This window comes from Lissotriton vulgaris, chromosome 8 (genome assembly GCF_964263255.1).
Source record: "Lissotriton vulgaris chromosome 8, aLisVul1.2, whole genome shotgun sequence".
In the NCBI taxonomy this organism is placed as follows: domain Eukaryota; kingdom Metazoa; phylum Chordata; class Amphibia; order Caudata; family Salamandridae; genus Lissotriton; species Lissotriton vulgaris.
The window spans coordinates 1,332,659,876-1,332,804,054 of NC_141696.1; the positions used below are offsets into that span (position 1 = coordinate 1,332,659,876).

The 144,179-nt window shown below is 46.2% G+C and overlaps 1 protein-coding gene and 1 pseudogene across 1 annotated transcript; both read right to left on the bottom strand.

The window, feature by feature from the left end:
• Positions 1–581: 581 nt before the first annotated feature.
• LOC147698695 (inhibitor of apoptosis protein-like) lies at positions 582–79,213 on the bottom strand. The gene is made up of 9 exons (XM_086935276.1): positions 78,933–79,213; positions 48,264–50,739; positions 48,051–48,150; positions 25,841–25,919; positions 17,357–17,402; positions 16,696–16,938; positions 14,863–15,117; positions 1,723–1,764; positions 582–938 (listed from the first exon to the last, which is right to left on the bottom strand). Exons 2-9 carry the CDS (start codon positions 49,189–49,191, stop codon positions 745–747), a joined length of 1,887 nt encoding a protein of 628 aa, XP_086791402.1. The 5' UTR covers positions 49,192–50,739; positions 78,933–79,213; the 3' UTR covers positions 582–744.
• Positions 79,214–120,365: 41,152 nt separating this feature from the next.
• Positions 120,366–133,294, bottom strand: LOC147698696 (uncharacterized; annotated as a pseudogene).
• Positions 133,295–144,179: the final 10,885 nt, after the last annotated feature.

The window sequence follows — 144,179 nt, forward strand, 5'->3', positions numbered from 1 at the left end:
AAAATGCTGTTTTTTAAAATGCACGGTACGCCTTCTTTGCAGCAGGCATATTAACCCTCTGTGCTACATTAGATAAGTCTAAACACGCCACTGGACAAAACTCATCTCTCTCGAGCAGGTACACTAATTACTGGTGTTACCATGAAACATTTATTGTTGCCCAAACTGTTAATTCTAAAAGGAATTTTGGAGTACTTTTAAACCTCTGCCTGAGGACCCCCTGGGAAACACTGCTTTAGAAGCCGCCAGACTAGATTTAAACAGCATTACTCCTGTATGGCAGTAAGTGGCGCTATGCAGCTCCATGTTGCCTTCGACAACTATAGTAGTCCCAGTAAAACTAGCTAAAAGTATATTAATATCAAATGCCCAAATCACCATTCCTTTTCAGCATGTTCTTCATGCAACATTTTTAGAAAGAACTTCACTTTGTCTCCATTTCCATTAGTAAGTTTCATGAAACAACACTTATGACAAATGCAAGAATGATTTTAGTAACAGAGGTTTTCTGGCCACGGCAATTATATGCACATGTATATTTTATATGCCTCTGGTTATGCAAGACATTTAACACCGTCAACTTTACAGTTGCTGTTGTAAAATTTTATTGTACATCTTGCAATGAAAATAAATGAACTATTTCACAGTATGATAATTCTTATAGTGGCTGCATCTGCATCGAAAGACATATTACTTTTAAAATGGTCTGCATTTGCACAGTTTCACAACAAGGTTTACCTTTCCTCAAGAAAGGAAAGTGCGAACTGTGCCTTTAATTGTGCCTCTACAAATAGGGCACTTCCTAAGGGAAGGTGCACAATCCTTGCATACTACCAAATGGCCACATGGAATGAACACAATTGAAACTTCTTTATCCATGCAGACTTTGCATGTTCTTTCTTCTTGCAACCGTCGCAGTTGTTCTTCCATAGGTAAACCTAAACACAAATGACAGGAATAAGTGCCACAGAACACAAAACTGGCTGATGATCAGAAATGATGAAATCAAGAAAAACAATGTTTTTGTAGAGATTCCAAACCGAGTTGTGGTTAGAAATGCTTTAATATTGGTTTTATTAGAATGTTGTAATGCTGGATTCTTCTTTGACACAAAGTGGTGTGGCACTAAACGAACATTCCAATTGTTATCCTTTCTTCCGGACTGATTTATTACATTTTGAACTCTGTGGATGGACCGTTTCAGTATACAGTCGGCAAAAGACATTATTCTGGTTAGACTTCCGTCTCATCTTATAGTGAAATGCTTATGAAATAAATAATTGATGAGAAAATGTAGAGAGTAAAAACGGTAAACAGGGGGTGAATACGGCATAATATTAATGGTGGACATATGCTATTACGAGCAATTTGGTTTGGATTGTAATTTTAAGATTGTTTAGGTCCGCAAGCTAAACTTACACAGTTGAAAAACTTTTGAAATAAATACAATGTAGTATTTTCACCTGCTTTTGCAAACGGATTTTTTTTTTCCTTTGGGGAACTACCATCTACGATGTTCGCTGCAGATACCAAAATTATAGCGACACGCAAAATTATCTTCTCTTAACATGAAAGAATATTATTTAATTTGCTTGCATAAACCAGGAGAGGCCAACAACAATATATCAAAGATGCAAGCTAAAACACTACTCTTATTTTGTTTAACAGTTAACTTTTAGGTGAAGGCTTTACTAAAGGAATAAGAAAATATAAACATTTTACCTGAAACATCTTCACTTGGTGTGTACTTTAGCGAATTTTCAACTACAACAAAAAAGAAAATGAGGAATATTTTATTTATAACACTTAACATTGTGCTTAAACTCTGCTAATGTGGTGAATAAATAGGTTATATAAAAACAAATATTTAATATATGTTACAAAGAAGCTCTGTAAGTAAGCCAGACGGAAACTCTTCATTCCAGCACACAGGTGTCACAAGACTCTGCATCTGGTTTTCAAGTACAGTATCTACACCTCCGATACAAGTTAAACCACATTCTTTAACTGATCACTGCCTAATTACTTTTAACACAAACCTGAATGCAAATATTCAAAGCCCAAAAAAAAAATAACACACAACCAATCCAAACCAATAAACATTCTTACAGGAAGGCTTCACCTGTCATTATTTCATGCTCCTCAGCTAACAATCTACAGATTTAATCAACCCTTTCCTGAATCTTTAATAACAGAGGCTCCTGTTCAACTTAAAAACGAAAACTCGGATGAGAAGTCAGAGCAAAACTATACCGGCAGATAGAAAATCTGCAAAGCACATGTGAGAATATGTTAAAGGCTGGAAGGGTAAAAAAAAAAAAAAAAAAAAGGCACTATGTTCAGAACCATCCAAGCTTCTAACCAAATTATTGAATCACTAAAAAAACAAAATCTAGAAAATAACTGAGCAAGAAGCATTAAAGAATGCCCCTGTCATGTCATATTTCAAGATTATGATATTGCTATACACACAATCTCCAGGGCCCACAGACACGATTGCAGGGAGATGTTTGCCACTTGAGGTCACTTTCGCTCTACTTAGTGGGACAGGCAGCCCTATTTAAAATGATGGCGCTTCCCCGGTTTATATACGCTTTTCAGAATACACCTTTCCCAGTCTTGGGGCAATAGAGGGGGAGGTTAGAGCCCTACTGTGTGAAGGAAACCCCTGCGGATAGCCACAAATAAATTGACACGGGGGTATGACGGAGGGATGGCGTAACCAGACGTCCGAAAACTGTCAGTCATCAACCAATGGGTGCACCGACCTCAAGAAGAACCCGCATATTGGATAGACAGATATGTCCTATGCCCGGGAGGATATGTGCAAGTGTTATATTCCGACACTAGGCACCTCCATCCTATGGGTCTATTGGATCACACAGCCAAGCTCTAGCACAAGGTGCATAGAATTTTGGGGTGGAAAAATAAAATAACACAGACTACGCTGTTATGGGATGTCCCGATTTGACAAGTGGGAACTAATAGGTATTTCCAGAGTGGGGGACTTGTGGTCGAGGGGAGGGGTGGTTCCATTCAAGGCATTACAGCAGATCATGATCCGGCAGCTAGGGAAACATTTAGAAACCTGCAAATTAGACATACTCTCCAGGCAGTCATCCCAAGAGAGGAGGAGCTCCCGATAGCAACAACACTAGAAAATAGGCTTTTAATAGACCATATGAATTGTAGAGCAATCTCACTGAGCTACCAGAAGCTAATCAACAACTCCCCTGACCCTTTCCTTTGCTTCCGTGAACAGTGGCACCCAGATTTGAGGTAAATAGCGGATGAGGACTAGATGGGGGCTACGGCCTTATCGGCGAGATTTAGATTACTGCAGTTTGATAGTCCACAGATCCCATTTCTCCTGCAATACCCTAGTTAGGATGGGCAGGCCGTGGACACCGGTTTTCGCATTCAGTGTGGCAGAGAGGGTACTTTCTAACACATACTATGGGAATGACCAACGGTGAGAGCTTTCTGGGAGGTATTCCTTCACTGTATGTAACAGGCGTGTGGGGTTGAATTGGTACCATCGCATAAAGGTGTATTTTATTTAAACATATGGGAAGCTATCAGCCCAACCAGCAAAGAGGAGGCCTGGGTGAAATTGGGGGGCAGCGATTGCGAAAAGTTATATTGCCCGCTTGTGGGGAGTGCCAACTGCACCAACTCTGAGACTGGGAAAAACATATGGACTAGTGCATGGTGGCAGAGTAAGCTGTATTTGAAATCCGGGGTTGTCCAAAGAAATGGGAAAGAATTTGGGGCAAATGGAACATCTATCAAGGAAGTCAGAGTGTGGCCCCCCTCTGTGAGGCCAAGTGGATAACAAGTTCGAGATGTAATGCCTATGATGAAGGGGCTCATGGGGTCAGGGATGGAATTCGTACTAACTGCAGTATTTATTGGAATGTAATTGCATTTATATAGCGCTTCCAGGACCCATAAAAGATTAGTGGTGACTTAGTATATTGAAATATGAAAGTAATTTGGAGTTGTGGATATGCCAGTACTGTAACCCTGAGCGCTAGATACACTGTTGATATCCTTCATTGCTCTGATAAAACTGCTGCTGAGTACCTTTTTTTATTATAAAAAAAAAGGGCCGGAGGCTATGCATATCCCATGAGGTACCTTACATCTAGACTCTCATAGAGTGCAACAGGGATGCAGTGGGAACAAAACAGGTTGCTGAGAATGAGTACAGTCTAATGCCAGAAAGGGCAGCGATAGACCGTTTGGGTTCCATATGTTCCACTTCTAAATCTTGAATACAAATGGCTCACCTTTGCCAGTTTTCAGTTGAGCCAGATGCATACATTTTCTGCCCGACCAGAAAAACTCAACCAGGTTTTTTTAAAAACAGAGGTCCAAAAAACGCCATCTGCCCAGTCCTCTGGAAACTTGGAAGAGGGACAATCCTAAGGACTATTTGCCTGGGGGAGCTGGCTTGAGTGGTCCAAAACTTGATCTACCAAGTAACCTCAAGAGAAGCTACAGTGTCTCAGGTGTAAAATCCGATCTGTGAAAGCCAGTGCAGCCACTAGCATTAACAAAACGAATGCTTCTTTAGTTGCCCTTTATTGGATACAAAAGCTAAGGTCCAACTCTCTTGGTAGCCTTAACAACCCATGCTCAGAAGGAATGTTGAGGAGCGCAAAGAGGTAATGGGAAGGGGAGAAGATATGGTGGGCAGTACGCCTCTTAGGTAATGTCTGTTCCAAGCAGAAAAACAGTTGCAAGAGTTGTGGGCGTTGGTCTGTGTCACAGTGAACTATGACTAGTTGCACTTTTACACTGTAAAGACAATATAGGATGTGTTGTTGGGTCATGCAGCTATAATTGCCATTAAAGATCAGCATGTAAGGGCATGCCTTGGAACTGGAATGAGTGAGCACTTAATACTGACTGCATTGGTACTTATATGAGGGTGTCTAGTCCTCTCTAAGCAAGCTTTGCTTTAATGAGGCCAGAAAAGACCGGCATACAGAGACCTAGTTATTCCTCTTTCAAGATGATTATTAAGCTAAGGGGGCTTCTGGGAAAGAAGAAAATAAGTCACTTACCTGTAACTGCAGTTATCCAGTATTGGTCTCTTTCATAGATTCACATGCTTGAATAATTCCCAGTTGTCAAAGTCGGAGTCCCATGGTACCATAATACAGCAGTATGTGTTAACTTAGTATAAGCTAAATTGGCACTAGGCCAGGAAAGGTAGCCTATATATGTCCTTTTTAAAAAAGGACCAAACTTTAACTATGACCAATCAGGACGTAGCACCCTCTAGAACACTCAAGAGATGCTGATTTCCACAGGTTTTCAAGGACAAGTGCTAATAATATCCCTACTGATAAGGAGAGCCTCTCGGGGAACGAGGGTGGGTCGCATTTACATTTATGAATGATACCAATACTGGATAACTGCAGCTACAGGTAAGTAACTTGTTTTCTTATCCAGTGGTGGATCTTTCATAGATTCACATGCTCGAATCAGAGAAGGAAGCAGTATTATAGATAATGAAAATACCCTTAGCGGATCGTGGGTATAAAATTACACTTTGTAGAGATTAATGTGACCAGTTGAATATATCATATAAACATATACAATTCTCTATATATCCAGACAAATCTGTTGAGAACATAAGCATTTAAGATGTTTAGAAAAGAATGCAAATGGAACAAAGAACAGTAGTGAACTTGAAACATTTGATTTGAACATAAACTCCTTTATTTAAAGAGACTCTCCTTATTGTAATAAATGGCGCAACACCGCCTGGTCTTTGGCTGCGTCGCTTCCTTGCGCCGATTCCAAGCAGTAGTGCTGTAAGAATGAGTGGGTGCTCTTCCACGTCACAGCACAGTATAGTTTGTGCAGCAGGATGCCTGCAAACAGAGCAACAGAAGTGGCAATTGCTCTTGTTGAATGAGCTTTAACATTTCGTGTTAAGGGTTTGCCGCTTTGGAAGGGCAGAACTGAGTTGTTGTCAAGATCCATCTTGTGATCAAAGGCTTCATCACTGCTGTGCCTTGACGACCTCGGCCATAAGCTACAACTAACTGGCCAGTCTTGCAAATGAGTTTAGTTCTGTGAAGGTAAAATTTGTGACACCGCTTGATGTCCAAAGTATGAAGAGCTGCTCAGCCAGTATGGCTGGGTTTGGGAAAAAGTTTGAAGTAGGACAGTCTCATTGAGGTGGAATTGAGAAGGGACCTTTGGGATGAACTTCGGGTTTGTCCTGAGAAGTATAGAATCATCCGCACAAATTATGAAAATATTCCTCAGTGGTACAGACCTGTATCTCACTAACCCCTCTAGTAGATGTGAGGGCGAGAAGAGCAACCTTCCATATGAAAACGAATTCAGCTTTATCAATGGGTTTGAAAGGCTGCTTCATTAGTTGCAAGAGGACCACATTGAGATGCCATTCTGGAGAAGAAGCTCGCACCGGTGGGAAAGCTCTAAAGAGTCTTGTAGCACAGAGAGATAGATATTGTGCTGAGCGCCTGCACCTTGAAATTGCAGTAAGGTGACTTTGACTAATGAGTAAACTAGGTCCGACTTGGCCAGAGAAAGAAGATAAGGTAAGATCTGTTCTGGAGAAGCATGAAACAGGAGTAAGTTGTTTTGTTGACACAAGTGACAGAATGTTTTCCACTTTAGGCTTAAGGTTTTAGCAGTGCCTTCCGCTCCAGACTTAGAGAGGATATCCCTGCACTCCTGAGTGATATCTAACTTCCGAAACTCATAGAATTCAGGAGCCATGCATGCAAGAGGAGAGAGGCTGGCTCTGGGTGGCATATTTGACTCTGGTTCAGTGTCAGGAGAGATGCCCCTGGAGAAGCTCCGAAAACCAGTGTTGCATGGGCCACTGGCGAGCGATCAATAGGAAACGGAAGTGCTCCATCTTCATCTTGGTGAGGACCTTGGGAATCAGTGGGAAGTGGGAGGGGGCGGGGGGGAGTGGAGAGTAGAGTACATATAGATCCTGGACCAGTGCATTAAAAGGACATTCCCTGAAACCCTAGGAGAGGGAATTCACTAGTGAAGAATTGGCATTTGGCATTGCTGTCAGTTGAGAAGAGATCTAGCACTGGTTTCCCCCACAAAGAGAATATCTTGTTCAACTGATGGTAGTCCACTTCCCACTTGTGGCAACTGTCCTTGGTTCTGCTGAAAGCGTGATGTAGACTCCGGAAACATGCTCGGCTTTCAAGGAGATTCTGTGGGCTGTAAACCAACCTCATAGCTCATGAGCATCTCGAGATAGTATTCGAGACAGAGTTCCTCCGTTTGTTGATATAATACATGTTGGACGTATTGTTGATATGGGCCAGCTCGGAGGAATGTGCGGTCCTTAGGAGGAAAACCTGCAGTGTGAGAAAAATGACCTTAAGCTCCAAGCTGTTGACGTTGAGAGACCTTGGACTTGTGAACCACTTTCCTTGGATCTGAAGGTTCTGCAAGTGGCCTCCCTAGCCCTCCATAGAAGCATTCATGGTGATGATGAAATCCGGGACCAGTGGTAGGAAAGTTAAGCCTTGCGAGATATGTGGTTTGCAGGACCGCCATGCAGTGTGGGTATCATCTGCGGAGTAATAAGATCAAGTCAGTATTCTGACTATATCCATAGGAGTTGCAGTTACACTTGTAATGGCGCACATGTTGAGGCGCACCAATGGGGCCAAACTTATGGCAGGATATCCGCTGCAAAAAGACAGCAAGAAAGGGATAACGTTATGTTATGTTATGTTAGTAGCTCTTTTATAGCGCTCAGCTCACCCTGGGGCATCTCGGCGCTGCCTTGAGAAACGTCTCAAATAGCGGGGGCATAAACTGTAGTTATTTTAATACAAGAAAGCCTTTAGATGTTTTCTGAAAGTACCGTAGGTCGAAGTATCCCGCAAGGCCTTAGGCAAGCTGTAATCCCTACGGCGGTGCTTGCACGGGACCGCCACAATGTTGCCCAGGTTCCAGGTTCCGCAAGGCAGGCGGAAAAGGATCGCCTTGCGGAACCATGGCAGGCGGACTTTCCGTCCACTGTGGTAACATTGGTATTCCCACTGCCATCCTAATTTGGAGGTGGGAATTTTCTGTATGATGGCCGAAGGACTGCCACCGCCGGCATGGGGTATTATGGCACTAGATATTATGGTACTGTTGGACTCCCACTTTGACGACGGGGAATGATTCAAGCATGTGAATCAATGAAAGTTCCAAGACTGGATAAGGTCCATTTACTGTGGTTGAAAAGTTTTGCCTCAAGAAAAAGGCAAATAAAGAAATTAGATCACTCCTGTTCTTCAGAGCTCAAACTGAAACAGAATCAAAATGAACACAAGTGCACACAAGCTGCTGGTTAACCAAGTGCTGCACCTTTAATGTTACATTAAGTCTACAATCTTCAGCAGATGTGACACAGAGTCAGTAAGCCAAATATCAGAGGGGTTCCAGATTGTATGTCAGGACTGGAGGCGAGGATTATGCCTTCTTTCTCCACTTTATTCTCACACCAACGTAGAAACAACAATCTACATTTCCCATGGAACAATGGGAAAAAAGTAGTAGAGAAAACAACATAGCAACAACTAATCAGAGAGGAGACCAATGTCCAATCAGGGGCTAGGCAGCCCAACATAGTCGTCTGTCAGTGTCGCCTTGTCCTCTTTCTTCGGTGCCCCGCAGCTAGAGATAAGTGCTCCTCAGTTTTTTCTGTGTGGCATTGGTTCCTCGATTAATTTACGCTGGTATGCTGTTTAGTTATACATACTGATGTACGCGATCGCTATTGTTTGTTGTGCTGTCTTTTAGGCGTGTGTGCCGGGCTCTGTCCGGATTGTGTTTTGACCTTGTTTTGGGCTCTAATTACGGCGCTTGTATCGCAGTACATTTTTTAAGTATTTTCGAGCGCTTCCATCGCTTTTCTTTAGGACGCCACGGGTACAGGTTTTCTGCACTTACGCGGCGTCTGCTGGCTCGCTCCGTGGTCCTCCCGCTGGCAGGTGGCGCGAGAGGCAGACTTCAGCGCGACGCAGTGCTTCATGAGCTGTGTCAGTTACACGCTCTACAAACACCGCGCGCGCTTCTCATTACCGGAGCTCTGTCCCAGAGGTGAATGACCGGTGGGTCTGTACACGGCATCTGTGCTAGTTTCACGGTGCGATTTTTTCTGCATATTTTCTCACGCTTGTTTCCACAACGGTACTTACATAGTGGGAAACAGTCTGTATTGTGGCATACACGCTGACGCCTCCTGTGGGCGGTCCTGTATTGTCCTTAGAGCCTTCAGTGGGGACTTATCCCGGGCCAGTTTAACCCTTGCAGTTCTCTTTAATTCTTGGTAATAAGCCAGCATTGGTCCCCGGGAGCTACAACCCCATTTACCTGTGGTTGCACCGCCCATAGTGTAGGCTTCCACCCAGCCTTATAAAAAAAGAAAAAGCATGCTTTGCTGGGCCCTGTCAGTCCCACCCCTGTACTCATAATATGGACTATTACAACGAATTCCCTGAAGAGGAAGACCCTCTGGCGGACATGCCTTGGGGTGATGCCTTTTATGAGGCTGTGGACACTTCTATTTAGCAAGCGGTGGATCAAGCAATCACCCACTTAGAAGACAGGCTCTCTCGCCAAATTAATCAGGCGGTTGCACGTCTGGAGCAGCGCATGGCTGCTGGCCCTACCACCTCAGGCTCTTCAATGCCGCCCCCACTGGTTTCCCACCGGCCAAACGTCCCCGAGAACCTGGTGTAGATTCAGACGCTTTAGAGTGTCTGCGAAAGGAGTTTGTTAATAGCAAAAAGGTGCCACAGGTAGGGTCTTCCCCCTCCCCCTGCTCCGGCTCCACAGTCTACTGACACAGATCCGGCAGGTGATCCAGATTTCCCCGGCTCTTCGAGGCCCTGGCTCCCTTCATGTCCACCTGCTTCCTCACAGATAACGTCAGACATGTTGGACCCTAACAAATCATCCACCCCCGCTCCTAAGAGTGGGTCCCAGCGGAGGAGGCCTTATGTGGCAGAGCACATTCGCCGCCCGCTAAAGGAGGCCTGTAATTGCCTCCGGGCGGAGTACCCACGTCCTTCTTTGGAGGAGAAGGTGGCCTTGACCCCAGAGATCGACCCCCATATGACCACCTTCCTTTAAAAATGTATTCGCAACCATAAGAATGATAGATCCTGGAGGGCTTGCCAGGACAAGCTCCTGGATGCCCTCGGCCCAGCTACAAAGATTCTAGATATGGCCGAGGAGGCCAAAGAGTCAGGTTCTCTTATTTCCCCAGAGGCCCTTTCGAACTGGGCGCAAAAGGTGGTAATTTTTTTGGGCAATGCTAACTGTGCGCTATCCACCAAACGCCGCCGGTCTCCTCTCATCAAGATAGACCCGAAGCTGGGAGACCTGGCCGATTCGGAGGCCGGCGCTATTGCGCAAGGCAGCTTGTTCGGCGAGCCTTTTGTAAAAGAGCTTGGGAAATTTGTAAATACATTTACATCACTGGACAGAGCTCAGTCCACAATAAAGAAGGTTTTCCCCTGTGTCGCCAGCACCCCCAGGGTAACCAAAGATGCTCCGGTCACTACCAGGACCAATCCAGTTTCGGGAATTTCTACCCCACAAGAGGACAACATGGAAAAGGAAAAAGGATTCCGGGGAGGATCCTCTGCTTCCAACTCCGGTGAGTGTTCAACCTTCTTCCCTGTCAAACATAGGGGGGCGACTGGCAAGTTGTTACCACGCCTGGTTGTCTTTAACGTACGATGCTTGGGTTCTCCAAACGGTTCAGGGGTTTCACATAGAGTTCATGGGACAGCCTGTTCAAAGAACTAGACCCCGGCCCATCCAGTTCTCCGGACAGGACGAGGCATTAGTGGACGAGGAAGTAGCTTCTCTCCTCCACAAAGGATCCACCTCCATTACCTCACTACACCCCAGGGTTTTTTAAGCAATCTCTTCTTGGTAGACAAGACAGACTAGGCAAAAGACCTGTGATAAATCTGAGATTTCAACGAATGGCTAGTCTATCGCCATTTCAAAATGGAAGGAATTCATCTCCTTCTGGACATTCTTTGCCCTCAAGACTGGATGGTTCGTTTGGACCTGAAGGATATATATTTGGTAATTCCGATTTTTCCCCCTCACAGGGGTTTTCTCCAGTTTGATTGGCGTCACCTCATCTACGAGTTCACATCTCGCCCGTTCGGCTTTTCCTCGGCCCCCTGGTGTTTCATCAAGGTCCTCAGACTAGCGGTAGAGTTTGAGAGCTCGAGGGATCAGAATGATCGTGTACCTAGACGATCTTCTCTTGATGGCTTAGTGTCCGCGTCAGCTGTCCTCTCAGCTTCAGATGACCGTCTCCCTCCCTCAGAATCTGGGTTTTGTGATAAACGAGAGCAAATCAGTGTTACGTCCTGCCCAGTCGCTTACCTTCTTAGGGTTCGTGATCGACTCCACAACCTCTACTCTCAGCCTTCCACCCAGGAAGGTAGCCAAGATTCGGCACGAGCTTCGTAGATTCATGTCCAAACAGGTTTACCTTCGCCAGTTGGCCCGAGTAGTGGGGCTGCTGTCATCTTCAATTCAAGCCATCTTTCCGGGCCCCCTCCATTACAGGCACTTCAACGCCTCAAGGCTTTCTTCCTCCGCAAAGGGTTCCCATACTCTCACAAGGTTTTCTTGTCAGCAGAGGCAAAGGCCGAAATCCAATGGTGGTTGGAGCACATGGAGACCTGGAATGGCAGAGCAATCTTCGGCTCAGTTCCCAATCTGGTAATTGAATCGGACCCCAGCCGGCAGGGCAGGAGCGCCAGATGCGGCGATTTGTCTACAGGTGGCTTGGGGTCACCCGAAGCACAGAAATTACATATAAACTGTCTGGAGCTTCTGGCGGGCTCCTTTTCAGTGCGCTGCTGGACGAGAGACTCGGTTGAGTCATGCATTCTCCTGAAAATGGACAACGTTTCCGCAGTCCGCTATGTCAAACACCTGGGAGGGACCAGGTCAAAAGCGCTCTCAGATCTAGCGGCGAGTTTTGGCCAGTATTGCCTGGACAGTCACATTTCAGTTACAGCAGAATATCTGCCAAGTCGTCCCAATCTGTAGGCGGACTTCCAGTCATGTCACTTCAGCCTTTGGAAATTGGATCAGTCAGTGTTCCAAACGCTGGACGCCCTCTGGGGTCCGTTCTCAGTGGACCTCTTTGCATCCAGGCTAGATCACCAAATCCAGCGCTTCTTCAGCTGGAAGCCGGATCCTATGGCAGTGGCTACAGATGCCTTCCTACAGGACTGGAGTCGGGAACAGGCGTACGCGTCCCCTACCTTCGCGATGATCACGCGAACCTCAGCGAAGTCCGCCGGCAGGCGGCAGACCTGGTACTGATTACCCCTCTCTGGAGGTCACAAGTCTGGTTTCCAGTTCTACTAGAACTATCTTGGGATTTTCCAATCCTACTTCCCCGCATTCAGAATCTACTCACAAACCCAGACGGGCTTCCTCACCCACTGATAGTGACAGAATCGCTATTGCTCATGGCGTGGCAGATTGGAGGCCCCAGAACTTTTGCGAGAGGCGGAGAGCCTCCTCTTGAAGGCTTGGGCGGACGGTACGGTCAAGAGATACAAGTCTGCATGGGGTAGATGGACCCGTTGGTGTTTGCGACGGGGTTGCGATACCTTGGTCGCCGACGTCGTGAACTTTTTGGCACATCTTGAGTCGAATGGTTTGGCAGATCGTTCCATTAATACCTTTAGGTCGGCCATATCTGCTGGCCATGTGCCGGTTCAGGAATACCCAATTGGGGAACATCCTTTAGTTTGCAGACTCTTGCGGGGTATTCGCCTTTCCTTGCCTCCGGAACCGCGCTATTCCGCCCTTTGAGATGTTAACCAAGTTCTCAATCTGTTTCTGTCTTGGCAGCCTAACCAATATCTTTCCAGGAAGGCGCTCTCTGCAAAACTGGCCATGCTCCTCTGCCTTGTGTCATGTCGTAGGGTTTCTGATGTCCGGGCCCTGGACATTTCTGGAAGGATGTTCACTCCCGAAGGAGTGACATTCACATTGACTCGTCGTACTAAATGCCATACCAGGGTGATCTCTTATCCGGAGTGCTGCAATTCCCCACAACTGTGTGTGGTTAGATGCCTAAAAGCCTACGAGCAGATGACGGAGGAATTTCGTCCTCCAGGAGGGCGCCAGCTTCTTATTGCTCTCGGGAAGCCCTTTAAAGCGGTTTCTTCCCCCAACATCGCGAGATGGGTTCGTTGGGTTATGCAAGAAGCTGGCATTAGCCTTCGTAATTTCGGTGCGCATTCTGCACGAGGGGCGATAGCTTCTAAGGCTTTTGGCTTAGGTACTTGTTTGGAGGATATCCTCAACGTAGCTGATTGGGCTTCGGGCTCTACCTTTAAGAGGTTTTTCTTTAAGCCAGTGCTTAATATGGCTCAACTGGTTGTGGGCAAGCTTTGAACAAGCATAATCCTCACCTCCAGTCCTGACATAGAATGAAAAATTTCCTAGCTAACGTAACGAAAAAGTTTCAATTCTATTAAGGACTCGGAGGCGAGGATTATCCCGCCCTGAATCTCCAGGAGGAGGTCCCTTCCCGTATTGGAGTAAGTACTTGTCTTTGGAATATCTGTAACAATTACTGCTGAATTTTACGTGACTGTTACTTGTTTCTTCACAGGTTTCATTTGTGGTTTTTCTTTAGGTAATGTGTTCCCTGTTGTTTCAGGTTATGATTCTCAAGATGGCTGTCTTCGCGCTCAGAAAGAGGACAAGGGGACACTGACAGAGGACTATGTTGGGCTGCAAAGCCCCTGATTGAACATTGGTGTCCTCTTTGATTGGTTGTTGCTATGTTGTTTTCTCAACAGCTTTTTTTCCCATTGTTCCATGGGAAAAAGTAGTTTGTTGTTTCTACGCTGCTGTGAGAATGAAGTGGAGAAAGAAGGCATAATCGTCGCCACAGAGTCCTTAATAGAATTAAAACTTTCTGTTATGTTAGCTAGGAAATTCCTCATTCCATAGACGCAGGGATTTACCCAAAATTAAAGAGGAAGCACAATAATCAATCTACTTTATAAAAAGTCCAAACTCTTTGAGCAGACATGAGCAAGTAAAGGGGAGAGTGGCCCAGAGGATGGCCCGTGCAGGGCCAAGTGCACTCTTGAGCTTCAAATGTAACTCATGTTGTTAAAACATTTTCTGGTCTACTTGTTTTCACTAAGTTCATCGCATGAAGTCCAGTTCCTAACAGGTGAGTTAAAAGCCTAAGAAAAGGCAAAGGGTCCCCATCCTGAAATCAAATAAACAATTGGGTAATGCCAGCGTCCAATATTGTAGGACCCAAAAATACATGACAGAATTATTTTTCTTAACTCCTACAAGTCTATTTGATGAGAATATATATATATATATATATATATTTTAACCCCTTAAGTGCTGCTGACGGCCAATGGTCGTCAGCAGCGCTACCTCCCCAGTGCTGCGCACGACCATTGAACGTCCATTCAGCACTAGTTCTAATGGACAGCGCAGCACTGGGGAGAAATGTTTACACGCAGCTAAGGTGTTAATGTATAAATAATTGGTTGCTTAGTGAGACAATGAATATATATATATATATATATATACATATATATATATATATATATATATATATATATTTTCTCGCTCTCTAAGTATCATCATGAAGCAATATTTTCAACCCACTTTCATGAGCAATTCAGTAGCTGGTATTTGTACTGTAAAATGGTGCCCCACATGTATTATATATTGCAAAGTTTACATTCCCCCCCCCCCCCCCAACATTGAAATCAGTAAGAATAGTTTTCTGTTAAAGAAGCACATTAAACTCACCAAAGAGATCTCTGTACAACAGTGGATCACATTCCTTCAAACAATTTCGGAAAATAGTCGCTGCTGCATCACCTTTGACCAGAATCATATCTATAAGTTCTCGAGCTTGAAGAACAGTCTGAGTCTTCTGTTTGATGATATCATGTTCAAACTCATTAATAACACGTGCTGATAACAAGCTTTTCAGAATGGGAAGTACACCGGTTAGACGCTGAAATAAAGCCATTCGATTCTTCCGGATTAAAGACAAGTCATCTACAAAAGCAGAAAGGAAATTTGCTGTGAAAGATCATTTACATTATTTTTCCAGCTGCTTAGTTCAAATTCAGTATACAATAAAGTGATGGATGTAATTGGAATTAGTCTCAGCCGCTGTTTATTACTCGGGCCGTATCCCAATCCATTGTTATTTTGTACACCAGGGCACCTCAGTTTGGACCCAGCTATATGCAAATCAGTCTTGTCCTACTCCAATCGGAACGGTTTAGCCCGAACTGAGAAGCCAGGTCCTCCCTGAACCGGAACACAAGCAACTCAGGACCGGTGTTGCCCTAGTTATAGGCTCATCAGCCGGGTACAGCTTGGTTCTAGTGCCAGCGTGCACAGGACCCACATATGGGCAAACCCATTCCACTTAGGGCGACACAAAGTACACAATGAAGTTATGGATGGAATGCTTGAATTAATCTAGGCCAGTGGTAATTAATCTGGCCGCATTCCAATCTATCAGTATTTTGCACAGACGTGGATCCTGGGCTCACTGTGATACTAGAACCAATCCATGCCTGGCTAACTAGGGCGAAACTGGTCCTTGGTTGCTTGTGCTCAGGTTCAGGGAGGACCTGGCCTGGCAGTTCGGGCTGAACTGTTCCCCTGAGGAGCAGGGTCAAGACCGATTTCCACATGGCTGGGTCCAAAGTGAGGCGGCATTAAGGGTGAAAATTGATGTATTGGAATGAAGCCCGAGTGATTGCCAGTGGCTGAGATTAATTCTAGCATTCCACCATCACTGTGCTGTTTTCGCATTTGACACCCTAAGTGCGCCGGGTACGCACAGACCTGGGTTCCGTGCTCACTGTGCTACTGCATCCAAGCAATGCCTTGCTGAAGAGCACTAACTAGGGCAAAACTGGTCCTAGGATGTTTGTGTTCCGGTCAAGGAGGACGTGGCTTGGCAGTTTGGACTGGACTGGTCCCATGATGTGCAGGGTGAAAACTGATTTGCACATGTCTGGGTCCAAAGTGAGGTGGCATGGAGGGTGAAAAATGATGGAATGAAATGTGGCCCGAGTGACTGCCCGTGACCGAGATTAATTCAAGCATTCCATCTATCACCATGTTTTTTGCATTAGATCAAGTACAGGGCATCTGAAAAACAGTCCTAATGCACGTTTGAGCACTTTGTTGTGTCTACAGCAGCTTTTCGATACATTTGTTCCCAATAAGATGGTGCCATCAAGCACTGAACATTGGTTAGGAAATTACTTGTTCTCCAAGAGCATCCACAGGTCGCTGCCAACAACAAAACTATTACATTATTTCAGTTTCCTCAATGCTTGTTGCAAGACCGCATTCGGCTTTCACTTTTCAATCAACTTAGATGCATTGGCTGGCCAAGACAGAATTCAAGAATCATGTTTGTTAAAGACCACGAAAGCCTATACACAGACCTGAAACACGTCAGTGTAACGAAGTGCTCCTCTATAGACTTTGTTGGAAATGCATTATTTTTATTCCCTTAAATATTTCTTTTAAGATATAACTTTTTAGTTTCCGGTTCTGTCTTTGACATCATTTCTCCACCCCTTAATATTTTAAATCCCTTATAATTACCGTATATAATTTCTTCTGCTTTCCTCTCACGCTCTTCTTCAACTTTCTCATCTTCTGCAGTTAGCAGATCAGACACAAGTTCATTCACGGTCTTATAATTTTCATCTGTTGCCAGGATTTTACTTTGCACAGTCTGCCTCACAAGTCTTCTGCTAAAGCCCATTTCCAAGGCAGCTTGAACAACAGGTGTGTTCATCATTATAGCATCCTCTGTGTTGTTTTCCCCAGGATCCAAATGAAAAACTGTTAAGGGTTAAATTAATTATTACAAAGGTCTTCCCAAGTACAGAGACAAAACCATCAATTATATTCTTTGCTGTGAACTTAAAGACGTATCACTAAATATTCATGAAGCCCGAAATAGTGAGCTTCCGAGAATGCTGCACAAGGTACAACTTTTGTTTAACCACTTTCTTTCGTTTGTTACTCATTAAAAATGGGCAGACACTGGCACTCACTCAGAGGCTAGATAAGATGCAGAAGATCATTCTGATGATCGGATACAAGACTTGTAAGTTCCACCAAAGTACATTTGCAGAGGCTTAATACGAAGATTTTTTTAATGTACAAAAGGGATGTGAATTTCTTTAGCAAATCTCACTAATTAAATCACACTTCCTAAAATAGAATGAACTTAAAACAAGTAACCAAATGTACGTACTTGGCCTCTCTGTCTCATCGACAGGGGTGTCAGAAGTCGAATACAACTGAAAACAAAAAAAGGCAAGGTAAAACAGGTATTAGGTTTTCAAAAACAAATTGCATGCAGTTCTGCTACCAAGCTCACGTCCCAAAAACAAACTTTATTATTCATCAACTCATATTTCAATACATAACCATTATTTACATAAGGCATAAACTGATAAAATTACTGAGGGTGTATTTATAGGAAACACGCTATTTTTTTTCCACCTAGTTTCTCACTTAAGTGTAGTTCCATATAATGTATGAACTGTAAGGTATAGAAATGTAGAATTTTTATAGGAGGAAAAGAAAAGTTTTTGTTTGCTTAGGCCTTCATTTGCAGGTCAAAGAGTGGTCTGGGCTGAAGCAGGCAGACACCACCCTAAGCATCGACCATTTCGGATGCCAAATTAAGAGAAATATCCTTAATTCTGATTCTCTTAAGTATTTTCAGCTTTTCCAGGGGTGCAGGAGGGCTGTTTGTAAATGGAGTGAAGATATCCACAATGGAGGAACAGAATACAGGAAACAACCATCACAAGGTCTTCTCTGACCTAAGAAGAATATGTTCTACAAATAACCCACTTGCAAGTCTGGAGCCACAGCCCAGACCTGGACCCATCTTCCACGTTGCTGCTCTGCAACTTTCTTCAATTAGAATGCCCCAAAGTATGGCAAACATCACTACCCTGCCTCCAGTGGGATGGGCTTTAGACATAAGCAGAAGGGGTTGATTGGGCTACTTTTAATGTGACAAATTAAACTCTACACTAAAACAAACTGTTCAGATATTAAAAAGTCTGCAAACTGTACACTGGTTGAGAAAGAGCTGCTTTTGATTCCTAAATCCGTTGATCATATTGGAGTCCTCTAATAATGGTCTTTTTATACATCCACTGTGCAAAGTGGTTTTTCTGTAGAAGAAAGCTAAAGTAAAAGTAAAATGGTTTTGGCTTATATGAAAAATCACATAAAAGTGGTTAAAAAAAACGACAAATACTCAGATACCACTTAAAAAACCTGTAAAAACTCAGCAGAAATTGCATCTTAGAAGACAAATGTCTTAAAGAAGATGGTCAGCTTTATGCATCAATTCAAATAGATTAACTGAAATAGAAAAAAAGACTGTTTTAAACTTAAATTTAAGGATATTTATTTTCAGAGGGGGGCTCTTTTTAAAACTTTAAAACCAGCTACTGACTTGTGAAAAAGTTACAGTTCCTAGCGTATACAAGGAATGATCCAATGGCTATAGCTCATATGTACAGACACTTACATTTAATGGCACATATTACCCTGTGATTGAGGCAGAACACTTGGCCTCTTTCAGAATTTTGAACCAATCGCGAGGGAACATTATATGCCCACCCTGCACGTCTTTAGGAGCACTACAGTTAATGTGGTTGATTGTCGTGACTTGCTGGCGGACTCCAGCCCCCTCCCCAAACACAGGACATGAATAAAATGTCGGTTTTTTTTTTAACACCTTGGAAGGATAGTTTCCATATACATTACTGCTTTGGAAAACGGTTTTAAGCTTTATTTCTATAGATTTATGAACTACATATCTAGGTTGCCTTCTTGACACGTCTACATTCAAGTCAGATTAGTTATTCATAATAACAATCAAAACGATTATGTGCTGCCAAACAAAGATGGTGAATCATTTATTTTGTACTATTAAAATGCCAATAAACAATCTTACTTAAAAAGTTGTGATTAAAGTTGCCTTTGAACCTCCCCATCCCTCTATGCAGGACAGTAATCTCTTGTGTGTCTTCTGCAAAATGAGAGGTCAGGAACACCACTACCAGAGTGATCACACCAGAGCGATCAGGGCCATCGTCTCAATGGATTCCTCAACTTTAAATATTACCTTCTGCAGAAGAGTAACGAGAGGTAAACGCAAAGAAAAGAACAGCTAACCTGTTGATCAAAGGGGCAATCCCCTAGCAATTAGGTTTTGATACCTTACTGAAAGTTTTTTCTTTATAGTAGTACCTGGAGAGAGATCCTAGCATTGCAGATGGCAACTTTAGTTTGACTTTCCAGGTCGCTAATAATAAGCTGGTCCTATACTCTAGACGTTCTTGTAAAAATCGCATGTACAGCCACAAATGGGGTAAAGTTAATGTAGTGGCCACAGATGCCAGAAGATAAAAGATATAGCAAGTAGAAACAGGAGATAATGTTTTCTGTGAACGGTACACTCTTGAGAATATTACACAAAGACAGATTTTATAAGCTTGTTGGGAGGGGGGGGAGCAGGAAACATCATATTTGCAGGCTGGCTTATGTAAAAGCAGTGCAGGACTAGTCTATGCTTAGGTGGAGGATTGTATCCTGGAAGGGTTCCCTACCACAATGGCTTCCTCTCTTTTGAAGCGAGATGCTCCAGAGGCATGCATACAGGGTAGCTATTAGGCCAAATGGCAAAACCTTGTAATGGGACCGATTGCTGTACAATGAAAACCTGCGTTTCCTTGCAATGGTAACATCGTAATATACATATTGTGGTTATGCTGACCATTTAGTACATTAGAGACAAATGGTATATTCTAAACTTTCATTTATTAGCTGCACTTAATTCAACTTTTTTTTAATTACATTAACCAGTAGTCTATTCATTTGACCCTTTGGGATCTAGACACTTTTTACTACCCATTTATTATTTAAGAGTAAGTGGAACTCCTGGTGCAGCCAATAAGGATGGAAGTTTAGGTAGTAGTATTTTGTTCTTCAACACACATTTTTTTTTTAAAGGATATTGATTGCACAGCCATCTTTGATGACAATGGTGAGGATTTGTATCTTCCTGGTATATTAATGGTAGGCATAAAGGGAGGAGATTGTCAACTAATGTTGGTTGAGGCTTTGAAAGATGGCTCTCACGGAACCATTACCTTTGTTGGTGGGGGAGGAGGGGTTTGGCTACTGCTGCTCTTGTTAATAGGGTGCTCTAACATTCTGTGGTGCGCTCTACACGCAGAACTTCCTACTGAGACCTAGTAATTTACTTTCCGTATTCAAAGGACAATCTTTAATTCCCAGACCTTTATCTTGCAAACCCAGCTACTGCATAAGACTGAATATGTAGGAAGAAAAACTGAATGATATGAACTAACCTCCTTTTGAGTATCTAGTTTGTTGCTTTGGGTGAGAGACACACGACTGTCTCGAGGAGTTGACGTGCCATGGGCAGAAAGGTTTGTTGCTGCACTTATAACTTGCCCTAAATCCTCCAATTTCTAAATGATTAATTCCACAGGTCTTGTTCTCTTAAGCTCCGGATATGCAGTAAATTAAGTGCTCGAATGATTGCCACAATGAACTAATGTATTTGGTAGAGGTACCAAATAATTTGTCTTGAATTCATACATCTATTTGCCTTTAAAAGGGGTGCAGAAGAAGATGAAGAGGAATAATTCTGCATCGGCAAGACTCCTCCTGTGATGAAGGGGCAGGACACTCCTAAATAATAGCTGATCCAGCCCTCTTTTGGTGGTATGAGGATTACCTCTTCATTAAGCCTGAAGTGAATGAAGTATCAATTTTGGTTGTGAGAAGGCCCTGCACACAGCTCCAGCATTTAACAAAATGACTGGTCTGTGTTGGTGGCCATAAATCTGAAATGATGAATTTTGAGGCAGCTCTGTTCAGGGAGCCTAGAGGCATAGGTGATCCAATCTGAAATGTTGATTTATCATCTGGGAGTTATGCAAGGTGGTGTCAAATTATTATTAAGGCAAAAAGAGGGATAACTGCCAGGTTAAAATAATAATAATAATACATTTTGCATCCACAACCCTCTGGTTCTTCCAAAATAGTAAAATGTAAACAAATGCATGACATTTTTTTCTGAGAAAGATGGCAACCCAGATATCAAGTGTGAGCAATCAATCAGTGAACTTGTAAAGCGCGTTACTTACCTGTGAGGGTCTCAAGGCGCTGAGGGAGGGGGTGGGGGGTGGCCGTGGGGGGGGGGGGGGGGGGGGGGGTTTGCTGCTACTGCTCGAAGAGCCAGGTCTTGAGGAGCCATCTGAAGGTGAGCAGGTCTTGGGTCTGCCGTAGGTGGGTGGGGAGGGTGTTCCAGGTATTGGCGGCGAGGAAGGAGAATGATCTGCTGCCGGAGGTCGTTCGTTGGATGCGCGGGACAGCGGCAAGGGCGAGGCTGGCGGAGCGGAGTTGCCGAGCGGGAGTGTAGAAGTTGAGTCTGTCATTCAGGTAGGCTGGTCCGGTGTTGTGGAGTGCTTTGTGTGCGTGGGTGAGGAGTTTGAAGGTGATCCTCTTGTTGATGGGGAGCCAGTGCAGGTCTCTTAGGTGGGAGCTGATGTGGCTGCAGCCGGGGATGTAGAGGATCAGTCGGGCTCAGGCGTTCTGGATGCGTTGTAGTCGTCGCAGGTGTTTGGCCGGGATGCCTGCGTAGAGTGCGTTGCCGTAGTCCAGCCTGCTGCTGACGAGGGCTTTGGTCACTGTTCTTCTTGTTTCTATCGGGATCCACTTGTAGATCCTGCGAAGCATGCAGAGGATGTTGTAGCAGGAGGAGGAGGAGATGGCGCTGACCTGCTTTGACATGGAGACGGAGGAGTCGAGGATGAATCCTAGGTTGTGTGCGTGGTCCGTGGGTGTTGGCCCTGCTCCCAGTGTGGCGCTTTTTCCTCTACTGTATGCTGTTTTTGATGTGGTTTCGAGTGTGTATACATGATTTGTTTGATAGAGAGAGTGGACATGAATGATAAAATGAATGAACGGTGTGTCATGTTTTTACTGTCGTATTTGCACTTGGGCTGATGTTGCTTCATGACTCTACAATTCAATGTACTTTTATACACTTAGAATGATGGACTAAATGATTTTATTAAAAACGATCAACTGAAAATAAATTTTCTTAAAATAACTTAGCTGTTCTGTGGGTGTTTCTGGCAAATTTTCTGTGATTTATTCTCTCTCCTTAGGGAAGCTACCTTTCATGTTTATATAAGTATTTCTTCCCTGGTGGGTTGCTCCCCGTGCCTATGGTCTTAGGTTTTCAGGGTCCCTCTGTTGTATTTTTGCACCCAGTGTGGTCGGCCACCAGGAGTCGTCCCACGCAGAGGGGGTGAGACCTAGGATGAGGACCTCCGTCTTGTCAGAGTTCAGTTTCAGACGGCTGTTCCTCATCCACTTGGCGACGGCCTTCATTCCCTTGTGGAGGCTGGTTTTGGCGGTGTGCGGGTCCTTGGTGAGGGAGAGGATGATCGGAGTGTCGAGGGAGAGGATGATCTGAGTGTCGTAGGAGATGATATTCAGGTCGTGCTGGCGGGCCACTTGTGCGAGGGGGGCCATGTAGATATTGAACAGGGTTGGGCTGAGGGATGAGCCCTGGGGTATCTGCAGATGAGGTCAGTGGCTTCGGATAGGAAGGGCGGGAGGCGGACTCTCTTGGTTCTGCCTGATAAGAAGGACGTGGTCCAGTCCAGGACCTTCTTCTGGATTCTTGCTTCTTGGAGGAGTGTTCTTAGTGTGCGGTGGCAGACCGTGTCAAAGGCGGCTGACAGGTCCATGAGGATGAGGGCTGAAGTTCGCTGTTGTCTAGCTGGCGCCTGATGTCGTCTGAGGCGGCGATAAGGGCTGTCTCGGTGCTGTGGTTGCGTCTGAATCGGGACTGGGATGGGTCCAGGATGTTGTCCTCGAGGTGGCAGGTCAGCTGCGTGTTGGCGATTTTCTCGATGACCTTCGCTGGGAAGGGGAGCAGGGAGATGGGCCGGAAATTCTTGAGGTCTCTGGGGTCCTTGAGGAGGGCTTTTATTTTGGCGTGCTTCCAACTTTCCGTTAATGTCGCTGTATCAAAGGAGATGTTGATGATCTTCTGCAGTTGGGGTGCGATGGTTGCGTCAGCTTTGTTGAAAATGTGGTGTGGGCAGGGGTCTGACGGGGATCCTGAGTGGATGGAGTTCATGACCTTGCGTGTCTCTTAGTCGTTGACGTGGCACCAGGAGGTCAGCTCGTTGGTCTGATGTGGTCGGGGCGGATGAGGAGTTGAAGCGGTCGTGGATGTCGGCGATCTTGCAATGGAAGAAGGTGGACAGTGAATTGCACAGATCTTGCGAGGGCAGGATGTCGTTGGTGTTGCCGCTGGTGTTGGAGAGTTCCTTCACTATGTTGAACAGTTCTTTGCTGTCGTGTGCGTTGCTATCCAGTCGGGCTTTGAAGGACGATCTCTTGGCTGTTCTGATGAGGTGGTGATGTCTGCGGATGGCGTTCTTGTGGGCTGCCTGACTGTCGGGTGTGTGGTCGTGTAGCCATTTCTTCTCAAGCTTCCGGCATGTTCGTTTGGAGATCTGGAGTTCTTCTGTGAACCAGGCGGCTTTCTTGCTGGGGTGGTTGGTGGAGGGTTTCTTGATCCGGCGAGGGTGTTGGCGCAGTCATCGATCCACTGTCTGAGGTTTCGGGCGGCGGCGTCCGTGTCGGAGGGTGGGTTCTGGATGAGGGTGGAGGTCAGCTGGTCTTCTGTGATTTTGCTCCAGCAGCAGCGAGGCAGCTGTTGGGTGCGTGGTTGGTTTCTTGAAGGTGAAGTGGATGCATTGGTGGTCAGTCCAGTGGAGTTCGGTGGTGTGGTTGAAGGCGACGTGGGTGCAGGTGGAGAAGACGGGGTCGAGCGTGTGGCCAGAGGCGTGGGTGGGTTCGGTGACGAGTTGTCGGAGGCAGAGGTTGGCGATCAGGGCGGTGGAGTTGGCGTCGTTCGTGAGGTGGAAGTTCAGGTCCCCGAGGAGGATGTAATCCGTGGAGGCGAGTGCGTGGGTGCTGGCGAGGTCGGCGACGGAGTCGCTGAAGAGGGCCCGGGGTCAATGGGGTCTGTAGATGAGTGTTCCTCTGAGGGTGGTGTTGGGGTCGGTGTGGATCCGGAAGTGAAGGTGTTCAGCGGAGTTGTGGTAGTCGTCTGCGAGGGTGTGGACCTGGAGGGTGGACTTGTGGACGATGGCTATTCCTCCTCCCATATCCTGTTGGTGCGGTCTCTGCGGGAGATCTTGTAGCCGTCCGGAATGGCAATGTAAGGTGCCGATGAGTCGTTCCACCAGGTCTCGGTCAGGAAGGAAACCTCTGGGGCAGTAGTGTCGAGCAGATCCCAGAGCTCGACCGTGTGTTTGCGTGCGGAGCGGCTGTTGAGGAGTATGCAGCAGAGGTGGTTGGGTCCATTCCTTAGGGTGTTGGTGGTTCTGTCGCATGTGAAGTTGCAGGTGAGGCAGGAGAAGGGTCCGTGGGTGCGTTTCGGGGTGGCCTGGAAGCAATGACATCTTACTGCTGAACGTGAAGGGGCTTGGAAACCCAAAATATAGTAATACACCCTAAATAATACATAATAAACTCAACGTCCTTTATAAAAAAAAATAAAAAAATAAAAGGAACTTCAATGACTGAAAACAAAAGAAAAGCAGAAGGGCCTAGCATCTTTTCAGCCTGTAATTTAACCTTTTAAATGTGCATTAGCACCATGAAAGGTAGTTGCTAGAACTCTGTCACCAATGAGCATTATACGGCCAATGTTAATCTATGGGAAAAGCATCCAGCCAGCTCTACAATGTACGGAAGAACTCCGGTCTCACAACTAAAAATAAACATTTAAGTTACAGAATACAGGCTGTTCCACTTGCACCCTGGCTTTACTTTGTTCTACCCATCTGTGGCATTCAAGGATGCTCTAGAATAAAAGTAGGCACCCCTAAAATAGTCCAGAGATATAGTTTTCAAAAGTGTAAATCCCATAACCTTATCGCATAAAGAACAGAATTCCAATTCTCTGGAACCTGTGGCGACTTATTAAGGTTTTCCCTGGTAGTCCTGGTTAACTACTAGGGTCACAGTCAGTGCCATAACGGTCTCTTCTTTTCTGGCAATAGATGGCAAAATAGTGGGCTACATCAACTAGATCTTCCAAGTAGGGACCTGTGTAATAAAATTGCTCAGTTGCAATAAAACGATTCCAGTGAGGAGTCAGGTATAGTTACTAGGAGCAGCCACCGCAAGTTATGGTGACACTAATAGCGATTGTTTAATTGGAAAAAAAGTGGTGATCACCATACTTCTAGAATCTAAAGGGCTAGAAAGATAGATTCACTGTTCAAGACACCCTCCGCTTGTCCATTGGATAGGGCAGTTGAAACAAAAGACAGTCTGCCCAATGAGAAAATGTCAATCAAGAACTACAAATAAGAAGGGATCCCAAGCTCCATCTCTTTGAATTGTAAGTAAATCAAAGCACTGTTTAGTCCAAATCCCCATTCTGAATAAGAATAATTTCTTTAAATAATTGGAGAGATAGCGACAAATATACAGGAGTGAAAGTTGACATTTGGCAAATGAAAAGCAAATGAAAAGCAGGAGCTTTTACTTCAAACAATGCCTTTAAATATAGTAACCAATGCATTTAAAGTGAAGGCAAAAACAGAATATCAGCTTTATTATCTGCATAAAAACATCTTACCTGCTCAAGAAGATGAGGAAATCTTGCTTGTATTTGATCGACAAACTCCTGTTTCTTTATGAGTAACAAATACTCACACCTGAAATAGTAATTTCATTCAAATGTTTATTAATCCCTGTAAAATGTACTTTACAAAGAATGTCAGGCAATGACCAGTGGATAAACAGAATGGGTAACCTTGAACCAAACTCAGAATAGAGTGTAGGAATGTTAGCTCTTCCCACTGATCGAGCCATTACAGGACATGTCCTACAAACTAACAACATTGCGTTCATGACTAGGGTTAGCTAAATGCACTACCACTTTGGCTCAGCTGGGCAGCGTTCGTGTTTAGTTCCTTGGCCAGAAGTTATTTTTTATGATGTCAAATTTAGAAAAGAAAATGTTTTGGATGTGTAGGCTCACTCAAGGGTGAAAACTGGGATTCATTACTCTAACCTGTAGTTTCGGTGAATGCCCCATTCTATGTCAGGACCCGGAGGCGAGGATTAGGCTGTTCTTTCTTCTTTATTTTAACCAGCAGCCCTTCAAACCCAATAGTAAACACCAACAAAGACTTCATTTCCCATGAAGCTTAGAGACAAAACAATCAAGTTCGTTTTAGAGTCTATCAACCATTCAGGCGCCTTGTTGTACAATAACTGCCAATAATCCCTTCTGGACTTTCGCTTTCTTTGCTGCTGGCAGCCTGCCTTAGTTAAGTGCACTTTCCTCAGTATTTTCTGCTTGGGATTGTTCTGGTCAGTAGCTGTAAATTGTATTCGATGTACATTTAGTCTTTATGGCTTCGGTGTGACTAATTAGAGCGTCTGCTCCTCCTACACAGCCGTGGGAACACTCAGTCGCACCAATGCGGCTGCAATTGATGGTAGATTGCTGGCGGGTAGTGAGCGGAGGTCTGCCGACCTCCAGAGGGCGTGCCTCCCACCTTTCCTGTCAGGCACTTTCTCTTCAGCAAAACGTGGTTGGAGGTCGCGTCAGTTCCGGCCATCGCCGAGCGCCTCCGTCCACGTCTGCCGTCTTGCACGGCCTCGCCGGACCAACCTGGAATTGCTCTTTCAGCCAGTTGCCGACAAGCCCAGGTTGTTGTTTTTTTCAGCCCATGTTACAGGAAGGCGTTTCTTTAGTCTCTAAGGTTGTGATGACAACCCTTTTCACCAGTGTGGGCAGGGTCTGAATATCCCCCTCCCCCACCTTTCCTGTGCAGCACTAATGGTGCAAGGGTGTTGGGAGCCCCCTTCCGGGTTCAGGTTTAGAAGAGTAGGTCTTCCAGTGTTGGGGCCTGCCTGTACTTCAACCAAACCCTTGCCTTCACCTGGGTTCACTTCCTCTTTAAGGACTTCATTCTTGGGCCCCATCCCAACCTTACAAGTCCTCTCACCTGGTGGGTGGCCACCACGTTATCTACCCTACTTACCAGATACCTACCCCCGGTCCTCAGCTCCTCCGGATTGCGAATATTGAGGACTTTGACGACTACTATAAGGAGGAATCTCAATATTTCCCACTCACGGATGACTTTTGTGACACAGTTGATGCCTCCATTTTGAGGGCCGTCTCAGAGGCGGTGGCCTCTTTAGAGAAGAGGTTAACGGACCTGGCACAGAAGTGCCTTCAACCCCTCCCTACGAGGGAAGAGATTCTGGGGCCTTTAGCCCCCAAACCTCCAGAGCTGGCCTCCGCTATTCCCCCTGACAAACCGCGCAAACGCCCTCACCCTGAGGGGGTAGACTTGGATGCGTTGGATGGCTAAAGCAGGCGTTTTAGGACACCAAAACCCCCACTACGCCAACAGGTTCTGTCCCACCGGAGCTCCTGCCTCCAGAGGGTCAGGGTGCAGCAGCCACCCTGCAGCCTCCAATATTTCCAGGTCGGATCTGACAGGGATTCAGATCACAGGAGGGCCTGGCGCCCCTCCCCCTCTCAGGCCATTGACCCTCCCCAGCCCACAGAACCATGGGGTGACACCCAGTCGGACCTCTTGGATCCGGAGGACCTCCTACACTCCAGTTCTTCGGAGTGGTTACCCTGCAAAAAGGTGGCCACGTATGTGGCGAGTCTGTTACGTAAACCCCTAGACCAGGAGGTCCGCTCCTGCCTTGGAGCAGAAATCCTCGCCCATCTCTTGATGGCAAGGTGGCAGTGACCCTTGAAATAGATGCAAAAATGGCGACTTTCCTTACTAAATACATTAAGGGTCCGAAGAAGAGCATCAACAGGTCCTGGTGTGCATCACAGTGCCACTGGTCAAGATCTTTGACATGGCTGAGGACGCCAAGGCGTCGGGGGCCTCAATCCCACCAGATGTCCTCTCTAGTTGGGCCCAATGGGATATCATTTTCATAGGGAATGTAACTGTGCCATCTCCACAGAGAGGTGCTGGTCACTTCTCATCAAACTGGACCCCAAGCTCGGCGTACTGGCCGCCTTAGAGGCAGGTCAAGTGGCTCAAGGAGGTCTCTTTGGGGTCCCATTTGTGAAGGAGCTAAGTAAATTTGTCTCTACGTTCAACTTCTTAGACAAAGCGCAATCCACTGTGAAAACACATTTATAATGCACAGGTTTTTGGCGGGTAGGGGGGGTGCTCGGCTGGCCAATCCTCAGACAGTCTCCGGCAGACTACAACAGTCGCAGAGAGGACAATATCAGGACTCTTCACGCTTCGGTGGTTTCTATCCCACCAGGGGTCGATCCTGCCGCAGAGGCCAATGCAACGGAGCACGCAGTGGAGGTGCTCCACCCCCCCTCGCTGTGGGTTCTTCTATTATCTCATGTCTTTGCTAGGGGGGCAGACTAGCTCACTTTATAGACAGCTGGCAGGCCCTCCTGACCGACGCTTGGGAGCTCCAAACAGTGCAGGGCTTCCACAGAGTTTTATGGCTCCCCAGTTCAGGTTTCCCTGCAGACGCCAATCTGCTTTTCTGGCAGAGAGGAACTCCTGAACAAACGGGCAATCTGCCACGCCTCTCCCCACCCAAGGGCCTTCTTAAGCAATCTTTTCCAGGCCACAACATTTATCCTGAGCTAGTACGAAAGTTCACTTTTCCTGAACGCCAGGAACCCGGTTTTGGAGAAGACGAGATATCGTCACAGGAGGAAAATACCCGATTAATACTATATGGAGAGAGATTGATTTTAACCACTACCCACGGGCTAAAACAACGGAAAATAGACTAAGAGGACAACTAAACCCCAATGACGTTGTGGCAGGGGTGTTGAACAGGAGATTAGAGGCCGAATTTACTCAATTTAAGCCTTGAAGAAGTCTGTGGATTAACGCCATATCAGACGAAACACGTGTCGGCTAGGAGGTTTTATGAACGATCAACGCATGAAATAAAAGAAAGAAGAGAAGAAAACAAACAGTGATTTGTGATTTGTCTATTGGCTGAAAAGTGAACTTTCGTACTAGCTCAGGATAAATGTTGTGTTGTGTATCAGGGCATTGACTGGTTCATGCCTGTTGTGTTTAGATTGGTGGTCTAAACCTAGTCCTTGGAGCTTTTATATATTTTCTTATCCTGACTATTATCACTGTTACCCAGCGCAATTACAACCCAACCACCAATTTTCCTATTTGCTAATCTTTTCCAGGTACAGAAACAGGACGGTAGCAGCGTCCGGTGATAAACCTCTGAGAGTTCAACGAGTGGTTGGTTTACTGCCACTTCAAGATGGAGGGTATTCACTTTCTCCAGGATCTGTTGCGTCCGAACGACTGGATGGTCCGCTTGGACCTCAAGGAAGCTTACCTAATGGTCCCCATTTTCCCTCCTCGTCATGGTTTCCTTCAGTTCCAGTGAAAGGGCCAAATTTTCGAATTCACCTCACTTACCGTTGGCCTGTCTTTGGCACTGTGGTGCTTTACCAAGGTCTTGCACCCAGTAGTGAAGAGGTTGAGGTCGCAGGGCGTCAGGATGATCGTTTATCTGGACGACATGCTGTTCATGCATCAGTGGGGCGCGAATTTTGTTTCAACAGCTTCAGTCGGCAGTGCTTAGTCTTCAGTCACTGGGATTTGTGATCAACCAAGCAATGTCCTGCCTCCTTCCTTCTCCCTCTATCACCTTCCTAGGGTTTATGATCAATTCCATAGAGGCTACCTTAAGCCTGCCTTCCAGGAAGATGGCGAAGATTCGCCAAAAGATACAACAGATTCTACGGAAGCCGCAGACTTATCTTTGAAGCATTTCAAAGGCTGTCGGGCTGTTGTCAGCCTCGATCCAGGCCATCTTCCCGGGTCTGGTTCACTTTCGGGCCCTTCAGAGACTCAAGGAGTCTCACCTGCGCTGGGGTTTGTCCTATGCCCAGCGGGTACCTCTGTCCGAGGAGGCGAAGGAGGAGCTCCAGTGATGGCTTTCCCACATGGAGGAATGGACCGGTCAGGCCATCTTCAGTTCCCTTCCAGACCTAATGAACGAGTTGGACGCCAGCGATTCAGGCTGGGGGGCACGTTGTGGGGAGTTCACCACAGGAGGAGGTTGGTCGCCGCACAGCAATCGCTCCACATCACCTGCCTCAAGCTCATGGCGGGCACCTTCGCAGCCTGTTGTTGGACCAGGGACAGGGCTCATGCCTAAGTCCTTCTAAAAATGGACATTGTGGCAGCTGTCACTACATAAACCAGCTGGGCGGGACTCGCTCCAAGGCTCTGGTGGACTTAGCCAAGGACTTTTGGGATTAATGCCTGTCCCATCAGGTTTCGGTGATAGCAAAGCACCTCCCGGGAGAAGCCAACCAGGTGGCAGACTGGCAGTCCAGACATCTTTGAGACTAGAGTCTATGGAAACTGTTTCCCCCGATGTTCCAAGCCATTCAGAATCGATGGGGACCCTTCTCGGTCGACCTATTTGTGTCTCGCCTCGACCACCAGCTTCCCAGGTACAGCTGGAGACAGGACCCGGGGGCAACTGCCACCAGAGCGTTCCTTCAGGATTGGTCCCTGGAACAGGAATATACCTTCCCCCTTCACCATGATAATGCGATTGACAACTCAGATCCGTCGGCAGAAGGCGGAGTTGGTGGTGAACACCCCGGAATGGAGAGCGCAAACATGGTTTACAGTTCTGATGGAACTTTCTTGGGCTTCTCCAATCCATCTACTCCCGCTCCCTCATCTCCTGATCGATCCAGCAGGCAACCCACATTCAGATAGTGAGCGACTCCCTACCCCTGATGGCATGGAGGATTACCGGGATCAATGGAAGGTCCCGAGACTTTCGGGACACGCTGCAGAGCTCCTCTACCGGGCCTGGGCAGATGGTACGGTTAACCACTACGTGTCAGCCTGGTCTTGGTGGATGGGTTGGTATTTGCAGCGGGGTCCAGATCCCATGGTGGCAGATGTTGTTCACATCCTGAACTTTTTGGCCCATTTAGCTTTAGAGGGCAATCTCAGTTGGGCATGCCGTGGTGGCAGATCATCCGGTGGGGGACCACCTGCGGGTGAAGAAACTTCGCATTATGCCAATTTTCTCTCCCCTCCAGAGTCTCGATATTCAGTCCTCTGGGATGTCAACAAGATTTTGCATCTACTATCTGAATGGCCTAGCAATAAGTACTTGTCGCGCAAGCAGCTATGATCCAACTGGCCATGTTACTGTATTTTTTTATTTTACTGGGTTTTATATAGCACAAACTTGACCAGAATCGGGTATCAGAGCGCGTTACATAGCACCAGTTGCATTACATGAGGACACATTAATTTTTTGTTAGGCACAGGGAGATAACATGATTTGCCCAGAATCACAGGATGTTCAGTGCCATTGCCGAGACTCGAATCCAGTTCCCCAGATTAGAGGTCGATTGCCCTAGCCATTAGGCCTACTCCTCTCCCCAAGTGTTTTGTGTCCTGTAGACATGTCTCGGATGTCAGGGCCCTGGACATTTCTGGGAGATCGTGCACACCGGACGGGGTCACCTTCCATGTTTCCCGTCGTACCAAATCCCAGTCCCGGATAATTTTCTACCCGGCCTTCGCTGGGTCTCCCAAACTGTGTAGTCGGAGGTATCAAGGCCTATGCGGCCATGACTGCGGATGTGCGTCCACATGGAGAACGGCAACTCCTAATTGCCTTGAGGAAACCGTTTAGAGCAGTCTCATCTCCAACCATTGTACAATGGGTCCGCTGGGTGATGCTGGAGGCCGGCATCGATACAAAGGTTTTCGGAGCACACTCAGCGAGGTGCCATTGCATCCAAGGCTTTCATGCTAGGTGCTCGCTTGGAGGACATTTTGAATGCTGCAGACTGGTCGCCGGACTCAACAGTCAAGAGGTTTTACTTTAAGTCAGTCTCTTCCATTGCGACCCTAGTAGTAGATAAGCTTTGAACTAACCTAATCCTCGCCTCCAGGTCCTGACATAGAATGGAAAATTTCCTAGCTTTCGTAACGGAAAGTTTCAATTCTATTTAAGACACAAAGGTGAGGATTAGCCCGTCCTCAGGAAGAACCTGGACCTGGACCCGCACAGGTTTATCACACTTGCGCCAGACATAAGTAAAGCATTTTCCTGATCAGTCATGTGTTTGCTATAATGCGGTGTAGGATAAACGTTTCGCACGCAAGGTATTTTGAACTCTTTTCTGCCCTTTGGTGCAGAGTCCTGGAAGCAGGAATAAGGATCATCCGCAGTCGGGTTTGTCGCAGGAAGAAAAAGAAGTCCAGCAGGGATCATTTGCAGTTCTCGTACCAGGAGGTGCCTAATTGGTTGATAGACTAACACAAACTTTTTTTTTTTTTGTAAAACTTTTTATTTGATTGCAAAAGCATAATGGTACAGTAATATAAGCATGACATTGATACAGATCATAAACAATGCATATCAGATTATTCACAATTGCAGTTGTGGGGAACCTGTTCCTTTGCATCTGAAATGAAAAAACCCGGGACTCTCCCAATCCATAGCACGGTAGTCCGGTATCCCAAAAGAGTAGGCATTTATTCACTCATCTGAATCACTGTCCTCCGGAGGTGGTGGATCACATATGCCTCCCCTATACGAGTTCCAATTACCCCATACTCTTTCCCACTTTGTGGGACATCTTCTATATACAAAAACAGATTTCTCCGCCACCATCGCTAGGTCCATATCCGCACACCATTGGGTTAGTGTCGGGCAGGTCCAGCACCCCCATTTCTGCGCAATATTCCGCTTGGCCACTGTGACCCCCCATGGTTACCCATCCTTGCATTGTCACGTTCAAATCTGTTGGTTCCTAGATGTTTAACAGGCAATATTTCGGCTCAGGTAATAGCGTGACTTTTGTTACTTGAGAGATTGTTCTCAATACTGCCATCCAGTACCTCTCTATCACTGGGCAGGCCCACATCGTGTGAAAGAAGGTCCCTAGTTCCCCACACCTTCTCAAGCACTGTGGAGCCTCTCCGGTACCAATTTTGTGTAAGAGCACCTTCGTGTAATATGTGAGATGTAGTATTTTGAGCTGCACCAGACGCAGTCTGGACGGGATTGCAGCCTCTCTTGGGGAGGCAAGCGCATCCCTCCAATCCGCTTTGTCAATGTCTCCTACATCCCTTTCCCATGCCCTCTTCAATGTTTCTGTGGGGTCAGGTCTATTGTTAATGATTTTTTTATACGTCGTCAATATCGCTTTTTTTGAAGGTGGTCAGTCAGGAGCCTATCCTCCAACGGCGAGGACTTCTCAGGGGTCTCGCCAGGTATTAAAACCGATGTCAGAGCACGCTTAATTTGTATATAGCGGAAGCGTTCCGTCTCAGCAAGGCCATAGGCCTGTAGTTGCGCAAATTAAATCACCATTCCCTTCTGCCATAGATCTCCCACTGACGAGATCCCAATGTTATCCCAATTCCGAAATACTTTTGAACTAACCAGTCTGCCTAGCTTTCGGGTGTCCCATAATGGCGCCGCCAATGTAATCACTCCCTCCCATCACAATGCGCGCTGCGCCATAAACCAGACGCTAATCGTATGTAGTGTCGGTCCGGTGGCCAACTGCTTACGTCTCTTATTACATAGGCCAACCATGATACCATCTTTCTACAAGATATGCCTATCTAGCCTAAACGCTGGCTCATCTTGGGGGACATGTAGCCATTGGTTAATCGGAACAAGGTGTGCAGCCCAATAGTAGGCCCAAATATCAGGTAAGGCTATTCCTCCGTCAAACCAGCCTCTATGTAGTTTCTTCATAGCAATGCGAGGTGCCTTCCCTTCCCACAGCAGCGTGGTCATTTCTGCCTCTATTGCTCTGAGATACATAGACGCGTATAGAAATCTCGGCAACGCCACCGTCTTAAACAGCGCCGCTCTGCCGAGGAGCGCAAGGGGCAGCAAGCGCCAATGCTGGACATCCTGTTTGAGTCGCCGCAGCGGCTGCATCAGATTTTTATCAATGAAGTGTATCCTGTCAGGTTTAATGAAGATCCCCAAATATTTGAAGCCATCCGTAACTGTCTGTAACGCACACCCTCTTGGCAATCGAGGTGGCGGGCCACGGAGGACATATAATAGCGACTTGTCCCACTTTATCGGATAGCCAGATGCTCTTCCGTACGCCTCACAGATGTCCAGTAAATAATTAATAGACCTCCCTGGGGAGGTGAGGTACAGTAGGATGTCGTCTGCCTATAAGGAGATTCGATCTTCCCAACCCATTGCCCATCGTATACCCTTTATCACTGGGTCCGGTCTTATCCACGCCGCTAACGGCTCCAAGAATACAGCAAAGAGCAGGGGGGATAGCAGGCACCCCTGCTGTGCCCCTCTTCCCGGGCCGAACTCTCTGGATAAACATCCGTTTACCACCACCCTTGCCAGTGGCTGCTCATATAATAACCCCACCCACTTACAGAATTTAGGGCCAAAGCCCAAATGCTGGAGGACTGCAAATAGAAATGGCCATTCCACCAGATCAAATGTCATATTTTAGCCTCCGCATTGAACAGCGAAATTGGCCTGTATGAACCACATTCCTGCGCTGGCTTGCCCGGCTTGTGGATTGCAACTATAGTGGCCAGACGTTGGTCCCTCGGAAGGGCCCCCTGCAGTAGGCTTTCCTTGTACATGGCTAGCAGGCGCAGCGCTAGTTGCGCGTTTCCCAGCTTATAGAATTCTATTGGGATGCCATTTGGTCCCAGTGCCTTTCCCGGGTGCAATGCCCTAATTGCTTGCGCTCTCTCTTCCTGCTTCATGTCTTTTTCAAGTGCAGAAACCACTTCTTCCCCATCCTGAGAGTCTGTATGTCATGTAAAAAGGGCCTATTATCTTCCACTGTTGCCGTAGCTACTGGAGTGTATATCGTTTCGTAGTGACGCGCTAGTTCCTCTGCAATCTGCTGCGGGCCCTGTACCAGTGTGTCTTCCCGCGTACGTATTTGCGATATCCAATTTTTTTCCCTTTCTTTCATCCTAACCATGCCAGTAGTTTCCCCGCCTTGTCTCCCTGCCCGTAAATAGTATGCTGGGTTTTCGTGAGTCTGTCAGCGACCTCCTCCCTTGTGTATGCCCTGTATTCCTCCTGTGCTAGCTTCAATGCATGTGTCGTGTCCTCAGAAGTATCTATTGTATGCGCCCTCTCTGCCTTGTCTACTGCTTCCTCAAGGTCTCCTATATGTTTTTGCTGATCCCTCTTTTTGCCTGTAATTTCCAAAATAGCCTGGCCTCGCAAAGCAGCGTTATATGCCTCCCATAGTGTCGATGGTGAGGTGACTGAAAGCTCGTTTTCCTCAAAATATCGCTTGGTTGTCAGGAGTAAAGCTTTCCGTATCGACTTATCTTGTAAATAGCCTGGTGTAATGGGGGAAGAGTCCCCGATGCTGTAGGTTTGACGACGTGTATGTGATACTGACCGGGGAATAGTCCGAGATACCCCTCGGGTGATGTTGTACTTCTGTCATACCCAATATCCCAGTGGCTAAAGTGAAGACATAGTCCAGTCTAGAGAGACTATTATAGGCCCCGAGTGATATGTAAACTGTTTAACCGTTGGGTATCTAGTTCTCCACAAGTCCCATTGCTTCTACAAACCTTAATCTTAGTGTCTCCCGGCTAGTCTCCCTTGCAGGTTGTCTATCTAGGTCTGGGTCTATAACTGCGTTGAAATCTCCCCCTATAATCAATTCTCCCTCAGGGAGGGCGAGAAGGAACTTCCCCAGATCTGCCAGTGTATCCTGGTGTAGCGTCGGTGGGACATATACCGAGACCATATTATATTTCTTGCCATCCCATTGACCCGATATAGCAGCGAACCTTCCATAGTCATCATTATAAGCATGGGACACCACCATTGGAAAACGCTTGATTCACTAAGACACCAACTCCCCTGGACCCTGAGGAGAATTCTGCATTTGCTGCCATGTGTAGCCCTCATCTATTCAGTGCCTTTACCGCTGTACCCTGCATGAGAGTCTCCTGAATCAGTGCTACTGCCGGGTTTTTCCTTCTGATGTATTGCAGCACTAAGCCCTGCTTTATTTTGTCCCCCAGCCCATTAACGTTCAAGGAGAGCACTGTTAGTTGCGGCCCCCGCTGCTGGGCCTCCTGAGTCCGATGTGTCCCCGCCATGTGAGTAGATGTGTATACCCTGCATCTGGATGATCCCAATTCGATCAAATCTGTCATGCATCTGTTTCCTTTTAAAAAACAAACTCCCCATGAACATTGGGGACACGATCCCAAGAACTTCTTCCCTCTCACCCCCCCCGCCCCCCCTGACCCCCTCCCTGCCCAGCGGACTCAAAGCGACCCGCCTCCCCAACAAAGCAGAGTGCTTCAATCCCCAAATGTTATACATCTGTAACTTGGGGGGTGAGAGAACCCGCCTACCCCGCCCACCCGACCCCTTAGTATACTCATCTGAAGACCTGTAACGGAGTCTCTGCTTAGTCCATGGCGAATAGTCCCCATATTGCAGTATCCTCTCCTTGTTGAGACAAGTCGGCGTTATCCTACTCACAGTTCTATATGGTCCATGTGCTCGGGTCGATTTTTCCCAGCCGCTCGAATTTCTCTTTAGTGGGGTTGTATCCAGTCTATGTCCGTATCATTATCCATTGTTTCGTGGAATCTGCTTGTCCCTCCTATCCTTCACTCGTCCGCGTCGCCAGCTCTTTGTTCCTCCCTGATCTCCTGTGTCCCCTCCTCTCGTTCCTCACCTCAATCTTGCCGAGAGAGCCACCGGCGCCTTTCCCTCTGCCCCCGATGTTTGTTTGCAGGCCTCCAGCCTTCCAGCCAGTCAGTAGCCTCTCCAGGCGATTAAATAAAACAAGCATTTGCAATGCAATAGGTCTCGCATTAGGAAAGTTTGAGCTATTGGTATTGTAAATGACACATTTTTTATTTATGTGTTGGTTTTTAAAATAGCAAACTTAATAGCTTTGTCGTTTACAATGCCAATAGTTTTAACTTTCGCAAATGTGACACTTATAGCATTTGTAATGCAATATGTGTTGTATTTACGTGAAATTAAAGGTGCTATTTTTGGTTGGCGAGGGAGGGAGATGGTTTTAATTTTTTGGCCACTGGGTGGCAGTAGACTTCACTTTGGCAGCCTGCCTTGCTTAATACTTTCTTCCCTGGTTGAGCACTCCATTGTCTGTCCCTCAGTGCACACAGGGGGCTGGAGCTGCTGCTGTGACCCGGTGAGTCCCTCTCCTTCTGCATATTTTTCTATTGGGGCAGAGAGGCACAGGCACCCGATTGCTCCCAGTGTTGCATAGGCACAGGCTCATTGTTCGGGCACATTCTGTGTAAGGCACTGTTATGATAGATCACGGGGCAAATGCTCACATACTTGCCGGGTGCACCGGCACTTTCATTTGTTGTTGCTGTGGGGGCACATTCGGACTCGGCGGCGCTGGCCGCATGCAGGCTTCTCCCTCCCCCTCACAGCAGGACAAATGTTCACGGGCTGCGGGGGGGGGGGGGGGGGGGGGGGCGGGGTCACTCAGATCGCTGGAGGCAGTCCTGTCGGCTGTTGCTCTCCCCGCCCGCGGAAGCCCTAGACTTCACTCGTTCCGCGAGGCGGGGGAGAGCCGGCGCTGCAGCTGAGGCACTGTTCGTCCTCCGTGCATTCTCCCCCCCTCCCTGCAGCAGCTTCTTCGTCCACACGCTGCCGGGGGTGTGTGTGTGTGTGTGTACACCGGGTCGCTGTGTGTTCCGTGCTGAGCGGGTGGGCTCCGCTTCAGCCGTGTGTTGGAGGGTGTTCAATGCCCGATTCAGGGCACCGCGAGGCGGTGCGGGCGGCAGTTACTTCTCCCTCTGTCCTCCCTGCCCGCGGCGGCTAGCAGTCCTTGCGCGGGCGGGGTGATGCTGGGGTCTTCGTGTCTTGTTGTGGGTGGGCTCCGCTTTTACTACGGATTGTCTGGCAGGGGGTCGCTGCACTCGCGGGTGGGCTCCGCTTGCAGTAGACCTTAGACAAACGTTGCGAGGGGGGTCAGGAGGCGGTTAGCTACTCCGCTCCCTCCCCCTCGTTATTCTTCTTGATTGCGGGTCTGGTCACCCCTTCCCACGCCGTCTCTAGTCTCTGTGCCCCGCCGCTTCCACTCACACACGCGGCGGGGGCAGGGGACGACTCGGGCAGGCCGCGGGTGGGCTGCCTTTTCGAAAGTAGTAATGAGGCGGTGGCGGGGGCAGGAGGGGGCGGGTCTCTATGTGTGTGTGTGTGTGTGTGTGTGTGTGTGTAAGTGTAAGTGCGTGTGCGCGCGTGTGTGTATGTGTGCATGCACGTGCGTTAGGCTGACTTGCTGCCAATGTGGACGGAGCCGACGTGCGCGTGCACGCTGTGAAATCCAGCCGGAGAGAAGCGCGTGGCAGTTTCTTGTCCTTCATTCCCCCGAGTCAGCTAGCTATAGTTCTCCACCTGGACCGCATCCTTCGGATGCGTATTCCCAGGCTCGACCTAAAAACAGGTTTTTCCCTCTGCTTCCACTCTTAGATTTGCCGGGAAGAGCATTGCATATTTTAGTTCTCTTTTGCGGAATTCCTTCTTTAATTCCGTGAATCTGCGTCTTTGAGCTGTGTTTTGGCCCCCGAACACTCTCCGGCAAACCAACGGGGCACACGTTGTTGCGCCGAGAGCGCCCCTCCCGATCGTCCAGCTTTCCCGAGAGTTGTAGGTTCATTTTTTCTAGGTGCGCCATTTGTTTCTGCAGTGTTGACATGTCTGATGTGAGGGTTTTCGTCACCCTAGAGCTCATTTTGGAGAGGTAAGCCCTTAACAGGGACACCTCCGTGGAGATGGAGCCTATAGATATTTGCATCAGTAATAACGTTGCCATCACGTCTTTCTATGTGACCTCTTTTTGGGGCTTCTCTGCCTTGGTCGGAGATCCCGAGTGTGGCTCTGCCTGTTGACTCTTCGCCATTGTGTATTTATCAATGAGATTTTGTTGCACCTGCCGCACCCCCGTGGAGATCATCTTGCCGCTCTTCAGGTAGCCTGCGTAGATTAAACCCCGGGGGGCGGGAAGGGTTTCCCGCTCCTCAATTGCAGTTCGCGGTCTCCTCACTGTCGCTCACCGGGTCCCGCCGCAGGCCTCAGAGGCCCTTCCTGTGTATATCGCCCCCTTTTTATTGTTTGTGTCACACCAGCACTGAAGGCGTTGCACTGCCTCGGGCGTCCCTCTGCCCACTGCGCTGCCGTTTAGCCTCCCGGGTGTTTCTCTGGCTCCCACTCTGTGCTCCGTCTATACACTCTGCTCTGATGTACACGCTATTTACCTTGGCCAGAAGGGGTCCGTTTCGGGTCGCCGCAATTGCGTTGGCTGCAAAAAAGTACTTGCGACCGGCAACACTCTAGCCCGGCTCTTTGAAACAGGAGCTGGTCGCCGCCCCGCCGTCGTGCGTGCTCAGACGTGCAGCCCTGGTCTTCACGGTGGGCCCTGGCTTAGTTTATGGTTATCAGGCCTCAGCTCCGCCCCTTTTCCTTTCCCGGCTCAGGGGACACTGCGCTCCTCACCGGATCCCGTTTTCAGGTAGCGTGGGACACGCTGCCGCTGTTTCAACGCTCTGGGCACTTCAGGTCACAGGATTAATGCAGGATTTGTGGGCCACGGCTGTCGGGTATCGGGAGCCTCTCTAGGTTGCGGCCATCTTGAGTCGGTCACAAGCCACGCCCCTCTCTAACACAAACTTGATAGTTTTGTCTCTAAGCTTCATGGGAAATTAAGTCTTTGTTGGTGTTTACTGTTGGTTTTGAAGGGCTGCTTGTTACAATAAAGAAGAAAGAACAGTCTAATCCTCGCCGTCGTGTCCTTAATAGAATTTAAAAGTTTCTGTTACGAAAGCTAGGAAATTTTTCATTCTAAGTTATTAGTATCAGAAAAAGATTGATTTAGGTTTCGGATAAGTGTATAAATGTATATTTATGTTTAACCAGTGAAAATAAACGTGACTTATTTAACATTAGTTATTTGGAAAAAAGTGTACTAATAACCATTCATCTACGCAGTATTACAATGCGTAGGTTATGATGGGTAAACCGTGATCCCCATCTCTCTAGGACCCAAGAAATGATGCCCTACTCTGCTTACCCATGTTTACCCACATGCTGATGCCCATGGTTGGGATCCTAGTACATCTATCCTACAGTGTGTGCTTACATTGACTTCCTCTTTAGGCAGTTCTTCAAATGGGCGGTACTGAGTACCTGCCCTTTTATTCCGAGAGGGACGGTACCTGCCTTTCGAAGCAGAGATGCAATACTTTAAATTGGAGTGCTGGCAGTTCTCCTAAGTAAGTAGGTACTCTGGTACAGAGTTCCTGCCCTCTGTAATTCTATTTCAAGCACTGTCTTTTGGCAAGGATAGATTTCAATACTGCCTCTCCTGCACCACTTACATTAGCCTACTCTGCAAAGGATGTGATCAATACTTTCCATTTGGCCTTCAAAACTATTAATTAAAAAAAAAAACGACTGATCTTGCACATAAAACAGTGGTTTCCAAATTGTGGGTCGTGCCCTTCTGGGGAGATGTGGGTTTATCTTATCAGAGAAAGGGGCATCTCAACATCTAAGAAACTCACTACTTTTACACCTTTTAATGAATCGAGGGGAGGATGGAAAAGCAAACTAGCACAAATGCCTGTGGAACAAGCCCAAAACAAGCAAACCACACAGTGGTTGTGAAAACTTTATCCACATCATTGTGAGGGTTAGACTTATTTTGGACTCGGTTTCATAGGCAGTTGTACCGATAAAAATATTAAAATTATCAGCGACAAGGTCTGAAATGTGAAGAATGCAATGGAGCAGGGTAGAGACCTACTGGGAGGAGAGGTGAAGTTGTATCTTGAGAGAGGGAACACTTCAGGAAGAGGGTGCAGCAGGTGACTCGACAGAGGAGCAATGTAAGTAACTGAAGGTAAGCGGCTCTGCAGAACCCAGTGAAGATGGGGTGCTACCGAATTATAGAGAAAGCAAGAAGTATTTGAGCCAGGTACAAGTGAGAGCACCAGAATCCTGAAAGAAGGGGACACTGAAGGGTCATGGAGTGAGGGGAGCTAAAAGAAGCCCAGGGTAAACAGCCCTGGCAGGTTTCCCAGATCCAAATGGAAGAAGCTGCTCGATGTTCAGTTTTCTGCCTTGCATTCCGAGGCTTCTGGTGAAGGTTTTATGAGATATGCAATTTTAACAAAGGAGGGAGGTAGAGTAATGATGTAGGATTCTTACTCCACGGGCTTAGTTACATAAATAAGGGGAATCCTACTAACAGTGACTGAGGGAAGTGTTACCCACACAAGTTTGGGAGCACTTAGTGTTTTGTAAAATACCCCTCACACACCAAAAGGCCCCTTGGTGTCATGCTTCATCATAGGGGTCCCCTATGATGAAGCATGACACCAAGGGGCCTTTTGGTTTTATGAGATAAACAGGACTCCAAGTCCCCGAATGCAAAGAAAAACATCCTAACTGCGGGCTGAAGACAGCTGGAATGCCAGAAACCGGTCCTCGGAAGCTTGTTTCCGGTCCAGGGAAGACATGGCTTGGCAGTTCGGGCTGGACTGTTCCCATGAGGCACAGGGTCAGACTGATTTGCATATAGCCATGTCTGACATGGGGTGGCAGAGTGGGCTAAAGAACGGTGATGGATCAAACCCAGATAGTTTGACTGGGTGTGAGTGTTTGATTGATTCAGATGCTCCGTCCATCACCACCCCCTTTTGTACCAACTGCAGCAGGAAAGCACACGTGGCCTTGGGAAACTAAGCAGGTACAGAAATGCTGCATGCGCCAGGAGGCAGTAAATGCTGTTGAATCCTGTGAGATACAAGAGACGGTAGTGATGAAACAAATACCAAGAACTGCAGCACTAAGAAGGGACGGGCTGCTGCAGGACTAAGTAGAGAAGGCCACTATTCAAATTCAGAAGGTAAGTAAGGAGACTGCACAAGCGAGCAGTAACAATGCAGGAGTTAGCTGAGTGTGTGTGCTGCAGGGGTGAGGAGTGGGAAGCCAAGGAGAATAGCCTATCCTGTATGCCTAATGCCCTTGTACAATCTTAAAAGTGCAATACATTTGAATAAACTTTCTCACCCTAAACATCAACTGGACTCCCAAAAACGTAAGCCACTCCTTCCCGAAAAAGCCAATCACTTTGCTCAGGGAGACTTTGAAGACCACTGCCATAAAAAAGATTCTCTTTATGTTCCAGGTCTACAATAAAAGGAGACCGTCATTTCCTGGATTAGCAATGCCTTTGTTCAAGCTAAGCTAAGCTCTTTTGTGGACTAGCCTACTTCGAACTCGCTCCGTATTTGCTTATGAATTGAATAATTTTTGTTCATGTTTTTTGCAATAGTTATTTAGCTTTGGTCCCTGCCTTTTAATTTTATTCTAGGTTATGCCAATCGTTTTTACTGTACAATTCAAAAATGAATTTGTATTAGAACTCATCCATTGTTTGAATAGGTAGACGCTACATACCCCTGTTTTGTATTTCCATCTTTATGTTAGTGTTAGAACCGACTGTCTCTAGTTGGCAGAGGTATGCACTTCTGACAAATAGGGACACACCTTTTCTAGTCAGGGCAAGGGGATCACACCCTTTGATAACCCCTGCTCACCCCCTTGGTAGCTTTGCAGAGCAGACAGGCTTATCTCAGAGGCTGTGTGTTAAGCATTTATGACCACATACAGTAATAAAGTGAATACACTACAAATGGACACGACACAGTAGTATTATAAAAATAAGGATTTTTATATAAGGCTTAGCACAAGACCAAATAACGACAAAAATATACCACAATCTTAATAAATACTCTTGGAAGGAAAAATAATAGTTCAAGTGTAGTTTCTTCTTAGCACAAAAGTCTTTAGTTCCAAAAGCAACTCTTCTTCTTTAAAACACAGTTCTTGGCAACAATGTAACCCACACTGGAGTCACACGACGTCGAGGCAAAGTTAATCCAAAGGTTCGGCGTCGACCGCGAGGAGCGCTACGTCGAGCCCGGAGTCGCACAGACCCCCACAACACAGTACCTTGGAAAAGCGAAGCACACGATGATCAGCAGCGTCGAGATGTCCGGCGTCGCGTCTTCGGCATCGATCCGGCCTCGGGGCGACCTGCAGCGGCGTCGACAGATGTCAGGCAGGAGCAGCGCTCACGAGGTGAAGCAGGATACGGCGTCGTCGTCGAGGTCGATGATGAAGCAAGAGTGAGCAGCGCTCACAGCGTCGAGAGGGCACGAAGTCGATGCGATCAGCAGCGGTGCAGACACAAAGTCACTTGGAGCTGGAGCCGAACTCGCTACTCACTGGCGTTGCTGCTGGCATCGATCGGGCCCGGCGGCCGGCGTCGAGGAAGCGGGACACTGGAGCCGTTACTCACGATGTCGAGCTGGATTCGGCGGCGTCCGTCGGCGTTGAGAATGCTGGTCTCTTTCAGAGGTGCTGGATTTTCAGGTTCCAGCAACAAGCACTTTTTAGCAAATGATGAAGTCCTTTATCCCTGTGACTTCAACAGGAGGCTGGCACTCTTCCAGCCCTTGGAGATTTTCTTAGCAAAGCTTGAGAGTACACACAAAGTTCCTCTCTCCTGGTTCCTTGGCAAAAATAAAGAAGCAACTGCAGGATTCCCCCAACAAACAGCACTCTTGGCAGAAGGGGTAGGCAAGTCCTTGGATCAGCAGGCTTCTGGTCCGTGGTTCAGGTTTCCTTGTCAGAAGTGATCTAAAGTCTTGGTTCAGGGGTCCTTCTCTTATACCCCTTTTTGGCTTTGATCCCTTTGTCCATGCAGGGGAATTTCCCAACATCCTGGGTTTGTTGTGGGTGTAGCCAGGCAGAGGCACCTGGCCTATTCACTGTGCAGGGCTGGGTCCTCAGACGCCCAGCAGGAGGTGGAGCCAGCATTGTCACTGGCAGGAGCAGAGCTATCGGCCTCCTGGCAGGAGGTGGGGTTAGGATCGTCCATGGCAGGCACAGAGCCATCAGTCGCCTGGCAGGAGGTGGAGCCAGCATTGTATCAGGCAGGGCAGGCTATCAGGAACTACTCTCCCCCTACTCTCAATGCAAATGTCCCACTCATCCCACACTGACTCATCCAGACCTCTGGAGCCACCCAGCTCCTGTCACACACACACCAAACCAGCAGAAACCAGAAATGGTTAGACAAGAAAATAGCCACTTTCTAAAAGTGCTATTTTCAAACCCAGAGTCCAAAAACCATCCACACAAACGGATGCGTTATTAAACCCCGAGTTCAGGGATACCAAACTCGACATTGCACCATGCTCCCCGAGCCAGCTAGGATTATAGCATTAATAATCCTGGCAGCCCATTCTAACTAATGGAGAGCAGGTTACCTTACAATAGTGAAAAACGAATATGGCTGTAATTCACTATTAGGATATGCCAACTTGGTCAGGCTTGTCCTACCTTATGCTTACAATGCACCCTGCCCTCAGGCCTACCATAGGGGTGACTAACATTAAGTTAAGGGAAGGTTTAGGGACTGGCAAGTAGGTATACTTGCGCAGTCCGCGTGACAGTACCAGACTGCACGTAGGTCTGGCAATGGCAGACCTGTAGACCTACTTTTACTAGGCTGCTCTTGTGGGTGGCACAACATGTGCTGCAGGCCCACCAGCAGCATTTGTATTTACAAGCCCTGGCACTCCTGGTGCACTAGACTAGGGACTGATAGTAAAACAAATAAGCCATTCATGGAATTCAATCAATACAGCAATTTAACATAGGGAGCACTTGCACTGTGGCACTGATCAGCAGTGGCACAGTGCCCAAAGCATTATACCAGCAAAAACATCGTAGAACAGTGGAGGCAAACAGAAAAAATGGAGGAGAGACTCAAGCCAATGATGTCAGGTCTAACAGTTAGCATATAACGTATTATTCTAGATGGCATTGCAGACTGGCCTTCTGCCATATAAAACAAGAAATAGTACTGTAATAGAAACTTGCGGGAAACCTCAAAATCTTTTTTTTCTAGCTAGTTAAACTATAAAATACTCTCCAATCTCATTTTCATCTCATTTTCTAATGGCTATTTCCAAAGATAATCTCTAAGCCAAGGTGAGCACATTTCTTTATTTCGATCATGAGCATCACCAATGATGGCATGGTACAAAAATGCATGTCAAATGGTCTTCAGCTTTATCCTACAAGTTAAAGACACCAAAGTAATTTTGCCCAATACTGATCTTAAGCCTCTTTTTCGTGGGACATCTTTCAGTAGATGTATATGACAATACTTCTAGAAGATGCATTTGGTATGGCCCACTGAGGTTGAACATGTGATGAATGCCAAAGCTCTGCATTAAGTCAGTTATGTTCCCACTATATGACAGAAAGAGAACATGCACATATTCAATTATATATAAATTCGATTTTGAGAATTAGGGTGTCCTAAAAGGGAAACTATTAAGCATGCAACAAAATAGGCGGGGCTGATACACTGATCATATTTGTGACCACTAAATGATTTGGGGTGGGCATGGCAATGTAGGGTTGTGATGAAAGATTTATGACCGAGAATTAACATTTCCAAAGATTTAGATAAATTATTTGAGAGGTAAACATTAATTTTATTGACAGTATTAGGGCCAAACCAACAGGGAAATTCAGAATAAGGACCCAATTAAAATAGATGCTAATAGGGAGAGTGGTTGCACAACACAATTCCAAACCCCTTTAGCCATGAAACAGTGCATTTCCAATTCTAAGCAAAGGCCATGACTCTCATGGCAGAGTAAATATTTTAAAGATTGGCTGTTGCCTTAGAAGATTAATGATACACTCACCTCTACAAAAAAGTCAAAGTTTGCTTCTGATACTCGTATCAAGACAGTTCTTAAATCTAAAGGGATTAAATGACTGCTTTAAAGTCATGAAAGAAAACCCCTATGCGTAAACACTTAATTCTGGACTGTGGACTGAAATTGGTTTTTGCCAATGATTACAGTCTCCAAATCAAAGATTTACTATAATATTTTGAATCAATGAGGAAGTTGGATGGGCCTCTAAGGGTGCCTACATCATCCACAGATCTGGTTTGCGTTCTACATGGTCATCCTTCAAACTAAGCACCTTTAGCTCGCAAAATGCAAGACAAAACATGAGATAGGAAGGTTTGGCCAGAGGGTAGCACTCATTTACACAGCTCATCTTCCCACAGATGTCCTGATGGGGCATCCAATAGGACATCGCTGAAGATTGAAGAAAACCTGATCACGGTCCCAAAGAGTTTGTTTTCACCACTAACTATAGAGGGGAGAAACCTCTTCCCAGGAAGCATGAAAGTTAAAATATGACTGTTTGCTGCAGGCGTTAGACAAAGAATGGGTTATTTTTCCTCTAAAAGTCGAGGACCATGGGGCTGAATTGAATCCTCTCCTGCAAAGGAAGTCTACATTTCCTGACGTGCCAAAGTCACAAGATGTATGAGTGACCTTTGACTATGTGGACATCATCATTATGAACCAGATGAATAGGTGGGTGCCACGAAAATCAATACGAAGTATACAAGTATTTTTGCTTCTAATCCAGAGATCACTCAAGACAGAAATGTAACAATGGTAGAAATTTTCAGAATTGCATCAAGCTTTGATAAGGAGCATTATTTTTAAGCCTGAGAAACATGTACTAAATTTGGATACGCTTTGAAAGTGATTAAATATCTGCAACAAGGAGGTCATAATGAGACTATAAATCAGTGGTCTTCAAACGTTTTAATGCCACCTGTGTGGAAAAAAAAATCATAGGGGCCTCCTCTCAAAATTATTCACAATTATTCCATTTAACTGACAATGTTTAAATAGGTCGAGACTTACTTAAACATTGCAGGAAAGTTCTGGTTTTGATGAATATTTGGAGTCCCTCAACTTTCTTTTTTTTTTTTTTTTTTTTTTAAAAGAGTTTTATATAGCGCAAACTTGACCCGGTATTGGGTATCAGAGCGCTGTACATAGCACTAGTTGCGTTACATGAGGACACATTCATTTTTATTAGGCGCGGGGTGATTTGCCCAGAATCACAGGATGTTCAGCTTCATTGCCAAGACTCGAACCCGGTTCCCCAGATTCGAGGTCAACTTGGACATCTCCTGCCAGTTCCTTCCCTTTTGGCACCTTTTACCAGCCAGGATATAAATGACAAAATATGTTAGTGATGGCCCATTACAAAGCGGCCTACTGCCGCTCATTATCTTTCTGCTGAAAACAAAGCACTGCTATAAGCATAATGGTTCTTTTGGCCAGAGCCTGGCGCCCCCCCCCCCACACCTCCACCCCTTCCCCCTCCCCGGGATCACTTAAGGCCCCCCTAGGGGGGCCTGCTCCCCAGCTTGAGGACTCCTGCTATAAATACATGTAAAAGCGTTTCCAAATGGGACCTTTACACTTTGCTAACTGCAGTAGCCGAAATAAAACTGTAAAAAATGTATTTTACCAACTTAGAAAGCACCTCATTTCATAAGACATTGGAAAGGTTATCATCATCAATTGGCTTGCTTTTTAACTATTGCTTATAAGGAAAAATATTTTGCAATGTAGTAAAGTCAAGCACTTCAACAGGTTAAGTAATACCACTGTTTCACAACATGTGTTAGAAAGGAAGTAAGGTTTACATACAATTGAACAGGGAATTAAAACATGGTGAAACAGGAAACCTTAGTTTGCAACAGCTCTACAGACCATAACATTGGTAAGAGGGTATTGCCCAAGCTAGCAGCAACAAAGCCCCAAAAACCACTGAAGTCACAATCATAACTGTACCTTGGAAACCATTTGGCATGCTCAATCCATGGGTCATCGCCTGATTCCCAACATCTCAGTCCACCATCACAGCAAAAGCACTTGACATCATCATTGCGACCTCAATATATTAAAAGAAAAAGGAAATCTTATGCAATGCATGTTTTCCAAAAATAGGGACTTAAATCAACAAATACCAACAGAATTCAAGGTCCTTGTATGAACAAAACTTACCCACATAATAGAAACCAGCATTTGCCAGCTGGTCTGGTCGTACAGGGATTCTTGAAGGCCAACTGATGAATGTTTTAACCCGGGCAGCATAGGTTTGCATGCTGACATTGGAAACATTTAGTCGTGACTGCTCTGCCATTTGGCTTTCCAGAAAGGGACAGCTCGGAAAATGTCTGCGATGTTCCGATAAAGCGTTATCTTTAGGTTCCCAATTATTCAGTTGCCCTCCACAAGTAAAACAGGTAACTCTGTCTCCAGGTCCAGTGTAATAAAAGCCAGCCTTTGCGAGATCGGTTGGGGAGAGAAAGGGGAGTGGCCATGCCTTAAAAGTGCTCAACCTGGCTTCTTCTGTACTCAACAAAGAGCTGGGCTGGCTGGGCCGAATGCTTAAAAAGTCTTCAATGCCTTGGGAGGTCACCGGATCCTGAGGAAAACTGGAATAGGAAGAACTGAAATATCCACTCCTATCTAAAGTAGATGCTAAGGAGGTCGACTGTGGAGACTGCAAGAGGCTACTTGTAGCTGGAGGAGAGAAAGCTGAATGAGATGATGACCCAAGATTGCTAACTGAATGCAAACCTTGAAGGAAGCTACAGCTTGGATACAGTTGTTTGTGTTTTTCCAGCGCATTGTCTCCTTTTTTCCAGTTATCCAGCATCAGGCCACAGCTGAAGCATTTTACTTTATCATTTAAGCCAGTATAATAAAAGCCTGCCCGGGCTAAGCTCCGCTCGGTCACTGGCACACTCGGAGGGAAATTGGAAAATGTGGAAAGTCGATAGAGTTCACACGAGAAGTCATACTTGAGCTCGTGCACAGTACTGTTGCTCATCAAATGCGTCAGGAATGGACTGTTCTGCAGAAGATTCATAATGGAGAATATGAAAAAAATGGGGAAGGTCTCCCTCTGGGAGGTAGTTTTGTGCATTAATTCACTTGGTCACTTTTATTGACGCTTTTCAGTCACAAATCAAGAATAGCCGTCTATTTTTATTGATGGTTACCTTTACATAAACAAATTCAGGTTTTACCACAGTTCAGCCTGAAGCTGGTCTTATCTGCTCCTTTGCTATATGTACTAGCACAACGAGCAGCTCCTCCACGAAAATTTGAAATGTTGACTTCTTTTTCTAGGAACCCTATTTTTAAGCACATAAATTCATGTTCAGTTGGAGTAAAAAAAAAAGACTAAATTACTTCCTGCCGCGTGTAGACCACGCCAAGACACCAGATAGATATCCCTGGCTAACTTGCTGGAACCTTCTTAAAGGGCTCAATCAAGAGAATAACAAAACAGATTTTCAAATAGGTGGTTTCATAAAGGATTGGAGTTAATTTTACAAAACAGTTACACCACCAAACATGCTTGTTAACTGGCAAAAGTGAAATAATGAGCCCTGCATTAAATATTAAGACATTCGCTTGCAGTTTTTGCAAAATGTTATCAGTTTCAATTCAAACCAAATCGTTTCTGCAAGTCTTAATATGTTTTATTCGTAATCTGGAAAACCCTCAGAATACAACAGTGAAGTGCCAAAAAACAAAAGGTTTCCAAAGCGGGCTAGATCTAGACATGTTCCACTAACACCATTAGAAGGGCATCTGTTTTGCCCTGAGAATTGGACGACAAAAGATAGAGGTAGTTTCTCTGAATGGGGATAGCAATGACAATGGCTTGTAAAATGTTTCAGGTGACACTTAAAATCTTGCATTTAGCTTCACCTCTACTGTAATAAGTCTAAAGATGAAATCTAAAGCAGCACTAACACCATCAGGATCTATGTCCCCATAAAAATCAACCAAATTTAAAATGCAATTTCTACTTTAATTCAGTACTTCTATAAGCATTAAATGTTCAACTGTTGTTTTCTCAGGGTTTTCAAAATCCACAAGAATAAGGTTTATTCTGAACAATTTGGCAGAAACTAGCTCACCAAAAAAGAAACTTTATAATGACCAACAAGAATCCATTTATTACAGTTCGGTTCAATAACCCAACTGTAGGCTAAGTGGCCCCAGTGAATGTTAACTCACATGTCACTTTAAACACACACGATGTAAAGCTCTCTCTACTCGCTAACGCAGGCACTGAAATAAATACAGTAGACGATGCCTTAGCACGATGTAGAACGCTTAGCAGCATTTTTAAATTAAACACCTTTTCATATGCCTCGTCTCCGGTTTTCTCAATCATTCGCTGCTTTATAAAAATGTTTCATAACCCTCCAAGGGAGAGGTTCCATCACGGATTCTTTATAGACCATTATTTGCTAGGCTGCTACTTTATACAAGAACAAAATAATAATCAGCAATTCCGGTTTACTATCTAGTTTCTTTTTTGGTTCACAAAACTACCTCCCAGAGTTTGGACCAACATCCCCTTTAGTGAGTTTAGGCTTCCATTTTAAAGCGTATGACTCAACAGAAGAAATGATAAAAAATAAATGAATCCAGGGTGTATTTTGGCAGCAGAAATCTGAAAAGGAAAAAAAAGCACATATTAGAAACAAAAGCCACATTTAATTACTGATCATACAATTGATAGTCATACAACAAAAAAGGTTTGAGAGATCTGGGCCCTTACACAGTTATGTTGGGGGGATGGGGGTAATAAACAAGACCCTATTAGATCCTAAGCGAAACATGCAGCTCTGATTCTTTTCGGAGTGTGTATTATTCCCGCCCATCTTCAAATGTTCGTTCTGCTTTGTCTGGTTTGTTCCAACATTGCACAATCTAAAACTAAAACTAAAAATAAAAATAAACATAACAAAAACAGAAGCTAAAACAATTAAGAAGTTCCATTAGAGTGCTTTTAAGATATTGGTACCTTTTTAAAAGCTGAATATGGATGGCTTGGCCTGACAAGAGGTAGAACCTGCGTGATCCAAGAGCCCTGATCTGAATCCTGCGGAATTCTGCTGGGATAATGGTCCTCCCAGTTTGAAATTAATGTATCCCACCTCCCTGGGAAGAATCTGAGGCTCGGAAACCAGAGCCGCTGGGTTGCGGACTACTGAGCGCAAGAACAGACGGCCATTTTCAACTTGGGAATTGGTGTACGCACTAGAACTAGCAAGTGGAGGAACGAGAAGGTGCTGGGTGGGTGCAGACTGCGGCAGAGACCTGTGACCACGGTGGAACAGAGCTGTCCTGACACTGTGCTTTTCTGCGTGGAAAGGCTTCTGCTGGCAGGACTGCTGGATGTGCATTGCATCTGCCCATAGCAGAGTGGGGAGAAGCACCAAGGTCGTGTGTGAGCTAAGGAGATAGACCCCTGAATTGCGCATGAAAATGAATGGTTGGCTTGCCGTGGTGTAAATTGGGGACAGGATTTTCAAAATCCTGATACTACCCGGAGACCCCCCTTTCTGTCACCAGCGGTCTCTAGGGAGTGCTAGGTGTCCCAACTAGGTAAGACGGGAAATCAGTTCTGCCTGGGGCCTGGTGGAGGTGCTGCCTGATGGAGCAGTTTGCCCCCTGGGGTGAAGAGATGCAGCACACACTGGAGATTGGAGAGGTTGCCATCTAGACGGAGAAGACACTCAAAGTTTGGAACACAAAGAAAAAGCCCTTACTGGGCACTGATCGTATGTGTATGGTACACTGCCCAGGTGCCTCAGAGCCCTTGAGCTGACCCCCCCTTTAGTTACATTTGCTGCATGTTTGTACAGTAGTTCAGTGAAGGATCCTTTGAGGAGACTCCAAATGAGGAGCTGGTGGTCAAATATACCGAAAGAGGACACCTGAGAGTAATGGCTGAGAACATAGTAGTTGGACATATTAAAAACACTCCGAAAAGCCCTTGCATTGCGCATCGTCTGTGATGCACAGTACATGCAGCGAGGTCTCTGAACCAGTAGACATGTGAAGGAGCAACAGGGGAACACCATTATGCGGTACACTACATAGCACACATTACAGTAAAGACCTACCAATAGACAGAATCGCATAGAACACAAGAACAGGAAGAGCAGTTGGATAAATCTTCTAGGAACAGTGCTTTAAATGTAAATGGGCCGGTATTGTCCCTTCTCCAGAGAAATGCAATAATTTTAATTTGAGAGTCGCAGCACTTCTCAGAAACAAGCAGGTAATCTGGTACAGAGTACCCGCACTTCAATTTTTCCATTTCAAGCACTGTCTATGACAGAACTACTGACAGCCATTTAGGGATATTGCAAGGCCCTGGAGGGTAAAATAGAAAGTGTTGTTGGATGTCAATCTACTATGTGCTGACCTGCACAAGGTGCTAGACAGTGTATACAAGGTTGAGGGCACAATGATTGGGCTGCAAGCCAAGGTGACAGCACTGAAAGCGCAAACAGGGAAATTGATGACTACAACCAACATTCTGAACCAAAGGGCTGAAGGCACTGAAAAATCGATCATGGTGTATGATCTTTTGTTTCCTTGGGCTTCTGGAACAGGTGGAGGGGGCTAATGCAGAGGTTTTTCTGGAGAACAGGATCCATCGAGACCCGATTCCTACCGGCCAGTTTGCTGTGGAGAGAGTACATCAGGACCTGGTGGCTCACCCTCATCCTAGGGCTCAGCCGCGAGCCCAGACAGAACACATCATGAATTATAGAGACAGGGACTGTAGCCTAAAGGCAGCCTTCCTGGTTATGCAGACAGTGTTTGAGAATCACACCATCATTGTTTACAAAGATTACACTCAAAAGGTGTGGGAGAAGTGGAAATCCTTTATATTGCTCTTTCCTGCATGACTAAGTCGTTGTTCAGGGTAAGGGGCACTTTTTTTTGTGTAAACAGCCCTGAAGTGTAGACATGGTGGGTGGAAACGTGGGGCAAGGTTGCCCTGTGGGGGCCCTCGGGACCAAAGAGAGAGCCCTCGTGAAGCGTTGTACAACGGGGTGGCAGCAGGGGTTTGGCTGCAGGCACAGACCAAAAGATAGGCCAGCGAGTAACAACTGGTGAGGATGGGACGATAGTGGGGGGCAGTTTTGCTGAGGACAGAGGAGTCCTTCTTTGAAGGACCAGGACCTCCTACGGACTGACCAGGATAAATGTTGGGCGACTGTGCTGACGCCATGGAGGAGGAAACTACCTCTCCATAACTCTTGGATGTGGTTGCCACTGTCACTAGATGACTTGAACAAAAGTGCGGATAAAGGTACGGTATTGTTCTAACCAACTCTGTGTGAGATGATAGCCTATAAGCAGGGCCACTGGAATTATGCGATTGTGTGGCTGCAGCGATTTTCCCCATTGCCGCATTTCATACATAATCCATTATCTGCAGATTTGTACACCCCCCCCCCACAAAAGTTGTTTCTAACTGAAACATTGCAAAAGTTGCTAAAAATACAGCAACATGCGTTGCCACGCAGTAGAAGGCCCTTTGCAAAGCTGGACTAGTCACCTTTCTGTTGGTTATTGCTATGTTTGGGTATTAAACTGGCACTAGTAAGGTGCAGCCAATGCCCAAACAGTGGTATCAAGTTTAAAAATGACAAATAATGAAGTAATACTACTACAAAATGTGCAGTATTATGCCGCATAATTTGGCTTTTTTGCCAAATAATTTCTCAACCCTGCCGCATAATTTAGCTCTCTCCTGCCGCACAATTCCAGTGACCCTGCCTATAAAACATAGGGGAGCAATTAGGGGGAGGGGGCATTTGCAAGTGTGATTGGGGTTGACTGAAGAACCAGACTTAACATTGGTTCTCCCATCTTATTCAAAGAGGAATGATCAAAGATCTCACATGTGCTATTGGGGTGTTGGCGGAATCGGCCTGCTCGGGGGGTCCTCTCATTTGGTTGGGCCTCTGGCTGATCGTAAACTGTCCGCGGTTCTGTTTTTTTTTGTTACGATATAAGTGTGGTGGGTACATAGACATCAAGGTAAAGAGTTGAGGGTGGGGTAGAATTAGTACACAGTCGTCTTGTATAATAAGAGAACTAGAGATACACTTTGGAAAACCACAGGCTGTGGAAATGTTAAGTATGCCCTTAGGGTGTGTGTTGGGGGAGAGTAGAGAGTAATTGCCATACTTTGGAGAGGTAAGGGAGGAATAGAATGCAGAGTTATCAATATAGGCTGCAACCAAGCTGTTTGTGGTGATTGACTGGAGCGTGGTCATCTCCACTGGGATGCCAGGGAGGCTCTAAGAATGTATGCCACCGTGGGAAGACCTGCTGGGCGGCTACTTTAACCTAGAAGGTACAGTGAACAAAAGGGCACTTATAGCTTGGAATGTTCTGGCACTAGATAATTGTTCCAAGAGATACAGGATACACTCATATTGTCGCAGATACAATGTTCAAATTACATTGCTGCAGGAAACCCATCTTCTTAAACAGAGAAAACATGGACGGGTTTGGTGTTTGCAGCTTCATACTCTAATTATACTAGGGGGGGGGGGGGGGGGGGGAGTGATGATGTGGAAACTCCTAAAGGTCTCTTTTATAGAGAAGGTGGCACTTTAGGATCCAGGAGTTAAATGCATTAAAGTACCTGGGGCTCTGGGCAGATTTAATACTTGCTTAGTGAAAAATCTACAACCGGAATGTGATCGATAAAACTTTTCCTGAAATAACGAGGCTTTCAGTCCTGTAAATGCACAGCAGAATCATGCGTGCAAGAGATTTTAATTGTTTATTAGATTGCTAACGTGACAATCCTCCCACCCCACCCCGTCCCAAAGCCAGGTCTTAATTTAAATATGGAAATGCTGTTGAAGAGGGTTGTGTAGGATCTTAACTTATTAGAAATCTGGCGGCATCACTACCCAACGGACCACACATACTGGATTATGTAACAGGCAGTAGCGAAGACGCTCTGTGTATAAACAGATTATCACAACTATTTCCTTTTGAACCATTCTCTGTTACTTATTATGGTGCTCTGGAGGAGGTTTAGGCCTAAAATCAAATCCCCCCCCAGCCCCGGTGGCATTGTACTAGATGATGCAGTCTCAATTGTTATTAAAGTGGCTGCTGTGCTTGTTCCTGGAGGCTCAAGAAAAATGGAAAAATGAGTCCTTCGGATCATGAGGGTAGCGCTGATGGTGCTGATCCCCGAAGAGGGGTTGAGGAAAAGGTTATATAATATCAACAGGAGTGCTGATTTATTTTTTAATCCACCTGACTGTGTACAACGTTGTCTGAGAAATTTTCCTTGTACGTCCTGACATTGTGCATTCTTTTCTTTCCATGCCTTTGGAAAAGTACCAAATGGTTGCTAGAATGATGACACCTTCTTAATCATTTGTGCTTCCCTGAAATGTAAAGCCACATTTCTTTACCATTCAATTTGCAATTAGTCAAGGTCTGGGATTCTTTCTTACATTACTTACCTTGAAAATGTAGAATGGCTAGCTATTCTTTTTGTATGGATAACTGGAAGGAAATTGCCAATGGATTAGGGGAACGGAGTGTAGTCTGTACGCAGACTGGTTTGAAATATAGTATACATATGAAAAGGGAATTCTTTCAATTGTCCATTACCTTCAAGGAACAAGTTTTTTCCTTGTTGGTTTTGCAACCGCTTAAGCGTGAATAAACTGCTCTGTTTTACCTCTGACTGCCTGTTCTCCTTTGGATTTAAGTGGAAAGAGTGTCATTTTCCAGAGCGCAGAGGTGCGCTTTCCACAGGGAGGGACCCTGCCTGTCTGGCCTCTTACAGGTCTCTGTCCATGCTGAATACCGACATAAAACTACGCTTTAAAATGTTAGAAACAGACTGCTTGGGGTGATCGAATTGCTGATACACCCAAATCAAGTTGGGTTTCTGCCAGGCAGAAGCACAACATAGAATATTAGTAGGCTGAATCATGTATTGCACTAATTGGAGACATCAGAGTAATATTTTACTCTGGCAACCCTGGATGTGGAACAGGCTTTTGATACAGTGGGATGGCAGTACATGTGGCCAGTCATACAGAGTATGGGATTTGGTCCTAATTACAATAAAGGGGTGCAGCTATTGTACACGGATCCGGTGGCCCAAATGCGCAGTGGGGGCATTGTCTCAGCCGCAAGGAGTTTGAGCAGTGGGACTAGGCAGGGGCGTCCCGTCCCTTGTATTGTTTGTAACATCAGTGGAGCTGCTGGCCTGCAGGTTGCAGGCAGTACTGAAGCCGTAGGGTAAATCATCTTGCTACAGAGACTTATTTTATGTATCTGTATGTGGACAATCAGACAATGCCCTTGTATATCTTAAAGACCCAGAGAAGTCAGAGTCCCTATTATTAGAGGAACTGAGGAGTTTACAACGGTGTTTGGGCTACATACTAATAAAACTAAGACCCTATTGTTTCCTCTGGGATGACTGGGCCAACCAGGTGCAGCACTTCCATGGGAGGCAGGGCTACAGTGAGGAAAGGACAAGTTACGATACCTGGGCATATGGGCGACACTGTCCACTTGACACAGTAGGACCTTAATGTGGGCACACTGATGAAGGGTTTGGACTGCTCAGTTGACTTTTGGATAAAACCGTTGCTATCCATAATGGGGCACTTAACGGTGGCCAAAATGGTGTTCGTCCCCCGTTTATATGTTCTGCAGAACTAAATGTGTCCAATTTCAGCTTCAGGATTGATGGGATCCTGAACTCGTGTGGGCAGAAAATTAAGCCAAGTGGAATTAAGGCACCCTAAAATCCCTCTGGCTGGAGAGCGGCCTGTGACTGCCTGATCTGTTTTTGTATTCTGTGGTAACGCACCGGCAACATGTCACCAGCTGGTTTGATGAGGGGCCCAAGTAGGAGAAATCTCTGCTTGCAGACCTGAATAGACCCTTCTGCCACCCGTGGGTCTTTATGATGGTCAGGGGAGCCCCTCTGAACTCTCCGTAGTTAACCAGGCTGTCAGCAAGTGCATGACAGTGTGTATTGCAAAGAGTGGTCTCCAAAATACTGAAAATGCCTGCCTTCCCATAGCATATGCCGCTTTGGGCCCTGAATTTGTTTAATTATTATTATTTATTTTTTACATACAGCAGATCTTACACCTTGTAAACTAACAAGGGCCGCGCGGTGTTTGGGAGATACGGCAAAGGCAAGTGTCTTTTTTTCCTCCTCCTCCTCGGCTGCCTCTCATTTTAAAACCCGAACTTCAGTTTGTGACTTCTTATTTTCTTTTTTACTTTTATTTTTATTTTACTTGTATATCTTTTCCTTTGTCATCAAGACTTTGACTGGCTTGTACTGTTCCTAAAAAGCATATGGCTTCTCCGAACAAAATGGCCCTGTGTGTATCTAAATGTTATTGGCTCCTCAACATAGTTGTGTAGTGTAAAATGGCCGGGTTCCCACTACCCTATGGCAACTGAAAGAGGACCATAGTCTCTACAACACTAAACAGGGTAATAGGACTCACCAATGCTGGACACCAACAAAGGACTATATATCCGGGCAACAAGCCACACTAAGGTTTCGGCCATCTTGGACTGATCTCATTACATTGCTTTAGACTGATTTTTCACATATCTACCCAGCTCAGGTCAGTCTCTCACCCCTTTACATCACATGCCATCACTTCCTAACCTAAACCACCATCCTCACCTAGCACCCTCAATATAATCTCCCAGGTCATCTGACCTCCCACCCTCCCACCTCACCCCCCCACCACCTCACAACATACTTCTAAAGACACAGGTTCACACTCACTCATACCTCCGCCCAGTCTGATCTTAGCCTCTGGCAACCCACATCACCCACACTGCTCACTTTGTTAACAAGCAAAATGGAACTCATTGGCACACATACATTCAATATCATTTATCCCCCACACCTCGCACAAAAAGCCTCCAAGCGCTTCAAGCACATCTTCTTAAAACTACACCCCGAAACCCTCTTCGCTGACCCCTATTTTTCTCTTCCACAACGGTCACATTACCACTGACATCATCATCCACACCAAACGCAGAGCCCAATGATGCAAAGCATTCCTAACGCTATTCTCGATCTCTTCCACTAGAAAATCTCCACATGGTCTAACAATCACTATTGCACCATTACAGCTCTTCCAAGCTACTGCAACAATTACAATCTACAATAATGGCACTATCCTCATGCAATCCACGAATCATAATCTAAATTGACTAGAGAAGATCTTCCCCATCATTAAAAATCATGTATCCAATCCCCTTACTTCAACCCAGCCCTCCCCCTCTATGCAACCAACAAATCTGTTGCCACCTCAACATCCCCCTCTATTACCACCTTCCCCCCTCATCCCCACCCTACTCAGGCTTCGGATCCATATGCCCCTACCTCCCAGACTACCCTCTCCTCCAACACACCCCATACCATCGCTATCTACCAACGCACATCCCCATCCTCACATCCCACCCAACCCACTACGCCTCATGCACCAGCACATACAAATGCACCCCACCTCCATCATACAGATCTAATGCGCGCACACGCGTCTGCTTACCCCCAATCCTATCACAAACACACTCTCCCTCCAGCCCTCATTCCGCTCCCAGCTACACCCACTACTTCTATTCACCAGCAACCTACCCTATCACATATGTTATCCTTACTAACAGTCCCCCCCAACCACAAATACACCACCACCCATTACTCTGCACATGCCCATCCAGGTTACGGCACAACCCCACTCATGCATATCTCAATCACACCCTCCACTCACATCCGCCCCGGATACCACGATGGATGAACCATCACACACGTCTACCCCACTCATAATAGCTCCAGATACCAGTTTCGATCTGATCATGTCTGCACTCCTTCAAATCAAGGATGAACTCCACACTGTCAAAAAGATGATTGCTAGACAACCAATGCACATCAGACCTGCAAACATGTCTAGCTCAAGCTACCCCCCAATTCGCCTTCCACACACCACCAAGCATAATCGCCTCGCCTGGAACTCCATCCCATTCCCCAATCTCCCTTCCCGTCCAATCCGTAGCACCAACCCATTCCCGGAGAATAATATCCGCTCTCTCCTACAATCCCCCTCTCATCACTCCCATCGCTGCAACCCACACGGTCATTCGGGCTATTACCCCCAACACACACAGATCCGCCTCTCACAACAATAGAGGAATCATTGACAATAATCTTAGAAGAATCACACTCACACTTGATCCCACCCCTTCCCTCATTACACCCAGTCTTAAATGCACCCTCCTGAACTGTAGATTGGCCGCCAGACACGCAATAGATATCGCCGACTTCATCTCTCAGGAGCTTGACTTGCTTGTGCTAACAGAGACATGGCTAACTGAATCCTCTTAGACATTCTGGTACCTCCAAACTACGACATCATCAGACTTGATAGAAGTGAAAAAACTGGGGGAGGAATAGCATGCATACACAGGAGGACCATCTCAGTAAATAAAGCCTTATCCCCCACATTCTCCTCTTGTGAATACATGTGCATTAACATCACCAGTAATGGTACGCCAGTATGCTCCCTACATATCATATATCATCCACCTCGTGATAACCTAATTTTCACTTAACACTTCATGGACATGGTCACAACGACCACCGGACGACAAAACACTCAAATTTTCCTAGGCGACTTCAATCTCCATTGGAACGACATCAAGGATTCATGGGTCAACAGTCTCAAAAACTTCATCGGCGCGCTTGATCTCACCCAAATCTGCAACAGCTCCACACACAACAAAGGTGCAATCTTGAACTTAATAATTTCCAAAACCAACTCCATTCAGCTTGACTCAATTCTTCCCTGGGGTTGGTCAGACCACCACATCATTACTTTCTTCATCAAGGAAACCGTGAAACTCAACGCAGCCCAATCCACTAAACCAAAAATTTTGAAAAGACTTGAAAAACCTCAAGCACAACACTTTGCCCATCCACTCTCATAAAGTACTCCAGCCTCCGGAGGGCCTCTCCTCGGTACAGGACCTCACCAACCACTACCTTAACTCAATGTCTACGGTTATCAACGAGGTTGCTCCTTTGCAACTAAAGAGAGTTTCATCAAAAAAACTCTAAACCCTGGTTCAACGACCTGCTGAACAATGACAGACGCATGCTTAGAACTATGGAACGCATTTGGAGATCAGTCCCTTCTTCCAATTACCTTAAAATTCTAAGGAATTAGAGAAAGGACTATTACAGAAAGATCAAACGCACCAAAGCCGAATTTTTCTCTCACCAATTAGTTCAAGCGAGAAATCGCCCCCCAAATCTTTTTGACTTAATCAAATCCCAATCTAAGGATGAACCTAAACAACTACAAGATACCTCGCGCACCCAACCCACGTGCGACGAATTCTCTGATTTCTTTCATCTAAAAACCGAAAAGATCAAGAGATCTTCTCAATGACCTTACAGGCTTAAAGTCTTGCCCTCACAGCAAAATCCCTCCCTCTCGTCCAACTCCGCCACAACAAGCATCCCCAAAAATTGAACTAAAAAACGAGGCAGCCTGGTCCTCCTTCTATACCTACACTGAAGAAGCATTAGGCAAGATTCTTAGCACCCTCAAGCCGGCCAATATTACCACCGATCCTCTCCCCGCTAACGCAGTTAAAGATGTAACCCCTCTGATCCTACCGCTCTGGACTAGGATCATCAATAGTTCTCTGCATCAAGGCTGCATCCCTGACATCCTCAAAATTGGTCAAGTGTCTCCCATCCTAAAAAAAACCACAGCTGACCCGATGGACCTTAACAACTATCGCCCTATTTCTAACAGCCCTACCCTAGCCAAACTGTTGGAAAAATGTGTACTCCAACGACTGACTAAACACATTGACCACTTCGACCTCCTTGACAATCACCAATCTGGCTTTAGAGCAGGGTATAGCACCAAATCAGCCATGACTCACATTATCGACGACACCTTACAAATACTCGATCGGAATGGATCATGCCAACTCATCTTATTAGACCTTTCCTCGGCCTTCAATATGGTCAAACACGAAAACCTGATTGACCTCCTGAATCTCAGAATGGGCCTCTCAGGCTCAGTACTCAATTTGTTTACCTCCTTTCTTCAAAACCGGACCCAAAAATTCAAGGTCAATAACTCCTTATCCAAACCCGTACCAGTAACTCTGAGAGTCCCACAAGGGTCCGCACTATCCCCTACACTTTTCAATCTATTTATGAAACCCCTTACTGTCTTGTTGCGAGCATCCAAAATCAAATTTCACATGTACGCAGACGATACACAACTTTACCTGAAGATTCATACTCCTGAAGACATCAAACTACTTAACAAAACGCTGCTGAACACCCAATCATGGCTAGCTGAGAACCATCTCAAGCTTAACGCACTCAAAACAGAATTCCTACTTATTGCTCCACCCTCCAAAATACCCCTCCTCCAGGATTGGTTCAAACACCTCACGGCATTCAACGTTCAACCAACAATCATTGACTCAGAAAAATCACTGGGTATAACCCTTGATTGCAACCTCAACATGCATAAACATATTGGCAACGCAACAAAGGGAGCAAATTTCCAGACTAATATTCTTAGGAAGCTTAAACCCTTCCTACCAAAAAACGACTTCAAGACGGCAGTGCAAGCTCTAGTTATTCCCAGGATCGAGTACGGTAGTGTCTCTCTTTGTGAACTCCCCAAAGCTACAACAGCACCACTAAGAGCCACCATCAACGCTGCAGCTAGACTCATCACCGGCTCAAAAAAAAAGGTCCCACATCTCCACGGATATAGCATTGAATTGGCTATAATTCACCTAAAAATAGCTTGCATGACTCACAAAGCCATTCACCACAAGACACCAAGTTATCTCTCTCAGAAATTGACTATCTCTGGGGTAAGAGATCCACAAGGAGTGCAGAAAAAGTATGACTGAAGCCACACAGATTTAATATCCCGAAAACATATAAACGCTCCTTCTAAGGGATGGCTCCTAGGATCTGGAACGCACTACCCCCTGAAACCAGACTTATCACATCTACTTCATTGTTCAATAAAGGCGATTCTCATGAAAAAATTCACATGATCATCACCTATAGATCGCATGACTTTTATGGATGCAAACAGACAACCCTCTTGCACAGATGCTCTCTCGACCCACACCCCTCTCTCTGTTTTATTTTGCACAATGTGTTGCTCATATTTGATCTACCTCATTTGTTTGTTGTATGGTTGCACAGTGTTTACACATATTGGTTTCGACTCAGTTTGTATTTTGATATATAATTTTTCTTCATTGCCTGTAAAGCGCTCCGATACCCGCAAGGGTCTAGTTCGCGCTCTATAAAACTTTCAAAATAAATAAATAAATAAATAAATAAAATTACAGCGCTTTATTGTGCAAGGAGGCAACAACAATCTGCAGATGCCAGTGAACATTCAATTGGGGTTTACTATCAACGTTCCAAAGTCACACATGACTCCTTCACAGTTGCTCTCTTTCACGGGTCGGGGAGGATGTCTGGGAGAGGCGGGGATCAGAGGCCTCTGACAAAGATCTACTTCACTTAAATTTGTTAGAATTGTCTGCGATTCACTTGGCGTTGAAAGCCTTCATGCCTACCATCAGTGGAAGGCGAGGCCCGGTGCTCATAGGCAACAGTACCATTATGTGGAAATGCAGCAAACAGGGCAGGTGGGGTCTTGGGTCCTGTGCCAGGAGGCTGTATGTCGCTGAAAGAGACAGGACTGTCTGGTAATTTCTCTGCCGATGAACTACCTGGCGGCATCGCTATAAACACCAGGGCAGACGAACTTGGCCACAAGGCTTAGCGGTCCACGATTGACAGTTGCATCTAGAGGTAGTCTTCCATCAATGCAGATAACAGCAGATTCTGGTGCTGTTGGACCTGTCGGCAGCCTTCGACATGGTATCACATGATATTCTTCTCAGTCGTCTGCAGGAGGTGGGGATAGGAGGTCGGGCTCTGTCCTGGTTTGAGAGTTCTCTCAGGCCGCTCACAAAGTGTCAGTTTGGGCTCCCATCATTCCATCTCAAGGGAACTCACCAAGGGGGTTCCACAGGGCTCATGCCTAAGCCCCACATTATTTAATGAGTATGTGGCCCCCTTGGCTGACATTGTGAGAGCATATGGATTCATTCCAGTGTCGCATACGACGGACGACACCCAGCTCCTGTTTCCATTCCAGACCCTTACTCCTGCTACCAAACACGCTTTTTCTGAAGGAATGAGAGCGGTGTCTGAATGGATGGCCTCCAATTGCCTACAATGTAATGTGGGCAAGACCAAGGTCATGCTTTTTGGGAAGGCCCCCCTCCTATGGTCACCGGACTGGTGGCCTTTGGACTTGGGACCTGTCCCCTGTCCTAAACAGGCAGTGAAGAATCTAGGCGTGCGACTGGACCAGGGACTATTGCTAAAAGAACACGCAAATCAGGTGACAGGATCCTGTTTTTGGGTAATTGGACTCCTGAAACGCGTATTTCCGTTCTTGTCGGACATTTACAGAAAGACCCTTGTAGTCAGTCGGTTAGACTATTGTAATGGTCTTTTTTATCTGCTAATGAGGAAGTGCTTAGCAGACTGCAAGTTGCCCAAAATACTGCGGCAAGGCTGGTCCTTAATGTCCCGCCTAGAACTCCCTCTCGCCCTCTTCTGGAAAAACTCCACTGGCTGCCCATCCGCCAACGGGTTGAATTCAAAATTTGTGTCCTACATAAAAGCCTCTCTGGCATAGGCCCTCAATATCTGGTCGACAAATTCAGCACATATAAACCTGGACGGTCCCTTCGATCCAGCAACCAATTATTGCTACAGGTTCCCTTAATCATTAAGGCACTTTCGTATATATGGGCCCTACCCTCCGGAACAAACTTCCCTTCAGTCTGATACAAACTGCTAACTATTCTGTCTTCAGGAAAACACTAAAAACACACTTGTTTCTGACGACATAAACCCTCGTGCCTCCCTAAAGCCCTTTTTATGCACTTACGGAGAACCAAGCGCAGAGATACCCCTCCGGGGGTCGAATCCTGTGCTATGCTTCCACAACGGAAATGGAAGCATTTTTCACAAGACACCTTCAATCAACTATTAGAGCTAGGGGGTCCACCGGGAGACGCAGACTGTGAAAGCGCTAATAGCAAACTTGAGAGGCGTATTCTAAATGCTTTAGATGTGTCAGCCCCGATGTGCCTATCGAAGATAGGAAGCCGAGGTAAAAAAAGTCTGCCCCTTGGTTCACTCCCGAGCTGCAGAATGCCAAATCAGAGTGTAGTAAACTAGAGCGGAAATGGCGGATAGACTTCTGCCCTCAAACCAGGACCATTTACAAGGAGGCACAGAGAAAATACAAAATCAAACTGCGAGGAACAAAGGCGACACACTATAAAAATCGTATTGGGGAGGCAGAAAACTCCTCGAGAGACTTGTTTAACATTTTCAAAGAGATCTCAGTGGTAGTAAATACAAATACTCCAGAAAATGACTCAGTCGAGGAATGTAACAGAATAGCCAACTATTTTGCAGGAAAGGTCAAAGATATATATGCCACCTTCTCGGGCGGCATAATATGTGGACGAGACTTTGAGGAAAAGGCGGGGGCAAGTAAGGTGGAGAACTGTCTAAAGGACTTTTCGGTACCTCCTCCAGAGACACTAATCAACATCTGCCAGGGTATTAAATCTGGCTCCCCTCGAGACCCAGCACCTCCTCGGGTGTTGGGGGAAAGCATCACGGTGCTGGAACCTTATATCACTAAGTACACAGATTGCCAGCCACACACTTACTTAAATCCTCTATTTATGAGGGAACAAACCATAAGAGACTTCCTGGTTCGTACGGGTATATCACTCAAACCCTTTTATTATTTATTTGTTTTTTGTCTTTTTATTGATGTATGAAAGGGACACCTTATCGTTTTGTACACCTTATATACAATTATTTACAATTCGCGATTATTTACAACACAAACACATACCTAGTTGTATTATACAAAGTGAATTGCTCCGATATATATACACTCAAATATTCATACTACGAAGAAAAAATCATCCGTAATTCCATAAAGACCAGAGTCAAAAGTATAAACTTGATGACAATCATAAATCAATGAACTACAGTTGAATGTAGGCAGTTCAAAAAAGGAAAAATAGACTTCAAATTAATTCATTCAGTCCATTCAACCAATAAATGGCTAATCTTTTTACGCCAACGCGTTTCGAATCCGGTATGTCAACTCTACGGATTCTCATCAGGGCTCTGTCTTAATACGGGATATCTGCAAGTGTATAAAATAAAACTTGTTTTAGCTACATTTCTGACAGTTGTTTAGCTTCCAACTACATTTAACTCGGATTCCTCATATTACCTGTTGAACCAGCAGCCGCCGGTCAAGGGTAGGGTATTAGTTCTGACTGAGTTTCTTTTCTTTTCGGGATCTAAAAACAAACGCAGGTATCATGACCTGTTCTTGCTCACTTTCTAAGACCAGAATGGGGCACATGTGTTATCAACATACCTTACTGGATCATGCTCGTGATCCTACGTTTCCACCAAATGGGAGTTAATTTCAGTCTTGTATTACAGCCTGAAAATAATGAGAATAACGTTTTACGCGCTTTTTATGCACAGACGGAGAGAGTATGGCACTCGTTGCTCTACTCGGCATACCTGCTCTGAGGGATTCCTCGCTTGGGCTGTTCATGTTCTAATCGGTTGCAGCGGTAAACGCTTTCTAACCATGTGGGCACCGCTTTCCTCAGTCCTTATTATTTGCGCTTGCTTTCCCTAGAGGAAATAACAGCGTTTTATTAGGTTTCTGGGGCTACTGCAATATTGGTGGCAAATCAAACCCATGTTAGCTCTAGACTTACTTGAACAAGCTGTGACTCAGCATCTAGCTCTCATTCACTTAGTTTGGCAGCCATGTTGTAACATGGTTTTGGACCTACTTATTCTTGATTCTAGACTTATGTTGCGTTATGCGCACAACATCTTGTCCGAGCCGAGATAGCATTACCCAAACCTAAGCGTGACCTATTGTCTCAATGGGGAATGAAACCCATTGAGGGACATCATAAATGTGGGACATGCGTGGCCTGTGGGACTACTGTGGAAGGGAAGGAATTCCAACATGGGAATATTAAGTGGAAACACTTAAGTTTCTCAAATTGTAAAACACGAAATGTTGTGTATGTAGTCATCTGCCCATGTAATAAGATTTACATAGGCAAGACAACACAACAAGTGAATGTGCGCATAACGCAACATAAGTCTAGAATCAAGAATAAAGTGCTTACAGCACCTATGGTGGAGCATTGCATTGAAAATAAACACACTGAGAATGACTTAAAGTGGTCAATTCTATATGTTCTGCAACAGTCTAGACCCATTGACCGTGATAAACTTCTACTAAAAAAAGAGGCCTACCTTATACTTAAGTTTAATAGCGCACTCAGCGGGCTCAACTCGCTTTCTGAAATATCTAGAGTGTGAGCTTTATCTAGTATAGTGCCTCCAAAAGAAAGGGTCGATGGTAATTGCGCGTATGTTTTCATATGTGGTTTAAATTCACCTTTTTTCACATCTAAATGATAGCCTTCTCTAGCGACCCCACTCTAAGATGGCCGCCAAGCAAGTAGCTATAAGTAGGTCCAAAACCACGTTACAACATGGCTGCCAAACTGAGTGAATGAGAGCTTTCACTAGCGACCCCACTCTAAGATGGCCGCCAAGCAAGTAGCTATAAGTAGGTCCAAAACCATGTTACAACATGGCTGCCAAACTAAGTGAATGAGAGCTAGATGCCGAGTCACAGCTTGTTCAAGTAAGTCTAGAGCTAACATGGGTTTGATTTGCCACCAATATTGCAGTAGCCCCAGGAACCTAATAAAACGCTGTTATTTCCTCTAGGGAAAGCGAGCGCAAATAATAAGGACTGAGGAAAGCGGTGCCCACATGGTTAGAAAGCGTTTACCGCTGCAACCGATTAGAACACGAACAGCCCAAGCGAGGAATCCCTCAGAGCAGGTATGCCGAGTAGAGCAACGAGTGCCATACTCTCTCCGTCTGTGCATAAAAAGCGCGTAAAACGTTATTCTCATTATTTTCAGGCTGTAATACAAGACTGAAATTAACTCCCATTTGGTGGAAACGTAGGATCACGAGCATGATCCAGTAAGGTATGTTGATAACACATGTGCCCCATTCTGGTCTTAGAAAGTGAGCAAGAACAGGTCATGATACCTGCGTTTGTTTTTAGATCCCGAAAAGAAAAGAAACTCAGTCAGAACTAATACCCTACCCTTGACCGGCGGCTGCTGGTTCAACAGGTAATATGAGGAATCCGAGTTAAATGTAGTTGGAAGCTAAACAACTGTCAGAAATGTAGCTAAAACAAGTTTTATTTTATACACTTGCAGATATCCCGTATTAAGACAGAGCCCTGATGAGAATCTGTAGAGTTGACATACTGGATTCGAAACGCGTTGGCGTAAAAAGATTAGCCATTTATTGGTTGAATGGACTGAATGAATTAATTTGAAGTCTATTTTTCTTTTTTTGAACTGCCTACTTTCAACTGTAGTTCATTGATTTATGATTGTCATCAAGTTTATACTTTTTACTCTGGTCTTTATAGAATTACGGATGATTTTTTCTTCGTAGTATGAATATTTGAGTGTATATATATCAGAGCAATTCACTTTGTATAATACAACTAGTTATGTGTATGTGTTTGTGTTGTAAATAATCGCGAATTGTAAATAATTGTATATAAGGTGTACAAAACGATAAGGTGTCCCTTTCATACATCAATACTTAAAAAGACAAAAAACAAATAAATAATAAAAGGGTTTGAGTGATATACCCGTACGAACCAGGAAGTCTCTTATGGTTTGTTCCCTCAAAAATAGAGGATTTAAGTAAGTGTGTGGCTGGCAATCTTTGTACTTAGTTATATTAATGGTCCAGCTAGCCCCACGTCCCAGGACCTGACTCCCCCATTCTTGGAACCTTATATCAGGCATGTGCTTCAGGTCTCATTTGCCTCCGGAGCACTCCCGGATGATTGGAAGAAAGCGGTAGTTCTTCCCATTAAAAAGAAACCCAATGTTAGCCATGAAGTTCTAGAAAATTTAAGACCTATCTCCTTACTACCGTACCTGGCCAAAGTGGCAGAGAAAGTGGCCAACATATAACTAATGGCCCACTTAGAGAATAACAACCTCTTGCATTCCTCTCAATCAGGTTTTCGACCGGGTTTCTCTACGGAGACAGCCCTTTTGAGAGCAACAGAGACCCTGCGGCAAGGGGCGGATTCCGGACACACCATGGCACTGATAATGCTCGACCTCAGTGCGGCGTTTGACACTGTAGCTCATGCCATCCTACTACAGTGTCTAAACAAAGCAGGTGTTTCGGAGTCCGCGCTAAGTTGGCTGAAAGCATTCCTCACTGACCGAAGCTTCCAGGTCCAAAGGGGCTCCTTTAAATCTTCTGCCATAGCGCTACAACAAGGGGTGCCCCAGGGCTCAGCCTTGAGCCCAAGTTTGTTTCATCTGTATATGGCCCCCCTGGCAGAAGTGGTGCAAGCGTATGGAGTGGAGTTAGTCTCCTACGCTGATGACACCCAACTGCTGATCTCCCTGTCCCAAGCCCCCGCTACAGCGGCATCTAACTTCAAGGCCTGTATGCAGGCTTTGGCAGGATGGATGAACTCTCACTGTCTAAAGCTCAACGGCTCCAAGGCGGAGGTTATGGTGATTGGAGGGAGCAACTGTAGCTGGACAATGGACTGGTGGCCAACATGCCTAGGCCCCACGCCTAGAACCTGGGAATATGGGTTGATCCCAAACTATCCTATGAGGGCCACGTCAACCGTCAATGTGGGAAAGTGTTTTGGGATACTGAAAACTCTCAATCACACATTAGACTTACTCCCGCTGGAGGCTCGACGTACCATGACTCAAGCTCTGGTTACGTCCCGTATGGACTACGGAAATGTTCTGCTCTTAGGCACCACTGAAAAAAGCTTAGGGCGATTGCAAGTCCTTCAAAATACAGCCGCCCGTTTGGTGCTGAGACTTCCTAAAAGAGCAGCCTCTAAACCAGCTCTTGCGGCGCTACACTGGCTACCGGTCAGAAAGAGAGTGATGTATAAAGCGCTCCTAATATGCCACAGGATTATATGGCATAAAGCACCATCCTATCTTCATGACCTGGTACACATTTATGAGCCAACAAGAGCACTACGCTCAGTAGGAGCGGGTCTACTGAAAATCCCCCTCGTAAAAAGATCAAAATTGGGTGGTCGCTCTTTCAGACTGATGGCAGCCAGCAACTGGAACAGACTTCCGATTAGCCTCAGATTGGAAGGATCTGAAGTCAAGTTCAGAAAACTTCTAAAAACCCACCTGTATAATATTTAAATACACAGCTGAACAGAGGAGCCTTTCCTTGCTTCTGAGCGCTTCCTTTCTCCATAGCGCGGGGACAAGCGGAGATGGCGTCACCAGGCGCTTTATATACCTCTTTATTATTATTATATAAGCATATAAATAAAAAATAAATAAATAACAGCGGCTCAATCATTCCGCCACTGCGAAGAACACACAATGTCACCACTTTGGCGCATTGGAGTTCCAATGATGTCTCTTTATCAGAGAGTGGGGCTCATGGCTCCTGTATGCCTTCCCACTGTTTCCTCTCCTACTCAGAGTTCTGAAGAATATCAGGAATAACCAGGCCCAAGTCATCCTAGTGGCACCAGATTGGCCCAGGATCATGCGTTATACGTCACTCCTGGGCACTAGCCCAGGATTCTTGATATAGGATACGATGCTCTGCTGGAGGGCACAAAGACTAGTCTCTCAGCATCATCAAATTGGGTTCACAGGGGAAATGCCAATGCAGCAATAACTTAGGCGAGATGTAAAAGTCTCCTGTTAAAAATAGATACAAAGCTAGGAAATCTGGCATCAAAAGAAGCAGGTCCAGAGGTGAATGGACGTCTCTTTGGTGACTCCTTGATTAAGGAGATGAGTGAATAAGTCTTTGCTTTTGTCACATTTGATAAAGCCCAGTTCAGTTGTGGAAAATCTATGGAGTGCAGGTTTTTTGCAGGGTCAGCAAATGCACAAGCCCCTTTACCGGCGGCATACCACTTATGAGGAACACTCACTACAGAGGCTCCTACGGATACCAACAAAACTTTAAGGAGGGGTTTTTTCCCCCAAACAGTCAGAGGTTTCAGAAACTGGATTTATAACCAGAGAGGAGGTCACGTCACAGGAAAGTCCTTCAATTACTGGTCGACCTCCAGTAGAGGGTTGTCTAGCTTTTTTCTTTCTCCCTTAGCAAGACTTGACTGCAGACATGTGAGTTTTACAAACAGTACAAGGGTACTACATAGATTTGCAAGCCACCTTTTCAATTTGCTCTTTCTTTTGCTCTCCTATTCCAAGAGGATAAAAAGTGACGTATTTCTTAAGAAGTGGAATCTCTCATATACTAAAAGAGCTACGGAGTTCAGCTCTTTAGATTCTTTGGGTTTCCTAAGAACAATTTATAGGATACAAAAAAAATTGGACCTGTGACGAATTTCAAATTATTAAACAATTTCATAGTTTACAGTCTTGTCAAGATAGAGACAATCATCCATCTGAGGACTATGCTTCTCAAATGTGAGAAGATCTCCAAGACAAAGACCTTAGGTTTCTTATTGACAAACCCTTCAGGAAGTTTTGAAGATCCAGTGGAAAGACACATTTTACTTCTTCAAATCTCTTTCATTTGGTCCTTCTTTGGCACACAGGTGTTTTACTAGGGTCATGAGAACTGTGGTAGCTCACCTAAAGGCTCAGTATTATAGACTGATTGTCTATTTGGACAACTTCATCCTCCTCTTTTCTGTTAACTAGGATTTATCAGGAAAGTCTTTTCTGGTACTTTCAAAACAAATGGAATTCTTGGGAGTCCTAACATATTGAGACAAATCCAGAAAGCAACATCCTCAGGCCAAGGTGGGAACAGTAAAAGGAGAATACACCAAGTTTTGAAAATAGACACAGTATTTCTTAAACTAGTTGCTTGGCTGGTAGACCGGTTGATGCCTTCCTTAAAAGCAAGTTTTACATGTCCCCTTCACTATCAAGCCTTACAGAGGCTAAAAATCTATCTTCTTTGCCAAGGTCTCCACTACTCAGATACATTAAATTTTGATTCAGACTCTCGTTCAGAGCTCAAATGGTGGTTGGATCATCTGGACCCTTGAACGGGAATACAATTATTTCTTCCACCCAGACCTAGTATCAGAATCTAATGCCAGTCTGACGGGTTGGGGCACAGAATCTGCCACTTTGGCAGCACACATTCGGACCATAAGTCAGCTCTGCATATAAATTGTTTAGAGATCCTTCTAGACTGTTTTGCTATATGCAGCTTTGCAAAAGGACAGATTAAGATGTTCCGTACTTCATTGAATGGACAGGTTGACTGCAGTGAGGTATATCAATCAATTGGCGGGGAGGGGGTGGAGGAGGGAGAAATCAAAGCCTTTGGTGGATCTAGACAAAGGTTTCTGGTAAATGTGTCCACAAAGAAGTTTTTCTGTTCAGGCAGAGATTACTCCAGGTAGTATAAACAAGATAGACTGGTGCTCCAGGAACCTTCAAGATTCAATGAACTGGTATCTTCATCCTAAAATAATCTGAATTTTCTTCAAAGTGATGTCCCTTTTCAGTAGACCTTTTTGCTTTACGCTTGAATACTCCAATCCCTTCCTTTTACAGATGGAGACAAGATACACAGAACTTGGCTGCAGATGCATCTCTCCAGGATATGTCTGTTCACAATTACACCTTCCCCAATACCATGAGTTCTGGCTCTCGTCTGGCACCAAAAGCGTTGTTAATCCTTCTGACCATTTTCTTCTGGCACTCTCAGACTTGGTCACCTACCATTCTGGAACAGTCAATAGATTGCTCAATAGTAAGTTTTTCTTTTTCAAGATTTACTTCTGGACCAGCAGGGCTACTGTCAAGAGAGGATTCACAACTAGATACCATCTCTGTTAGCTTGGAGGATTTTGGGTCAGCCTGGAGAATCACAGGTGTTTTGACAGAGGCTGCTCTGCTCATCCGTCAATTTTGGCCCTGGCTACCACTAGAACCTACAGCCACTTATCTTGTAATAAAATGTAGATTTTCCCACTTTTGTGAAGGAAAGTCATGATTTTATTGACGACACAGAGGTGAGTATTATCTCACAAAAGTGGGAAAATCTACATTTTATTACAAGATAGGTGGGTTTTTTCTCCAGTATCTGTAGGTTGACCAAGATGCGGTCAAGCCAAGGACACATCAGGTTGAACTACCGGAGAGCTGCCTAAGACAAAGTCTACAGGCCCCTCCACCCAGGCGGACCATGGGGCACAATATTGCTCAATAAAAAATACTATCAGTACAACGTTAACCGTATGTATACTGACCAGATACACACATTAGGTGTGTCTATATGATAGTGCCTTAATATTTAGGTTGAATTAAAAGAAGTGGCATACATGGGGCTGGCCCTCATGTTGTCCTGAAGAAAAGGTGTAGGGGACACCTTGAAACATGTCGACAAGATACAAGGAACTGTGACAACATACAGCTATATTTCCTTTATCCAACCACCTTTTTTAACATACCAACTAGAGGCAGGAATAAAATATTGGCTTACTAGCTAGATATTTTTAATTATCACTCATCACCACAGACTGCACTACACATAGCTTCACTGATAGTGCTCCTACGTATCCCTCGGAAGACGCAGCACGCCCCAAGCAGTAGATGCTTGGGATGGCCCCAATGATGAAGCATGACACCTAAGGGCAACCTTGGGTGAGTGAGGGGACTCAAGAAAATAATTTTCTTTTCCAAGACGGCACCGCCCAAAATCTGGGCAGCCCTAAAAAACCTTCTCCCTGGCTAGGTTCACATGATCCACCTTGTTCTCTCCTAAACTGCAGATCGGCTTCTAAACACTCCTCCGACATCGCTGATCTCATCCTAAGACTGGACCTTGACCTTATCATCCTGACTGAAACATGGTTAACCGAATCCTCTACACCTATAATGGACATTCTGGTTCCCCCTAACTACCACATCATTAGGCTTGACAGGTCTGGCAAGATAGGTGGCGGAATCGCATGCATATACAGGAACAGCCTTTCTGTTCTGACAGTTTCCGTGCCGCCCCTAACCTCCCCAACTTCCTACGAATACATCTGCCTCGATATCATCAGTGATGGAAAACCAATATGCTCTCTCCATGGCATTTACCACCCTCCCAGAGACCACCTCATCTTCGCCCAACAAATGATGGACCCGATTTCAACCAACGCAGGACGACAGCTCACCCAAATATACCTGGGTGACTTCAACCTCCATTGGAACGATCTTAACGATGCGGTGGTAAATAGTCTTAAAAGCTTCCTCAGCGCACTGGACCTCACACAATTGTGTAACAGCCCGACCCACGAGAAAGGCTCTATCCTCGACCTTATCATCGCCAAAGAGGGCACTACTCAACTTGAGACTATTCAACCCTGTGACTGGTCAGACCATCATATTGTTACATTTCACATCAATGAAAAAGTCAAACTCAACTCGGTTCAACCCACCAGAACCAAAGTCTGGAAAAGAGACCTGAAAAAACTCAACCCATCATCCTTACCCCCGAACAGTCGCGACCTCCTACTCCCCCCTACTGGCGTTACAGATGTCCAATCCCTGACTGACCACTATCTTAGCGCCGTGACCTCAATAATTAATGAGGCTGCTCCCATGCAGCTAAAAAGAGTCTCCGCTAAAACCTCCAACCCATGGTACGACGGGAGTCTCAATGAAGATAGACGAGCCATGAGATTGGCAGAGCGCACCTGGAGGACAGCTCCCTCTGCACTACACCTGAAAACCCTGAAGAAAAAGAGAAACGCCTACTTCAGGAAAATAAAGCGATCAAAAGCAAACTTCTTCAGCCTCCAGCTCGACCAAGCAAAAAAATCGCCCTAGAAAACTCTTTGAGTTAATCAGAACACAAGCCAAGGAACAACCCCAACCTCTCAGTACCTTGCACGAAGCACCCTCCTGTGAAGACTTCGCCACTTTCTTTACCCAAAAAACTGACAACATAAAGAATGATCTCCGCGATGACGCAAGACTCCACAACACACTCAACTGCATAACACCCACCGAACCTAAAAACAATGCAACATGGTCAACCTTTGAAACCTACTCCGAAGAAGAAATAGGGAAATTGCTCAACACCTTGAAACCTTCCAATCACCTCACGGATCCCCTCCCTGCTAACGCTGTCAAAGATTTCATCCCACTGCTCCTTCCTCTCTGGACTAAAATAATCAACAGCTCGCTCCAAGAAGGAACCATCCCTGACTCCCTCAAAGTTGGACAAGTCACACCTTTGCTAAAGAAACCTACTGCCGACCCGTCCGACCTAAACAACTACCGTCCCATTACCAATATTCCCACTCTCGACAAATTATTGGAAAAGTGCGTTCAACTACAACTGACTAAACACATCGACCTGTTTGATCTCCTCAACCCGCATCAATCAGGCTTCCGGGCAGGACACAGCACTGAAACTGTTATGACTCACATAATTGACGACGCCCTTCAAATCCTAGATCAAGGTGATACCTGCCTCCTCATCCTGCTTGATCTCTCTTCGGCATTCGACACTGTCAAACACGAGAAATTACTCGATCTTCTGAGCACAAGAATGGGTCTTTCTGGGACTGTTCTCAAGTGGTTCACCTCCTTTTTACACAACAGGTCGCAGAAATTCAAGAGTAACAACCTGATGTCCTCTCCAATACCTGTGTCGTTAGGCGTCCCCTAAGGATCTTCCCTATCACCAACCCTGTTCAACCTAGTTATGGAACCTCTCACCACCTTGCTTCAAGCATCCAATGTACTTTTTCACATGTACGCAGATGACACCCAACTATAGCTCAAATTCCAATCCCCCAACGACATTTTACTACTGAACTCTACGATTAGAAGCACCCAATCCTGGCTTGCTGATAATCATCTCAAACTCAATGCTCTGAAAACAGAATTCCTGCTGATCGCACCTCCCGCGAAGATCCCCATCACGCAAACCTGGCTTAAACAGTTAACGGCACTCAATGTCCAACCCATCATAGTGGACTCAGCAAAATCTTTAGGCATAACCCTCGACTCCAACCTTAGCATGCAGCAGCATATCAGCAAAACCACTAAGGGAGCGAACTTCCAAATCAATACATTGAGGAAACTTAAACCCTTCCTACCAGCCAAAGACTTCCAAACTGCAGTACAAGCTTTAGTAATCCCACGAATTGAATACGGCAGCACCGCCCTCTGCGGTCTCCCGTTAACCAGCACTGCACCCCTAAGAGCCTCTCTAAACGCTGCAGCCAGACTCATCACTGGATCAAAAAAACACTCGCACATCACACCTGATCTGAAAATGCTGGACTGGCTGCCTTTTGAAGCCAGAATACATTTGAAAATCGCCTGCATGACACACAAGGCTCTACATCTAAGCTCTCCCGGATACCTCACTCAGAAGTTGTCAATCTCTGGCGGCTCTAGAAACACTAGAGGCACAGACAATCTTCTGCTAAAACCTCGAAGATTCCGGAAGGTAAAAACCTATAAACGCTCTTTCTCAGGAATGGCACCCAGGATCTGGAACTCACTCCCTCCTGAAACCAGGCTCATCTCCTCCTTCACACTCTTTAAGAAAGAAGTAAAAGCTATTTTTATGGCCAAATACACTTGACCTATTAGCTTGGATTTGGAAAGACCCTACTCTGACCTGTATCACTTTGTTCGATCTCTATGACTATGTATTTCACCTTGAGCCATTTTGTGTTGGAGTAACACCGCGATTATGTATTTCACCTGAATTATTTTCGCTACTATCTACGCACACATTTAATTCGCTGTTCGAACTCTATGAATATGTATCTTACCTGTATGATTGATGCCACTGACTATCTATGCACACATTTAACTGTTATACTTGTACTATTGATTTGCTGTACTACCTATGTGTAACCCCACTCTCTTGCTGGCATTCCCAGCTGTGTAAAGCGCTCTGATATCTGCAAAGATCCTGTTCGCGCTATATAAAACTTTCAAAATAAATAAATAAATACACTCCTCATCATGGACAGCTATAGACAACCATAAACATCCCCAATTCCCACAGAAAATCATTTCTATGTTGTGGAACTAATATTAAACAGTGTTTAGCAAACCAAAGGTTAGTGAGCGTGGGGGCATGGTCAAATGGTGTACCTAAAAACAAGTAGGCTCATTTTAGAATTGACATAGGGCGGCGCCGCAAGTATTCTTCTTGTGCTGCCCTACGCCAATGTGAAAAGGCAGAAATGCATTTGACTGAACCCCAGCGCCATCAGCAGGCCACTTCTTATCCCCACCCCCCAGTGCTTTAAGACCCTCACAGGTTAGCCACGCTCTATAAACCTGTTTGATTGAATGTACCGTATTTATGAAACATGGTGCATTCTTGTTCTTTCCCCTTGCATTAGCACACAACTTGCTGCTGGCAGGATTGTTTTTGAGCAGGAAGGGGGCACCTTCCTTCACAAAAACAAACCCAAGAGGCATTTTCCTCTATGCGAGCTGCAGAATGCAGCACACATGGAAAGAGGAAAATGTAAACATTTCTCCTCGTTACACACCTGTCATGGAGACATACGTGTTTGGCGCTGTCCCAGGTTTATGTGATTTTGTAAATAATGGGGCAGCATCAAAATCCATGGGTGTTGCGTGGGAATCCCAATGCAACGCCCATTGGAACACCTCCATGACGCAGAGTGACGCAGAGTAATGCAGCGCAGTTACTTGAGCTGCTTTGTCTTACGCCATATCTATGAGGCTATGCAGGGTGACTTTGCTCCGCCTCATAGGTATGGTTGAGACGCTTGCAACTCTGGAGCGTCAAAAAGTGATGCTCTGGCAGCACAATCCTCTCATAAATAAGCCCCGAAATATTCTGTACGTTTTTTAGGTTTCACCATCAGGTACTTACATTCAAAATAATGGGCAGTGTAAATGAAAAATAAATTTAAAATGGTGTTACTCAGTGGGAAATGCACCGTAGTACATTATAAAACCTCTATTAGATGATACACTGCAGAGGTTTGTGTGAAACATGAGAGCCACAGAATTAAATCTTGGTTGGTGCAGTGGAGAATAGTGGCTTGCGTATTTTTTGTGCTCAGAGGTCACAGCCTGTGTCAGAAAGCACTGTGAATGCGCAAGTCATTTTTTTATACTTGCATTACACACAGCATTACTTAGACTAGTACAAAATGTGCAAATAGTTTTCGATAAAACGGTGCTTCCAAAAATGTATATTTTAGTAATATACCACAGCGTATGTAATGCAATTACATAATAAATGTAATTAAAATGTAATTTTAAAGGAGCAGTCGAAACGGGTCTCTATTGAACTCCGTTTTGTGCCCTGGCACAGGCGGTCCGTTTTTGTCCTGACTGCAGTGACAGCAGACACATCGATGTGCGTGTGCGTACTTCTCACTAGTGGAGAAGTTACGGCATGACATGATGCAAGTGAGCATCGTACGGGAAGGGAAATCCTTTAACCCCTTCGCTGCGGCGGCTATTCCGCCGCAGCGCTAAAGGGGCGGGGCGGCCGCCACATGCTGGTGACGGAGCCGCTCCATCACCAGCCGCGGTTGAGCTATGCTGGTGACGGAGCGGTTCCGTCATGACCCGCCCCGCTCATTAGAACGCCCACGCAGGCGCGAAGTCAGCGCCGCGCAGGCGCGGTGGCTGGGCCATGACGGAACCGCTCCGTCATCAGCACAGCTCAACTGTAGCTGATGACGGAGCGGTTCCGTCATCAGCAGGGGAGGGGTTAAAGAGAGTAATTTTCTCTCTGGTTTCCCTCTTTTCTTTTTGAAACTCCGGAGCAGCAACATTGTCATGGTGTCACCAGGGTTTTAAGTAGAAGCTTTTACAATATTACATAGAACAAGCCATAGTTGCTACTTATTTATCTTATGCATCTAACAACCATTGACAATGCCAATAGTCCTAACTTTTTTTAGGTGTGATGTTACTTGTTGTATCATATATCTGGATGCAATGACAGAAACATCAAAATACAAGTCTAAACGGCAAAATACAAGTCGGGTAGCACAGATTTTTAGTTTAGGTGTGTTAAGCCACGCCTTTAATTATATTGGCCACACCCCTTTGAGACACCCCAATTTTTTTCATCCCACTTAAAGCTCCTATGGGTACTTGGCCCAGTTGCTCAAGATCCACTGTAGCTCCTGCCCGGAGTAAATGGTCTCAACCCCCACGGTTAGGCCCAGGAACTCCTCTTTGCCCCGTGGCCCTCTGAATGGGGTTCTTACCAGGTACGTTCAAGAAATAAAATCATTTCTTTCAAGGGTGAAGGATGGAAAAGCAAACAAACGGAAAATCCAATGCGCAAAATTCTGCAAGTTAAAAAGGCAGGACCAACAGAAGATGTCAGCTACGCGATCTATTTTGGTAACGGGGCATAAAAGAGTGTGTGTACGTGTCTCTCTCGCAAGGTAAGTCATGGTAATACATAAAAATAATGAGATCTATAGAAAAGGCCGCTTAACTGTTGCCGTGTCCCTTTCCTCCAGGTGAGGCCTTCCTAGTGCCCCGCGTAACCCTCCCACCCCAGTCCCTCACCTGTACGGAGTCGCACGTCCCTCGGGGTACAGGTCACATTTTCGACTCCTGCTGAACAGACGGCGCATCCCACTGTCAGCCCATCGTCGGAATTCCCCCTGTCACCATACTCAGAAGAGGGCGTGGCCCAGAGCCCCACGTCACTCTCGGCTTCCGGAACAAACTGACAGAAGATTCACGCAGTGATTTAACCCTATGGTGACTGGGCGCTCAAACACATAGAATGACCTGGGAGCACTGCAGACACATTCTGAGCGGTCTAGTGTTTAGACACGCCCTTCATAAGAAAAGACACCACATCCGGGTTTCCGAGAAGGGCCTTGAAAGTACTGTGTGGCGTAATAGAGATCGCGTTTCGTTTCTTTAGCTCGGAATGAAAACGAGCGGCTTAATCAAAGCCGTGATCACGCGCAATTCTGTGAAAACCACCGAGTTCTCAGCATCCGCATGAATTACATCATTTAATTAAACCCTAGAGCGGCAACGTAGGGATTTGCTCCAAATAACTGACTAACCTTTCCACCACTTAAAATGTACTTGCATGTTTCACTATGGGTCCCGGAGTAGCATGCTACTCGCCGAAAAGCGCTTCGACGCCTCGTCAGGGGTACTAAGCGCTATATAAACGCAATTACAATACAATATATGCCTTCCGGGAGTTGTAGATGCATCCCTTGCAACTAAAGCAACTCAAGGAACGGCTATTCTTTAACAAAAATATGGATCTGTATTAATAAAACTTTAAAAGCCATAGGACGTTGTTACAAATAGATCCCGCCCACTCCGAACTGTGAGGCAACTACAGTAAGGAAGGATTGATTGTAGACCCCAACTTAAACGTAGAATGTGTGATCCAGAAAATTCCTCTAAACCTATAAAAAAAACTTCTCAAGTCATATCAATCCTCTAGGTAAATTATACTATCTAGGTGCGTGGTTGGGGGACACAGTATTGCGAGTGAAAAACAAAACTAGGAGTTTCCACAAAAAATACGCGCAGGCACTGTTTCAAAGTATTCTACAAATGGGAATTCCACCCTTCAAACGCCTCATTCATTTGCAAAAGTCACTTCCTGGAGGAGTGAAAATTAATCAAGCTGTGTACAGTCAGTGACCCTCGGGGATTTCAGGCAACACCCCCACAATGACTCAGACGTCCCTCTTTTGCATTCAGTCTCATTCTTGGGTACATGTTGAATGACAGAGGAGTAAGACAAGCACGTGACACTCACTAATGATGATTTAGAAGATTAAGCATTGCATTACAACAAAGATTTAGAAACAGCCAGCTAGTTGGTGGGTTACCCCATCCCAGAGACCCTGTTTAAAGTGGCTCAGCTAGTTCGCACTTTGATGCCCAGGACCCTAGGAGGGGGAGACAAGGGGCAGTGCCACGTTGTTCCATCACAACATTAAGAAGTGTGGGGGAGGCGATAGTTTGCCTCGAGGCTTTCTTTTTGTGGAGTGTGCTTCATGTACACAAGGTAATACAGTTCCTAAATTGAGGGCACTGAAGTTGCTGGCTGCCTTGAGGCACAAAGAGCTTCAGAAAATTCTCAACATAAGCTACGGTCTCTAAAATGTATAACATATTTAAACAAACTAACATTAAAAGTCAGTTTGAAAGCAGCTGCTTTTAACCTTAAATGTCAACGACTGGCGAAGAATTCTGGGTGGTAAGTAATTTTTCAAATGTAACCCTGCTTTTTCACATCAAACAACAAATAGCCAGTGTAGAGGTTGAGTTATCCCCAAAGATGACAGGACACAGGATGGTTTGCCACCGCTATTTATTTAACTAATTGCACTACTACAGAGAGCGCCGAACTGACTGCCGTTCAAATCCGCTCCGGCACCCGATCTTGCGCACGACCCAAAATGGCCGCCGTTCATGCTACGTGGTGACATAGCGTGAACACTAGAATGCAAACCCTACATATCACCCCCTTTTGTATCACATGAATAAAAGCAGTCTTGGGGGTGTTACTGTCCATCACCCATCTCATAGTCCCGGAACCTGGAAGGTCTCACAATCAACCGCCCCCACTTGTGAATCTTACAGGGGTGGACATCACTTCTCTCCCGCTGGCCATCGTGGACCCCCTCTCTCTACCTTCTTGGGTACAATGACTCTCTCTGCAAGACAGCTCTCTCCTCTCTCGACTCTGTGTCTCTGCTCTGGGAGTTTCACGGCCTCCTTGCTCCAACCCTGGGTCCGCACCTTCCATGTCTCCTTCCTGTGTGGTGTCCTCATTCTCTGATGTACTCTGATCTGTCACTCCCTGTTCCCGATCTTCGAGAGCCCATTGTATGATCTTGTTGCATCGAGCCATGCGATCCTAGGACCACACATTTCCATCACTAAGCAACGCTGCTCGATCATAAACATCTGACTTGAAGGGGCCGGCTGTATTTGCTGTCGCCCTTTTTCTGTAACACAGCCAGCTTGACCCTCACCCATTCTCCTTCTTTCAACGTTGTGTCCTTTACATTTTTCCTCTTGTTATAATGTTCAGTATATATGGTTTGAGCTTTTTCCAAATTTTTCTGTACTACAGCAGGAGACCATTTGCTGGTAACAGTCTTCTCCTTCAATGCCAAATTGTCTTTAGTGAAGGGATCTCTGCTTCTGAGAATCTGGAAGGGGCTGTACCCCGTACTTGTGGGCATGATGCGGTAGGCCCAAATCATGTGTAAAATGTCTTTTTCCCAGTCCTTCCCTATCATGATGGCTGCCTGGATGGACCCCATTAGTACTAAATCGTTCCAGTTGTCCGTTTCCCGCGGGGTGGTATATGGACGTGTGTTTAGTGATGATCCCATTCCTCTCCATGTATTTCAGCCCTTTATCCTCCAGCTCATTCAGTACTCTGGACAACTTGGTGTCGTGGTCTCGTCGGTCTCTACCCATCACCAGGATATCATCTTGGAAGTATTGGATCCCTTCCATGTCTTTGAAGAGGCGGTGCATGAGTTTCTGGAAGACGGCCTCCGCTGAGGCAAGGCCAAAAGGCATTCTGCAGAATTGGTAACACCCGAAGGGAGTTATAAATAACGTCAACTTCCTACTCTCCGGGTGTAGCGCTATCTGGTGGTACGCCGACGTCAGGTCAATGGTGGAGTACCATTTTATACCCTTAGTTTTCGCCAACATTTCCTCGATGCGGGGTAACGGGAACTTTTCCACCACAATGCTTTTGTTCAGTTCACGCAGGTCCACGCACAACCGGACCTTGCCGCTTGGTCCCAGCCTCGTCGCCACTGTAGAGGTTGAGTTATCCCCAAAGATGACAGGACACAGGATGGTTTGCCACCGCTATTTATTTAACTAATTGCACTACTACAGAGAGCGCCGAGCTGACTGCAGTTCAAATCCGCTCCTGCACCCGATCTCGCGCACCTCGCGCGCGACCCAAAATGGCCGCTGTTCACGCTACGTGGTGACGTAGCGTGAACGCTAGAATGCAAACCCTACAGCCAGTGCTATTATAAAAGGCAGGGATAATCTGGAAGGCCCCCCACCCCCGGTTTTGCACTCACCTCCTCAGGCATAGCAGCAGGCCACAGGCCAGCAGCAGGCCCCTCAAAGGCAGGCACACCCTCTTTCTCCTCCCGGTCACAAGTTAGACAGCTGGCCCGGCTACAGCCCACACACTTCCAAGCTCCTTTGCGGGGTCTGTGCACGGGGGTCCCTTCAACAAGAGTCTGTTTCTTAACCCCTTCCCTGCTCATGACGAGCTGAGCTCGTCATGAGGCACAGTGGAGCTGTGCTGATGACGAGCTGAGCTCGTCATAAATAATGTCAAATAGCAATTTCCAGCACAGGCTGGAAATTGCCTTAGCAGCCAAGGTGTTAAGCATGATTTTTTTTTTCTCTGAGCCCCGTTACGCTCTTGAAGCATGATCCCTTACAGAGCCGAACTCCGTATGCATGAGAGAACAGCAGTGACATATACACTCAGAAACAGTCCGGAGCTTTATTAAATAACTACATCAACGGTGTCTGTGATTAATAAAAAATGGGGAAAAAACACTTTGTTTACATTTGCATTGTGGGCCGCTACCTCAGAAAGCCCCATGACTGATTGGAAAGGAGGGGAGGAACAGTAGAGAGAGTGGGATGGAGGAGCGAGGGGAAGGAAAGAGAAGCTAATGAGCCCTGACCTTGTTATAAAGTGTTTGGCGATCTTTCGTAGTTGGTGCCAAGAACATACTCTTCACAAAAGACAGACAGACAGACAGACACACACACTTATAGAGTACATAGATGCATGTGTCCATCAGAAGAGGTAATTACAATAAAATGCATTATATGACCTAAGAGGCTACAAGCATTCTTTTAGATTGGATGTGGTAGAGAGAAATGTGCGGCTCTCTCCTACACCAAAGCAACACACAATAATCTTTCTACATCAAGCATGTTTCCAAATTCCACAGGAATATGTCTTGACTCCACTCATTTTCTGGTATGCAGCGTATGTCCACTCTGAAAGCGTCTTGGGGCTGAAGTGCTTCAGCTAAAATTATGGCAAAGATGACAAGGGCTGGGCATCTATAGAAGTCAGTGGGCGAGAACCTCTAATGTAATTAGACCTCTGTGTGATGCGAGTACCAGGCGTGGGAGGCGGCGTCCATTATGAGAAATACAAGTAGTTTGTATTGGGTAGTATGAGGGGCAAGGCGGTGTCAATAAGTTAAAGCTTGCCGCTGACGTCTGCAAGTCACGTCTTCAAATTCAGACAAGGTTAATTCATTCTTCGACCCTTCATAGTTTGGTAAATTAAGAATAAAAAAATACATGAATACATGGGTGCCCAGGAAAGGAGGGACAGGAACGGAACGACTAGACTCGTTACTTGCCGCTATAATTTGTGGACCTTCCCCGCTCTGTTCAATGCAGTGTCTCTGGACTTGCTCCCGCTCGGCGCACATATTATTGATTTTAATGCCACCAGGGGGCTGGAGTAAAACCAGCGCGGTCGGGCACAAAAATGTGGCAATGAAATGTGCGCACAAACGTGGGGATTACGTGGGAGTTACTGCAACAAAAACAAGTGAAACCACCAACATCCTATATTTCGAAAATGAGCAGCATATTACACCAGAGTAAACTTTGTCCACCGCATTCCAGCCTCTTTGCGCAAGGGTGGGTGTGTCGAGATATATCCCAATCGTTCATGTTCCACAGACCGCAGAACACATTCAAATGACCTGAGTTTGACGCATGCGTGTTAACGGGTGAGATATGCTGGCAGAAAGCAGAGGTAAAAAGGAAGAAAAGCTCACACAGTAGTTATGGGTCGAACTTTACTGAAGATCTATTAGTATTGCACTACTAACATGAGGTGTTTTGTTTACAATATTGCATGAAGCTGGGAAGGAGACCCCGGCCGGGGTGGGTGGGGGTAGAGCTGCACTCATGGAGAGCCAGACCAACCAGAGGCGGGAGGCAGCATGACGGTTTCCTTCATATCTACACCAACAGCATCGCCGTTGCTGCCCATGAGACAGCGAGTCTACTGCCTGTCTTAATCACGCTGCCTGCACGCACCAGTAGGCTTTCTGATTGGTTGACAAGGTCCACCAATCACAAAGCTTATATAGCCCGTGCAGGCAGCTTGAACAACACACTGGGCTGAGTGAAAACAGATGCGCTTGTCCCGATGGGCGGGCTTACAAAACTGCAAGGAGGGTAACACAAATGACGTCCAGCAAATCGAAAGTGAGAAAATAACATAAATCACAACACAAGCGAATCAGAAACGATTAAGACACAGGGGCGTGGATTGAAGTGCCTTTCTTCAGACTGTTTAGTACAGCTCTCGCAGGCGAGGAGCGCATGCGTGCTCCAATGCCAGACGAGACCTAAAAAAACCTGATACACAGTGCTTTATTATCTGCTTACGTAATTTAACCATCTAGTGCACATTGAAAGACTAGCCATAGCCTGTAAATTGTTTTAACGTCATTACAAATACTTCTTACATTTTGCAGAGTTTGGTGAATGCATTTGGAAACAAGAGAATCAGAGCCACGAATTCCAAACATCGAGCTTTATTGAGTAAAAAGATCCACGACCACTCCATCTCAGCTGTAAATGCTATTTAAACTCAAGAGCACTCACAACCGATGACATCCATATTATTCTCCATGTTCAGAATATTTTATTGAGTATAATCAAACAGCAGTAGAGGACATACAGAAAAAAATACTGTTACCTTGAGGAATAAATGCTATATCCTTACATTATAACAGCAACATCAGTAACTTACATACACTGTAGAAATATAAGTAAGTAATAATCTAGGATAAAAGAAAAAAACAAGGGATACTAGCATTAAGTTCAAAGTACATCAGAACCTTCTAGGCATATTGTATTCAAAATATAAATCTAGGAGTCAAGAGTACACCTTATGGTAGTTGTAAGTATGGGAAAGTTGCCAAAATGAGATAGCAAAGATAAGTAATAACATCTAAGAAAAATTATCCAGTCCCACCAATCATGAACAGATAGTGAAACTAGCATATTTCCAATTTTATGTAATTGATTTTACAGCTGTAGAAAGCAGAAAGTCAGATAACTTACCATCATCTGGGAAGTGCGTGAAACTTACATATGATACTGAATGAAAATGGGTGATGAACATTATAAATTGTTTTTAATGATTTCCCAAACTTCGTTCTGAAAATGGGAAACAATAGAACATTCATAAAGCATGTGTGTAATACAACCTAATGAAGATTTACCATGCCAGCAGTTTTGTGTGTCAAGTAATTTAGCTTTAAACATTTTATCTGGGGACCAGAAACCATTGTAAAAAACAAACACATTAGTTTGAGAAAGTGAAGCTGGGAAAGAATTAGTAATGCTTCGTATCCAAACAGATTTCTATATTAGAGGAGTCTCTAAAGAAGGCTTCCATTTAGTCATCAGAGGAAACAGTGGGAATGCTGGTAACAGGATTCTTATATACTTTAGATGCTATGTGTTAGAATCCCCAAGATCCCTGGTTTACTGAGGTAGGTACCGCAGGCCAAGCAAGGACCCGTGAGCCCCAACCTTGGGGAAAAGACAGGTCCCCTCCAGAGATAACCCCTGCTCCACCCCCTTGGTAGCTTGGCATGAGCAGCCAGGCTTATCTTCAAGGCTTATGTGTAAAGTATTTGCAATTACGCTCACAGCAATCTAATGGTGACACCACAAATAGACTCCACACAAGTTTAATAGAAAACAGGTATATGTTTATAAAACGATATATGATGCAACCACACAATACTAAACCAACATATGCGTCGGGGAAATGTTCCCCCGGCCTAATATTATTGAGCTAAACTAAACAATCCTACGTAATCCTAATGTCGTAATATGCAGTTCAATATGCAACAGTCAGGTACTTCACAAAATAAGAATAATGCAGATCGTAATGCGGTTATCTGTCGATTTGTACTGTCACTGTAATGCAATGCGTAAAGCAACAATGTTGGAAACTGTTATGCCCTCGTTATGCAATACGTACGGTCCCCCTTCAGGTACTCTGGTGGGAAAAACTAATGCACCGTATAATACAGTTATCAGGCAATTTGTTATCCGAAACGAATGCAATGTGGAACACATATATCTGGCAGTTCGGTATGCAACACTAATGCAATGTGTAATGCGACAATCGGGCAGATCGTGGTGCAGGATTCAGACAAGGCGTATCACATCTATCAGGCTGTTCGTTAAGCAAATCTTGTGCAATGCGTAACACACCTATCAGGCAGTTCGTTAGGCAAACTAATACAATGGGAAGTCCGACAAAACAGGCAGTCCGTTGTGCAGAAATAAAGCAATTTAATTTAATTTAATTTGCGTGTTTATATAGCGCTAGAATCACTCCCGGGGGAGTATCTCCGCGCTTCGACCGCTGCAAAACCCTTCCTGGCTTCCCTGAGAGATGGTCCCTTAATGGGTAACTCCAGGGTGAGACCAGGCATCCCCGGCGGTCTGGTGGGGCCGTTAGTGAAGATGAGGCAAGCTAATGCCCAGAGTTGCCGAGTGTGATCGCTGATCAGAGTGGGCACCGAGGCGAGAGAATTATCGAGTCCGCTGACCCTGGTCCAGAAACCTGCCGCGTCGGGAATCGAACCCTGGTCCCGGGCCGTCCTCTGCTCTCGGGTCTGCCGCCTCTAACCAGTGAGCCACACTACTTCAATGCGTTATACTATCATCAGATACTCCGCTACACAGAAGTTATGCAATACATAAGTTACTCCAGCACCGTTCACGGTGCCTCCGGCGGTCTCTCGCCACTCGTGCTGGATGGCGGTTAGTCTCCGGCCACAGTTGCCCCCCCACATGGGTAAGATAGAACATAGCAACTGCAGCTTTGCACTCAAGCCCCAGTGCGGCCACTCCATTGGCACACGGGCCTCAATCTGAGCCGAAGCAGATGCTCGCACTCCAAAACAGAGAGGGAGGCCGAGAGCTTCTCCCTTCAAGCCCGCGCCCCGCACCAGGAGTTGACACGTTACCTGGGGGGCGCAAACCCACTCTCCTCTCCTCGTCCAGCCACTTGGGCCTCTGATGCAATCTCTGACTTTCCAGGCAATTGGAAGATCTCAGGCTGCACACTACACCTGCACTCAGAGTCACTAAGACTCATAGGAACTCCAGGTGCACGTTAACCAGACAACTCCTCACGAGGGTCTCAGGCTACGCACGACACACGCATGCAGCGTCGCTGAGACACACTTGATCTTCGTGTGCCCTCGATCAGAAGGCACAACTTGCACAAGTCTAAGGTAGTAGAAAGCACACGCACTCCGCGTCGCTGAGACACACTTTATCCTCTGGTGCCCCAGATCACAGGGCACCTCTTGCGCAAGTCTCAGGCAGTAAAAGGTACATGCACACAGCATTGCTTGAGACACACTTTATCTCCCGATGCCCCCGATCACAGGGCACCTCCAGCGAGGGTCTCAGGCTGCGAACAGCACACGCACACAGCATCGCTGAGGCACACTCGCTCTTCTGGTGTGCACGATCACGAGCCAATCGACAGAAAAGTTTCAGGCTGCCCCCAAGCACACGCACAAACCGTCGCTGAGGGCTCGGGGTACTTTGGCGCAAGCTAGAAGACCGCCACTCTGCATATAGATGTGCCCTGTGATCCGAAAGTGCGCCTTAAGTGCTGAGGGCGGACGGCAGCGTGCCCTAATGTAAATGATTAGTTACTATGGGACACCTGGTCGCGAGGTGCAGTTAGCACAGCAAGCCTCAAGATGATTTTTACTGACACAGGATCCTAGCGCAGTGGTCGCCCTGTGATACGAAGCCTGAAGGTGCACCTTAAGTGCTGAGGGCGGACGGCAGCGTGCCCTAATGTAAATGATTAGTTACTATGGGACACCTGGTCGCGAGGTGCAGTTAGCACAGCGAGCCTCAAGATGATTTTTTACTGACACAGGATCCTAGCGCAGAGGTCTCCCCGTGTGGCGCATGAGGCTCCTTGACAACACAACAACAGATATCAGCAGAAAGTGGCTGGGCTTGTGAGGGGCCGTTAGATCTAAACTGGAATAGCGGCTACCAGGTGGGGTCCCGAGTGCCTTGGGAGACTGCACCGCCTGGCACTCATCTAGGAGAACCTTAGGGGGGCTGAACTTGAGAAAAAGAGTGGCCTGTGCATTCCCTCTGTCCTACACTCTAAAGATTGGCAAAGTGGATAGGCACAACAGAGGCTGCAATTTAAGCAGCGTAAGTGGCACGATAGGGAGGACAGGGTAGGCCCGGCCGGGGCAGAGCAGCACGCAACTTCAGAGGAACCAGAGGGGGAGTTGAGACTGATTTTAGCAGCTATGCAAAAGAGCCTGTCCACTATCGACGCTAAAATTGACTCGCTGGCCTACAGAATGGACAGGATGTCGGAGCACATAGACAAGCATGCAGAGCGAATAGATATGACAGAGAGGAGAGTTGCAGATGTCGAAGAGGCGCAAACGGAAGCTGATGCAGCGCAAAAACAGATGATGAAGAGGCGCAAACGGAAGCTGATGCAGCGCAAAAACAGATGATGAAGATGCTAACAACACTACAGGAAAAAGCGGAAAATTTAGAAGTGAGATCTAGACGCAGTAATATCCGAGTAGGTGGGCTGCCTGAGACCACGCCGATTGGAAACATGGAGGTCTTCATAGAAAAGTTGTTTGTCACTCTGCTAGGCTAGGATACATTTTTAGATATGTTTATTGTGGAGGGCTTATCGCTCTCTGGGGCCTAGACCCCCACAGGGTGCCCTAACTCGCCCAGTGATTGCAAAAATATTGAATTACAGGGATAGAGACACTTCCCTGAAGAAGGCCAGAGAGATGAAAGATCTGCAGTATAAGGGCTCCTCCCTATCACTATTCCCTGATTTTACTATTAAAGGCCATGAGGCAAGGAAACAGTTTGTCCCAATGAAGAGGAAATTGAGAGAACTGGGTTTAGACAATGCTGTGCTCTACCCGGCAAGACTTAGGGTCACAATCAGTGGCACTCGAAAATATTCATTGACCCTAGGTCACTGCAAAAGACCCTTAAGGACTGTACAAAATCGGGCATACAAGACAACTTGAATCAGGAAAAACGGGACTCAGCAAGTGGTGATCTAGAAGAGTGAAGGGCTAGATCGGGGAGACGGACAATGTGTTAATTATAGTAAAAGGTATTTTATTTTTATTCTGAGGGGATGGATATCAAGGAGTTACCCTGGTGTAATCCGGCACTCTGGGACTTGGACTACTATGGTGCCTGCACCCCGAGATATTTGAACTGATTCAATATATGTTTGGAACTATTGTGCAAGGATTAGGAGCTATGTCTTGATTATGCTACGTCATATGCTGTGGTGCGGCCTGACCTGAAGGGACCTATTGCTTATAGTCGGGTGGGGACTGCTTAATAGATGTGGATGGCTAGTTTTCATATCACAATGTTTTAAGTGTATGTTCGAGTGATGCCGGTAACATCCAGCCCTGAGTGTTACCCACTACCTTTTTGTTTTTGCACACATTACTCATATATGTTTTTCTACTTGTTATGAAATCACTATGCAATAGGGGAAGGGTGAATTGGACTCGATCATGCCCTTTTGGGGGAGGCATGACGTGGGTTGGGGGTGGGAGGGATTTTTCTTGTTCGGTAATACAGTGCAGGAGGCAGGTAACGTGCAAGCTATGCTCTACTGATGAGAATGCACCAGGGATGTCATCTGTGTTACTTTGGTTATAAGATGGTCCCTGAAGTGATCTTTACACTAACCCCTGATGGAAGGTAGAGGTGACAAAGTTAGATTACTTACCTGGAACATAAGAGGTCTGAATGACTATAGGAAGCTACGTAAGTTGATGGCATACCTTACGAGGCATGAGATAGACATTGCACTGTTGCAGGAGTCTCATCTGCCGGTAGGTAGCAATATGTTAAAGTGCTGCCTCTAAGCGATCTCATACACTCGGCTGGCGTCACTACCCATGGCATGGGTGTCATCACATGGGTGAACGCCAAGTCTGTTATTAAAATACAATCTCTTGAAAAGGACGCAGTTGGCAGATATACAATTTCCAAGTATCATTAGAAGGAAACCAAAATGACCTTTGAGCAATAAAAAAATACCTGTGATAGTTTCCAAAATCAGTTAACCATCCCTCTCTTTTGGGAACCTGCAAGTATTTAAGGCTAATACATGAAGGTTTAAACCTTCACGTATTAGCCTTAAATACTGTTAAATACAATTGATTGATTAACTTCTTTATAGGTTTTAAAAATTGGATGGGAGACAAATAAGTAACATAGATAAAGTGTCTAATATTTGGGGAGTTATAACCATTTTAATTGCATCTACTCGGCCCCACCAGTTCAAATGACTTGTTGACCATTTATTACGTTTTTCTTTACCTCTACTAATTAAAGTAGTATAATTGAGTTATGCTTGATGGAGTTTGAGAAAGAGAATGAGAGTTCCATAAAATATCTGTATTTGCTTTCATATTAGGGGGTACAATAAACATTTAAGGGCACAAATTTTGTTTTACTTACATTCAGTTTATGACCAGAAACCTGCATATTAGCCAACAGCATCCAAAATAACAAGGGCAGAAGTAGAAGGGTTGGTGACATATAATAGGATATCATGTGCGTATGCTGTAACCTTCAAAACAAGATAGTTTATAGTAATTCCAGTATATTCTGTATTCAAACAGAGAGCTAAAAAGGGGCTCAATGGCTATAAGGTATAAGAGGGTGATCAAGGACTTCCTTGTCTAGTTCCTCTGTGTAAATTAAAGGCATGGGAGAAGAATCCTATACCATGGATAGTAGCTAATGGCTCGGTATATAATGTTTTAATCATATTCGTGAAACTGGGGCCGAAAGGAAAGGTTCTAATGTGTGAAAAACGAATTGCCAATTTACTTTAGCATTTTCGGCATCTAATGCTAACAGTCCAGCAGGATCCTTGAATTTATCAGCAAAGGACAAAACATGACATAGAAGGCGTGTGTTGTGTGCAGATACTCTGCCCTTCACAAACCCAGTTTCCCAATCCTCCTCAGGGATCCTGCACACTGCTAGAGCTCTCTTGGTACCAGGTCTTTGGGTATATGGGCGGTAATTTGTGCGCTGGACTCAATATTGCTGTCACATGGGGCACTTCCTTTCCTCAAATGCATGTTTTTTTCTGGTGAAGACCCTTCCAGCCTCTGCCTTTCTCTGCTGAGCTAGGGCTATTTCAGCCTCTAGCCTTCGCTCCTCTACAGCTAGCTCCTTTAGACTCAGTTTGTGAGTCCATAAGGCCTTTTTATCTCCAAGACTCTCTCAAACTCTATTTGCTCCTCAGTCAACTGCAGCTTCAGTTCCCTCTCCTCCTGTATATTATTGAGCTCTTCAGGGGATAGGTAATGGGAGGTAACACTGCTCCTGGCACGCGACCCCCTATCTTTAGGGTCCTCTCTGGCTACTGACGTCTCGGACCATTCATTTTCTCCCTCTTCCTCAAACTCTTCAGGGCCACTTCCCTCTAGGGTTGATGATTGGGAACCCTACCCCCCAGACTCGACACTAATCTCCGGGTTTGCCGTAAAACCACCACCTTTCTGGTACTTGGTAGAAACTTTTCCCCAGTGTGCCAGATCAAAATCAAACAGGACTCTACTAAGGTCCCACTTGTCAGATTCCTCACTCACAGCTAGTCCCTTCTCCCTGCAGAACCCCTACAACTCCTTCAAATTGTAAAACAACAATTAATAAGGATCAAAGGTAGGGTTCCATTTTCGCGAGCCACAAAAACATAAGTGAAACAACAAGATTACCAGGTGTAAGTGCTGAACCTGGAGTAATCTATAAAAATGACCAATGAGAGACAGAATAAAAACTAAACACGTAATGGTCTAAGTGCAGAGTTGTATTGCAACAATAAACCTCTGTGGTATCACACAAACGCAAGTCCTATCCCACTGCTGCCACCAATGCAAGAAATGGGGTTCCTGGTTGGCCAGGGTATGCATCTAAGCCAGGCAGAATACACCACTCTAGTCAGGTCAAGAAAGTTACAGACCGAAGATAACCTGTGCTCACCCCCTGGTATGAACTGGGGTGGCATGATGAGCAAAAGAACAATGGATTTAACCCAGCTCTCTTGACTGGGGTTGAATGTATGATTTATTCAGCATTCTGTTCATCATTTGTTTATGTAGCACTTTTCACATTAGGTCGGATGGGTTTACCCAGACGTGGGTCCCTTGCTCACTGTGCCACTGGATTCAAGCTAGCCTGGCTGATGAAGGGTAAAACCCAGAAACTGGTCCCAGGATGTTTGTTTCCGGTCCAGGGAGGACCTGGCTTGGCAGTTTGGTTTGGACTGTTCCCATGAGGCACAGGGTCAAGACTGGTTTGCATACAGCTGGGTCTAAACTGGGGTGGCATGGTGAGCAAAAGAACGATGGATGTAACCCAGATCTCTTGACTGGGGGTGAATGTATGATTTATTCAGCATTCCTTCCATCATTTGTTTGGGAGCACACCCTGGCATCCTGGCATAGAGCAGTCAGGCTTATCCCTACAGGCAACGTGTAAAACGTTTGAACAACACACTCACAAAAGTAGCACAATAAATACACCACAAAATAGAGTTTATACAGGGTTGTATAAAAATATGGGTCTATATTGTAGATATCTCATAAGACCAAAACAACATAAATCATAAGTACTGTGCAAATAAAACAATTACTAAAATAGGCTACTTGTTAGCCTGAGTAATACAATAATCATCAGAGACACACAACACATTAACAGTGGATATTTAGTGTATGAAGCATAAACCACTAGAAAACACACACATAGGGCATGAAAATGTCACATGTCACCATAAATACAGAGGGAACAGCACTCTCGTGCTCTTAATAAGCTTTATGTGTTACTTAGGCATGAAAAACGTAGAGCCCAGAAATATCTGTGCACCCACTATATGAATACCGAAGTAGGACTTGCTACTCTGGACTCTAGGAGAACCAAACAAAGTACCTTAGCAGTCGTCTAGGCATATAATGCAGTGGTAAAACACAAGAATCATAGTAACTGTGCAAGTAATACAAATAAGGAAATAGTACTCGTGATGTTATCAAGGTAAGCATGACATACTTCCCAAATGTTGTGCATGTACTGTAGATTGTATTGTGGGATCACCTAAATCGCAGTAGAAATATAAAGTACAGTGTACCTGTGCTCCAATTACATATTGTGTTGTGAAGTATCCCACCTGATTCCTGTTCACAACCAAAGGACTGTTCTGAGCAGACACTTGGCTGGTAGAGGTGACAAAGTTAGATTACTTACCTGGAACATAAGAGGTCTGAATGACTATAGGAAGCTACGTAAGTTGATGGCGTACCTTACGAGGCATGAGATAGACATTGCACTGTTGCAGGAGTCTCATCTGCCGGTAGGTAGCAATATGTTAAAGTGCTGCCTCTAAGCGATCTCATACACTCGGCTGGCGTCACTACCCATGGCATGGGTGTCATCACATGGGTGAACGCCAAGTCCGTTATTAAAATACAATCTCTTGAAAAGGACGCAGTTGGCAGATATACAATTTCCAAGTATCATTAGAAGGAAACCAAAATGACCTTTGAGCAATAAAAAAATACCTGTGATAGTTTCCAAAATCAGTTAACCATCCCTCTCTTTTGGGAACCTGCAAGTATTTAAGGCTAATATATGAAGGTTTAAACCTTCACGTATTAGCCTTAAATACTGTTAAATACAATTGATTGATTAACTTCTTTATAGGTTTTAAAAATTGGATGGGAGACAAATAAGTAACATAGATAAAGTGTCTAATATTTGGGGAGTTATAACCATTTTAATTGCATCTACTCGGCCCCACCAGTTCAAATGACTTGTTGACCATTTATTACGTTTTTCTTTACCTCTACTAATTAAAGTAGTATAATTGAGTTATGCTTGATGGAGTTTGAGAAAGAGAATGAGAGTTCCATAAAATATCTGTATTTACTTTCATATTAGGGGGTACAATAAACGTTTAAGGGCACAAATTCTGTTTTACTTACATTCAGTTTATGACCAGAAACCTGCATATTAGCCAACAGCATCCAAAATAACAAGGGCAGAAGTAGAAGGGTTGGTGACATATAATAGGATATCATGTGCGTATGCTGTAACCTTCAAAACAAGATAGTTTATAGTAATTCCAGTATATTCTGTATTCATACAGAGAGCTAAAAAGGGGCTCAATGGCTATAAGGTATAAGAGGGTGATCAAGGACTTCCTTGTCTAGTTCCTCTGTGTAAGTTAAAGGCATGGGAGAAGAATCCAATACCATGGATAGTAGCTAATGGCTTGGTATATAATGTTTTAATCATATTCGTGAAACTGGGGCCGAAAGGAAAGGTTCTAATGTGTGAAAAACGAATTGCCATTTTACTTTAGCATTTTCGGCATCTAATGCTAACAGTCCAGCAGGATCCTTGAATTTATCAGCAAAGGACAAAACATGACATGGAAGGCTTGTGTTGTGTGCAGATAATCTGCCCTTCACAAACCTGTTTCCCAATCCTCCTCAGGGATCCTGCACACTGCTAGAGCTCTCTTGGTACCAGGTCTTTGGGTATATAGGCGGTAATTTGTGCGCTGGACTCAATATTGCTGTCACATGGGGTACTTCCTTTCCTCAAAGGCATGTTTTTCTCTGGTGAAGACCCTTCCAGCCTCTGCCTTTCTCTGCTGAGCTAGGGCTATTTCAGCCTCTAGCCTTCGCTCCTCTACAGCTGGCTCCTTTAGACTCAGTTTGTGAGTCCATAAGGCCTTTTTATCTCCAAGACTCTCTCAACCTCTCTTTGCTCCTCAGTCAACTGCAGCTTCAGTTCCCTCTCCTCCTGTATATTATTGAGCTCTTCAGGGGATAGGTAATGGGAGGTAACACTGCTCCTGGCACTGGACCCCCTATCTTTAGGGTCATCTCTGGCTACTGACGTCTCTGATCATTAATTTTCTCCCTCTTCCTCAAACTCTTCAGGCCACTTCCCTCTAGGGTTGATGATTGGGAACCCTACCCCCCAGACTCGACACTAATCTCCGGGTTTGCCGTAAAACCACCACCTTTCTGGTACTTGGTAGAAACCTTTCCCCAGTGTGCCAGATCAAAATCAAACAGGACTCTACGAAGGTCCCACTTGTCAGATTCCTCACTCACAGCTAGTCCCTTCTCCCTGCAGAACCCCTACAACTCCTTCAAATTGTAAAACAACAATTAATTAGGATCAAAGGTAGGGTTCCATTTTCACGAGATACAAAAACATAAGTGAAACAACAAGATTACCAGGTGTTAGTGCTGAAGCTGGAGTAATCTATAAAAATGACCAATGAGAGAACAGAATAAAAACTAAACACATAATGGTCTAAGTGCAGAGTTGTATTGCAACAATAAACCTCTGTGGTATCACACAAACGCAAGTCCTATCCCACTGCTGCCACCAATGCAAGAAATGGGGTTCCTGGTTGGCCAGGGTATGCATCTAAGCCAGGCAGAATACACCACTCTAGTCAGGTCAAGAAAGTTACAGACCGAAGACAACCTGTGCTCACCCCCTGGTATGAACTGGGGTGGCATGATGAGCAAAAGAACAATGGATTTAACCCAGCTCTCTTGACTGGGGTTGAATGTATGATTTATTCAGCATTCTGTTCATCATTTGTTTGCGTAGCACTTTTCACATTAAGTGGGATGGGTTTGCCCAGACGTGGGTCCCTTGCTCACTGTGCCACTGGATTCAAGCTAGCCTGGCTGATGAAGGGTAATACCCAGAAACTGGTCCCAGGATGCTTGTTTCCGGTCCAGGGAGGACCTGGCTTGGCAGTTCGGTTTGGACTGTTCCCATGAGGCACAGGGTCAAGACTGATTTGCATACGGCTGGGTCTAAACTGGGGTGGCATGGTGAGCAAAAGAACGATGGATGTAACCCAGATCTCTTGACTGGGGGTGAGTGTACGATTTATTCAGCATTCCTTCCATCATTTGTTTGGGAGCACACCCTGACATCTTGGCATAGAGCAGTCAGGCTTATCCCTACAGGCAACGTGTTAAGCGTTTGAACAACACACTCACAAAAGTAGCACAATAAATACACCACAAAATAGAGTTTATACAGGGTTGTATAAAAATATGGGTCTATATTGTAGATATCCCATAAGACCAAAACAACATAAATCATAAGTACTGTGCAAATAAAACAATTACTAAAATAGGCTACTTGTTAGCCTGAGTAATACAATAATCATCAGAGACACACAACACATTAACAGTGGATATTTAGTGTATGAAGCATAAACGACTAGAAAACACACACATAGGGCATGAAAATGTCACATGTCACCATAAATACAGAGGGAACAGCACTCTCGTGCTCTTAATAAGCTTTATGTGTTACTTAGGCATGAAAAACGTAGAGCCCAGAAATATCTGTGCACCCACTATATGAATACCGAGGTAGGACTTGCTACTCTGGACTCTAGGAGAACCAAACAAAGTACCTTAGCAGTCGTCTAGGCATATAATGCAGTGGTAAAACACAAGAATCATAGTAACTGTGCAAGTAATACAAATATGGAAATAGTACTCGTGAAGTTATCAAGGTAAGCATGATATACTTCCCAAATGTTGTGCATGTACTGTAGATTGTATTGTGGGATCACCTAAATCGCAGTAGAAATATAAAGTACAGTGTACCTGTGCTCCAATTACATATTGTGTTGTGAAGTATCCCACCTGATTCCTGTTCACAACCAAAGGACTGTTCTGAGCAGACACTTGGCTGCATAAACTCAACATATGTATCCGGTTCTTTGATGTCACGAGGGACAGTTGTACCACACAGGCCACTAGTCTTTGTTGTGTCAGGTATGGTGCTATTCACCATTGTGGATGATGTAATGGTAGACCAATTACATGTGACATTGCATAATATGCAGTTATGATACAGTGGCTGTTCCCAACTTTGCATTGTACTAATGTGAGATGTTTTGCGGTCAGGTGTGAATAAGTAACTGCTCTGTACTAAACTGGATTAGGAATGTATCAAGGCCTATGTATTTACTCATGATATTGGAGTCAATGGTCAATCCATTATGACAATATGTCTACATGTCTTTAACAGCATGTGTAAATACATATTGCGTGTTACTTCAAGCTACTTCAATACTAAAAGCTTATAATATGTTTCACATTTCTACGATAATTGAGTTACTAGAGGTCATTGTTACCATTGTGACAAAGGAGACAGGCTTTCAGGTTCTACAAATGTGAGAACATTGCAGTTTTATTGATACACATGATTCATATTTAACTTTTAGTGTATGTCATTAATGCAGCTTTTTGGACCTTGTACACATCGTGTCCAAAGGTATGTTTGGTATATATCCTAATTGGTGACATCAGTTCACTATTCTGGAGAACAAAGGTCAACCATTCAGAGGTGTTCAACAGCACCTTCAGAGAAATGATTATGGTTAAGAGGCAAGATCATATTTGAGGTAGGAACTTTCATGGGGAATTACAGAACTGTGTGCAAATGGTGTCTGAAGATGTTCCTTACATGCATGAAATGATGATGTAAAGAAAAAAAGTTTGTGAGCCTTGTAGCAGGTTTTATATGGGAACCAAGAAAATATTTTTAGCTCAAAGTTGTTGATCAGTTCTTTTCACAAAGCTTCTATATAAGTATTGTATGTCTTTTCAGCATCATGTGGAACAGTCGAAGGAGACCTTGGCCAAGAAGGTGGGATAGCAGCTGGACACTGTATCTCAGCTGGTGATGTTGTAATTTGACAGCGATTAGATTAAGCATTAGACGAAGACATCTTAGCTTTAGCCATTATCTTGACATTTAGCGGACTCCATTTTGTATTCACGGCAGCCATCTTGTCTGCTACATGCTGCCTCTTGCCGACTATGTGCCTCATCCTATCTTCCTGTTCACGGCGCTTGAAATCTGCCCGGCAACAAGGTATATTTAGCATCCCCCACTTCCGCGCATGTCTAGTAGGGTCCACATCTGTCGGTGTTGAGTTCCAAATAGGAATGTGTTTGTTGACCCCCAAAAACTGTTAGCTCCTTCCACTGATCGATTGTGCCTCTCGATATTACCTTATACGTACATAAGTTGTGCTCCTGTGTTTGTACCGCCTCCCTTTGAGCCCCTGTGTGGGTATAAATAAACCATGCTTTCTTAGCTTGTGGTCCTACTTCTTGCAATACCGAAGGGTATTGTTTGAACCGTGGCACCACCTCATGAGGTGTAATAAATGTTACTTTTTCTATTCCAGTTTCTGTTACAACTTCTTCCTGTTGGTCTGGGGACTTTGTGCAGAGAAGGGCGAACCCCTTGCACTAGTGGGTCTAGCTGAGGCCTGCTACGACAATGAGACACCGAGGAACATAGTGCCACAGAGGGTTAGGGGACTTTCATGGAGGCTTCCAGCTCAAAATCTTCTTTGGAGGCCTCCCACGAGTGACCGGTCCCTAGTGGTGTTGCAGCTTACTGCTCTTGTTATACCTGCATCTTTGTCCGCCACCCAGAGTACCGACTCCACCCTACCTCTCCCTCCCCCCCCAGTCGGCGAAATCCAATCCCTAAAATGGGTGGCGTCTCCTTCAGTCCAAGCAAGTCACCCAATGCCCTTGTTCCCCCGGCTGTGCTGAGTGGGGAGCCTAATGATCGGAACATCTTTGTAGGCCAGACTGAATTACTGAATGCCCTCCAGGAGCTTTACAGCCAATTGCAGCAAATGGTATCCTACCTGGAAGACATTCACAGTGTAATGTCTGGCCTACAGAGGTCTTTTCAAGCAAGGTCTAGCCTCTTCACTGACCGAGCCACCCAACCATCCTGACCTTGTGCTCCTCCTCCCGCCCTGTTCTCATCCAAATTCCTTATTCCCAGACCTGTCCCAGGCACACTCACACATTTGCGTGCACCCACTTACACAGACACAAAGAGCACACCCACACACAAACAGAAACAGCACAAAAACACAGATACAAATCCAACCATACAGGTACCACCCCCACCACAAGCACAAACACAGACACCACCACACTGACATGCCCTACCACCACCACCACAAGCACACCCCAGACACTGCACCCACGTCTGCAGCCATATCCACCACCACTAAAACACCCCCAGATACTTCACCTGCCATCACAGCCATATCCACCAACACAAGCATACCCCCAGACACCTCAACCACATGCACTACCACAAGGACACCCCCAGACACAGCAACCAGCACCATAGCCAAAACCACTACCACAAGCACCCCCCAGACACACACCCACCACCACAGCCACATCCACCACAAGCATACCCCCAGACACCATACCCATCACAACCATGTGCACCACAACCACACCAAGCATCTCTACAGTCCACACACCCACAAAACAGAAATACCCACACTCACCACATACACCAACAAAGCAGCACGCCCCCAAACATACACAACCTTCACCAGACCCACAGACACCTGCAACCTCAATAGACACATGCACAACAAACACTTCCATTCCCTCTACATCCCAACATTAACTCCCTCCCGAACCACCCATTTTCCCATGAGATTATTATGTTTGCCTTTGCACTGACTCCTGACCCCTACCACACCCAAACCCACCCATCCCAAACACACACTTACACCTTTCACCCCATAACCCAACCCTTCCACATCCCAACGCAACCTCAAAAGACAGGAACCATCCTGGAAGAGGTGTGGTGCCGCAGCTAGGGCGGCTGACTCCGGAATCTGGGGATCACGGTTCGATCCCTGGCACCGGCGGCAGATTAGCCCAGCACCATGTGACTCTGGACAATAGGTTGCTTAATCTTCCCGACGGCCCCCAACACCTAGAGACCATTACGGGTGATTGTGCGCTTTACAAAATGTGGATTATTAATAACCCCCTCAAGCTACCCCTTAAAAATGTAAAGTCCCATCCCAAAACCAAGACTACCCTACCAAACCCACACACCCCCTCACAAACCTAAGACCAAACCTTCCAAAACCCAAGATCACCCGTCCCAAACCCACCCCCCAAGTAACATCTTTAGGTGCCTGCTCTGCCCACTAGATGCCCCTTCCTGGGAATTTTTCTTTGGCAGTGTAATTGAAGGCAATCTGAGTGCCATTGCACACCTCTGCACAGGACTTTCTGGACACCATTTGGACTGGCAAATACCTTGTTTAAAAAAAAGTTGAGAGACTTATCTTATTGTGAATAAATCACACTTTTACTTTTCACTAAGTTTGTCCTGGCATTATTTTTTCCTTTGCAGTTGTTTTATTCCTTGCAATGTTTCACTGTAAAATGTGAAGTACACATTGTTCTTTAACATGATGGCAGAAACTACAACATCCTTTTTAAATGTCTTCTCTGTTAAGTCCTTACACTGGTTCAGCAAGAGTAGTGTAAGTGATTTGCCCAGACTCGCAAGATGTTGCGAAATTCGAACCAGGTTCCCAGACTCCTGAGTCGGCAGCTCTGGCCGCTGCACCACACACTCTCCTTTCAGCTCTACCTTTCAAAATAAATCCTTTTAAAATAAGTTGTGAAAAGTGGCTGATCTTAAATGCTGCGAATGTCATAGTCGGCTTTGGAAAAGCCACTGCACATAAAATGGTGGGGTTTTTTTTGTAATGCAATAGGTCTCGCATTTACATAAGTTTAAGCTATTGGCATTGTAAATGACAATGCCTTTTACTTATGTTTAAATAAAAGGCTTTGTCATTTATATTTCTTTAAAGCTCCACTTCTCCCCCACTTGCACGTTCTCGGGAACTCTCATTTACCGTCCACCTGGCACTCTGACTAATTTTATAAACCAGCTTGCCCCAGAGGTAGCCAATGCTATTTGCTCCTCACCCAACTACACCATATTAGGTGACTTAAATGTGCACCTGGACGACCCCTCGGATTCGGCAGCCACCGAACTGCGTAATAACCTACTAGCATTAGATCTCTCCCAGCTAGTACTGCAACCCACCCATGAAAAAGGTCACCTTCTTGATCCTATCTTCAGTAATTGCACTCATCTTACAGTTAACCCACCCATCACCCTTCCCTGGACTGACCATTTTTTGATCCCATTCTCCCGGTCACCATTAGGATCCCGCCCCTCACCTCCCTCTGCCTCAAAAAGAGACCGCAAATGGTCACAGCTCGACACCAACCTGTGGACCTCCACATTGGAATCCTCTGTCCCACAAAATAACCCCGATCCGACTGTCAGCAATGACGCCTTCAACAACTGGATCACCACCTCTCTTGACCTCATTATCCCATTCAAGGATATTCAACCTAAACAGAGACCCAAAAATTCCCCTTGGTACACAGAGGACCTACGCCTTCTCAAAAGACAATGCAAGAGACTGGAACGGAAATGGCGCCTTGACTATTCCCATACCAGCAAAACTGAATATCGGGCATCTATAAAATCCTACAAAACCAATATACAAAAAGCTCAATCCACTTACTTCGAAAACAAAATTAATGAAGCAGCATCCAAACCCAAGGAGATCTACAAGATCGCTAGAAACTTGCTCAAACTCCCTGACAAACCACCAGATCCTCAGACCGCTCAAATTCGCTGCAATGAACAGGCTGACTATTTTTACAATAAAATAGCCACAATCTATTCTTCTTTCACCCCATCCCCTCACCCTTGCCCAGAACAGCAGTGCGCTGGACCTACCCCCTCTATCCTCCTGAAAGCCTTCCCACCTCTGGAGCCTATCAGCCTGGAAACTATTATACTTCAGGTAAAATCTGGATCCCCCAGTGACCCAGCTCCAGCACGTTTTTTAAGAACAATTACGCCTACCATTCTTCCAACCATCCAGAATGTGATCTACAACTCCCTCGCATCAGGGCTTGTTCCCCCTAAGTGGAAACAAGCTACAGTTAAGGCCCTCCTGAAGAAACCAAACCTAGATCAGATGAACCCGGGAAACTACCGTCCAATCTCTCTGCTACCGTGGATAACTAAGCTCGCAGAAAAACATGTAAATCAATGTCTCATTGAATTCCTGGAAGCAAACTGCTCCCTGGATACCTCGCAGACAGGGTTCCGGCCTATGCACGGAACTGAAACTGCACTATTAGCAGTAACAGAAGGAGCTAGAAAGATTGTGGACGAGGGTGGCACTGCGGCCATTATTTTATTGGACCTCAGTGCCGCCTTCGACCCTGTAAATCATGACATCCTATGTCACAGAATGTCAGAGCTAGGGATAACCTCCACTGCTGCAGCCTGGCTCCATTCCTTCCTTTTTGACCGCTCCTTTAGAGTCTGCGAGGGCAAAAACGTCTCATCCAGTAAACCTCTCAGTTGTGGGGTTCCTCAGGGCTCATCCCTGAGCCCCACACTGTTTAACATTTACATGCTCCCCCTTGCAGAAATCATACGCCCCTTCGGCGTGCAAGTCGTGTCCTACGCCGACGACACGCAACTGGTGACCTTGACCCATCCTTCCTCTCACTCCAATGATCTCAGAGGCTGCATGGAGGCAGTATGCACCTGGATGAGTCAGTCTTACCTAAAGCTCAACGGCGACGAAACTGAGCTAATGGTGCTAGGCAACTCCCCCCAAAAATCTATTGACTCTCTGTGGCCACCAGCACTAGGCCCAGCCCCCCCAGCCAGGGATACCATCAAGAGCCTGGGCATCTGGCTGGATAGTGCATTAAATTTCGGCCACCAGGCAACCAAACTAGCAGCCACCTGCATGAGCATTATGAGGCTCATTCGAAGAATCTTACCACTTCTCCCTTTCAAGGCCAGACAGATCATGGTCCAGGGTCTTATCCTGTCCCGACTGGACTTTGGTAATGCCCTATACCTAGGTTCTCCTGAATCCACCTTGAAAAAACTGCAGGTTATCCAAAACTGTGCTGCCCCCACTCTCCTGCGCATTCCCCGCCGGCAATCAGTGAAAAATGAATTAAGAACACTTCACTGGCTGCCAGTAAAAGATAGTCAACTTTAAAAGCCTGTGCATCGCTCACCGTGCCTACTGGAGGAAAGGAGCAATCCTCAACCACACACTGATCACCCCCTACCTTCCCAATAGGCAGCTAAGGTCGACCCATGCCTTCCAAGTCGTTATGCCCAGATACAAAAAAGAAAGAAGTGGAGGCAGAATGTTCTCTACTAACGCGGCAAGGCTGTGGAACTCTCTTCCACTTTCGATCTGTTCAGAACCAAACATCCTGCCCTTCCGAAGAATATTAAAGACCTTTTTCTTCAGCAGATAATCCCGACCTGCCCCACACACCTGTATTCAGTTACTTAGCGCTAGGATGCCTTCGGGTAGCTATCGCGCTTTACAAAAACCTACTCCATTCCATTCCATGATAGGCCGCTTTTGGATCAACTGTTGAAAAACGCTTTACATCTTTAGTCAAAGTTAACATCTCTTGAATCTTAGACAATGGAAATTAATCAGTAAAATTATATTTGTTCAGCTCACGATGGTCCACACACAGTCTCACCTTACCATATGCTCGGCGTTTAACATCTAGGGGTGACACCAAATCCAAAGATTGCACTAGTTCAAATATTCCTTCTACTTGTAATTTCTTTAATTCTCTTTCAAATCTTTCTGGTTTGATATCTGCCGGCTCCAAAACATCACACAATTCACTCACAGTTTTCTTTCCATGCATGATCATTAATAATAGTGTACGGTGAGCCCAAGTATGCAGCAATAGTTAACCTCACCACACCACACAACATAACTTTATGGATTCCTAACTATCTTATTATCAAGAGCATCAACTACACAATAATGTACAACCAACATACAATTGACTTCACTGACGCTACTTTGTCCACTAGATTCTTCTAAATTATCATTAACACATTTGATTTTGTTCTAATAAGTTTTTTTTCTTCTTTTGTTTCCTACATATCCTTGCATAAGGCCCCACAATGCCACAAGCTGAACATTTCTGCTTTAAAGCTGGGCTTATTTTACTATGGTCTAAATGACCTGAGTTCCCACATCTGTTGAATTTGTAACGTCAACAATTTTGTAGTTCCCATCGCTATTATGTTTCCATAACTTATCACTTTTAATAGTTTCTCTATCTCTTTCTTAACCCAATCTTTACTGTTTTTAATTTTAGCAACAACATTACTACTGTCGTCCGTAGTTGTGGCCTTGGTACTTCTACTTCGAAGTTCTGCTTTCTGTACAATAAATACTTCATCTTTGAGTGAAGAATCACATTTAACCCTTGAGCGATCCTGTAGAGTTGTAGATGCATGATAATTTGGTCTCTGATGAGTTAATCATGCAACGAACCTAATGTACATGAGATGGCCAATTTTTTAAGAGCTGCTATATAATCTTCTGTTTTTTCAGATTTTCGTTGTTTCCTCTAAAAAGATTTGTAGCAATTGATGGCCAATCACACATTTGGTGAAAAGTATTTGTCTTATTCTTTAAAAGCATGTAATGTAATGTATGTATACTTGTAAAGCGCACTGTTACCTCGTTACGTGGCGTCCTGGCGCTGTATACCGCTGGGGAACCCGTCCTGGCTTTCCCTGTGAGAGGGCACCCCCAAGGTGAAGCCAGGCATCCCCGGCGCTGCTGGGGCCGTTGTGGAGATTAAGCAAGCTATTGCCCAGAGTTGCAGAGTGGGACCCATGGTTAGCGTAGGCACCTAGGCGAGAATTATCGAGTCCGCGGACATTGACCCAAGACCCTGCCGCGTCGGGAATTGAACCCTGGTCCCGGGCCAACTTCTGCTTCAGGGTCTGCCGCTTCTAACCAGTGAGCCACACTTCTCTAGAAATATGTCTCCCTCCCCATCTTTTCTTGGTTTGTCTCGACATGTCTTCTTTGTCAAAAGTGGAAATGTAATTATTAAACAAGCATTTGCAATGCAATAGGTCTCACATTAAGAAGTTTTGAGCTATTGGTCTTGTAAATAACAATATTTCTATCTATGTTTTTGTTGTTCAGAAATAGGTAAGTTAACAGCTTCATCATTTACAACTTCAATAGTTATAATTTTGGCAAATGTTACACTTACAGCATTTGTAATGTAGCTTTTTGTAACATTGAGGCAATATATTTGAACTAGTGATGATGTTGTGGTGCTGAGTGATGTTGTAGTTGTGCTGAGTGGTGCTGTGGTGGTGCTGAGTGGTGTTGTAGTGATGCTGAGTCGTGTTGTGGTGGTGCTGTGTTGGTACTGTGGTAGTACTGTGATGGTGCTGAGGTGGTGCAGTGGTGGTGCAGAGTGGTGTTGTATTGGTGCAGTGGTGGTGTTGACAGATAGTGTGGTGGTGTTGTGGTGTTGCTGTGGTGGTACTGAGTGTTGCTGTGGTAGTGCTGAGTGTTGCTGTGATGGTGCTATGTGGTGCTGTTGTTGTACTGAATGATGCTGTGGTGGCACTGAGTGATAATGTAGTGTTACTGATTGGTAATGTGGTGGTGCTGACTGGTGTTCAGTGGTGCTGCTTAGTAATGTTGTAGTGGTGCTGAGTGGTGCTGAGTTGGGGCTGAGTGATAATGTAGTAAGGCTGTGTGATAATGTAGCGGTATTGAGTGGTGCTGTGGTGGTGTGAGTGATAATGTGTTGGTGCTGAGTGCAAAAACATTGTAGTGTAATACATGAACGTGCTACGAGGGGTTTGCATACTAGCACTGAGACAGCTATTAAAAGATTATGCAGAGTGGCGTTATAGAAGCCAAAATATGGGCCTTTGCTATAAAGCAGTGAAGTAGTTAAAATGTATATATTTTTTGATGAAAAATCTTATTTTAAAGTAAAAGCGACTTGTGCATCTCTTTAATAAAAATATATGGACAGCTGAATATGAAATAGGCAACTTATTAATGGTATAAAACTCTGTGTGTGAGCACTAAATACTTGTGCATGTTATGTTACTGTAATATGTGGGAGGTTGAATGCTGCAGTGGCTGCTTTAAAACTGACACTTCGTATTTACTAGTAAAGTAAGGCACGCTTTCATTTGTTATTTGTAAACATGCATTCTGTTCGATGCAAAACAATTGTTGAAATGTAAGGTGCAAAATCATTTTGCTTACTGGCACCAAGACAGCTATTAAAGGATCATGCAGAGCTCAGCAGGCAGTGGAGCGCATTAGTTCTACACATAGGAAGTATTGATAGTTAACGGTGTACACACACACACTTACAATAAAGGTGTTCTATTGCTGTAAGCACAGACTGCAGCCAAGATTAAAAGCTGAACAGAGTAGAGTTAGAGAAGCTAGAGGTATGGGCCTTTGCATGAAAGCTGCAAAGTAGTTAAAATGTTAATCATCTCTAATAGTAAATAATAACTGTAACTAAAGGTGACTTGTACACCTCTGAAATAAAATATATAGACCGTTGAATATGAATTAAGCAACTGATTAATGTTGAGTAAGAGTTTGTATGCAAGCGCTAAACACTTGTACATGCTGTGTCATTGTAATATGTGGAAGGTTGAATGCTCTAGTGGGTGCTTTAAAAGTGACACTTGCTATTTGAATGTGGCCCTAAGAAACTCTTCTCTGCTGTGGCAGATACAAAAAGGAATTGCTTACAGATATTTTAGTGTATCCAGCTTGTCAGCCATCTCTAGCGTTAGATAATCTGCCTTACTCTGACTTATGCTACTAGTGGCAGACACTTCTGCTTGAAAGTAGCGAAGCGCTCTACAAGCTACAATAATAAACGTAGGCAAGAGGAGGTGGCAGAAAGCACTAAAGCAATCTCTTCATAGGAGATCAAAAATATGACAAAGCAAAAGAAACATGCGCCGAATAATTGCTTTCAAAAGGTGGCGCAGCTCTAAAACTCAAAAACTGTGAAGAAGCTGTGTACGTGATGTTGCTTGGTAGCATAAAGGAAACTGTTGTTTATAAGTTTTTTTGTGATGTTTTTGCATTCTGATTTCTAGCAAGTTACATTCTTTACTTAAGCTTAATTGGTAACGTTAACATTGCGATTATATATGTATGGCAAAAAAATAACAAGCAAGCTGAGAGCGAAACTGCAAGCTGCTCGTGCACACACGCTTACGCACTGAGCATGCGTGCTGTCAACTTTGCCTGGAACATGGGCGGGGGATAGAGCGCGTGGCAGTGTCTAAATTCTTGTGAGCTGACGGAGCTTTGCGTGTTGCAACCTGTGTGAAGGAGCAGAACTTGCAGACGCTTTCTACAGAAGTCTACTCTGACTGATAAGCGGGGCATGCTGTATGCATGGAGCGCGAGCTATGCTGTAGGTGTAAAGCACTTGTTATGCTGTATGTGTGAAGTGTGTGACATGTTGTATGTGTGAAGCGTGTGGCATGCTGTTTGTGTGGAGCGCGTGGAATGCTGTATGTGTGAAGCGCATACTGACCTTTTAAAGAAGTTCTAAACACGAAAACGCAGCGAACAGCAGTGCGAATGTTTGAATGTGTGTTTATTTTGTGTTTGAAGATTTTACGAAGCTTACCTAAAATGGCGGCTTTAAGTTAAGTTGTGCGTGAATGTTGGGGCATGGAGTTAACAGTAAAAGTACGAAAAAGCAGCATTTTAGCAACAAATAGAAATGTGTTTGTTTTGTAATGTTGCTTACTCTTAACACAAATGTAGTTACATTAGAAAAATAAGAATTGAAACGTATTTCTAAAAATGATTGTTTTTGATAAGCGCAGTCAGGGCAATTGAAAAGCAGCCCTCGAACAAACGTAAGCGTGTTAATTGAAAGGCAGTCATCAAAGAAAAGCATTTTAATTTGGATCTTAACTACTTGTACCATAAATGAAGTTAGTATGGTATTTATCGTGCATGAAATTATTAGTGATCGTATTAGTGATCGTATAGTTCAAGGAACGGCATTTTTATTAATCAACGAGAAGACGTTGTTTGCGGCTGTTGTTGATGTTTAATGCAAACGTACTTGTTAAAATAATTACTTTTGATAGGTGCAGTCGGGGCGTGTTAGCAAATAACTAAGCGTGCGGGCAGTAAGGGCATGTCAGCAAATAAGTAAGCTTGTTAATTGAAAGGCAACCCTCGAAATAATAATTGTAGCTGAGCATAGTCGTGTTAATTGAAAGCCACAAACGCGCTCAAGCTCCATAAAATGCCGACTTTATTTTTTATTAAGTTCTACGTGAATGCCCAAAATCTATTACACATGGCAAATGTGGGAAACATCCTTTACGACGCAACTTTTACCACGCAGTACCTTTACAGCGCAGGTTTTACAACGTAAGTCGTTACAACGACTTGCGCTGGGGGGCGCTCTAGGATAGGTAATAGTTTAATTTACTATCCAACACCTTCCCTACTATCCACGGGGACTGGAGTTGGAATAGTAAATTAAACTATTCACTATCTAGCACCCCCCAACGCAAGTCGTTGTAACGACTTGCGTTGAAAAACCTGCGTTGTAAAGGCATGCGTGGTAAAAGCATGCGTTGTAACAACGTACATCCGGCAAATGTACAAGGACAGCTAGGCATAGTAGGGCGTGGTAATTGAAAACAACAAAAGCATTCTAGCTTCATAAAATGCCGACTTCATTTGCGGGTGTTGTCGACATTTACTTTTTTTGTAAAATTGGTTTTATTGCATTTGAAAAAAGGAACCAAATTAAGGAAAGACAGAAAGAAAAATAGGCGGCAACAATGCAATGGTACACACATTAGCCCAGCAATACCGTCTGACAACCCCAGGAAGAGCTGCGGGTTACAGTTAATGAAACAAAGCGAAGTCCAGGAAGTTGGAGATAGCTAAGGGTGTCAACCGCCAGATGATCCCCAATGTCTCTGCTAGGTCTTTCACAAGAAGGGCCATCCTATCACGCTAATTTCCCCGGGATGGTCCGGGGTAGGCCAGTGTCCCCCTCTAGTCAGCTATGCCGCAACAAACGAAACCCCCCCAACTGAGTTCCCCTCTCCTCCCCCGACATCCCTCCCCCCCCAGGTGGTGGCGCCAACTCCCATTCACTCTCTGCCTCACGCATTCACTTCAGGCATGCAATTAGACCTGGAAAAGGTGGAGTGCTCGTAGGGCCGAAGGACATCCAGCAGATGGTAAACCACTCGATAAGAACCTGACTAATGGCCCCCATCGGAACATAAAGTTCTTAAAGTTGCCCAAGAAGATGTCCGCCATTCTCTCCATGCTCATCAGTTTCCATAGTTTTGCGTGCCATAGTGACATAGCCGGGGCCGTCGGTCTCTTCCAGGCCGCAGCTAGTGTAAGCTTGGCCGCTCCCAGGCACAGCCACATAATCTGTTTGTCCGCTTTCGTCTGGTGTTCCAATAGCGGGTCCCGGAGACCCAGGATGACGAAAGACAGGGAGTCCGGGATCGGGTATCCCAACATATCCTTGATATGGGACAAAATTTCACTCCAAAAAGGTCGGATGAGTGGGCAATCCCACCAGATGTGGCGGAAATCTCCCAGTAAGCCACAGCCCCTCCAGCAGCGGTCTGAGGTTGCCGGGAATATGCGATGGAGTTTCGAGGGGTAAAGGTACCAATCAAACATAGTTTTATAATGGGCATCGCGGAGATCCGCTGAGTGGTTGTGAGCCCTAATGTCCCGCCAGAGGCCCTTCCACTCACTTTCCGCTATGTCCCTACCCAGCTGACCTTCCCAATGATCCATATAGCGGGGACGAGGGGAGACCACTGTGCTAAGTAGGAGCTTGTATAAAAAGGAGATTGTTCCCTACATTGTAGCAGTTCGTAAAAGAAAGGCCTCAAAAAGCGAGGACGGTCTCGTGGCTGCCTCTCTCATACCAGGTGAAGTCGCCCAGTGAATTAGCTGGGCATAATGGAATTGTTCCGTAGGTGACAGGCCATAGTCCCTCATGCAATTGGAGAATGTGAGGGGTTCCGTGCCGTGGAATAGGTGTGTAAGGGCCCTACAGCCGCCCTCCCTCCAAGCCGAAATGGCCCCTCCCGTAGCGCCGGTGGGAAAGCAGGATTAAAGTGCAGAGGAGTGAAGGGGGAGGGGAACGAAGTCCAACGCTCGTCTGCCGAGACCGTATCCCATACCTTCAGAACAGTGCCTGTGGGGGTGCTGATGTAAGCATTCCTAGGCCTGTCTGGCTTGGGTTTCCAAGCCAGGTCCCAGATTGACCTCCCAGCCACACTCCTTTCCATGTGTAGCCAGTGTTTTTCAGATTCCTGTTGCGACCACTCCACCATGACCCGCAACTGCACGGCCTTATAGTATAGATGCATTTCCGGGAGGTCCACTCCACCCTCCTCCCTCGGGCGCCGCAAAAGCGCGAAGGCAAGGCGAGCCCGTCCTCCCTGCCAGATGAATTTCAGCAAGAGAGTCTTCAGCCGTCGAAAGAAATCTATTTCCACACTTTTTGGCGCTTCTGAGGGGAGTTGAGCCCCTTAAAGTTCCATGTCCCAATACTAATCGGCATGATGGTAAGGTAGAGTTCGCCCCCTCCCTGTCAATGCCAGTGCCATTCCTCCCAGCCAATACCCAGGAAACACACCCTCTGGGCTCAGAAACACCCTCTCCACCGGGTCCCCACCAAACACTGGACTTCCGCCCGCGTTCCAGAGCTCAAGGTCAGTAACATATTCCACCCATTCAACGACCCCCCCCCCCCGAGGTCCGACAGTCATAAGCTCCAAGGGCATATAATCAACGTGAGAAAAGCATACCATACATTCATACCAGGCGCCACCACCCCCTGACCCACTCACCCCCCTCCCACCAGGCCACCCACAACACCCCCAGTGCCCCCCCCCCAAACCAAACCCCAACTCAAGAACAAACAAATATACTTAGCAGTCTCAATGGATCGTCCCAGGTCAGTGCAGCGCACTGAATAGTCACCGGGAAGGGGACGGGAGATTCCAGGCGGGACTCCCAAGGGTGTCTTCTCACAAAGTACCACCATACCCACGGAACCAGAGCGCACGGACCCCTCCGGCGCCTACAGCCCAGCAGCCCACAATTCAGGCGCTCCGGAGCTCTGCTGTGAATCCGTCAACGTCGCTGAAGCAACGGAAGCCACTGCGTAACCTCTCTCCTGCAGGCTGGTCGCTCGATCAGGCCGCCTGCGATCTGCCGCCAATCCCACTCTTTGCCAGGAAGAAGACCGATGTCGTCTCCTCGACGTGGGGCTGCTCGCCCTTGAAGCCGGGGCTTCATCCTCAATGCCTAGGAGTTCCTTTGCTACCTGTAAGGAGCGGATCTGCGCCAGCTTGTTCTGCCACCGGAAAACTATACGGAAGGGGTGGCCCCAGGAGTAAGGAATGTTGTGGTTCCGTAGAAACGCCGTTACCGGTCTAAACTCTCGCCTTTTCTGAAGGGTCGTTGCCGCCAGGTCCTGATAGAGCTGCGGGCGATGCTCCCGGAACTGCAGATTAGGAATGTCTCGCGCTTTCCTGAGGATTCTCTCCTTAAGCTGAAAGTCATGGACACAGACGAGGATATCAGGGGGCGGCCCTCCCCCCCTCCGAGGTAGGCCAACTCTATGGACACGGTCCATCCGGATCTCACTTACATCGTCCTCGCCCAGGATCTGAAGGAATAGATCCTGCACATATCCCCGTAGGTCCCCTGCTTCGCCATCCCACGGTACCGCTCGTATACGAATGATATTCCTTCGAGAACGGTTCTCTAAGTCCTCCACGTGAGATTGCAAGTCCAGGTTCTGCTCGGTGAGCCTCAGCACGTCCTGCTGCAATTGGTGGACGTCGTTCGCCATGCTGAGATCGTGATCCTCCAGCGTGGCCACTCTCTCCCCGATGCCATCCACGTCACGCCTCACTTCCCGAAGGTCAGACGTCAGTTGCGCTCGGAGGTCCGAGATATCCTCCTTGATGGATTTAAAGAGGTCAGTCATAAAAGCTTTGGTGGCCGGAGCATCATCGTCAGACCTCCTGGGAGAGGAGCTTGGGCCAGGGGACGCCGGTTGCTGGGTGTTCTTCGGTTGGCCATCCTTACCGGTCTTCCCCTTGCGCAGGACGGTAGCCATTGTGGCCCCCCTCGTTTTCCTGGGAGACACCACGAACGCTGCCCACTCACACCAGGGCAGAATTCAGTCGCTGCCACCACCTCGATCCCTCGACGTGTGCCCCCTTGACGTGCGTCCAAAGCTCTAGCCGGAGTTGTTGACCCCAAGCGTCTCAGTGCGTCAGGAAGCCCCGGTCCAGCAGGGGAAGTTCTCGCAGCACCAGCTCCCCCTCCAATGCCAGGGACGGCGCTGCAGTACCAGCACGCAACTCGGTGGAGGCGAATGTCCAGGGGGCCCGACCCCTCTCTGTGGGCCACACCACCAGCGGGCACTCCGACTAGCCTGGGTACACCCCAGGTGTGTCTTCTCAAAACCCCTTCTCAGATTCGCTCTTCAGGGCAGACCCGCACTCTCTCTTGCTGCAGCAAAGACTCGGTCTCCGAGTCGCAGGTGGGGGGGGCGGGAGGAGGAGAACAAACTTATGGCCATTGTCCGCCCCCACGGCCCCCACAGCTCACTCAGCGCCTCTGCCCGCGGTCTTTGGCGCTCCCGGTGTCCTGCGCCACTGTCCTGTCCTTCAGCTGCCAGGCCAGACCCACCAGCCACACGTGGTCCCAGGCAGGAGGCCTCTAGTGTAGCCGTACCTTGTCTGCCTCTGCTCACTCCCGAGGGGTCCGTCCACACTCCCCTCGGGCCGGAATAGCTGCTGCTCACGGGTCGGGGCACTGGGCGCGGGTCTCGGTGGTAGTGCGGACCGCCCTCTGGGCCAGGCCTCAAGCCACGGCCTCGATTTCTCTGGCGGCCGCACCGCAGCTCCGGGTGTTCGCGGAGGATAGGCTCCGCCCCCTCACCGGGTCCCGGGCTCCTACGGCAGGCAGACGTCTCCTCACCGCCGTAAGCTCCTCACAGCGCCGCACCACTTTGCTCCGGTGCTCCCGCCTGTTGCCTGCCGCTGAACACCTCCAAGAGTCCTTTCTCTGTTCCCCCGCGCCGCAGCTCGCAGCGCCGCCCAGGCCTCGGGCACCTCCACCGGCTCCGGTCTTCCGACTTCGGGCGCAGGGGTCACCGCAAATCGCTCCACTGCCGGCCACCACTGTAAGTTGGCTCCAGAGCGGCCAAAAGCCCCAGAAGGACACTCGGGGCTAACGCTAGACAAAGCTTTGTAGGGCCCGGCGCCAGAGGGGACTAAAGCACGTCCTACTCCGTCGCCATCTTGGCCACGCCCCCATCGACATTTACTTTAAACATAGTTTGTACAATAATTAAAAGTGAGCGTGTTAATTCAAAGGCAGCCCTCGAAATAATGATTGTAGCTGAGCATAGTCGGCCGTGTTAATTGAAAGCCACAAATGCGCTCAAGCTCCATAAAATGCCGACTTTATTTTTAAGGTGTACGTGAATGTCTAAAGCCTATTACACATGGCATATTTATTATGTTGTATTATGTTTGCAATCATACCAACTTTACAAGAGCACGCCTTTACAAGAGCACGCCTCCAGCTCGACAGCGAAAGCCCAGGCTCCACAGCGAAAGCGAAACTGACACCGCACACACAGCAAGCAGCCAGCAGCGCGCTCCCGCGGACAAAACTGACACTGGAAAAGCCTGCGTCCGACTCGTGTCTACATTCCCAGAAACGGGCAAAAATAGTTGTCGAGCAGACAGCAAGCAATGCTTCGCATTGCTTGCACGTCTATGCTCGACCTAAAAAACACCTTTCACTCTTCTCATTGGATGGTTGGCTCTGAACCCGATGGCATAAATGGCTGAGTTAGATGCAAATTAAGTGGCTGTGCATACAGGTTGGCAGCTTTATATCAGCGAAATACAATAATTAAAGTGTACCTGACAATCCTGATCATGCACAGGTGAATTGTGGGTTAATAAACAATACGAAGGTGTGTAATCCCTGTGCACTCGTAATTGAACAATTTTTAGTATTCGTATAGCTATATACAAACAGCGCTCTGGTCGTCGCACGTAGTCAGGTCGTGCCTTTTAATATGATAGCAAGTATTGAGGGTAGAGTCATCTATCCTCGAGGCTGAGCGCACAATCAACTTTGAAACAATGGGGTTTCTTATCCAAGTTCCATAAATTTTATTTGCACCTTTTTAATTTTTCAAATGTAAATTAGGACATCGTATGTCAAAAGAACTTCCGTGCGTACATAATTACATTCTTATGTAGCAATGCTGATGGTGACATAACAATTTCAATTCACCCAATGCATTTCGGGTCATGCAACTGTGACCCTTCGTAAGGGAAACAAGGGACAAACAGGACCGGATTAGTCACTCCATTTACATATATACGAGTAATGATAAAACAAAACACAATGAGCGTGTTATGCTGTGACATGCGATCTACAAATGCCAAGTGTTCACAATGGTGAACCGGAAATTTGGCAAGGTGAAGTGAATTAAACTGAAGCTAAAAAACGTGCTGAAGGGAAACATGTAGGTACATGCCACCAAGTGAATTAGACCCATCGGAGCGCAATTGCTAAACTGAACTGAATCCAACTGTGCGAGAAAGTCCAAGCCAAAAAATACCAGTGCAAAATAATTTTGAAAAATAAATGAAAGATAAGCAATCACATCGCTCCAACACTTACGAGCAAACGGACGCGACCGCGTCTTGAGGAAATCTGTTGAATACGGACCATACTACAACAATGCCTATCATAGGCTAATCGACCGTCATGTGATCGCAACATAGACCAATAGCAAAACTGGTGCCGGTGACAGCCCCCACCATGTGACATGAGTATCAGGACATCACAACAAGGAAGTGTTCGTATTCGACAGTAAGAGCAAAAGTGATACATTGCTGGAGTGTGTCACAAAAATTATGCAACTCCAGCAATGCATCCTTTCACATGGGGCCAGGCCCCATGTGAAAGGGCCTGCATCAGTCTTACGCCTGCTGTGAAACAGGCGTAAGATTTGGACGCAACAACGTCATAAAAGTGACGCCGTGATATCTCATAGATTTCATTGCGTCACCTCTACGACCCTTTCTTGCGTCAATACGTGCGTCAATACGTCCCTTTTGCATACATTACAACTGACGTATGTATAATGTGGTGCAGGGGCTTACAAAGTGACGCATCAACCTAGATGCGTCACTTTGTAAATATGACTGAATAAGGTGCATTTTATACAGCACTGGTGCGTCACAAAAAGTGACTCACCGGTGGTGTTACAGTGACGCATGGCCTCATAAATGAGGCCTTCAGTCTTGTAGGCATGCGTCATATTAAATATATGACGTATTATGTTGCAAGTACTTACAGATACGTCAGTATTTTAGACGTATCTGTAAGCGCAAAAGTGATGCATTGCTGGAGTGTGTCACAAAAATGATGCAACTCCAGCAATGCATCCTTTCACATGGGGCCAGACCCCATGTGAAAGGGCCTGCATCAGTCTTACGCCTGCTGTGAAACAGGCGTAAGATTTGGACGCAACAGCGTCATAAAAGTGACGCAGTGATATCTCATAAATTTCCAGCTAACTATAACTGGTGTCAAACCTATGGTTTTTTCAGTGAATTTAATAGGTTTTTTAAATGCTATTTCCTAACTATAACTGGTGTGAAACCTATGGTTTTTTCAGTGAATATATATTATCAAGCCAGGCAAGCGAATAAATATTTGAAGCACCGCAAACCTTTGGTCCGTGCATCTGTGTTCCTGGGGGAAGCTGTGGCATGACAATGAAGCAGCCAACCAAAACATAGTCCTACGTCTGTGGTTGTCCCAGTTTTTTCTTTTAAAAATCTGGTCACCCTAATTACGCTGCAAAGGATCAGAGTTATTCCTAGACGGCTGATGCCTGTTTGATTCTGGCTGTGCTGGTCTTTCTTCTACGTAGGTTCTCAGTTTTGTATTTAAATAAGGATAGACAGTACCGTCTGCTAATCGTTTCAATGCTTAATTCAACATTTGTGAAAATACGTGACAAGAATTTTCAATTCTATTAAGGACACGGAGTCGCGGATTATACTATCTCATTTCTTTAATAGAAAAGCTCAGCAGCCAATCAGAAAACAGTATAGACAACAAAAACTACAATACCCATGAATACTAGGGTATCACATGATAGATCATAGAGTTACCAGTATAAAAGGTCCCATAGAGAATGCCAACTCCTCTTTCTTTGGTGACTAAACAGTTCAAACGAAAAGGAACAGTCCAATACGAAGAAGAGAAACAGGGAAGCAATCAGCAACAGCAGAAATCCATCAGGATGAAAGAACCAGATGATTGTACGTAGACAACTCGGATTTGCAGGTAACCACCAGGCAGGACCAACCGGACTGGACAGTTGCAGTCATTTAGGGTCTGAATAAGAGATATAAAGCCGTAATACACATTCCTGGTGTATAGTCAAAGAAAGAAATAGGGGGGGGAGGGGGGGGTAACAACAAGGAACAAAATTCATCCAAAAAATTCATATGCAAATAGCAATAATCATAGTAAAACGCTTTATTCGGTATGCAGTGAAAAACCATATAAGCAGTTACAGATACACATTTTAAAAATGTCACAAGTACAAAAATATTGATAAAAATTAGCGGGTTATTAGTGATAATAAAATATAAATCAAAACAACTGACTCTTACAGACTAAGCTGGTTGTTTCCGTTGTAAAAAGTCCAAAACAAATTTTAAAGTCAGACAAGTTAGAAAAATAGCAGACACTCTTCTCAGGAAGGCTCTAGTGCAAATAACTCAAATAAAATATTTAGTTCATTCTGGGCTCATCAACGTGGTCTTAGATGTCTTTAGAAAGTACAGAACAGTTGTGAATTCAAACGAATTAGGGAAATAATAAGCATTCATAACAGAGGCCCTCTTATGGGAATAGTTCAGATAAAGTGCCTAATTCAACCTGGGATCCTGTATGTGCTTTTAATTAGTTGTAGAGAATATTGGATCACCAAGATTACGCCCTATGGAGCCCTACATGATCTAGATGTTACAATATGCAAATTCCGGTGAATATTTCAATTTAAAAATCAAGATCAAATTCATTGCAAATTTCACACTACAACTTATTTTCAAAGGGGTTAGATACAGTATAAGATTGCTTCCTAAAGTGCATTGTTAAAAATAATTTACAGTACTTCACGGGTAAATTAGCAGCATCATTTAGCAGTATTTTAAAAATATGATTGGCCTCAGACTATAAGTTGGTTCGGTGCCTCACACCAAATTTTAAAAACCTTGCCATGTTTACAGCTAAAAGCTCTGATTCTAGCCTTTGAAGAGCCAGTAGGGCTGGGCGAAAGTGTCGCAAACCCATGGTTTTCAGCATTGGGGTCAGCCAGTGTTTTCTGGGTTTGGCATAGAATTTACAGAATAACCTCACATGAAGAAGGGACTGGTTTGAAGTGCCATCACAGGGACATTGAGATAGCTGCTTAGACCAATCATTTACAGAGGGAAAAGTTAGGTGGCGCTGAAAAATATTTAGTCTGAATCTAGTCATTAGAAATAGGTCAAAGGTAGATAGCTTCATGGTTAAATAAGGCTGGATCGTGTCTATCGTTTGGATAATCATAGAATGCTGTGCAGATAATTTATTGACTTCGATGGACAGTCGGAGATCCGCTAGGTGATTTAAGCATTCATTCCTTAACTCCTTTCTTGAGATCCTAGCCAAATATAGAGGATTGTGATAATAATTCTGGTAACCCAGATCACATAGGAACATCTTAACATACTGTAGCCATGAAATCTTATGAACATGTTCCAACTTTACACAAGCTGACACAATTGCCTGAGTGAACATTAGTTTATTTGATGTCCAGATGCGGTGCCATAGCAGGACTGGTTGCATCCGAATAATGTCCGAGATATAAGGGATACCCAGTTCTGTGTGGCAGCTGAATGTTGAAGTACTTTGCGGTACTGTAAGTAGGAAGCGTAGAAAGCTATTTTCAACCTTTTGGATGGTTTCAGACTGCATGTGCCCCCAAACCCCAGCCCCGTAAATGGCAGTGCTAACACATTTAGCATGATAAATTTGGAGCAGCTCTTTAGGGGATCTTTTTCCAAGCCTCTGTGTAAACCCAACCAAGGCCATTGTAGCTTTCAAAAATTGGAGTTTTCTGACCTCTGTTGCCCGTTTCCAGGTGCCCTTTTCATCTATGACCACTCCCAGATAGGGATAAGTTGGAGTGTGGTCAATCATGCAGCTGGTTAAATAGATATCATTTCCCTTTCGTAGCTTTTTTCCAGATGTCATTATGAAGGTCTTTTTTATGTTGATTTTTAGCTCCAGGTGTGACATGAATAAGTTGTAACGGTTTAGGGAACGTTGTAGTTCACGGGGAGTGCAGGCGATAATAACCGCGTCATCCGCGTATAAAAGTGGGGGATACGGCGGTTCTGAACTAGTGGAAGGTCCTGGCTCCCTTCCAACATGGCTGTTTCCAGACCATTTGTGTATAGCGTAAAAAGGAAGGGAGCCAGGACGCAGCCCTGTCTTACTCCCTGCTCCACTTTAAAGGGTGAAGATAGCTGGCACCCCTCACAGAATCTCACCTTTGCAGAAGCATTGGAATATATTTCTCACAAGTAATTAACCAAAAGCTTGTCAACCCCCATTTCTATGAGAATGTCTCAAAGTTTTGCATGGCACACGCAGTCAAATGCTGCGGTCAGGTCTACATATGCCATGTACAATCTGCCACCTTTTGCTTCTACGTATTTGCCTCTTATCAGAATAAGGTTGAGTACTTGTTCGGTGGTGCCGAGGCCTTCCCTGAAGCCGTACTGGAGGTCAGATATGATGTTGTTATCTTCCGTCCAGCACTGCAAGCGTTCTAATAGGATTCGGCCCACCACCTTTCCCAGCGAGTCGAGTAGGGAAATAGGGCGGTAACACATTGGACTGTTACGGTTGCCCTTTTTAAAAACTGGGACCAAGATGGACTCCGACCAGGAGTCTAGGAGTCCAACCTTTCCTGTGGCTTCTAGAACCTTGCGCAATCATGCGTTGTGAAGTTGGTAATAAGATTTCGAAACGCTGCTAGTCATGAGAATGAAATCAATGCAACTGGACGCTCCTCTGCCGTTAAAAGTGGGACTAAAGTCAACGGCAGATGTTAGCAGCTCGTTTGCAAAATCCAGTTGAAGTAATGACATTGTCTCATTCATACACTCCCCTTTAAGAAAGTGAGTGAAATGGGGGATGTTATTCTCTTGGGGATCAAGATAACCACAGGTGGTATTGTTATTTCTCTCACATAGGAGTAAATTGAAGTCACCGCCCCACATAATTACGTTTTTTTTTGTATGATTAGTGTTGACATAAACTAAAAGGAAATAATGGATTTCCTTCAGTGTCTCCATTAGGTGTTTGTCTTGTAAGTTGTTGTAGAAGTTTACTACCACTATATGGGCTAGATTTGTTTGCAGTTATTAGGATTATCTGATAGTATGCCTCAATTTTTAGGGAGCTAGTTTCTACAGGCTGTATTAAATTGGAAACATAGATCACTAACCCACCTTTGGCTCGCTCTAAAGATGAGGTGAGTGTCGCAGAGAAGAAGGTTTTGTAGCCGTTTAAATGAATAGGTGATACTGCCCAAGTCTCCTGGAAACAAAGGATGTCATAACACTGCACAAATGCTATCCACCCTTCTTGGTTGACCTTAGATCGGAGACCGGCGATGTTCCAAAAAATTACTTTTGTGGCAGTCCCTCCCAAAGTTTCGGCTACTGACTGGGAAGGTGGATTTGGTGAGCTATTCTCTTTTTGGGTGGATCTACTGATTAAAGGAACTGCGACTAGTTCTGGAGGTATTGTTTCATAAGAGTTTAGTTGGTATGCATTGGGATCATAGCTGGGTGTAGGAGGAGTTGGTTTCAATCCACCTCCTCTATTGGTGACAAAAGTTTGAATCTGTTCTGTGTTAAGATAGAGCCATTAGCTTTCATTGTTGGGTTGAGGGCCGGTCTATAGAAGAAGCCAAGTGGAACAGAGAGGATTGCTGTTGGTGGCAACCGGGTTTCCTCCTTGTTGGCTAAAAGTGAGCGAACAATTTGTGGAATGTTAAAATTAAGAACTATACAATCACCCTGGATGCTTTTTTGGGAGGGACCGACCCATCCTACTCTCCGGACCATAAGGATTTGTTTGGAGTTCTGGGTGTTAAAGTGCTTGTGTTTCCCTAGCCAGTCCACCACTTTGTTCCGGAGAGAGAACCAAGATTCGGACTCTCCTTGCTTTAAGGGTGGAACACCCGTTAGTACCAAGACATAGGGACATGATGCAGGTGGCAGACTTAAGGAATCTCTATTTGGTTGAGTGCTGCTATTGGTGGGATTGTAGTTCGCCTTCTTCTGTCCAGGATTTGTGTGATTCTGTTCCCTTTCAAAAATCTTCGGTGTAGGGCCCCCAGTGATAGTATTTTGGGTCGCTTGTTGCAGGTCCATGGGGGGACCAGACCGAACAGATTTATTGAGTTGGGTTTGAGGATCAGTTGGAGGCGATGCGGTGTTGTTTACACTAAGTGTCACATTGGGAACTTCTAGAGGGGCTCTAAATGACTCAAAATCCTCCTTTATTCGATCCATCTTGCGTTCTATACGAGCAAGCTTGTCATCCTGCTCAACACCCGCTCCGTCCACAGACACGCCGTCGAACTCTGGAACCTGCTCGACACCACATCCCAAGATGTCGCCTTCCTCACGGAAACCTGGATGAACGCCTCCTCAGCGCCCGACATCGCCATCGCCATCGCCATCCTGGACGGATACAAGATCACCCGGAGGGACAGTGTCAACCAGACTGGAGGAAGCATAGCCATCGTACACAAGAACACCATCCGCATCACGACCGACTCCAACAACACCTTCCCCGCCGCCGAGCACCTCCACTTCCAGATACACATTGACCCAAAGACTACCCTCAGAGGCACCCTCGCCAACAGACCCCCGGGACCACGCACACAATTCAGCGAAGACATCACGGACTTCATCAGCCCGCACGCCCTCCCCTCCGCGGACCTCAACTTCCACTTGGAGAACAACAAAGACCGCAACACCGCCGCCCTGCTGGACAACCTCGCAAACCTTGGACTCAAGCAACCGGTCAACACCCCCACCCACTACGTCAGCCACACGCTTGATCCCGTCTTCTCATCCAGCAAGCACATCACCTTCAGCCACTCCCCTGGACTTCACTGGACCGACCACAGCTGTGTCCACTTCAGCTTCAGAAGAACAACGACACATCACCACCCGCAACAGGTTCCTCACAGGAGCTGGAGCAAGATCACCGCCGAGCAGCTCACCACCTCCCTCAGCCAGAACCCGCCCGCCAGCACAACGGACCCCTACGAAGCAGCCCGCAACTTCACACAGTGGCTGACCGCCTGCGCAGACGACCTCACGCCACTGAAGAACCCCCCTAGCAGACCCAGAAGCAAGAAAGCCACCTGGTTCACCAACGAGCTCAGGACTCCAAGAAGAACTGTCGCACCCTCGAGAAAGCCTGGCTCCTCGACCAGACCACAGACAACATGACCACCCTGAAACAAGCCACCCGCAAGCACCACCAGCTCATCCGCACCACCAAGAAGAAATCACTGAAGGAATGACTGGACAACAACGCCCATGACAGCAAGGAACTCTTCAGCATCGTCAAGGAGTTCTCCAACCCCAGCACCCGCAACAACGACATCACTCCTTCACAAGACCTCTGCGACTCTCTCGCCTCGTTCTTCCACTGCAAGATCGCCGACACCCACAACAGCTTCGGCGCACCATCCACGCACCCTACCGTCGAACTAACGCCCCCACCGCCACCCTCCGCACATGGACCACGGTGACCACCGAAGACACAGCCCGCACGATGAACACCATCCACTCTGGATCTCCAACCGACCCTTGCCCCACCACGTCTTCAACAAGGCCGACTCCATCATCGCACCCCAACTCCGGGACATCATCAACATCTCCTTCAACACCGCCACCTTCCCTGAGAGCTGGAAGCATGCCGAGCTCAGCGCCCTACTGAAGAAACCAACAGCAGACCCCACCGACCTCAAGAACTTTCCCCCCATCTCGCTCCTCCCTTTTCCGGCTAAAGTCATCGAGAAGACCGTCAACAGACAGCTTGCCGCCTTCCTCGAGACGGACGGATCCCTTGACCCCTGGCAGTCCGGTTTCCGAGCCAACCACAGCACCGAGACTGCCCTCATCGCAGCCACCGATGACATCAGAACCCTGCTCGACAACGGGGAAACAGCGGCCCTCATCCTCCTGGACCTCTCCGCAGCGTTCGACACTGTCTGCCACCGCACCCTAGTCCAACGCCTCAGCAACACAGGTGTCCAAGAGAAGGCACTGGAATGGATCATCTCGTTCCTCGCCGGAAGAACACAGAGAGTCTGCCTCCCCCTGTTTCGATCCGAGGCCACCAAAGTTATCTGCGGTGTTCCGCAAGGATCATCACTCGGCCCCACCCTCTTCAACGTCTACATGAGACCCCTTGCAGCCATCGCACGCCAACACAACCTCAACATCATCTCCTACGCCGACGACACCCAACTGATCCTCTCCCTCACCAGAGACCCCGCCACCGCCAGAACTAGCCTACACGAAGGGATGAAAGACGTCGCCAAGTGGATGAAGAACAGCCGCCTGAAATTGAACTCAGACAAGACGGAAGTCCTCAACCTGGGACCATCGCCCTCCGCCTGGGACGACTCCTGGTGGCCCTCCCCCCTGGGCATCACTCCCAAGCCAACAGACCACGCACACAACCTGGGCTTCATCCTGGACTCCTCCCTCTCAATGTCCAGACAAGTCAACGCCGTCTCCTCATCATGCTTCAACACCCTACGCATGCTCCGCAAGATCTTCCGATGGATCCCAACCGAAACCAGGAAGACGGTCACCCAGGCACTCGTCACAAGCCGACTGGACTACGGAAACACCCTCTACGCCGGAACCACAGCCAAGCTACAGAAAAGACTCCAACGCATCCAGAACACCTCCGCCTGACTCATCCTGGACATCAGATGTAAAAAATTTAAATTGATACTTGTATAGTGCACTACTCCCCCGCAAGGGTCTCAAGGCGCTTGTACGAATACCGCTGTGGAACCCATCCTGGCTTTCCCTGTGAGGCGTCCACTCCTGGGCACCCCCAAGGTGGAGGCCAGGCATCCTTAGCATTGTGGGGGCCATTGTGGAGATTAAGCAAGCTATTGCCCAGAGTTGCAGAGTGAGACTCCATGATTGGAATAGGCACCGAGGCGAGAATTATTAGGTCCGTGGAATTTTGAGCCCAAGACCCGCCGAGGCGGGGAATTGAACCCTGGTCCCGGGCTAGACCTCTGCATCAGGGTCCCGCCGCAGCCACATCTCTGGCCACCTGAGGGTCCTGCACTGGCTCCCCGTCAGCAAGAGAATCACGTTCAGACTCCTCACCCACGCACACAAGTCCCTCCAGGACCTGGGCCCCAAGTACCTCAACGACCGCCTAACCTTCTACACGCCCACCCGCCAGCTACGTTCGACAAGCATTGCCCTCGCCGCCGTACCACGCATCTGAAGAGCCACCGTCGGAGGAAGATCCTTCTCCTACCTGGCGGCCAAGACATGGAACTCCCTCCCCACCCACCTTCGGCTGACCCAGGACAATCTCGCCTTCAGGAGACAACTCAAGACCTGGCTGTTCGAGCAATAGCAGACCCCTTCCCCTAAGCGCCTTGAGACCCTCCGGGTGAGTAGTGCGCTATACAAATGCTATGATTGATTGATTGATTGATCAAAGGTAGAGGATAGCTGATCGACCATATCAGAGAATTTTTGTTCTAGGATATTTTTTATAAGAGTTTCCATGTGTTTTCCTATGTTTTGTACTAATGGGTGCGAATTGTCAATAACGGGGCTTGACTGAGCTACAGGGGGAGATGAATTTTGTCTGTTTGGGTTCCTAGTGAGCAAGAGCCAGTCCCAGCTGACACCTTTCCCTCTTTAACCTGGTTGCCACCCTTTTGTTTTATGTTCGGTGCTCGCCCTTTTTTTACTTTAGATTGACCCAGAGTTTGGGGGCCCTTAGCTCTAGGGATAGGGGTTGCCAAGGACCTTTCTCGAGTTTCAGGTGATTTTAATAACGAGTAAACGGCCGGTGAAGGAGAGAAAATTAGGGAGGGAGAATTAGTTAGTAATAAAGAAACATTTGGATCATCCTCCCTGATAGATGGAAACTGTGAGAGATCGAGTGAGAGCCTACGCTCTGTTAGATGTATCTTTTGATTGATTAGAGATTCGGTTCTTAATAAATATGCGTCTAGCGTACCTGAAGTGTTCTTACGTTTCTCCATAATTGATGGGGCACTTTGGGAGGCTTAAGAGTCAATAGATGCTGTGTGTACTAGGTTGCCAAAGGAAAAAGGGAAACTCTTTAGACGACAATATGAAAATATGCAGACTATGAGACTATGATATGTCCCGGTTATCAGAAGTTCTTACCAAGGTTCTTAATGGGTCCACTTGTATGGGGACGCTTAGGGACTGGGCCCTACTATGCCTCGGTCTGCCCCGGACGGCCACAAACGGCCCGCCCTTTGCCCGGGCTTAGCCCGGCATTCGCCCGTGCGAGTCCCGCGTAGCGAGAGTAAGTCTGCAATTAAATGTGCCTGTTGATGAAGGGGAGGGGCTGCCTGCTCCGCTTGATGCCATTGCTGGTCTGTGGGCCTTGGAGTCCCCTGCCCCGCTGTGCTGCGACTGTGGCGCGAAGCATCTTCCGCGGAGCTAAGAATCCCCCGGTAGCAAGGGGGAGGGGCTGCCTGCTCTGCTTGATGCCCCCGCTGGTCTGTGGGCCTTGGAGTCCTCTGCCCTGCTGTGCTGCGACTGTGGCGCAAAGCGTCTCCCGCAGAGCGGGAGACGCGAAGAGCTGAAGAGTCCCCCGAAGCAAGGGGGAGGGGCTGCCTGCCCGCTTGATGCCCAGCCTGGTCTGTGGGCCTTGGAGTCCTATGCCCTGCTGTGCTGCGACTGTGGTGCGAGGAGCTGAAGAGTCCCCCGGAAGCAAGGGGGAGGGGCTGCCTGCCCGCTTGATGCCCAGCCTGGTCTGTGGGCCTTGGAGTCCTCTGCCCTGCTGTGCTGCGACTGTGGCACAAGGAGCGGAAGAGTCCCGTGGTAGCAAGGGGGTTGGCGGGGCTGCCTGCTCCGCTTGATGCCCCGGCTGGTCTGTAGGCCTTGGATTCCTCTGCCCCACTGTGCTGCGACTGTGGAGCGAAGCATCTCCCGTGGAGCGGGAGACGCGAGGAGCTGAAGAGTCCCCCGGTAACAAGGGGGAGGGGCTGCCTGCTCCGCTTGATGCCCCCGCTGGTCGGTGGGCCTTGGAGTCCTCTGCCCTGCTGTGCTGCGACTGTGGCGCGAAGCGTCTCCCTCAGAGCGGGAGACGCGAGGAGCTGAAGAGTCCCCCGGAAGCAAGGGGGAGTGGCTGCCTGCCCGCTTGATGCCCAGCCTGGTCTGTGGGCCTTGGAGTCCTATGCCCTGCTGTGCTGCGACTGTGGTGCGAGGAGCTGAAGAGTCCCCCGGAAGCAAGGGGGAGGGGCTGCCTGCCCGCTTGATGCCCAGCCTGGTCTGTGGGCCTTGGAGTCCTCTGCCCTGCTGTGCTGCGACTGTGGCACAAGGAGCTGAAGAGTCCCGTGGTAGCAAGGGGGGTGGCGGGGCTGCCTGCTCCGCTTGATGCCCGGCTGGTCTGTGGGCCTTGGATTCCTCTGCCCCACTGTGCTGCGACTGTGGAGCGAAGCATCTCCCGTGGAGCGGGAGACGCGAGGAGCTGAAGAGTACCCCGGTAGCAAGGGGGAGGGGCTGCCTGCTCCGCTTGATGCCCCCGCTGGTCTGTGGTACAAAAGGGGGGTGGTGATGGACGGAGCATCTGAATCAATCAAACACTCACACCCAGTCAAAAGATCTGGGTTTAATCCATCACTGTTCTTTAGCCCACTCTGCCACCCCAGTTCAGACATGGCTATATGCAAATCAGTCTGACCCTGTGCTTCATGGGAACAGTCCAGCCCGAACTGCCAAGCCATGTCTTCCCTGGACCGGAAACCAGCTTCCGAGGACCGGTTTCTGGCAATCCAGCCGTCTTCAGCCCGGCTTACTTGAATCCAGTGGCAAAGTAAGCTAGGGACTCACGTCTGAGCATACCCTGCCACACTTATGGCGGCCAAAAGCGGTACAAAGGGGGTGGTGATTGACGGAGCATCTGAATCAATGAAACACTCACACCCAGTAAAAAGATCTGGGTTTAATCCATCACCGTTCTTTAGCCCACTCTGCCACCCCAGTTCAGACATGGCTATATGCAAATCAGTCTGACCCTGTGCCTCATGGGAACAGTCCAGCCCGAACTGCCAAGCCATGTCTTCCCTGGACCGGAAACAAGCTTCCGAGGACCGATTTCTGGCAATCCAGCCGTCTTCAGCCCGGCTTGCTTGAATCCAGTGGCAAAGTGAGCAAGGGACTCATGTCTGAGCATACCCTGCCACACTTATGGCGGCCAAAAGCGGTACAAAAGGGGGTGGTGATGGACGGAGCATCTGAATCAATCAAACATTCACACCCAGTCAAAAGATGTGGGTTTAATCCAACTCCGTTCTTTAGCCAACTCTGCCACCCCAGTTCAGACATGGCTATATGCAAATCATTCTGACCCTGTGCCTCATGGGAACAGTCCAGCCCGAACTGCCAAGCCATGTCTTCCCTGGACCGGAAAGAAGCTTCCGAGGACCGTTTTCTGGCATTCCAGCCGTCTTCAGCCCGGCTTGCTTGAATCCAGTGGCAAAGTGAGCAAGAGACTCATGTCTGAGCATACCCTGCCACACTTATTGCGGCCAAAAGCGGTACAAAAGGGGGTGGTGATGGATGGAGCATCTGAATCAAACACTCACACCCAGTCAAAAGATGTGGGTTTAATCCATCACCGTTCTTTATCCCACTCTGCCACTCCAGTTCAGACATGGCTATATGCAAATCAGTCTGACCCTGTGCCTCATGGGAACAGTCCAGCCTGAACCGCCAAGCCATGTCTGCCCTGGACCGGAAACAAGCTTCCAAGGACCGGTTACTGGCATTCCAGCCGTCTTCAGCCCGGCTTGCTTGAATCCAGTGGCAAAGTGAGCAGAGGACTCACATCTGAGCATACCCTGCCACACTTATGGTGGCCAAAACCGGTTCAAAAGGGGGTGGTGATGGACGGAGCATCTGAATCAATCGAACACTCACACCCAGTCAAAAGATCTGGGTTTAATCCATCACCGTTCTTTAGCCCACTCTGCCACCCCAGTTCAGACATGACTATATGCAAATCAGTCTGACCCTGTGCCTCATGGGAACAGTCCAGCCCGAACTGCCAAGCCATGTCTTCCCTGGACCGGAAACAAGCTTCCGAGGACAGGTTTCTGGCATTCCAGACGTCTTCAGCCCGGCTTGCTTGAATCCAGTGGCAAAGTGAGCATGGGACTCACGTCTGAGCATACCCTGCCACACTTATGGCGGCCAAAAGCGGTATAAAAAGGGGTGGTGATGGACGGAGCATCTGAATCAATCAAACACACACACCAGTCAAAATATCTGGGTTTAATCCATCACCGTTCTTTAGCCCACTCTGCCACCCCAGTTCAGAAATGGCTATATGCAAATCAGTCTGACCCTGTGCCTCATGGGAACAGTCCAGCCCGAACTGCCAAGCCATGTCTTCCCTGGACCGGAAACAAGCTTCTGAGGACCGGTTTATGGCATTCCAGCCGTCTTCAGCCCGGCTTGCTTGAATACAGTGGCAAAGTGAGCAAGGGACTCACGTCTGAGCATACCCTGCCACACTTCTGGCGGCCAAAAGCGGTACAAAAGGGGGTGGTGATGGACGGAGCATCTGAATCAATCAAACATTCACACCCAGTCAAAAGATCTGGGTTTAATCCATCACCGTTCTTTAGCCCACTCTGCCACCCCAGTTCAGACATGGCTATATGCAAATCAGTCTGACCTTGTGCCTCATGGGAATAGTCCAGCCCGAACTGCCAAGCCATGTCTTCCCTTGACCGGAAATGAGCTTCCGAGGACTGGTTTCTGGCATTCCAGCCGTCTTCAGCCAGGCTTGCTTGAATTCCAGTGGAGCGGGAGACGCGAGGAGCTGAAGAATCCCCCGGTAGCAAGGAGGAGGGGCTGCCTGCTCCTCTTGATACCCCCGCTGGTCTGTGGGCCTTGGAGTCCTCTGCCCAGCTGTGCTGCGACTGTGGCGCGAAGCGTCTACCATGGAGCGGGAGATGCGGGGAGCTGAAGAGTCCCCAGGTAGCAAGGGGGAGGGGCTGCCTGCTACGCCTGATGCCTCGCTGGTCTGTGGGCCTTGGAGTCCTCTGCCCCTCTGTGCTGTGACTGTGGAGCGAAGCGTCTCCTGCAGAGCGGGAGACGCAAATAGCTGAAGAGTCCCCCGGTAGCAAGGGGGAGGGGCTGCCTTCTCCGCTTGATGCCCCTGCTGGTCTGTGGGCCTTGGAGTCCTCTGCCCCACTGTGCTGCGACTGTGGCGCGAATAGCAATAATCAATAACAAGCTAATACATGTCATAAGCATAAAAAATCATGGGTGGGATAATCCTCGCCTCCGTGTCCTTAATAGAATTGAAAATTCTTGTCACGTATGTTCGCAAATTTTGATTCTATTTCAGGACCGGAGGCTCCGATTATGCTTGTTCAAAGCTGATCCACCACAACAGAAGCAAGATGTGCAATAGGTTTATAATAAAAAGTCTTAAACACAAAATCAGACGACCAATCAGTGGCCTTCATGATGTCAAGCAATGTCACTCTCATAGAAAAAGCATTAGAAGCCATAGCCCCCCATGCAGAGTGTGCACCAAAAATGGAGATATCAATTCCAGCCTCACTCATGAGCCATCTGACCCAACGTGCCAAAGTCGCTGGGGTGACAGGACGAAAAGGCTTCTGTAATGCACTTAATAATTGACCTTGCATATCTTGACGAAAAGGAGCAGTACTCACCTCATAATCCTTAACACATTGTACCAGACAAAGTTTGGGATTATTGGGGAAAGATGGATAGGTAACCGAAGACGTATTACATTTAGTGCGTCTGGAGATAACAAAAGTAACACCCTCAGGCGAAAAACTGTGACCTGCCAGGTCCAGTGCCCGAACATCAGACACTCATTTGCATGAGACAAGACACAATAACATAGTCAGTTTCACGGAAAGTTGTTTGCGGGACAAAGAAGAGTTGGGAGGCCAGGCCTCCAGGAACCGCAAAACAATAGAAACATCCCAAAGAGCCATGTATTTTGGACAAGGCGGCTTCACTAGGCGAATACCTTTAGGCAACTTAGAAATCAAAGGATGTTCACCCGCCGGTTTATCATCAATATTGATATGACCTGCCGAAATAGCTGAATGGAAATTATTAACCGTTCGGTAGGCCAGACCGGACGAGGCGATGGAAGCTAAAAAATTAACAATCAGAGAGATAGCTTCTGAAGCGGGATCCCCCTCCCGTTGAACACACCAATCACACCATCGCTTCCAAGACCCTGCATAACGTGTGTGGGTGTTGGGTGACCAAGCCTCGCTGATAAATCTGGTAGCGTCGCGTGAAAGGCCTGGGACTTGCCAGCGTTCCCTGAAATTCGCCACGCTACTAGGAGAAGATGACCTGACTCGATCAGGGAATGTGGATTGCCTAGAGGGTCCAGCAAGAGATTCCACCGCCGAGGAAGAAGGAGCGGCTCTGCACAACTCGTTTCCTGGAGAACTGGGAAACAAGCTTGAGCCCTCCGCAGAGGAGTGATTAGAATCAGCTCCGACTGATAAAGCTTTGTGCGAGCCAGGACTCTAGGGATCATCATTAACGGGGGAAAGGCGTAACACCGGAGCGATGGCCACGTCTTTAGAAAAGCATCCATGGCCAGGGCTTCTGGATCCCGTCTCCAGCTGAAAAACAGGTGAAGCTGAGTGTTGAGACAAGACACAAACAGGTCGATCTGACACCTTCCCCAAACACGGGAGAGAGAGCGAAATAGGCGAGGATGCATCCTCCAATCGCTGAAGTCCCGAAGATGACGTGAGTTCCAGCCGCAATGAGATTGTGGTGACCGGGAAGATACTCTGCAATAACTGTGGTCTTCCTCTGAAGACAAAAATGCCAAAAGTCTTTGGCAATTTCTGCCAATATCTTGGACCAAGTCCTGCCTAATTTGTTGACATACTGAACCGCTGAGATGTTGTCCATTCGGAGAAGTCTGCAACAATTGGTCTGGCGTGGGGATAAACAACGAATCGCAAACGATCCCGCTAGAAGCTCTAGACAGCTTATATGGAGAGACAATTCCTCCTGAGACCATCGACCCCCCCGTCAACAACAGGCCGTAACAGGCTCCCCAGCCCCACAGACTGGCATACGACTCTATCACCATCTCTGGGGACGCTCCGAACTGGGCCCGACCATTCTAGGCTTCCATATGTTCCAACCACCACATCATCTCCCACCTTGCTTCCTCTGAAAGAGGGATCAGATCTGAATAGCGAAGGCCTTTCTGGAGATGACGTATCTTCAAACGCTGAAGTGCCCGGTAATGAAGAGGGCCCGGGAAAAATCGCCTATATTGAGGAGGCTAACAGGCCGACAATCTGAGCTATAGACCTCAACGAAACACTCTGTCTGGACAAAACTAAATTCAACTCCCTCTTGATGGACCGAATCTTCTGATTGGGCAAGAGGAGTTGACAAGGAAGGGAATTGACCTGGAAACTCAGAAATTCTATCGACTGAGAAGGAAGAAAAATCGATTTCTGAGGATTGACCAGAAAACCCAGAGACTGATGGACCATTCCAAGTGCATCAGTAACCTGTGAGGCCAATCCGCCATGATCAGAATATCGTCCAGATATATGAGTAGACGAACACCCCGAGCTCGCCAGGATTCGACGACGGGCCTCAGAAGCTTCGTGAAGCACCAGGGTGCCGACGAGAGGCCGAACGGGAGAACCTTGTACTCAAACCAATTCCCCTGCCACTGAAAATGAAGGAACTGATGGTGCGGCCCGTAGATGGGAATCGACAAGTAGGCGTCCTTCAGATCGAGACGGACCATCCAGTCCCCTTCTCGAAGAAGATCCCTCAAAAGATGGATACCTTCCATTTTGAAGTGGCGATAAACCACCCCGTCACTGAAATCCTTGAGTTTGAGTACCTGTCTGGACCCGCCCCCTTTTTTCTGGACCAGAAAAACGGTGCTTGCAAAGCCTTGGGGATGCCGGGAAGTTGGAGTGATGGCACCTTTTTTCAGAAGAGAATCGATCTCTGCCGAAATGTACTCTTGTTCCTGAAGGGAGAAAACTAGGGGAGTAGGCGGGTGGGATTGATGCTGGGCATGGTAGAACTCTATCCTGTAACCCTGAACAGTCTCAAATACACATGCATCGTTGGAGATCAGATGCTAGTTTGGTAGAACAAATTGAATTCTGCCCCCCAAGACCACCTCGGAAGCAGGGATTAAGCTCACCTGAAGTGTTGAAATCGTGATCTCCACCTTGGGCCCCGCCGTAGTGTCCTTTTTTGTACTGACCTCCCCCTTTACGGTAGGGATAGAAAGAGGCTCGATTGTTATAACCTGAATCTTGGCCTCCGCCGTGGTGGGACTGGAATCCACGTTGGGAATTCTGGTTGGATCCACGGCCGAACGATCGCCCCCTGTATCGTCTGACCCTTGCAAAAACCGGGCGAAAGGCTCTCCGGAGGGAAGCCTGAGCCTTATCAAGCCCACTAAAAGTTGCCACAAACTTCGTTAATTCCTTCAAGAAGGGCTGACCAAATAGTAAACCCTGAGCTAAGGGACCGGATTCAGATGATGACAATTCAGCCAACTTAGGATCGAGTTTCAGCAAAATGGAGCGCTGACGCTCGCAGGACATAGCGCAATTGGCATTCCTCATTTGGCAAATCGCTCTCTGGGACCACTTAATTAACTAATCAGGATCCACAAGAGATGATGATTCTTTGGCCTGAAAACCCAGGTCCAAGATTTTCGAAAGAGGACCCAAGAGATCCAGCAGTTTATCTTGGCAGGAACGCCACGCTCTGTTGATGCCCATTTTAGGATCCCTAGCATACTTCTTAAGGTATGTCACCATGGTAGGGTCAGCCTCCGGAGTGTCGGCCAAATTGTCGGCCAAATCAGGGCGGGGACACTCTGAACGAAGGCGAGCCCTGACATCCTTCTTGAACGGCTGACGAATATGAGCCTGAACATATTCAGCCACCGCTGGGGATGGGAGGCAAGAAGAAGAATTTGGATGAACGATGTCAGAGGGTTCAAAGGTGAGGAGCTGAGGATGCATTGGAGCATACACATAGCGCTCTTTGTGAGCTTTCTTAGATGGCGGAGGTTCATCATGAGCCGAAGAGGAAGATGAAGAAGAATCATCTGTATCCGTTGGAACATCCTGTGACGTAGAAGCCCTTATAGACGCTTTGGACGTGGACTGGTCACTGGACAACGTCTTCGCTAAGCGTTGAAAATCAGATTTGTGAGGATTATTGGGGGACTTAGAGGTGGAAGAATGACCGGAAGTAGATGGCAACCAACCTTGTTGTGCATAGAGTGAAAGATGACTCTTCAAAGGAGTGATTGCGCGCACAAGCGCCTTATTAACGGAGTGCTGCACTCCCTGATCTAAAGCCTCCATTAGATCCTGCTCCATGGAGCCAGAGGCATCCTACTCATGATAATAATAATCATCCTCTTCAAAATAATCTTCCATCATTACACAAAGTGTAACAATTAAATGCCCACAGAGGATAAAATATATAGGTATGCCAAAGGTACAATGCAGGGGGAGTGACCACCCCAAGGCAAGCCAATAGAACAAACAGGCCAATGAAACCTGTATGGTAACACAAATTAAAAAGGTGGAGGGAGGGCTTGCCAACAAGAAGCCACTCTAGGCAGAGCCTATGAAAATTATACTGCCCTAAGTGAATATATTGCAGCCCTGGGCGTAAGTAAGGGCTAAATGCGCAGGCAATGGGCTGGAAGCTGTAAAACGCTGCCGTTCTGTCAGGAATCCGTGAAAAAAAACCACAGATGTAAACAAGGAAAATGGCCGCTGCTCATGCACGGTATCGGCCGCCTCGCTCCACCGAGAAAAAGAAGGCACGGGCGCAGAGCGCCCGACCCCGGGAGGTGACCACACGCCCCCTGAAGCGACGTGAGGTCGCTGAAAAGCAAAGAGAACCAGAAACTGCAAAATGAAAGACCGAAGCGCCAGAAAGGCGAAAGAAGACATCGGCCAGCGCACAACCACAGCGCTAATGAAGCAGCAGCAGCAGAAAGCGCTCAAAGCATCAGTAAGTCAAATACAATAATAGCAAAGCAGTAATATGGAAAGTGGACTTAAATGGCTGCAGAGCAACAAAGAAAGAGGAGTTGGCATTCTCTATGGGACCTTTTATACTGGTGACTCTATGATCTATCATGTGATACCCTAGTATTCATGGGTATTGTAGTTTTTGTTGTCTTTACTGTTTTCTGATTGGCTGCTGAGCATTTCTATTAAAGAAATGAGAAAGCATAATCGGAGCCTCCGGTCCTGAAATAGAATTAGTATGTCTATGGTTTACAATGTGGTCCGAGTATGAGGGAAACTTCTGTTGTAACTGCTGAGAGCTTTTGCTAGTTAAACGGTGTACATTCACCCTTGGGTAACTGTTGCGCTTCATACATTCATTTAACATAACATAACATTGGTGTTTTCAGTAGGGTTGGGTGGAGTGTTTGAGGGGAAAGACTATTCAAGAAAAGGGACGAGAGGATGGGGCAGAACAAAAAGACACAAGGGCGAATGGAGGGAGATGAAACACAGACTACATGGGTGGGAGAGGTGCCACATGGACAGGGGTGGGGGGTGAAGTAAGGTGTGGAGGAAGGGGTTGGGAGGGAAAAGAAGCAACATTGACGTGGATATGGGAGATGGCCTGAACACAGAAGCACTCATATGGAGTAGTGGAACACAAAGAAAAAAGTAGCTAAAAAAACAGGAGCAGTGGAAGGATACAAGTAATTGGTCCACGCTCCTGGGGAGTGACAAACTCAAGAGACAACATGAGGTACGCATGCCCTGACAAATCGAAAAGAAGCAAATAAGAGCCAAGCTGATGCTAACCAATGGTTGGTGGGTCTGCTGTAGCTCACTATACTGTTAACAACGTTTCGAAGAGACAGAACATGCATTGTCTAAGCAAGACCTAATAAAAAGGAGGACACGGACACTAGAGTTAGGGGTAGATAAGAGGCCCAGAGCATGTGCACACAGCACCTTTTTTGGCTGGGTCTCCTGACTGGTGACACCTGTGATGGATGGGTGTTTGTGCAGCATCAGGGCAGGCGCTGCATCGTTACTCCAGCTGGACACTACAACATGCAAGACCATATAATAATCGCACTTCTTTTGTTGCCAATGCTGTGTAGCATCGGCAAAGGTAAATATTTTTTCTTTTTGCCGATGCGTCCAGCGCCGGAAAAAAACCCACTAGCAAACCCAATACACCTGCATTGCTTTTAAAAAGAAAGACCGATTGGCTTTACCAATGCTGCATCTTTAAAGGCACATGCCGCCTGCAGCCTTGTATTTAAGTATTCCCAGTTCATTATTAGGTGTATGGCTTGCCCTTTTGACATTTATATCTCAGACAACCAATAAATGAGTTTGGGTTGCCCCCTTGTGGCCATTTGGCCCTAGTGCCTTAACTGCGCATAGTTTACCGACCATCAGTCAGTCATGTAATCGAAAGACTTGAAATGGATTAGCATGTTCATGTGAATGACAAATCAAGGGGTTCCCACGAGGAACTCTGCACACAGAACATCGCATTAGGACGGGTTTAAGCAAGTTTGTTTTCACTGGTAACAAAGACAGCTTTGTAGCTGCGAGTGATTTAGGGGCGGGAATAAGGCACAAGATATGTTCGGTCGTGAAATTGCAAATACGTTAAACAGTTTTCTTAAAGACAAATATGGGGACACGTGACACTCAACAACAGCCAAATAAGTAAAATGAAAAAAAAAAAATTCTGGGGCATATTACCAAGGGGGGCGATAGGCAATTATCACCAATTTAGCGGCCGTTTTCGGACGCTAAGCGGCGATAATTCTATCGCCCTATTAGCAAGCTGTCGCTAACTGATGTTAGCGACAGCTGTTAGGCGATAGCGAGCGGTTTGGGGCCCGCTTTGCATGTCAGCGATGTTTATCGCTAATGACATGCAAAGTGGGCGTACCCAACCAGTTAGCGACTGAAAGCAGTCGCTAACGTCGCTATCGCCTATTAGCAAGGCAGGCGTAGCGTTGGAAATATTCTCGCTAAGCGCGAATATCTCCAAATACGAACACCTGCCCAGAACAGTACTTAGCCATGTTATCCAATGGGAGGTGGATAACATGGCTAAGAGCATTTCGTCGCTAATGCGTGAATATCGCTGTATTCTCAGCGATATTCACGCATTTCGCCGCTATCACTGGATATTTTAGCACAATGGAGAAAAACGTTGCTAATAGCATGTTTTCTCCGCTAACATATCAGCGATAGGCAGCGATAAAAAAATCGTTGCTAAGCCTATTTAGCAATAAATATCGCTACTTGTTGGTAATATGCCCCACAATTTTAGATTTTATGCATTATTTCAATGTGGTTCTTCTGTTTTTTCATTATGTGAGTTTACATTTATTTATTGAATGCAGTTTTATATAGCGCAAACTTTACCCAAAGGTGTCAGAGCACTTTACAAAAGAACCAGGTAAGTTACAGAAGGTACATAAAATAGACTAAACATTTCAACCAGTTACATATATACAGTTACAGGTACATAAGATAGGCGGAACATGCTAAAAAGTTACGTATTTGCCGTTACAATGCTAACAAGTTGCATATTTATATTGAAAAAAAATATAAAAGGTGTCAGCGTTAGGTTAGAACAGGAGTAAAACACATATTTTCAAAGTTGACCTCAAATGGGTGGCAGGTAAATTACAAAAGGTACACAAGATAGACTAAACACGCTAACAAATTACATATATACAGTTACAGGTTCACAAGCTAGGCTAATCATGCGACCAAGTTACAAATATGTAGTTCCAACGCTAACAGGTTGCATATATATATATTGTAAAAATATGAAAGGTGACAGCGTTAGGTTGAAACAGAAGTAAAATACATATTTACACAGTTGTACTCATGTGAGTGCTAAATGGTCGTAGTGGTCAAGAAATAGGTTGGGTTATTCCAGGAAGTGTCTTTGGAGGAGGAGAGCTTTAAGATCAATTTTGAAGGTCCGGAAAGAAGTGGTGGTTCGGAGGGATGGAGGAAATGAGTTCCAGATTCTGGTCGAATGACTAGAGAAGAATTGAATTCAAGAGAGTGGATCTGCACACCTTGTTATTTACCAATAATCCTATATTGTTACTCAGTTGTCAATCTTAGCGTGCATCTGGATGTAAGGGATAGTGCCCCCTCCCTACCAAGTGCTAGAAGTATACGTATAAGGCCAAGGAAAACCCTGGACTACCAGATGCTCAGCTTGTGGGCTATATGCCTTTTTAAAAGTTACCTTCTAACGTAATCATATGAGTTGGGTGTGTAATCACACTTCCTTTAATACACAAAGTTATACATACTAATGGAAAAACGTAATCAAAAAATTACTTGAAATGCATTACTTTTTACAATCAAGCACTGGTTTTAAAAATAAACTGAAAAACGTTCTTAGAACAAATTCAACAAATGACATTGTTTTTCAAATTGCATTAATAAGCAAACAAGAAATTACTAAAGTTATGTGCGTTTGTCCCAATGCATTTCGGGTTCAAACTGAACCCTTCTTCAGGGGAGGCACAATTCAGGAATATATAATAAGAGTCTTGAGATGATGAGATTCTGATTCGAAGTCTCTACGGGACCTAGAAAACAGCAACACATGGATATGTATCCAACACTTACATTTCTTACATACAGCTCCAGAAGAAGAAATAAGGCTAGGGAGCTACAAGAGGAATAGCCTTCACATGTGTGCAACAAAAAGTGAATTCAAATGTGGAGTAATGCTAACAATAAAACCGGAAACCCTACACAAAAAGAGAAGTGAAAAAGAATAAAAACCTCTGCCAGGATGCGGGTGGTCAAAAGTTCTAAAAACGTGGAAAGATGTGCCACTCACACTGTGCACAAAAACATTGCCAGGTACGTGGATTATTACTCACAGTGCCTAACAAACGCTGTTAGCGTTGTTCACCTCGGACCTTTCCTCGAGGTACTAACTTCCCACACTGTATCCGAAATTCCTGTTAAGAATGACATTAAGTATAAGGACCTCGAGTGGCAGGAACTCTGTGCATGATTGCCATATACACTACGCAACGCTTACCAGCTCAAGCACCTTTTCATCATGCTTCCAACGCCCAGTACGACGGGGAGCCTGTGGATAAATGCAAGGACCTTAGATTAACTACTCTAGCGTTGGCTCGTTGTAACCAAACTACAACACGCTACATGTTACCTACTTGAATATCCTGCAGTCGGACGCCACCTCAATCACAAACACTCTCTCCGCGAGTCCGCCCAGCCGGTCACGTGGTGCGGAACTCGCCGGGACTTTTAAAACTCCTAATGAAGATCGAAAACAGACTCAGCTTCGTATTTCTATAACTCTACCAAGAAACACTATGGGAAATAGTAGTAAAAGTATAATTCAAACTCAACCACCGAGTTCGCCTATTCAAATAAATCTTAATCGTAATAAAAATAAATATAAAAATAGTGCAAATGATTGCACTTTCGTGCTTTTGCTTTCAAAATTCCCTGTTGATACTCATATTCCAGTCTTCGTATTGAGGTTCCGTGACGATCGTAAGTGGTGTTTTCGACTCACACGAATATGATCGAGTCTGGTATCTATGAACCGCAAATGACGAGTTTATTGGGTGTACGCGTTTTCGCTGTGCTAGCCTAAACCGTTTGTTTGTTTTGTGGGTTTCTACATCTGAGCCCACGGGTTCCATCTTAGATGCGGCATTCATTTTTGTCTCTTGCCCTCAAGTAGCCAGCGAACGGACGCTGTCCGCTTCGCGACCCTGGGATTCCCAAACTCTTGCGGAAGACACATTTCCTTTGAAAGTGTCTTTATGATGAGGGGGACGGCACTGTAAGGCAGATGGCCCCGCTCAAGGCTCATCTTGCCGTGCCGGTCTATTGTTTTAGTTGTGCATTCATTAAGCACGTCCTCTTTGATGCCTGCAGCTCGTGTTTCCCGATACCACCCCTTTTACACCCTTTTCGATTTCCCCACTGTTTCTGTCTTCCTCTGCACCTGTTTCTGTCCCTTCCTCGATTTGTTTACTGCTGATTGGATTGTACTAATGGTGGGAAGATGGGCTTTTCCAGTTGGGAACCACCAAACGTTTCTGTACTTATGTCCCGGGCCTTGAATACTTGAAAGCAACCCCTTATGGTCTTTACGATGGGAACCGAGTTGTAAACCTTTGTGTACTATGATATCCTATGCACGAAAACTGTATAAAAGGAGCGATCCACAGAGGCAAGTTGAATCAGACTCCTCGAACCTACACATGTTGTACTTCCTGTGACTTCTGTGTTCCCTGCAGTAATAAACCTCGAATCTTTGACGCCGAAGGAAGTGTCTCGTGTCTCTGTCATTTGTACGCCGGAACAGGTTACCCACGAAGGTTTTAGGTGTTATCCCTGGCACCGCTGGGTCTTAGAAAAACCCAGTCCTTCAGTTGGCGCCCAACGTGGGGCTGCATCAGTGGTACCGGTCCAAGCCCGACGATCGTGAGGAACTTCGTGTGAAATATCCGAGGGAAGGTGCACCCCGCTTCATCGATCCTGTTGTCGAAACAAGTGGCCCGACGACTTTTGCCGCAAAGATTCCCGCCTCCTGACGGCTGCGACGGACTGCTGCCCTGACTGTAGACCTGTTTTGGCGCTTGGCGTAGACCTTGGTACAGCGAGACGATTGACGGGCCTTCCTGGTGACGCCATCGATCTTTGAGTTAAGTATTTGTGGGTCGCTCCCATAGTCCTTAGTTGTGGGTGCTTAGTTGTTGCATGGTTCCATTGCATTTGTAGTTCTTAGTACTTGGTTCTTTGTTGTGATATTTGACGTCTGCAGTCGCCAAAAACCGAGGGTTTTTGCTCTTTGCAGGGACTTTGTAAATCCTATAACCCTTGAAGTTTGTGAAACTCGGCTGGTGTGCAAGATGCCTGGCCGTAGTACTTTGTTCAGTTGTTTTAGAAAGTGTGGTGCGGATTCCCGACTGGAGGACTCGTGTCCGATACCTCCAGTTGGAACTCCAACTTACGAATTATATAGTAAACACGGATTAGGTCCAATTACATTCAATGAGTATTGGGTTTGTTACACTAAGAAGGATGGTGTAGTCAGTTGGCCACCTCATGGTAGTTTCGAGACCCCGATTTTAGATAATCTTGAAGCTAAATTGTTCCAAAAAAAAGCAAGGCCGGCCATGTTTGATTCCTTTCGGTTGTGGCGCAAAGAAGCCAAACAGAGAGAAATCAAACAGATAAAACGTAATAAGAGGGAAGGAATTGTTACGACAGTAAAGAACGCAGAGCAGTTTCAGCGAGATAAGGAGGAAAAGGAAAAGGAAGTTTTCGAGAGATTGCAGCGTATGACTATCGATAAATGTTATCCCGCTTTACCGACGGATACGGATAAGAAGGAGGAATCAGTTGAGGACCCTTTGTTGTCCTATCTTTTGAAGTCACCACCTCCGTATGTACAGGGTACTGTAACTCCTGTGGTTCCTCCTGCCCCTGTTCCACAACCTGTCCCTCAACCCGTTCCTGCTCTTCTACCTGTTTCCGTCCCTACTGCTCCTCCGCTTGTGCTTCCTCATACTCCTGCTCCTGCTGCTCCTCTTGTTCTACTTACTCCCGCTGTTCCTTCTGTTTCCGACACTTCCCTTGTTAATCCCTTATGTTACTCTTCTTCTCCACCTGTTCGACGTCGTACTCCCTCTGTTGCCGCTAACTTCTTCAATTCGCTTGGACCTATACTTGAGTCCGCTGGTTCGGATGGTCCTCAGAGACGTAGTCAGCTTCCTGGTAGTAGGGAACGTGACACATTGTATAATATGGCGATGAATTGGATGAAATACCCCATTAGAAATCCTCCACGTGTGGTGTTAGATACGTTTTGTCAATTCAATATGCCGACGCAGAGGTTTGTTTTTGAAGAAATGTGTAAGGCATTGCGTGACCAAATATCGGCTGATGCATCTGACGATGTATTAGCTGCTTTGACTGATCTTCAGCTTCAGTTTTCGAGCGGAATGTTAGTAGGCTCTAATGTTCGACGTGCTGGCGAGCAGTTATCTTTTCGTCCCTCTATAATGCCTCGAGCATTGTTTGTAGAAGACATTGAGGGACCGCTAGGAGCGCCTGGTCAGTACCCCATGCGTGAAGTTCCACCGGTGTGGATGCCAGGTGATGCCACTCAAAATCCTGCCGTCTTGCCGCATTTTCAGAGAGTATGGATACATCTTCCATGGAAACGATCGGAAGTTTTGCAGGTAAAGCAATCTTTGCCTGACCCTCGCAAAAATCCTGCAGGGTATTATAAAGAATTATCACAGCTTGTAGATGCTACAATAATGAATCTTGCCGACATCGATATGTTGTTTGGTAACGTCGTACCGCAACAGGTATGGGCGAAGATTCGTCAAGAAAACCATGTGGCGGAATTAGGTGGCGACTGGGCTGCTCTCATAGCTGCAGGCACACGGCAAATTGGTGGGGCTAAACCTGAACAGCTCATTACCGATCTCCCTCAGAGAATTATCACCCTAATGAAAACACTTATGCCAGCTATGAAGGTGAACTGGGACAAGTTGTCCGCTTGCAAACAGAAGAAGGACGAGAGTGTCTCTGATTTCTTTACGAGATTTGAGGAGGCATTCATTGATCATAGTGGTCAGGATATGGGTACCGAGGGAGGCCAGAGGTTGTTCGTGGACAAATTTGTCTCTAACCTGTTGCCGGACTTAAGCAACAAATTAAGGAATTCTGAGAGTGCGTGGGCTGTTTCTACTTCTGCTCAAATATTGGCTACGGCAGAGTATTATGAAAATAGGGAGAAAGAGGAAAATGATCGTGCCGATAAAAAGACAAAAGAGCTAAAAACTAAAGTGTTGTTGCAACAAGCGTATCCTCCGCGTTCGAATCAGAATGATTCGCAACAGCGTAATAGATCACAGTCACAGTCAAATAGGTCGCAATCACGAAATGACTCCTCTTCGCAGAGATCTTCGTTAGGGTACAATCAGTGTGCCTATTGTAGGGGTGAGGGTCATTTGAAATTCGATTGTCCGGTTTTGCGTGATCACAATAGTGGTAATTCATCTAGAGGAGGTCGTAGCGGTCCTCAACAGACATCACGTGGTAGAGGTCGCGGTGCTCAAAATGATCATTCCAACAATACTTCTGACTCTAATAATTGTTTCGATCAGCGCGGATCGTCGCAAGGGCGATCTGCTCAGTACAATGTAGACGATTATTACGTCAATCAGGATGCTGACGACGGCAATTACTAGGACAGCCATAGACAAGGAGAGGGAGTAGTATCAGTTCCGGTTGATCAGAGAGGGCCTTACGTCGCAGTTGCCACCTCGGGCGTCATTGAGCCTTTTCTGTTGGACACTGGTGCAGCGAAAAGTTCCATCATACATTCGAAACTCCCTGGCGCACCTTTGTCTGGCTTAACAAATGTTTCCGTTGGATTCTCTGGCGCCCCTGTTAGCAATCCGGTTTCGTGCCCTTTGCCTCTTACAATTGGGCCTCGTGAACTAAAAGCTCCGCTGATTTTGACTACTGGTTGTGGTGAAAATCTTTTGGGCCTGGATTTGCTAAAACGTCTGTATGCGACTTTGTATTGTTCTCCTGCGGGAGTAAAGCTTACTTTGGGTGAGAGAGTTATCTCTCCAATGTACTTGTCTCTCGATAAGTTTCCACCGGAATTGAGTTCGCTTCCTGCATCTTTGTGGGCTACCGGTCCCAATGACCTGGGACTGCTTGATATCTCCCCTTATGTTGTTCACTTAAAATCTAATGTGCGTCTGCCACGTATCCCCCAGTATCGTATCTCCCTTGATGGTGAGCGAGCGTTGTTAGCAATAATCTACGATTTGATCGAGAAAGACGTCATTGAGGAGACTCGGGGAAACGTGTGCAATAGTCCTGTACTACCCATTCTGAAGCGTACTGATCCATCGAAGCCTCCTGTTTATCGTTTTGTTATCGATTTACGGGAGGTGAATAAAATTGTGATTCCTCAGTTTCCTGTGGTGCCTGACATTACGGCTCTACTGACTCTGATTCCAGCTTCTGCATCTTGGTTCTCAGTGATCGACCTGAAGAATGCGTTCTTCAGCATTCCGATCGCTGAGGAGAGTAGAGACCTTTTCGGTTTCTCTCTTGGTGGCCGCAGCTTTAGGTTTAAACGTGCTCCTCAGGGCTACTGTGAGAGCCCATTGATATACAGTCAAGCCTTGAAGGGCCAACTTGATGCGTTTGTGTTGCCGGCTGGTGCGGCCTTGATCCAATACGTCGACGACCTATTGGTGGCTGCAGACACTCAGGACATTTGCAAAACAGCTACAGTGTCGTTGTTGCAACATCTCTGTGACTTACATCATAAGGTGTCACCTTCTAAACTACAATATTGTTGTCAAGAAGTAACCTATCTAGGTCACTTATTGTCAAAGGAGGGAAGAAGGTTGACCCCAGAGAGAATTGCAGCGATTGCTCGAATGACTGTGCCAACGACTCAGAGAGATGTGCCTGCCTTTTTAGGTATCACGTCATACTGCAGGCAATGGATTCCAAATGTTTCATTGCTAGCGAAACCATTGGTGGCTCTTACGTGCAAGGATGTTCCAACTCCTTTGCCATGGACGGAAGAATGTCAGAAAAGTTTTTCTGAATTGCGTGACGCGTTGTGTTCGGCTCCTGTGTTAGGGACTCCTGACTACAGTAAGCCGTTTACATTATACGTTCACGAGAGAGAGGGTTGTGCGTTGAGTGTTTTGACGCAACCTTTTGGCGGTAAGCAGCGTCCATGTGCATATTTTTCCTCGACCTTGGACCCGGTAGCTAGAGCATTGCCGAGTTGTTTGAGAGCGACAGCGGCAGCTGCGGTGTCCATCCGACAATCTGCAGGATTGGTCATGGATAATATGCTTACGGTGATGGTTCCGCACGCAGCTGACACTCTTTTGAATCGTACGAAAACCCAACACTTGACGAGTGCAAGGTTGTCTGGGTACGAGTTGACGCTGTTGGCAAGTCATATTCAGATAAAGCGTTGTAATGTCCTGAACCCGGCGACTTTGTTGCCAATTAGTATGGAATCGGATGAAGTAGCACCTCATGATTGCTACTTACGGACGGAAGAGGAAACAAAAGGTCGTGTGGACCTGAAAAACACTCCCTTGGAAGATCCCGATGGGACTTTGTATGTGGATGGTTCATGTTTTAAATTGCTGAATGGTGATGTGACGACTGCGTATGCTGTGGTGACTTTGAATACTGTTGTGGAAACTGCGAGATTGAATCAGAA

Excerpts from the sequence above, each read along its gene's own strand:
- LOC147698695 (XM_086935276.1), bottom strand. The coding sequence starts at position 49,191 with ATGCACAAAACTACCTCCCAGAGGGAGACCTTCCCCATTTTTTTCATA. Across the intron at positions 48,151-48,263 it reads TGCTGGTTTCTATTATGTGG|GTCGCAATGATGATGTCAAG; the intron begins GTAAGTTTTGTT and ends TAATATATTGAG. Across the intron at positions 15,118-16,695 it reads AGCAGAAGAAATTATATACG|ATGACTTGTCTTTAATCCGG; the intron begins GTAATTATAAGG and ends CTGCTTTTGTAG.